At 48.7% G+C, this 108,523-nt stretch overlaps 1 protein-coding gene across 1 annotated transcript; it reads right to left on the reverse strand.

Moving 5' to 3' along the window:
- Positions 1-17,684: 17,684 nt before the first annotated feature.
- Positions 17,685-82,109, reverse strand: LOC119976062 (carcinoembryonic antigen-related cell adhesion molecule 2-like). The gene is made up of 6 exons (XM_038816192.1): positions 82,063-82,109; positions 62,279-62,407; positions 58,909-59,235; positions 49,064-49,324; positions 26,671-26,720; positions 17,685-18,148 (listed from the first exon to the last, which is right to left on the reverse strand). The coding sequence occupies exons 2-6, from the start codon at positions 62,334-62,336 to the stop codon at positions 18,035-18,037; spliced, it is 810 nt and encodes a 269-aa protein (XP_038672120.1). The 5' UTR covers positions 62,337-62,407; positions 82,063-82,109; the 3' UTR covers positions 17,685-18,034.
- Between the last annotated feature and the right edge of the window lie 26,414 nt (positions 82,110-108,523).

The following is a 108,523-nucleotide window of genomic DNA, read 5'->3' on the forward strand; positions in this document are numbered from 1 at the left end:
ATTCTGATAAGGTTAACTCCTCATGACGCAGGGTTGTATAAGCAAGACAAGATAAGGTTAGAAATGAAGGAGTCACCGATCTTTTAATGTTCTATCAAAGGACAAGATAAGGGTATGGGTGATGAGACAAAGAGTCCTTGAAGGTCAGCAGGTTGTGCCTGTTTTATGACATTGCTTATGTTTCTACCTCTGATCGAATTCTTGACAAAGTTGCAGTCACATAATCTTGATAATGATAATGTATAAATACTGAACTGATTTTCTGTAAAAGCGCGGACTTGAGGAGAAATCAGCAGTAGGTAATAACTGCTCTCTGAACTCAAGTTTCAGCCAATACTGCATGCAGTCTTTTCGTAAATAAAGACTGGTTATTTTGTCATAACGAACTTTGTTGAGTCTTTCTACCACAGTCAAGAAGCAGGAATATATTGACTTCTACACGCGAAACCCACTTCTGCCCAAGGTCACACTGTTGACGCAATATTATGCTGGGTAACCAATTAGGCCTTCTCAGTGTGGAACATGTCAGCCGATGGTCCTCTCTACCACCACTCATGGATGCTTGACTCCTGTTGAATGGCTCCTCTATCTCAGTTTTTGGGTGATGGACTGGAGTCACAAGCCCCCTCCCCTCAGATGGCCCTCATCACCCAGGAGCCATCCATCCATCTTGCAGAAGCCACAAACAGCCTTGATACCCGGGAGTGTGCAAGATTCTATTTCAAGAGCTATCGTTGCAAAGAGAATGTCACGGTGTCCCTGAAGAGGTGTAAGCCCCTCGACCTCAGACATTTGCAGGTAGCTACTGCACTGCCTGTATAATCTTCAAATCCCACATAGGCAGATGAAATGTGAATTCAATAAAAATCTGGAATGAAGAGCTTAATGATGACCATAGAACCATGTTCGATTGTTGTAAAAGCAACAAATGCCCTTTTGGAATCTATCACCCTTACAGGGTCTGGTGACTCTAGATTTACAGAAATGCTCCCCCCGCGCCCCCACACCCAAAAAAAAGTCATTCAGTTCAAGGATAATGAGAGAGGGGCAACAAATGCTGGTCCAGCCAATGGTGCCCACATCCCATGGTTGAAGATTTTCTTTTCATTCAAAACGCCCCACTCTCCCCACCCCATCATCTGGTCACCCAGCCTCCCACTCCTCAATGACTGACCAAAAAGCTACTGGCTCAGTGGGCTAGACAGCTGGTTTGTAATGCAGAACAAGGCCAGCAGCGCAGGTTCGATTCCCGTACCAGCTGACCCGAACAGGCGCCGGAATGTGACGACTAGGGGCTTTTCACAGTAACTTCATACCTGTGACAATGAAAGGTTATTATTATTATTATTATTAAATCCCCCCTCTCTTACTCTACCCTGCAGTCGAGTCAAGCCCATTTTGCCCCACAGCCAAACCTCTGGTCAAATCTCCTGAAACCCCCCCCCCCCCCCCCCCCCCCCACAGACAGGGATGGCCTCTTCGGTGCTGGGCGGTGAACCACAGCTTGTGGGATAGACAGAGGGAGACATCAGTGTGGAAAATGTCCCAGCTGTTTTACAGGTGGTTCATACCGTAAAAGTCCACACCAGAGCCTCCTATCTAACCAAAAGCTTGATCTGACTTTTTAAAAGCTCCTGGGGTGGGGGAAGAGAGGAGGGGGCGGTGCAGGACTGGGGGCCAACTACTAATAGTGGAAGAATTAAAATTGGGAATACGCAAGGGGAAGGCAGATAATTCTGGGGTTTTCTGAGGATAATGAACCTAGATTAAAGATTCTCATCTTCAGGGGAATTTCAGGTCTAAACAAGAACACTGTAAAGTTAACTTTCCCATCTGCTTTAAACCACAGAAGGTCAGGTGATTTAAACTCGCTGGTGTTACATCAGCTCAAAACTCAAATAGGAAATCAGCAATTATGCTGCTCTCACGTCTCTCTGTCCCATTTTAACCTCGTTTCCCCAGTCAGTTCCTCACCTTCTGCCCCAAGACGGAGATCCTGGAAAGGCTGGAAGAGATAAAGGGGCAGAGCCCAAAAGGCGAATCGACACATCGTCAGGTCAAAAGGAATTGGTTCAGATTAAAGTCAAGGTGAATCAGAGACGCTGTGGCAGGCACTTCAGCTCCACATCTGCATGTTCAACTCAGTAACCTCCCCCACCACCCAGCCATGCTTAGACCCGCCCCTTCTCTCAGTTCACACAAGTGCAACAGGAAAACCTTTTTGAAGCAATTTTCTAATTCACCCCAGAGCTGGTGGAATAAAGCATTTCACCAATGGCAGGGCTGAGGGAACAGGATCAGCAGCTAGCTTCGAGGGTTTGACTTCAGTCAACAGCACAGAAAAGAGGCCCTTCGGCCCATCCTGTCTGCTGGCCATCAAGCTCCTAAAATAATAATAATCACTTATTGTCACGAGTAGGCTTCAATGAAGTTACTGTGAAAAGCCCCTAGTCGCCACATTCCACCGCCTGTTCGGGGAGGCCGGGAGGGGAATTCAACCTGCGCTGTTGCCCTTGTTCGGCATTACAAGCCAGCTGTTTAGCCCAATCCCATTTTCCAACACTTGATCCGAAGGCTTGTGTCAGCCCTGGCGTTTCCAGTGCTCGTCTCAATTCTTCTTAAATATTGTGAGGGCTCCCACCTCGACCATCCTTTCGGGCAGCGAGTTCCAGATTCCCTTCACCCTCTGGGTGAAACGGTTTTCCTCAAATCCCATTTTCCTTTGTGCCAAGTATGATTCCAACCAACGGAGAGTTTTCTCCTGATTTCCATTGACTCCAGTTTAGCTTGGGCTCCTTGAAGCCACACTCGGTAAAATGCTGCCTTGATGTCGAGGGCAGTCACTCGCACCTCACCTCTGGCATTCAGCTCTTTTGTCCATGTTTGAACCGAGCGGAACCCAAACTGAGCGTCCGTGAGCAGGTTATTGCTGAGTAAGTGCCGCTTGATAGCATTGTTAATGACTCCTTCCCTCACTTTGCTGATGATGATCAGTAGACTGATTGGGCGGTAAATGGCTGGGTTGCATTTGTCCTGCTTCCTGTGTACAGGACGCACCTGGGTAATTTTCCACATTGGCGGGTAGATGCCAGTGTTGTAGCTGTACTGGGACAGTTTGGCTAGGGATGCGGCCTATTCTGGAGCACAGGTTTTCAGTACTATTGCCGGGACATTGTCAGGGCTCATAGCCTTTGCAGTATCCAGTGCCTTCAGCCATTTCTGGGGATCACATGGAGTGAATCATATTGGGCTGAAGACTGACATATGTGATGCTGGGGACCTCCGGAGGAGACCAAGATGGATCATCCACTTGGCACTTCTGGCTGAAGACTGTTGCAAATGCCTCAGCCTTGTCTATTGCACAAATGTGCTGAGCTCCTCCATCATTGAGGATGGGGATATTAGTGGAGCCTCCTCCTCCAGTGTGTTGTTTAATTGTGCACCCCATTGACGGCTGGGTGTTGCAGGATTGCATCGTGGCGTGGTGGTATTGTTGCTGGGCGAGTAATCCTGAGACCCAGGATAATGATCTTGGGACCCGGATTCCAATCTCACCACAGCAGGTGGTGGAATTTAAACTCAATTAAATATCTGGAATGAAAAGTCTAATGATGACCATGAAACCATTGTCGATTGTCGTAAAAACCCATCTGGTTCACTAATGGCCTTTAGGGAAGCAAATCCTTACCTGGTCTGACCGACATGTGACTCCATTCTGAATGGCTTCACAAGTTGTTCAGTTGTATTCAACTGCTACGGATGCGAGTCTTCATATCTCAAGGATTGGAGTGTAAAAACACCAAAGTTCTGCTGTAGCTATACAAAACCCTGGTTAGGCCCCACTTGTCAGCAGTTCTGGGCCCTGCACCTTCGGAAGGATATTTTTGCCTTGGAGGGAGTGCAACGTTGGCGAATGAAAAGGAGACCTGGAGTGAAACGTGGGATTGCAAAAATGAGACCTCGACTACGGGGTTAAATTACGAGGGGAGATTACACACATTAGGCCTGTTTTCACTATAATGTAGAAGGTTAAGGGGTTAAATTAACAGGGGAAAACAGGGTAGATAAAGATAAATTATTTCCACAGGCTGGAGATTGTAAAACTAGGGGCATAGTCTAAAGATTAGTGCTGGACTGTTCAAGGGAGATATTAGGAACAACTTCTTCACTTAAAGGATGGTAGTGGTTTGGAACTTTCGCCCACAAACAGCAGTTGAAGCTCGAACAGTTGTTAATTTAAAATCTGACATAATTAGATTTTTGTGAAGCAAAGATATTAATAATATTAGTGTCACAAGTAGGCTGACATTAACACTGCAATTAAGTTACTGTGAAAATCCCCTAGTCGCCACATTCCAGCGCCTGTTCGGGTACACAGAGGGAGAATTCAGAATGTCCAATTCACCGCACAGCACGTCTTTCAGGACTTGTGGGAGGAAACCGGAGCACCCATTTTGAAAATTAGCATCAGAGCCTCTACAATCTCCTCCCTTGCCTCATACAGCAGCCTAGGATACATCTCATCTGGGTCTGGGGTTTTATCCACTTTTAAACCCACGAACAACTCCTCCCTCTTGATGCTAATCTGTCCAATTATATGCCGGCATCGCACAGACCCAGAGGGAGGTGGCACAGTCCCAGAGGCAGGTGGCACAGACTCAGAGGGAGGTGGCACAGTCCCAGAGGGAGGTGGCACAGACCCAGAGGCAGGTGGCACAGTCCCAGAGGCAGGTGGCACAGACCCAGAGGGAGGTGGCACAGTCCCAGAGGGAGGTGGCACAGACCCAGAGGCAGGTGGCACAGTCCCAGAGGGAGATTGCACAGTCCCAGAGGGTGGCGGCATAGTCCCAGAGGGAGCTGCACAATCCCAGTCAGGGATGGCCCACTCCCCTGGCTCCATCGCCCAGGGCCCTGGGCTCCATCGCCCAGGGAGTGGGCCATCCCCGACTGGGATTGTGCAGCTCCCTCTGGGACTATGCCGCCACCCTCTGGGTCTGTGCGATGCCGGTCAGCGGTTGGGCAATGGCCCGGATGCTCTCAGCCATAGCCTGCTGTGACTGGACCACAGTGAGGAATGCTGCCGCAATCTGCACATGGCTCTGGCACATGGCTGCCTGTGTGCTGTGTGCTGTGTGGCTGTGTCTTGTGTAGGTGTGTCCTGTGTGGATGTGTCTTGTGTGGATGTGTCCTGTGTACGTGTGTCCTGTGTGTGCTGTGTCCTGTGTAGGTGTGTCCTGTGTGGATGTGTCCTGTGTAGGTGTGTCCTGTGTGGATGTGTCCTGTGTGGGTGTGTCCTGTGTGGATGTGTCCTGTGTAGGTGTGTCCTGTGTGGATGTGTCCTGTGTAGGTGTGTCCTGTGTAGGTGTGTCCTGTGCGGATGTGTCCTGTGTAGGTGTGTCCTGTGTGGATGTGTCCTGTGTAGGTGTGTCCTGTGTGGATGTGTCCTGTGTAGGTGTGTCCTGTGTAGGTGTGTCCTGTGCGGATGTGTCCTGTGTGGATGTGTCCTGTGTTGATGTGTCCTGTGTGGATATGTCCTGTGTAGGTGTGTCCTGTGTAGGTGTGTCCTGTGTAGGTGTGTCTGTGTGTTAGTGTGTCTGTGTGTTAGTGTGTCTGTGTGTTAGTGTGTCTGTGTGTTAGTGTGTCTGTGTGTTAGTGTGTCTGTGTGTTAGTGTGTCTGTGTGTTAGTGTGTCTGTGTGTTAGTGTGTCTGTGTGTTAGTGTGTCTGTGTGTTAGTGTGTCTGTGTGTTAGTGTGTCTGTGTGTTAGTGTGTCTGTGTGTTAGTGTGTCTGTGTGTTAGTGTGTCTGTGTGTTAGTGTGTCTGTGTGTTAGTGTGTCTGTGTGTTAGTGTGTCTGTGTGTTAGTGTGTCTGTGTGTTAGTGTGTCTGTGTGTTAGTGTGTCTGTGTGTTAGTGTGTCTGTGTGTTAGTGTGTCTGTGTGTTAGTGTGTCTGTGTGTTAGTGTGTCTGTGTGTTAGTGTGTCTGTGTGTTAGTGTGTCTGTGTGTTAGTGTGTCTGTGTGTTAGTGTGTCTGTGTGTTAGTGTGTCTGTGTGTTAGTGTGTCTGTGTGTTAGTGTGTCTGTGTGTTAGTGTGTCTGTGTAGGTGTGTCCTGTGTAGGTGTGTCCTGTGTAGGTGTGTCCTGTGTAGGTGTGTCCTGTGTGGATGTGTCCTGTGTAGGTGTGTCCTGTGTAGGTGTGTCCTGTGTAGGTGTGTCCTGTGTGGATGTGTCCTGTGTAGGTGTGTCCTGTGCGGATGTGTCCTGTGTGGATGTGTCCTGTGTTGATGTGTCCTGTGTGGATGTGTCCTGTGTAGGTGTGTCCTGTGTAGGTGTGTCCTGTGTAGGTGTGTCCTGTGTAGGTGTGTCCTGTGTAGGTGTGTCCTGTGTAGGTGTGTCCTGTGTAGGTGTGTCCTGTGTAGGTGTGTCCTGTGTGGATGTGTCCTGTGTAGGTGTGTCCTGTGTAGGTGTGTCCTGTGTGGGTGTGTCCTGTGTGGATGTGTCCTGTGTGGATGTGTCCTGTGTAGGTGTGTCCTGTGTAGGTGTGTCCTGTGTAGGTGTGTCCTGTGTAGGTGTGTCCTGTGTAGGTGTGTCCTGTGTATGTGTGTCCTGTGTAGGATGTGTCCTGTGTAGGATGTGTCCTGTGTAGGTGTGTCCTGTGTAGGTGTGTCCTGTGTGGATGTGTCCTGTGTGGATGTGTCCTGTGTGGATGTGTCCTGTGTAGGTGTGTCCTGTGTGGATGTGTCCTGTGTAGGTGTGTCCTGTGTAGGTGTGTCCTGTGTGGATGTGTCCTGTGTAGGTGTGTCCTGTGTAGGTGTGTCCTGTGTGGATGTGTCCTGTGTAGGTGTGTCCTGTGTAGGTGTGTCCTGTGTAGGTGTGTCCTGTGTAGGTGTGTCCTGTGTGGATGTGTCCTGTGTAGGTGTGTCCTGTGTAGGTGTGTCCTGTGTAGGTGTGTCCTGTGTAGGTGTGTCCTGTGGTGTGTCCTGTGTGGATGTGTCCTGTGTAGGTGTGTCCTGTGTAGGTGTGTCCTGTGTAGGTGTGTCCTGTGTGGATGTGTCCTGTGTGGGTGTGTCCTGTGTAGGTGTGTCCTGTGTGGAGTGTCGGTGTAGGTGTGTCCTGTGTAGGTGTGTCCTGTGTGGATGTGTCCTGTGTAGGTGTGTCCTGTGTGGATGTGTCCTGTGTGGATGTGTCCTGTGTAGGTGTGTCCTGTGTAGGTGTGTCCTGTGTAGGTGTGTCCTGTGTAGGTGTGTCCTGTGTAGGTGTGTCCTGTGTAGGTGTGTCCTGTGTGGATGTGTCCTGTGTAGGTGTGTCCTGTGTGGATGTGTCCTGTGTAGGTGTGTCCTGTGTAGGTGTGTCCTGTGTGGATGTGTCCTGTGTGGATGTGTCCTGTGTAGGTGTGTCCTGTGTAGGTGTGTCCTGTGTGGATGTGTCCTGTGTGGATGTGTCCTGTGTAGGTGTGTCCTGTGTAGGTGTGTCCTGTGTGGATGTGTCCTGTGTGGATGTGTCCTGTGTAGGTGTGTCCTGTGTGGATGTGTCCTGTGTAGGTGTGTCCTGTGTGGATGTGTCCTGTGTAGGTGTGTCCTGTGTAGGTGTGTCCTGTGTAGGTGTGTCCTGTGTAGGTGTGTCCTGTGTGGATGTGTCCTGTGTGGGTGTGTCCTGTGTAGGTGTGTCCTGTGTGGATGTGTCCTGTGTAGGTGTGTCCTGTGTAGGTGTGTCCTGTGTGGATGTGTCCTGTGTAGGTGTGTCCTGTGTAGGTGTGTCCTGTGTAGGTGTGTCCTGTGTGGATGTGTCCTGTGTGGATGTGTCCTGTGTAGGTGTGTCCTGTGTAGGTGTGTCCTGTGTAGGTGTGTCCTGTGTAGGTGTGTCCTGTGTAGGTGTGTCCTGTGTGGATGTGTCCTGTGTAGGTGTGTCCTGTGTGGATGTGTCCTGTGTGGATGTGTCCTGTGTAGGTGTGTCCTGTGTAGGTGTGTCCTGTGTAGGTGTGTCCTGTGTAGGTGTGTCCTGTGTAGGTGTGTCCTGTGTAGGTGTGTCCTGTGTGGATGTGTCCTGTGTGGGTGTGTCCTGTGTAGGTGTGTCCTGTGTGGATGTGTCCTGTGTAGGTGTGTCCTGTGTAGGTGTGTCCTGTGTAGGTGTGTCCTGTGTAGGTGTGTCCTGTGTGGATGTGTCCTGTGTAGGTGTGTCCTGTGTAGGTGTGTCCTGTGTAGGTGTGTCCTGTGTAGGTGTGTCCTGTGTGGATGTGTCCTGGCCCGTGTCGGGCGCAGGGCTGTTGTGACGGCTCGCCTCCCCGTCGGTGCTTTCGGCCCTGGGGGGCACCGGCCCTGGTACTGGGTGGGGGCGGGGGGTGGGAGGGGTTGCCAGCTGGGCCCGGAACATCACCGGCTAGTCCTGTAACACAAGACAGCATGTATGGTTCGACCGACGGAAGGGGGTGAGGGGGGCTTGTGGGGTGAGTGGGGATGGGGTGGGGGGGGGGGGGGGGGGGGGGTGTGGGTTGGTACAAATGTGTTGTCAGGGGTCGTGGCCCGGCGGGGGCTCGCCTCACTTGGTGATGCACCTCCGATCTCGGCATCGGCAACCTCCCATTCCTCGGGTCCGCCAGCGAGGTCAAGTGCCCTCTGCTCATGCACGGTCAGGGGAAGCAGTTCAGGTCCTCCCCCACCCCCCCCCCCCCCCGGTCTTCTCCCGCTCCCTGTGATTATGGGCGGCCTTCTCCTGAGGGGGGCGGGGGTGCACACAAACATCAACAGTGTTAGACAGTCCAACGCATGCAGCCCAGAGGTTGGGTCAGTGATGGCATTGGTGCCAATGCAAAGGTCACTGCGGCTGCTGTGGGTGGGTGCAGCCATGTGGGTCAGGGCAGGGGTGGGCAGTCCCACTGGGGGGGGGGGGGGGGGGAGGGCTCACACGTGTCGGGTAGAGGGGTTGGTGCCAGGGGCACAGTGCTGGGTACTCACCCTGGCTGCCCTGAGCAGGTCATGCAGCTTTTTGCGGCATTGGTCGCCTGTCCTGACAACCGGCCCGACGGCGCTGACGGCATCGCCCACCTCCACCCACGAACGCTGGAGGGTGACGGCTGATGTCCTGTGGCCGGGTGTGGGGTACAGTACCCCCCTCCTCTGCTCCACGGCTTCCATGAGGGTGGCCAGTTCTCAGTCCTGAAATCTCGGCGCTGCGTGGTGGGCGGCCATTTTCATGCGACGGAATTGTGTTGGGAGTGATGTGTTTTAAGGCGCTCGCGGCGCCTTGTATCGGCGGCCGCTTCCTCAGGCGCTTCCCACGGCGCGCGTGCTGGCCCCTTGTGGGCCGTTGAATCGGGGGACCTGGGGGCCCGTTGAATCGGGGGACCTGGGGGCCCGTTGAATCGGGGGACCTGGGGGCCCGTTGAATCGGGGGATCTGGGGACCCGTTGAATCGGGGGACCTGGGGACCCGTTGAATCGGGGGACCTGGGGGCCCGTTGAATCGGGGGACCTGGGGGCCCGTTGAATCGGGGGACCTGGGGGCCCGTTGAATCGGGGGACCTGGGGGCCCGTTGAATCGGGGGACCTGGGGGCCCGTTGAATCGGGGGACCTGGGGACCCGTTGAATCGGGGGACCTGGGGGCCCGTTGAATCGGGGGACCTGGGGGCCCGTTGACGCCGTCGTAAAACTCTCCAGTCTTTATGACGCCATCAACACTTAGCCCCATTATCGGAGGATCCAAGCTCCACATATTCCATATATGCAAAAGACAACATAATAACATGGATCTCTTCTAATTATTTTCTGAGCTTGGTTATGTTACCTTCTTTCCCACATCTGGGGATGGATTCCCGTTCACCAGCAAGTGTTTCTCGGCAGCGCACCATTTGCTGGCAGCGGGATTCCCTCTTCCCGCCTCTTATCAATGGAGTGAATTACGGCCCTGATGTTTTTATGGTAAAATAAAACAGTGACCAAACCGACCTTTGACAGACACCCACCCTTCTCTGTGGAGATATCCTCACCCTAAACCCATTGAACCCCAGGCTCAGCGGGATGATGCTTTACTTTATTGTGTACTGATCCCACAAACAGCCCAGGACCCGGGACTCAGGTGGTGTGGACCCCGCATTCCCACACACGATTGATTTTTCTCTGTCCTTTCTGCTAGAAGTTACATTGGTATTATAATTTCACTCCATTTAGCGACAATGTCCAGTTGCAGTCCTCGTTTTCAAACACGCTATTTGCAGTAATTCAAAATTACCAGCACAATTAATTGAAAAAAAGGCCAACACAAGAACTGGGTACCTGGTTGTGTTTGCTGCTGCATTAAAGGCTCTACATAAATTCAAGTTGTTGTTGTGTTGCTCCTGTAGCCATCGAGCTGAACAATGACCGGCTTGGGTCACTGCACATTCTCGCTTGTGTCTGCGTGGGTTTCCTCCCACAAGTCCCGAAAGATGTGCTGTTAGGTGAATTGGGCATTCTGAATTCTCCCTGTGTACCTGAACAGGCACCGAGGTCTGGCGACTAGGGGTTTTTCACAGAAACTTCATTGCAGTGTTAATGTAAGCCTACTTGTGACAATTAAGATTATTATACACCAGATGTCTCCAGTCCAGTCCGGTCCAAACATTCTCATTTTCAGCAGTGGGTTGTTATGATTCACAACAATCATTTTATTGTGGAGAGTCGTAGAGTTTCACAGCACGGAAAGAGGCCCTTCAGCCCATCATGCTGGTGTCGGCGATCAAGCACCTATCTATTGTAATCCCATTTCCCAGCACTTGGCCCACAACCTTGTGTATGCTGTGGCATTTCAAGTGCTCATCTAAGTAAGGGCAGCACGGTAGCACAGTGGTTAGCACTGTTGCTTCACAGCGCCAGGGCCCCAGGTTCAATTCCCGCTTGGGTGACTGGTTAGCACTGTTGCTTCACAGCGCCAGGGCCCCAGGTTCAATTCCCGCTTGGGTGACTGCCTGTGTTGAGTCTGCACGTTCTCCCCATGCCTGCGTGGGTTTCCTCCGGGTGCTCCGGTTTCCTCCCACAAATCCCGAAAGTCGTCCTTGATAGGCAATTTGAACATTCTGAATTCTCCTTCTGTGTACTTGAACAGGCGCCGGAACGTGGCGACCAGGGGATTTTCACAGTAACGCAAGCCTACTTGTGGCAATAAAGATTATTATTATTAAAATGCTTCTTAAATGTTGTGAGGCCTCCTGCCTGTATCACCCTTTCAGGCATTACAACCATTCTCTGGGTGAAAAGGTTTGTCCTCACATCCCCTCTAAACCTCCTGCCCCTTGCCCCTTGGTTATTGACCCCTCTGCCAAGGGGAAAAGGTCCTTCCTGTCCACCCCCTGGTTATTGACCCCTCCGCCAAGGGGAAAAGGTCCTTCCTGTCCACCCCCTGGTTATTGACCCCTCCGCCAAGGGGAAAAGGTCCTTCCTGTCCACCTCATCAATGTCCCTCATAATTTTATACACCTCAACCAGGTCCCCCCTCAGCCTTCTCTGCTCCAAGGAAAACAACCCCCGCCTATCCAATCTCTCTTCATAGCTGAAATGCTCCGGCCCAGTCAACATCGCCTGCTGTCGTGTAGCAACATACAATACTCAAGCTGTGGCCTAAACGTTTTATACAGCTCCATCATAACCCCCTTGTTCTCATATCCTATGTTTGGGCTAATAAAGGCCCATCTGACCAACCCGTCTATAGTTCTATAGCTATAGCTATAGCTTTATAGTCTATAGCTTTTCACAGTAACTTCATTGAAGCCTACTCGTGACAATAAGCGATTTTCATTTTCATATCATCCTGTAATCTAAAGCTTTCCTCCTCACCATTTACCACACCACCAATTTTTGTGTAATCTGTGAACTTACTGATCATACCTCCACCACTCGGGTCTAGATCATTAATGTACACTACAAACATGAAGGGACACATCCTCGATCCCTTTAGAACACCATTAGACACAGGCTTCCAGTCACAAAAACAACTTTCAGCCACCACCCTCTACCTCCTGCCATTAAGCCAATTTTGGATCCAATTTGCAAATTTGCCCTGGATCCCATGGGCTCTGACAATCTTGACCAGTCTCCCAGGTTATTCCTTGTCAAAAGCCTTACTAAAGTCCATGGAATGAAGGCCAGGAAAATCCAAAGCCATCAAAATCTTGTACCGAAGTCCTAATCCCCATCTTCCAAATACCAGCGGAATTCAGGTCGCAATGGGTGCAGAGACAGATTCACGGAATGCCATTTAAATTCTGTTCATCTGCGATCAATTGTCAACTACTGTGATCCAGAAGAAGAAGAGATTGAGTCGAACAAAAGGATTTGGCTTTCCAGATTTATTTATTGAACTGCCCATGATTTCAAAATCCACAGTTACAGATTCATTTAGCCACAGAAACCTCAACATTTTGTGAGCAAGATCATCCTATGCGCGATGTTGAACTCTATTGCACTGATGGATATTATCACGCAACGACAAGTCATAAAAATTTTGTCAAAAAACCCAGTTCAATTTCCAAGCACTGTAGAATAAATTAGCCTTATTATAATGATTGTGACTCATAATAACATTGTTACCAAAATTTTCAATTGGAAAAATAACTTGTTCGGTGCCGTTTTGTGGGTACAGAACCACAAAGAAGTATCAAAATGACATTCAGCTCAGCCAAATCCGACAACAAATTTTGGTTGATTTTAAATATTTCTTAAGCATTCACTCACACAGTTGCAGATTTTGGCAGTGGATGGCCTGGTTTAACAGCTTTCAGAATGCTTGAAACAGCAACTGACATTAGCTTATCAATTCCAATTAAGAAACAAATAATGTTCAATGTATAAATTCACATTCAGCAATACAGATGCTGTTGCTTGCCAAATTTAAAGCAGAATATATTAAACTAGAAAACATAAATTAAACACAAACATAAAATAAACCCAAACACACGTTTAGAAAGAAGACAAGTCAACACATGATTAAAGTGCTAGCTCAGATCTCAGCATTCAAGTAAATTACAAAAATAGCTTCAAGTTATAAAGAACCAGACCGTTGTTCCTGCAAAGTTTTGTGCCTCTAACACTCTGCATATGGATATGTAAACGGTTAAATTCAGACATACATTTCAGCTTCACTTGTACATCTATTATTTTAGAAATCTTGAGCTACGACAGTACATTCAATCTATAAATATTTCAGCTGTCCCTAGGAAGAAGGGACAAGCACCTGAAGTCAACAGCAGCATCCTTATAAAGTCTAAATATACCATGGAGGTGTTGTGGGAGGCCTTTAGGTCGTGATTCTAGCCTTTAGGTCGACACATTCCAGAACTAGCACCTCTATTAACGACACTTGGCATTGGTCAGGCACATCGGTCAAAAGTGCAAATTAATTGTGTGACAGTCACATGCCTGGAACCCACTGCCCCCCACACAAATTCAAAACCACCAGAGATTCGCTACACTAACAAGAGGCTGGTCATCAGAATACAATTGGCTACTGAAGCTCAAGAACTCCAATGGAATGAAAATGAAAATGAAAATCGCTTATTGTCACGAGTAGGCTTCAATGAAGTTACTGTGAAAAGCCCCTAGTCGCCACATTCCGGCGCCTGTCCGGGGAGGCTGGTACAGGAATCGAATCGTGCTGCTGGCCTGCTTTAAAAGCCAGCGATTTAGCCTGGTGAGCTAAACCAGCTCCTGGTGGCCGGCAGCTGATTTGTTTGCCCGCCGTCCTCAGTTGACGGGTTTGCAGATAGATAGAACAGTACAGCACAGAACAGGCCCTTCGGCCCTCGATGTTGTGCCGAGCAATGATCACCCTACTCAAACCCACATATCCACCCTATACCATACAACCCCCCCTTAACCTTACTTTTTTTTTTAGGAACCTACGGGCAATTTTTTTAGCATGGCCAATCCACCTAACCTGCACATCTTTGGACTGTGGGAGGAAACCGGAGCACCCGGAGGAAACCCACGCACACACGGGGAGGACGTGCAGACTCCACACAGACAGTGACCCAGCCGGGAATCGAACCTGGGACCCTGGAGCTGTGAAGCATTTATGCTAACCACCATGCTACCGGGCACCATATTTACATATTGACCCAGGACAGTTGTATCACAAGTGCAAACGGATATTTTACAAATCAAACACAATATAGAGCAGATAAAACAAAAACACTGACTCACAAAACAAAAAGGTCAAGTACATTGAGCTAGGGATTGGCCACCAAGGCAGGAATATTTCCTGAATTGTTGGCTCCACCTTGTTTAAAATGACTGCAAAATGTGCGATCACACAGCGGGGGTGGGATGGGTGGGATTGAGTGGGGTGGGGTTTGTCGGCTCACAGAAGCAACCCATCGCGTCCCACAGAACACGACGAGTGCTCATCGGCAGACTGGTTAGAAGGCCTGACTTGGTTCTCTGGGTCTTGGTCTAGGTTGCCTTCGAAGCTATTAGAGCGCCCTGTCCTTATCGCTCCCATAAAACTTTTACCACGGCTACAGTGAAGTACAACATTGTTCCAAGTCAGGATGGTGTGTGGCTTGAGGGGGGGGTTTGTTAATGGAGTGTTTCTATACATCTGCTGCCCTTGCTGGGAAATGCTGTTGAAGGAGACTAGGCAAGGTCCGGCAGTGAATTTTGTATCGGGTACACACGACTGCCACTGTGCCTTGGCAGTGGTGGTGAGGAGTGAAAATTGAAGGCGGTGGAGAGAGAGGGTGGTTGAATCGAGGAATGGGTATCCCCTGGAGGCGGCTAGCCTTTTCCTTTGGGTTTGCTGACATCCTGCACAGTCCAGTGAAGATTTGATTTGATTTATTGTCACATGTACCGAAGTACAGGGAAAAGTATTTTTCTGCGGCCAAGGGAACGTACACAGTACGTACATAGTAGACAAAAAAGAATAATCGACAGAGTACATTGACAAATGGTACATCGACAAACAGTGATTGGTTACAGGCTGGAGCAAGTGATACAAGTGTCCTGGGTCAATATGTAAATATGGTGCCCGGATCTGCAAACCCGTCAACTGAGGACGGCGGGCAGACGAATCAGCTGCCGGCCACCAGGAGAGCTGGAGGGGAACTCACTTGTGCATTAATGATCTTCCCAGAGCAACACTGACACGGGAAGGGAACAGCTCAAACTGACATCTGCCTGCCACAAATCTTGTTATGGCCGTCTCGCACGAGCGAGTTATGCCAACAGTGAACAGCCCCAGAGGATCTCGCCCAGTAAAGGGTCTCCCATTTAAGGCAGAAAATAAGACAATGTTTTGTCCTTTCTGTGGGTCTTTGGTCTCTGGAATTCGCTTCGTCAAGAGACCAGCAGAGGCAATATCATGGTGGCCACCACAGTTGCTTCCCAGCTTCAGGGTCCCAGGTTCGATTCCCAGCATGGGTCACTGCCTGTGCGGAGTCTGCACGTTCTCCCCGCGTCTGCGTGGGTTTCCTCCGGGTGCTCCGGTTTTCTTCCACAGTCCAAAGATGTGCAGGTTAGGTGGATTGGCCATGATAAATTGACCCTTAGTGACTAAAAAATGTTAAGAGGGGGTTGCTGGGTTCCGGGGATAGGGTAGATATGTGGGCATCAGTAGGGCGCTCTTTGTAAGGGCCGGTGCAGACTCGATGGGCTGAATGGCCTCCTTCTGCACTGTAAATTCTATAACTATTTTGAAGGGTCAATCAGATAAATTCTTGACGGACAATGGAGTCCAGCTAATTAGGTGGTAGATTGAAAAGTAGAGTTATGACCACAATCCAGATCAGCCATGTGTTTATAAGGGGCTGAATGGCCTATTCCTAATTTGTATATTTGCACGGTCATTGATTACAAAGTGTTTTGGGATGTCCAGGGGTTGGGAAAGGCACTTACATCAAAAGAGTTTGTTCCTTTGCTCTTTCCAAATTTAAATGAAAACACTGAGCAACAACATTCACAGCTTCAACGTTTTTTGACACTTAGAAACGTTGGGCTGACTTTTATCTGCACCTGTGGTGATATGCATCACTGCAAATACTCAAGGGTTAATGTAAATACACTATGACTAAGTAAACACTAGAGGGAGTACCAGAAACGTCATGACATGCAGACATACAGCAAATGCACACATAGAATAGAACACAACCAATGGGCAGTCAAGACATCCAGAGGTGACACTACCACAAGGGGGCATTACACAACCCATATACAAGGACATGCTCCATCTCTTTCCCCAGGCGACACTGAGAGAGAAGGACAGGGGCAGATCAGAAGCATCACACCCACCACGTGGCTTAGAGCAGACTGGTTAGTTTATCATAGAATTTACAGTGCAGAAGGAGGCCGTTTGGCCCATCGAGTCTGCACCGGCTCTTGGAAAGATCACCCTACCCAAGGTTAACACCTCCCCCATCCCAATATCCCAGTAACCCCACCCAACACTAAGGGCAATTTTGGACACTAAGGGCAATTTATCATGGCCAATCCACCTAACCTGCACATCTTTGGACTGTGGGAGGAAACCGGAGCACCCGGAGGAAACCCACGCAGACACGGGGTGGATGTGCAGACTCCGCACAGACAGTGACCCAAGCCGGAATTGAACCTGGGACCCTGGAGCTGTGAAGCCATTGTGCTATCCACAATGCTACCGTGCTGCCTTACCTACTTACTATAGCAAGATTAGCAGGAGAGTTGAACTCATAGAGAACTGTGCTAATGGTTGAATAAATCACATTGAACGTACTTCAAAGTCTTTTGGTCAAAGCTGCATCGAGTTGCAGCCTGTGTTATCCCAGAGTACAGAACACAACAGCGCCCAGGAGGCAGGACAGGGGCCACGTGAGGAGGTCGGCAGCTACGTAAAAGTGGTCTGCAAACAGCAGAGTGAGGTGGGGTTGCTTAGGGAGCGGGGGGTTGGGGTTGGGAGTGCATGGGTCACAGAAAGTGCTGTGGGCAGGGTAAGTCGCACTACTTGTTCCAGGTGGAGTTACTCCTCCGAACCTCTTAAAGGTCAACATGCATTCTCTTTTCCTCCTCCTCCTCGGCCCAATTCCCAATTCCTCCTGCGCTCATCAGCAGCTACCGCTCCAATGATGGCGCCACTGAGGCTTCAGAGTTGCCAACCATCTGATTGCACCAGCAGCATTGGGAGCCTGTACAAAATGCCCTCCGGCCACTCATAACTCGCGTGTGGAGATGGGCCCCATTCACCTGGCAAAACCCAATCCTGGGGGGGCGATCGAACCCCGGGGGGTGCCCCCATGGAGGCCTGGCCCACGATCAGGGCCCCCCCCCCCTCAGAGTCCGGGCCAGTGCCCTGGCTGCACTAGTTTCTTCCGCGTCCGCCACGGCCTCCACCATGGCGGACGTGGAAGAGCACCCCACATCGCGCATGCGCCGGCAGTGACGTCAGTGGCCAGCTGCCGCTGGCGTCACTGCCGGCGCATGCGCGGACCGGCGAAAGCCTTTCGGCCAGCCCCGCTGCCGGGGGCGCCGGTTTCATGCGCCGGTCTTCAGGTGGCAACCGCTCCGGCGCGGGGCTGGGCCCCAAAGGTGGGGAGAAGTCCCCACCTTTGGGAAGGCACGACCCCTGAGTGATTGGCGCCACTCCCCTACTCCGGGACCCTCCGTCACGCCGGGTAGGGGAGAATACCGCCCCTGATTAGGTGGATTGGCCATGATAAATTGCCCTTAGTGACCAAAAAAGGTTAGGAGGGCTCATTGGGTTACGGAGATAGGGTGGAAGTGAGGGTTTAAGTGGGTCGGTGCAGACTCGACAGGCTGAATGGCCTCCTTGTGCACTCTATGTTACATAAAATACTTAATGCTGGCCAAAAAGACAATCTGATGTGATTAGTGGATAATGCTCACACCACAACCATTAAGAAGTTCACAGTCTGATGTGGCTGTGACCAGAGCCCTGTGTTAACAATGTTTGCAGTAAACAGTATGCCTAAAGAGATGGGAGAGTGAAACAAGCAGAAAGTCCGACTCAATGAAGTCTTTGAAATGAGAGATACTCCAGTCAGCCTGTATCTGAGAAATGGTGAAGGCAGTTCCAATTTACACCGTCAAACGTTTGATTGGTCAGAATTGACTGCTGTGGTGTCTACTCGAGTGAGTTGAAGTGGTTCCGATTCCGGATTTGGATTGATACCATTCTGGTTCTGAGCTTCCGTATCACCCTAAAAATTAAAGAAGTATATTTTAAAAATTACAATGGCCAAATATTTAGAAATACTGGAGAGACAGATGGACAAAGAGAATCATACAGATAGGACGGGGTTATAGACAGACTAACAGACATAGAGAGAGAGATAGACAGACATAGAGACAGACAGACAGAGAGAGAGACAGACAGACATAGAGAGAGAGAGACAGACAGACATAGAGACAGACAGACAGAGAGAGAGACAGACAGAGAGAGAGAGACAGACAGACATAGAGACAAACAGACAGAGAGACAGACAGACATAGAGAGAGATAGACAGACAGAGAGACAGACAGACATAGAGAGAGAGACAGACAGACATAGAGAGAGAGAGAGAGAGAGAGAAAGAGGGAGAGAGAGAAAGAGAGAGAAAGAGAGAGAGACAGAGGGCGCGATTTTACCAAAACAATTCGAAGTGTGGTAATGAGCGGAAAATGCCACAAACTCCTCGACGTTCGGCCCGGCCAGGCTGTCACTGCTACCAAACATTAATTGGTCCACATAATGAGGCCGTACGGTATTCACACCACAAATCATGGTTCACTGGCTGATTCACCGGGACCGCGCTCGCTGGCCCCCTGCTCACAAATAGAAGCAGCAGTCAAACCGCTCCTGCACAGCCGTTCCCACTTAGCTCGCAGCCATACCTCCACGGAGACCAGCCCCACGGTTTGGTGATGCCGACTTGGGATGGTTACTGGACGCGGTGCAGACCAGACGGGAGGCCCTGATCCCCTCCCCCCCCCCCGAGGGTCGAGGAGGGTCAGTCACAGAGCAACCAGCACTGCTTGGGATGAAGTGGCAGCGGCTGGAAGCTCTGGGAGCACGATGAGGAGCACTGTCACCCAGTGCCGCAAAAAGGTCAACGACCTCCACCATCCGCATGGGTGGGTTGGCACCAGACCCCCCCCCCCCCAGGAAAGCATCTGGCACCGACCCACCCGGCTCTGTCCTGTGCCCCGGCCCACCCATGCCCAGCAATGTCGCCCACACCATCCCATATTCCATCACATCCCTCCCATACTACCCCCCCCCCAATGCCCCAGCCACCATTTGCCCCCCCAACCTCCGTACACCCCCTTCCTCCCCCGCCCCCCCCACAATAAAAGGTGTGTGCAACTCACAATGCCTCCTCTGTTTCCCTGTCGGAGAAGCTGGCCCACAACTTAAGAGAGGGCCCAAATGGGCGGTGGGATGTCAGACATACCTCACCCCCCTATGAGGAACGGGCCCTGGAGGTTACGGGGGGTGGCCGAGGACAAATCCATCACCAGCGTGGAGGTTGGAGTGCGGCGGCAGAGTTGGGGTTCCACCAGTCCCTCCCCAGATGACTGACCCATGCTCCCACTGACCATGTGCCCATTCTCCCGCAGGATCCTCATCCAACGCTGCTGGCCCGTCCGGAGATGGTCTCCGCCCCACATTCCATGAGAACACCTTGGAGGAGAGCAACTAGGGAACCACCTTATACCCATCACGGCTGTCACCCCCCCCCCACCCTCAACCAGCGCAGACGCACACACGACTGTGGGGGAGAATGTAGTGGTCAGGCTTCTGGGGCACAATCTGGTGAGCACCGCACAGCTGCTGATGCACATCAGGTGGAGGAAGAACCACCCAGGCGAGACGGCTGTCAGAGGTCTGCTGGATCCCAGCACCCAGCTGCCGAGCCTCTGGACCAGGTTTACCTGGAGCTATTGCAGATGAGAGGGAGCGGCTGTAATATTCTGAGGGGGGATATCAGCAACACTCCAGTAGATCCATGGCTGAATGGAGGAATCCCAGAGTCTACGGGAGATGTCGCCAGCAATGGGTGGTATCGAGGCCAACACTACGAGGGTGGCGACCGCAGTGGAGAGGCTGGCGCACCATGCCGGCTGCACGAGTGGAAGTGTCAAAGGCTGGCCATGGCGGAGGGCCGCGACAGGATGCCCATGTCACTGGGGGACATGACCCAGTCCCAGGTGGACCTTGATGAGGCGCTGTGCAGCATGTCCCAGTCCCAGGTGGCTATAGCCGAGGAACTGCAGGGGTTGTCCCCTTCGCTGAACAGCATCGCTCAGGGCATCGACACCATGGTGCAGGCATTGTAAAATCGGCAGGGCTGGCAGAGCCGGATGATGCAGGGGCAGCCGGGGCTTGAACCAGCTGCCCCACTGACCCGAGGTAAACACTATGGGCACCGACCAGGAAGAGGGGGCACTAGGAGCCAACCCAGAGCCACCCTGCGGAGTGGTGACTGTGGCCACCAGCCCTACCCGAGACCCATCCCCCTGACAACGGCACGTCTCGGAGTCAGCACCCGGAACAGGCCGGCACAGCGGGGAAAGTGCCGGCCAGCGAGTGCGCCGGGGGCCCTTGGCCCCAGGGCCCCCAGAGGACAACCTCTGGGAGGCCATGGGACACAGTAAGCAGCAGGCTACCTCAAAGTGATGTGCACCCTGGGCACACACCTAGACATAGTGGTAGAGCACGGAAGGCTAGGGCAGTTCACAGATCACTGAGGGAACATGAGGGAGGAGTGGGGAGAATGGGGTGGCACCATCAGGGGACTGTGGAACGTGTGAGGGTGGGACAGGATGGGGAGAGGGGGGGGGGGGGGGTACTGCAGGGCACCACCAGAGCGGTCAAGTCACCGGAACGGCATTTTCAGAGGTCTGATGCACCACTCAATGACAGCCCGGTTTGCCTCATGGGCCCCGTTGTACCGGGTCTCCGCTATGGTTGCTGGCCTCTGAACTGGCATCATTAGCCAGGTCCTCAGCAGGTACCCCATACCCCACAAGAGCCAACCGGTCATCCTGGAGTGGTCCTCGAAGAGGCCGGGGATGTCTGTCTGCCCCAGGATGTAGCTGTCGTGCACATTCCTTGGGAAGCATGTGCACAAGTGAATGATCTTCATACAGTGGCCACACACGAGCTGCATGCTCAGGGAGTGAAATCCCTTCCTGTTGATGTAGGGTATTCCCAGACGGCCCGGTGAGTGGAAGGCGCTATGCGTACCATCCACTACCCTCTGGACCTGGGCATCCCAGTGATGGCTGCGAATCCTGCTGCCTGGGCATTTTGATGGGCCTGATCCATGCCAAAGTTTACATAGTTCGCTACCCGGACACACAAGGCACCCATGACTAACGAATGAGATGCCGCATGCGTCCCGGCTCAAGCCCTGGAATGATATTGAGGCGTAGGCTTTCAGGGCTGTGGTGACCTTGACGGCCAACGGGAACGGGTATCCTCCTCATGCCAAGTCCGCACGGCACCGTCTCCTTGCTGAGGCAGCTCCTCCAGCGGAACACGCTGTTCGTCACTTTCTTCGAAAGACCAACAACGCCTTTACACTTTCGGCCATCGCCGGCCACCCCCTTGGGTCCCTCTCTCACTTAATGGGCAGCCGGGTCCTCGGGTTGCGGGGCGGGCCCCAGCGCATGGGCCGCTACCTCGCCTCCTGCCACCATTTTGTCCGGCGTTTGGCCGCCTAGCCCGCCAGCAGCACCACTAGGGAAGCTGGTGCGGGGGCCACGATATCAACCATTCCGTGTAATATCACTGAGGATTGGAGAGGGTATGAGACTGACAAGCAGCCATTTCTTCCACCACGAGAACCTTTATTCCATTGTTTACCCCCCCCACCCGCCAATTCCCACAACCCCGTCCAATCCGACAGCCCCTGCCCACGCACACCCAGTCGCAATGGGGGCCCCTGCTCACCGGGCCCCACAGCCTGTATGCCAGTCACCCGCTAGCAACGTTACCTGGACCAGGTACTGGTCCCCTCCCTGGGGATGAGGCCCAGGGTGTTTCGGATGTTGGCTGCTGCGTCCGGGATATTGCCTCCCACAGTTCCCAGGCCCAGTGTCTAGGCATCACAGTCAGATTGGGATGCGAGGCAAGAACTCCCACATGCTGCATGGCACGCCCACCCACGTGAATCCACTTGAGACGTACAAAGTGCTCACTTAACTACGATTTCAATTGCCTATTCGCGACAGCCTTACGCCGCATGGCCAGAGAGTGTTATGGGTGGTTGGTCTGTCAGCAAGCGGGCTGTTTTGCCCCTGAATGGGAGCAAACGGTCCAGGGGCTGACCTGGTGGGCCCGCGGGCACTGAGACGCCCATCTCTTCACCCCCATCCTGCAACACCTTGACCGAGACCGACCCCAAGCCTCCGGGCACCAGCCCCAGTGCCCCCGGGCTCTGACCCCCTGAGCAAAGATGGCTGCTCACCTCCTCGGGTCCCCACAGTAGTCCTTCCGCCAGCTTCACATTTTAAAAAGGTGTACCTAACGGCACCCGAGTGACCGCTTGCTGAGGAGAGAGGTCAGAACACCGGGGGGGGGTAGATAGATATGGGGGTCACTCGCGTTAATTGTACGGAGATTGGCCTTAACTGGTGATTATTGGTTTCCCGACGCGCTATGGCGGATCCTGATTTCACCAACGGGCACGAGCCACTTAGATCGCAAAGATCGGCCACGCACCTCTATCGATTCTGGCCTCTCCCGTGATTTAACAGTCTCGTCTCGCTATGGCTTACGCGCAACGCAGCCACACAAAATTGGGTCCAGAGAGACGGAATGACAGAGAGAAAACATAAAACAAAATGGTGCAAATGGACAAGCGCAAATCAGACAACAATCTCCCAGGCGAGATGCAAACGGATGGACCCCCCCCCCCCCCACCCCCCCCCCACCCCCCCCACCCCCCCCACCCCCCCCACCCCCCCCCCCCCCCCACCCCCCCCCCCCACCACCCCCCCAGAGGTGCAATCTCCAGAGCCTCACCCTCAAATTCGGTGGACCCCTACCTCCCCTCACCGTTTGCGGCCTCGCGACCCTCAAGGTTGAGCCCCCCTCCCTCTTTGCCAATCTGACTGTGGATTGCAAGCCCGTCGCCACCAGGAGACGACGGTACAGCACCCAGGACAAGGCCTTCATCAGGTCCGAAGTCCAGCGGCTGCTTCGGGAGGGTATCATCGAGGCCAGCAACAGCCCTTGGAGAGCCCAGGTGGTAGTGGTTAAGACCGGGGAGAAGCACAGGATGGTCGTGGACTACAGCCAGACCATCAACCGGTACACGCAGCTCGACGCGTACCCCCTCCCCCGCATTTCTGATATGGTCAATCAGATTGCACAGTACCGGGTCTTCTCTACTATTGACCTGAAATCCGCCTACCACCAGCTCCCCATCTGTAAATCGGACCGTCCCTACACTGCCTTTGAGGCGGACGGTCGTCTGTACCAATTTCTGAGGGTTCCCTTCGGCGTCACGAATGGGGTCTCGGTCTTTCAGCGAGAAATGGACCGAATGGTTGACCGGTACGGATTGCAGGCCACCTTCCCGTACCTCGACAATGTCACCATCTGCGGCCATGACCAGCAGGACCATGATGCCAACCTTTATAAATTCCTCCACACCGCATCTCTCCTTAATCTCACGTACAACAAGGAGAAATGCGTGTTCCGCACAGACCGCTTAGCCATCCTTGACTACGTAGTCCAAAACGGACTACTGGGGCCCGATCCCGACCGCATGCGCCCCCTCATGGAGCTCCCCCACTGCCCCAAGGCCCTCAAACGCTGCCTTGGGTTTTTCTCTTATTACGCCCAGTGGGTCCCGCAATACGCAGACAAGGCCCGGCCACTTATCCAGTCCACACATTTTCCCCTCTCGGCCGAGGCACAACAGGCCTTCGCCTGCATTCGATCTGACATAGCCAGGGCGGGGATGCACGCCGTAGACGAGACTCTGCCTTTCCAAGTAGAGAGCGGCGCTTCAGATGTCGCCCTTGCCGCCACGCTGAATCAGGCCGGCAGACCCGTGGCATTCTTTTCACGCACCCTCCACGCCTCCGAAATTCGGCATTCCTCTGTCGAAAAGGAAGCCCAGGCAATCGTTGAAGCGGTGCGGCACTGGAGGCATTACCTGGCCGGCAGGAGATTCACTCTCCTCACTGACCAACGGTCGGTAGCCTTCATGTTCAACAACACGCAGCGGGGCAAGATCAAGAATGACAAAATCTTGCGGTGGAGAATCGAGCTCTCCACCTTTAACTACGAGATCTTGTATCGCCCCGGCAAGCTCAACGAGCCCCCAGACGCCCTCTCCCGAGGTACATGTGCCAGTGCACAAGTGAACCAGCTCCGTGCCTTGCACGACAGCCTTTGCCATCCGGGGGTCACCCGCTTGTACCATCTGATCAAAGCCCGCAATCTGCCCTACTCCGTCGAGGAAGTACGGACAGTCACCAGAGACTGCCAGATCTGTGCGGAGTGCAAGCCGCACTTCTACCGGCCAGATCGCGCGCGCCTGGTGAAAGCAACCCGCCCCTTTGAACGCCTCAGCGTGGACTTCAAAGGGCCCCTTCCCTCTACCGACCGCAACACCTACATCCTTAGTGTGGTCGATGAATTTTCTAGGTTCCCCTTTGCCATCCCATGCCCAGATATGACGTCTGCCACCGTCACCAAGGCCCTGGATTCCATTTTCGCCCTGTTCGGTTTCCCCGACTATATCCACAGTGACAGGGGATCCTCATTCATGAGCGATGAGCTGCGTCAGTTCCTGCTCAGCAGGGGTATCGCCTCCAGCAGGACGACCAGCTACAACCCCCGGGGAAACGGGCAGGTAGAGAGGGAGAACGGGACGGTATGGAGGGCCGTCCAGCTGGCCCTACGGTCCAGGAACCTCCCAGCCGCTCGCTGGCAGCAGGTCCTCCCTGACGCGCTCCATTCCATTCGGTCGCTACTGTGCACCGCAACTAACAGTACACCCCATGAACGTGTTTTTGTCTTCCCTAGGAAGTCCACATCCGGAGTGTCGCTCCCGACTTGGCTCACGACTCCGGGCCCAGTCCTTCTCCGTAGGCATGTACGGCACCACAAGGCGGAACCCCTGGTTGACAAAGTACGCCTTCACGCCAACCCTCAGTATGCCTACGTGGAGTTCCCCGACGGCCGCCAGGACACAGTCTCGCTCCGGGACCTGGCTCCCTCAGGTGCCGATCCCATGCCCACACCCCTTCCTGCGCCAACCCCAGCGCCCCCCTATTCGTCCCCATCAGGTCCATCCCTCATCCCCTGCCCACCCTGGAGGACATGGAAGATTTCGGCTTGCTCTCGGAGTCATCCCGCCAGCAGCCAGCACCAACACCGCCAGCACCTGCACCATCGGGGCCATCACCGCCTGTGCCGACGTCACCACCACAGCTACGCCGATCACAGCGGAACGTCCGACCACCGATTCGGCTCAACCTGTAACCTGCTAACCGGATGGACTCTTGATTTTCCTTGTTGGACCCTCTTGTAAATAGCATCCTTTGTATTAGAGTTACATGTCACCCCCGCCGGACTCATTTTTTACAGGGGGTGAATGTGGTGAGATAACCACTGTAGTTATGTGTACTGCAGTAGGGGGATGTATGCCTGTACCTGTAATACAGGTTCCTCCGGTCAGCCCCTGCCGGCTAGCTCCGCCCACAGGGAGCTTGTGTATAAATATGTATGAGAGCTGCTCAGACCCTCAGTCTACAGTTGCGGATGGAGGGACAACATCGTACAGCAATAAAGCCTCTATTGTACTAGTCTCTCGGCTTTGAGTATAATTGTTAGCGCCACACTTGGTCTGCTTTAAAAGCCAGTGATTTAGCTGAGTGAGCTAAACCAGCCCCTAACCAGTGAAATTGAATGGCGAGCAGGTATAGAAATAGGAACGATGTAAAATCAACAATTAACATCAAACATTTAGTGACTTCCAACAAACAAATCATACCAACCCACGGAAATTAGAGGCAAAAATTACATCTAGTCCAGAGAGTCAGTGACATTATAAACACAGCGGGAAGAATCCCTCTGGTGTGTGTGTGGGAGAGAGAGAGAGAGCGTGTGTGTGTGTGTGTGTGTGTGTGTGTGTGTATCAGTGACATTATAAACACAGCGGGAAGAATCCCTCTGGTGTGTGTGAGAGAGAGAGAGAGAGAGATAGAGAGATAGTGTGTGTGTGTGTGTATCAGTGACATTATAAACACAGCGGGAAGAATCCCTCTGGTGTGTGCGTGTGTGAGAGAGAGAGAGTGTGTGTGTGTATCAGTGACATTATAAACAGAGTGGGGAGATTCCCTCTGGTGTGTGCATGTGAGAGAGAGATAGAGAGATAGTGTGTGTGTGTGTGTATCAGTGACATTATAAACACAGCGAGAAGAATCCCTCTGGTGTGTGTGTGGGAGAGAGAGAGCGAGATAGAGAGATAGTGTGTGTGTGTGTATCAGTGACATTATAAACACAGCGGGAAGATTCCCTCTGGTGTGTGAGTGAGTGAGAGTGAAAGTGAGTGAGAGCGAGAGTAAGTGTGTGTGTATCAGTGACATTATAAACAGAGTGCGGAGATTCCCACTTTCTGTACGTGTTTCAGTGTTACTTTTATAACCATTTTGAACAAGCCAAACATCATCCTTTGCAAATATGTAGATATTTATATTGATATTAATACACAAATACCTGCATTTGGTTCGAACTTCTGATACAACTGTTTCTATCTTCTTTTTTATCTGTAATGAATTAAAATGTTCCTTTATGAGTTCCATAAACACCAAAGAGAATATTGTCAGATGGTAAGTGTATCTCACTGCTATTGTCTTTAGAAGTTACAATGGCTCTGGTTTGTTTCAGTATTTCTGTCCATTTTGTTCTGCTGTTCCACAGTTGCCTGTGAACAACACTAAATGCACAAGTTGTGTCTAATTAGTTCCCTCGGAGAAGGGGCTGAACCGTTAAACCAAATAACATTTTAATGTTTGATTTTACAAAGTCGATGATGGGACACTTTTCATTCGCTGCACACCAGGACATCGTGCACATGGGATCTGTGATTTTAGCTGGAGAGCGCTGATTCACAACTTAACCCCTGTGAATAGGCATGTGTGGGTCTACTTTCTCCCAGGGCAGCTTTGTACCCTGGCAGTGAGAGGGTGAGAGGGTGGATCTGCTGTTCCGACTTCCAGCCCACATTGGTTCACCACGCCCAGGAATTCCTACCAGTGGAAGCTCATATTCCACACTCCACACTCACAATTTTCCAAACAGTTAAAACATACAGGAGTTCATTTCTCAATTTCCGATCACTGCTCCCAGTCCACGAGGCTTTCCCACCCCACCCCAATTATTCACCACCGTCCCGCGACAGAGAAAATGCTGCAAATTTCACTTTTTGAGAGACTACATATGGGAAAAGTCCTTCAATTCCGCAACCAGAATTTTAAAGAATTGCTCCGGAAAACTGAAGAAATGGGAGCAATTTGGGCCATCAGAATTATTCTGGCATTCAGTAAATGAATGTATGGTCGCTAAATTTGCTGATAACAGAAAGACAGGTAGGAGGGTGTGGTAGTCGGTATTAGGGGTATTACGATACCCAGGTTGATGCTGTCAGACCATTGGTGTGGGAGGTACCTGAGACCGCAATATCATTGGTGAAGCCAGCCTGCTGGTTCCGCCCAGTAAGGCGGAGTATAAGAGCCTGTGTCTCCCCAGCTGCTGCATTCTGTACCTGCGCTGCTGGGGGAAACATCCAGTCCACTAAAGCCTTCAATTGTCATCAAATCTCGCTTCTGGAGTCATTGATGGAGCATCAGAAGGTAAGTTGTGAGGAGGACATAAGGAGTCAGCAAAGGGATATGTATAGATTAAGTGAGAGGACAAAGATCTGGCAAATGGGGTATGTGGGAAATGCAGTATGCCGTGGAAAGGGTTAACAGATGGGATGTGCTAACGCATGATATAGATGTTGATTTACCACTAACACCAGTCAGTCACATATTAAGACTCTCTGCAGAGTGAGAGTTTGGAATCATTCCTGGGAGCTATGTGCCTACTCTGTAACCTGTTCAGATGTATATAGAACATAGAACAGTACAGCACAGAACAGGCCCTTCGGCCCTCGATGTTGTGCCGAGCATTGTCCGAAACCAAGATCAAGCTATCCCACTCCCTGTCATTCTGGTGTGCTCCATGTGCCTATCCAATAACCGCTTGAAAGTTCCTAAAGTGTCCGACTCCACTATCACAGCAGGCAGTCCATTCCACACCCTAACCACTCTCTAAGTAAAGAACCTACCTCGGACATCCCTCCTATATCTCCCACCCTGAACCTTATAGTTATGCCTCCTTGTAATAGCTACATCCACCCGAGGAAATAGTCTCTGAACGTCCATCGGGCAGGAGATACAGAAGTCTGAGAACACGCACGAACAGACTCAAAAACAGCTTCTTCCCCACTGTCACCAGACTCCTAAATGACCCTCTTATGGATTGACCTCATTAACACTACACCCTGTATGCTTCACCCGATACCGGTGCTTATGTAGTTACATTGTGTACCTTGTGTTGCCCTATTATGTATTTTCTTTTATTACCTTTTCTTCCCAAGTACTTAATGATCTGTTGAGCTGCTCGCAGAAAGATACTTTTCACTGTACCTCGGTACACGTGACAATAGACAAATCCAATCTAATCCACTCTATCTATCCCCCTCACCAACTTATAAACCTCTATTAAGTCGCCTCTCATCCTCCTCCGCTCCAAAAAGAAAAGCCCTAGCTCCCTCAACCTTTCCTCATAAGACCTATCCTGCAAACCGGGCAGCATCCTGGTAAATCTCCTTTGCACCCTTTCCAATGCTTCCACACCTTCTTATAGTGAAGTGACCAGAACTACACACAATACTCCGAATGTGGTCTCACCAGGGTCATGTACAGTTGCAGCATAACCCCGCGTCTCTTAAACCCAAGCCCCCTGTTAATAAACCCTAACACACTATAGGCCTTCTTCAAACCCCAAGATCTCTCTGTTACTCCACGTTCCTCAGAACCCTGCCGTTGACCCTGTAATCCGCATTCAAATTTTTTCTACCAAAATGAATCACCTCGCACTGATCAGGGTTAAACTCCATCTGCCATTTTTCGGCCCAGCTCTGCATCCTACCAATGTCTCTTTGCAGCCTACAACAGCCCTCCACCTCATCCACTACTCCACCAATCTTGGTGTCATCAGCAAATTTACTGACCCACCCTTCAGCCCCCTCCTCCAAGTTATTGATAAAAATCACAAATAGCAGAGGACCCAGCACTGATCCCTGTACCCTCCTCCCTCACCCTTCCCCTCCCTCTCTGCTGCTCCCCTTTCTTTTCAGCTATGTCTGGCTATACCCTCTTACACTGCTCCCCCCCCCCCCCCCCTTTCCCCACAGTCCTCCCTCCCTTCCTTATCTTCCATCATGCCTTGGCTACTTTCCCCGGCTCTTGGCTACTTACATAGTTGTTTGTTTGTTGGCCACAAACAGAGCCCGGAACAGTTGGGTGATGTAGTACCATTAACAAGTGTAAAGCCGATACCAGAGTGTGGCCGGAGATCTCTGCTCATTGCGATTCACTTTTCCTGCTGGCAGCTTACCCCTGCCCATGGGTTTCCTGGAGGCGTGGGTGGTTGCAATGGGAAATCCCATTGACAAGGAGCAGGAAGAAAGGATCCCCCATGCGGCCAAGAAAGACGTGGCTGGGGGACTGGAGAATCCCGCCCAGCAACAGCCTGCCCGAGCACCAGGTCCCACACCGACAGTCCAAGACAGAAGGACCAATCACAGAACACAGTACAGTATTTGAATGGAAAAAGGCTGCAGAACTCGGAGGTGCAGAGGGATGACGTCTCCTGGTAATGCACATGAATCACATGTAAGCGGGTACAGATAGTTATGATAGGGAAATAGAATGATGTTGCTTCTTGCAAGAGGAATGGAATATAAAATAAGTAAACTTTGCTGCAGTTCCACAGATGAAAGCACATCTGGAGTACTGTGTACAGTTTTGGCCCCCTTATTGAAGAAAGGATTATGGTGAATGAGATTCACACGGTATTATAAGTTACCAATGTCACTCTGTTCCCATTGTATATATGTACCGATATTGTAAGTGTAGTTGCACTACCTGACCACCAGGGGGAGTAGCTCTGGGAGTACTCGAGAGTTTGTACTGGGCTCCCCCCTTGGCTCCGCCCAGAACTCCTCCCCCTGGAGCTGCTGTATAAAGATCCGTGCCACAGAGCCAGCCGGCCAGTTCATCGAAAGTTCAACGGCGAAGCGGCTGGCTCTGTTGTAAGTATATTAAAACCGCTATTCTAATCCTACAAGCACGTGTCCGTAGAATTGATGGCTCCATCAAGGATGTGGTTGGACTAGAAGCAGTTCAGACAAAGTTCCCTTGAACGATTCCTGTGATGGTCAAAGGATTGGACAGATGGGCCTGTACACGTTGGGAGTTTAGAAGAATGCGAGGTAATGTTACTGAAAGATAAGAGATCGTGACGGGGTGAATGCTGAGAGAATATTTCCCCATGCGAGAGAGACTAGAACCAGGAGCCACTGTTTTAAAGTGAGGGGACTCCAATGTAAGTCAGAGATGAGGAGAACATTTTTTCTCCAAGTGGGTGGTTAGTCTGTGGAGTTCAGCTCCTCAGAGAGCGGTGGAGGCCATTGAAGATTTTTAAGGCTGAGTTTTATTTTTGATTGACAAGGGAATCAAAGTGGGGTGGGTAGGAAAGTAGAGTTGAGGCCACAATCAGATCAGCCATGAGCCTATCAAATGGCGAAGCAGTCTCGAGGGGCCGAATCGTATTCTAATTTTTTTTTAACATCACATTTATGGGATGTGAGCTTTGCTGGTTAGGCCAGCATTTACTGCCCATCCCTAGTTGCCCTTCAGAAGGTGATGGTAAGTTGCCTTCTTGAACCGCTGTAGTCCTTAAGGTGCAGGTACTAATGTTCTAATAAAATGAGATCATGGCAGATCGGATTGTGGTCTTAACTTCATTCGACTGTCTATCCCCCACAATCACAAATCTGACCAACTCACCCAGTTTTGAATATATTCAATGAGCCTACCCCTACTGCCCCCTGCTGGAAGAGAATTCCAAATACCAAAGATTCTCCGAGAGAAGAAATTCCTCCACCATAATTGGGAGAACCCCTTTGCATTCCTAATTATTTGCTTACACTATAATCTTTTGTGACGAATGTACGGGGCAGAATCCTTTATAGTGCAGCAGTCTTCAGTCTCAGTCTCTCTCCATTTAGATAATTTTTATACTTGTCTATTTTTCCTGCTGAAATGGGAAACTCGTTTTTCTCTTATTTACTGGTACACTGCCATGTTTGTACGCTGCGTCTCTTCCTCTCACGCGCTGGTCTCACTACCCTGCCCTAATGCCTTGTCCTTTCTCTTTTACTCTCCAAAGCCCCCTGTTAATAAACGCTAACACACTATAGGCCTTCTTCAAACCCCAAGATCTCTCTGTTCCTCCACGTTCCTCAGAACCCTGCCGTTGACCCTGTAATCCGCATTCAAATTTTTTCTACCAAAATGAATCACCTCGCACTGATCAGGGTTAAACTCCATCTGCCATTTTTCGGCCCAGCTCTGCATCCTACCAATGTCTCTTTGCCTACAACAGCCCTCCACCTCATCCACTACTCCACCAATCTTGGTGTCATCAGCAAATTTACTGACCCACCCTTCAGCCCCCTCCTCCAAGTCATTGATAAAAATCACAAATAGCAGAGGACCCAGCACTGATCCCTGTACCCTCCTCCCTCACCCTTCCCCTCCCTCTCTGCTGCTCCCCTTTCTTTTCAGCTATGTCTGGCTATACCCTCTTACACTGCTCCCCCCCCCCCCCCCTTTCCCCACAGTCCTCCCTCCCTTCCTTATCTTCCATCATGCCTTGGCTACTTTCCCCGGCTCTTGGCTACTTACCTATTTGTTTGTTTGTTGGCCACAAACAGAGCCCGGAACAGTTGGGTGATGTAGTACCATTAACAAGTGTAAAGCAGATACCAGAGTGTGGCCGGAGATCTCTGCTCATTGCGATTCACTTTTCCTGCTGGCAGCTTACCCCTGCCCATGGGTTTCCCGGAGGCGTGGGTGGTTGCAATGGGAAATCCCATTGACAAGGAGCAGGAAGAAAGGATCCCCCATGCGGCCAAGAAAGACGTGGCTGGGGGACTGGAGAATCCCGCCCAGCAACAGCCTGCCCGAGCACCAGGTCCCACACCGACAGTCCAAGACAGAAGGACCAATCACAGAACACAGTACAGTATTTGAATGGAAAAAGGCTGCAGAACTCGGAGGTGCAGAGGGATGACGTCTCCTGGTAATGCACATGAATCACATGTAAGCGGGTACAGAAAGTTATGATAGGGAAATAGAATGATGTTGTTTCTTGCAAAAGGAATGGAATATAAAAGTAAGTAAACTTTGCTGCAGTTCCACAGATGAAAGCACATCTGGAGTACTGTGTACAGTTTTGGCCCCCTTATTGAAGAAAGGATTATGGTGAATGAGATTCACATGGTATTATAAGTTACCAATGTCACTCTGTTCCCATTGTAAATATGTACCGATATTGTAAGTGCAGTTGCACTACCTGACCACCAGGGGGAGTAGCTCTGGGAGTACTCGAGAGTTTGTACTGGGCTCCCCCTTGGCTCCGCCCAGAACTCCTCCCCCTGGAGCTGCTGTATAAATATCCGTGCCACAGAGCCAGCCGGCCAGTTCATCGAAAGTTCAACGGCGAATCGGCTGGCTCTGTTGTAAGTATATTAAAACCGCTATTCTAATCCTACAAGCACGTGTCCGTAGAATTGATGGTTCCATCAAGGATGTGGTTGGACTAGAAGCAGTTCAGACAAAGTTCCCTTGAATGATTCCTGTGATAGTCAAAGGATTGGACAGATGGGCCTGTACACGTTGGGAGTTTAGAAGAATGCGAGGTAATGTTACTGAAAGATAAGAGATCGTGACGGGGTGAATGCTGAGAGAATATTTCCCCATGCGAGAGAGACTAGAACCAGGAGCCACTGTTTTAAAGTGAGGGGACTCCAATGTAAGTCAGAGATGAGGAGAAAATTTTTTCTCCAAGTGGGTGGTTAGTCTGTGGAGTTCAGCTCCTCAGAGAGCGGTGGAGGCCATTGAAGATTTTTAAGGCTGTTTTATTTTTGATTGACAAGGGAATCAAAGTGGGGTGGGTAGGAAAGTAGAGTTGAGGCCACAATCAGATCAGCCATGAGCCTATCAAATGGCGAAGCAGTCTCGAGGGGCCGAATCGTACTCTAATTTTTTTTTTAAATTAATTTTCGGGATGTGAGCTTTGCTGGTTAGGCCAGCATTTACTGCCCATCCCTAGTTGCCCTTCAGAAGGTGATGGTAAGTTGCCTTCTTGAACCGCTGTAGTCCTTAAGGTGCAGGTACTAATGTTCTAATAAAATGAGATCATGGCAGATCGGATTGTGGTCTTAACTTCATTCGACTGTCTATCCCCCACAATCACAAATCTGACCAACTCACCCAGTTTTGAATATATTCAATGAGCCTACCCCTACTGCCCCCTGCTGGAAGAGAATTCCAAATACCAAAGATTCTCTGAGAGAAGAAATTCCTCCACCGTAATTGGGAGAACCCCTTTGCATTCCTAATTATTTGCTTACACTATAATCTTTTGTGACGAATGTACGGGGCAGAATCCTTTATAGTGCAGCAGTCTTCAGTCTCTCTCCATTTAGATAATTTTTATACTTGTCTATTTTTCCTGCTGAAATGGGAAACTCGTTTTTCTCTTATTTACTGGTACGCTGCCATGTTTGTACGCTGCGTCTCTTCCTCTCACGCGCTGGTCTCACTACCCTGCCCTAATGCCTTGTCCTTTCTCTTTTACTCTCCAAAGCTCCATGGAAACCAGACAGTGCAGAAGGAGGCCATTCAGCCCATCACGCCTGCACCGATCCTCTGAAACAGCAGCTATCTAGGCCAACTCCAACACCCTATCCTTGCAATCCCGCATGCACACCCTTGGACACTCGAGGGAAATTTAGCATGGCCAATCCAACTAACGTGCACATCTTTGGGAGGCAACCGGACCAGCCAAAGGGACCCTACGCAGACACGGGGAGACCATGCAAACTCCACAGAGTCGCCCAAGGCAGGAACTGAACCGGGTCCCTGGCACCGCGGGCAGCAGTCCTAACCACTGTGCCACTTTGCCGCCCCCACTGTGCCACCGTGCTGCTCCCTTCATATGAATACTACCCCCTTACTAGCTCCCTCTGCTCCACTATTTATTTTCAAGCATTATCCACAACCCGACATATACAGTTCACCGGGGTGGGGGGGGCATCGAGGGAACGAAACCTGTGCACATATTGCACAACCGAGTGTATATAGTTTGCCTTCTGTTCAATAAACCTCTTTAGTGTTGTAAACACAGCCTCATGGATAGCCTCACAATACAACATGACCCAAACAGGTTCCACACTTTGTCCTCCTGATCGGAGATCCCCCTTTATTAATGTAAAGTACTGATCCCATCGCTTATTATTATCGCAACAGCGCCACCTTTTCCTTCTTGCCTGTGCTTCCCAATCTCGAGTATCCTTGACTATTCAGTTTCCAGTCTTGGTCACCCTGAAGCCATGTTTCCATAATGGCAATCGGATCAGACTCATTTACCTGTATTTGGGCCTTCAAATCATCTACCTGGCTGTGAAAGTTCCGTGCATTCAACCAGAGTGCCCTTAACTTTGTCTGTTTAATGTTCTCCTGCAGTCTGAGCTTAGTTGCTGCTCGTCTTCATTACACCTGCCCTCTAATTTCACTTGCCACTTTTCTATTTCCCATTTCCAGCTTTACTTCCTTCCAATTTGAGCTGCCCCTTAGGTTCCACCCCCCCCCCCCCCCTTTCCCGGACAAGCTAGTTTAAACTCCCCAACAGCAGTAGCAAATCCCCCTGAGGACCTTAGTCCCAGTCCAGTTATGCTATAACCTGATCGTCCTCCACATATCCTACTTGCCCCAGCACTGGACGCCCCAGAAATCTGGGGCGGAATTCTCCGGCCATTGCGGTTCTCTACGCACCCCCCACCACGCGGGTTTCCAGGCAGCATGGCGGGGTTTCAATGGTAAATCCCATTGACAAGCAGCGGGAAAAGGGAATCCCGCCACCAGCGATCGGCTTGCTGCTGAGAAACACTTGGCTGGGGGTCCGGAGAACTCAATCCTTGATGTCCTCCCCCGTATAATAATTCTCCAGCCCGGTGTTCAATTGCTCAATCCTCTTATTCCTGTGTTCGCTAGCATACGCCACCCCTCTTCTTACTGTGAAGGGACAGAATGGGGTGAGGTTTCTTTGTAATTGTTCCATTTTTAAAAATTAAAATGATGGTGAGAATCACTGGTGAAAACATTCATGTAAACTCAATCCCTTATAAAGTGACAAATCTGGTGAATACATTTAATACTTACAGTACCATATTGCAAAGACGATGATAACAGAGAGCACCATAATGGGGCCCACTATGCGCCAGATCGGTTTGGTACCATGGATACCGTGATCTGAAAATATTCAATAGTGAACAACATTGAGTGAATTTATGTTGAATATCTCGCCCATTCCAGAATACATCAACAACAACCACCCGGATTTACACAGCACCTTCAACAGAATAAAATACTGCAAGGTGCAAAACAGGATAGCAAAAATAGATTGACACTGAACAGCACAAGGAAATATTAAATAGAAACAAGAAAGTGCTGGAAGTACTCAACAGGTCAGGCAGCATTCAGAGGCATTGGGCGTGATTTTACCAACAAATATCTATGTCCATAGATCCCTGAAAGTTGCCACCCAGGTTGAGAGGGTTGTTAAGAAGGTGTATGGTGTGTTAGCTTTTATTGGTAGAGGAATTGAGTTTCGGAGCCATGAGGTCATGTTGCAGTTGTACAAAACTCTGGTGCGGCCGCATTTGGAGTATTGTGTGCAGTTCTGGTCGCCGCAGTATTGGAAGGATGTGGAAGCATTGGATAGGGTACAGAGGAGATTTACAAGGATGTTGCCTGGTATGGAGGGAAGATCTTACGAGGAAAGGCTGAAGGACTTGAGGCTGGTTTCGTTAGAGAGAAGGTTAAGAGGTGACTTAATTGAGGCATACAAGATGATCAGAGGATTAGATAGGGTGGACATTGAGAGCCTTTTTCCTCAGATGGTGATGTCCAGCACGAGGGAACATAGCTTTAAATTGAGGGGAGATAGACATAAGACAGATGTCAGAGGTAGGTTCTTTACTCAGAGAGTAGTAAGGGCGTGGAATGCCCTGCCTGCAACAGTAGTGGACTCGCCAACACTAAACGCATTCAAATGGTCATTGGATAGGCATATGGACGATAAGGGAATAGTGCAGAGGGACTTTAGAGGGGTTTCACAGGACGGTGCAACATCGAGGGCCGAAGGGCCTGTACTGCGCTGTAATGTTCTATGTTCATTTGTGGAGGGTTTTTCAGGAAGTTTCCCACCGGTTCTGCGGGCGAGCTTCCCACCGCTTTCAAACACTCAGGGCGCGATTCTCCAGCCTCTTTGCGCTCTCGCCCGAGCGAAACAAGGCTGGTGACTATCGGGAAAGGTCAAAAACAAGAACCGCAAAACAGTTCGCGATGCAACCGGCCCGCCCCCAAAAGCCAAATCGGGATCTCACCGGAGGGTGGCAATAAACCAATTATCACCATTTAAGCCCTATTGCCATACAATTACCGGGAGCCAAACCATATCCAACAGCCTCCCGTCATTCACTGGCCTCCCCAGCAAGTGGTCACGCTGGCGCCGATCAGTACTCCTTTGGAAAAACATCAACCTGGCGGAAGGGCTCTTGTGAGGAGCCGAGGTGGTGAGTAGTTATCTCAACCCGGGGACGTTGGGCTTGCCGTCCTAGCTCGGCAGGGGGTGCAGGACTCTCGGTTGGGGGGGGGGGGGCCTCCACAGGAGTGGGGAGAGTGCAGAGGAGGCGCGGGGGGGGGGGGCAACTGCATGTGGCATCACCATACCAACCCCTGGATCATGTGGACCCATTTCGGGTGCAACCCTAGCCCCTGCCCTTTTGCCCCATAACCCCCACCGACTGCTGAGGCCTCTGGCCTTGCGGCTGAAGGGTATTGTGAATAGGTAATTGGCAATCTTGGTTAAGTGAGCACTTCACACAGCCCAAGTGTATTCCTGTGGGTGGGCGGGCCATGTAGCATGTGGGAGTCATTGCCTAGCAGCCCAATCACATCTTGATGTATGGACACGGTGCTAGAACACTGCGGGAGGCGACACCACACACGCAGCACCCAACATCCGAACACCCAGGGGATGGGACACAGCTCCAGGGACATGTCCAAGGCCGGGGGGGTGGGGGGGGGGGGGGGGGTACCCGGATGGGCCAACGTTTTGGAGGTCGGGCCACATTGCGGAAGAAGCTGCTTGTGGTCAAGGGTTTTTAATGTGTCACAGATGTCTAACAATGTCCCCCTCACCCTCACCAAACCCCACCCACCCCCCCCCCCCGCCCTTCTCCCCCACCCTCCCCCAGTGCCCTCAGTGATCCTCAATGTGCTTAACCTTCCTTACTCTACCGCTACGTCTCGGTGTATCCCCAGGATGCACATCGGAGGTGGAGACATCCAGCTGTTTGCCACATCCCGTGGCCTTCCTAGAAACATGGAAAATAGGTGGAGTAGGCCATTTGGCCCTTCGAGCCAATTCAATATGATCATGGCAAATTCAGTATCCCACTCCCGCTTTCTCTCCATACCCCTTGATCCCTTTAGCTGCAAGGGCCACGTCCAGCTCCCTCTTGAATATATCCGAACTGGCCCCAACAGCTTTCTGTGGTGGAGAATTCCACAAGTTCACAGCTCTCTATGGGAAGACGTTCTTCCTCATCTCAGTCTTGAATGGCCTACCCCTTATTCTTAAACTGTGATCCCTAGTTCTGGACGTCCCCAACATCGGGAACATTCTTCCCGCATCTAGTCTGTCAAGCCAATCGGGATTTTATATGTTTCTGTGCAATCACCTCTCATTCTTCTAAATTCCAGTGAGTACAAGCCCAATCGATCCAGTCTTTCTTCACTTGTCAGTCCTGCCATCCCAGGAATTAGTCTGGTGAACCTTCACTGGACACCCTCAATAGCAATAATGTCCTTCCTCAAACTAGAAAGTGAAAACTGCACCCAATACTCAAGGTGTGGCCTCACCAAGGCCCTGTATAACTGCAGCAAGACATCCCTACTCCTATACTCAAATCCTTTCGCTATGAAGGCCAGCATGCCATTAGCTTTCCTCACCGCCTGCTGTACCTGCACGACAACCTTCAGCGACTGTTCCACCATGACACCCAGATCTCACCGCATGTCAACCTTCAGCGACTGTTCCACCATGACACCCAGATCTTACTGCCAGCTATACCCGCACGACAACCTTCAGCGACTATTCCACCATGACACCCAGATCTCACCGCCTGCTGTACCTGCACGTCAACCTTCAGCGACTGTTCCACCATGACACCCAGATCTCACCGCCTGCTGTACCTGCACGACAACCTTCAGCGACTGTTCCACCATGACACCCAGATCTCACCGCCTGCTGTACCTGCACGACAACCTTCAGCGACTGTTCCACCATGACACCCAGATCTCACCGCCTGCTGTACCTGCACGACAACCTTCAGCGACTGTTCCACCATGACACCCAGATCTCACCGCCTGCTGTACCTGCACGACAACCTTCAGCGACTGTTCCACCATGACACCCAGGTCTCATTGCACTCCCCCTTTTCCTAAACTGCCACCAATCAGATAATAATCTGCCTTCCTGCTTTTGCCATCAAAGTGGATAACGTCACATTTACCCACATTATATTGCATTTGCCAAGTATCTGCCAACTCAGCCAGCCGGTCCGTCAGCCTGCAGCCTCTTTGCATCCTCCTCATAGCACACACTGCCACCCTCCTCACAGCACACACTGCCACCCTCCTCACAGCACACACTGCCACCCTCCTCACAGCACACACTGCCACCCTCCTCACAGCACACACTGCCACCCTCCTCACAGCACACACTGCCACCCTCCTCACAGCACACACTGCCACCCTCCTCACAGCACACACTGCCACCCTCCTCACAGCACACACTGCCACCCTCCTCACAGCACACACTGCCACCCTCCTCACAGCACACACTGCCACCCTCCTCACAGCCCCACCCTCCTCACAGCACACACTGCTACCCTCCTCACAGCACACACTGCCACCCTCCTCACAGCACACACTGCCACCCTCCTCACAGCACACACTGCCACCCTCCTCACAGCACACACTGCCACCCTCCTCACAGCACACACTGCCACCCTCCTCACAGCACACACTGCCACCCTCCTCACAGCACACACTGCCACCCTCCTCACAGCACACACTGCCACCCTCCTCACAGCACACACTGCCACCCTCCTCACAGCACACACTGCCACCCTCCTCACAGCACACACTGCCACCCTCCTCACAGCACACACTGCCACCCTCCTCACAGCACACACTGCCACCCTCCTCACAGCACACACTGTCACCCTCCTCACAGCACACACTGCCACCCTCCTCACAGCACACACTGCCACCCTCCTCACAGCACACACTGCCACCCAGGTTAGTGTTGTCTGCACGTTTGGAGATATTGCATGCAATTAATAATAATAATAGCTTATTGTCACAAGTAAGCTTCAATGAAGTTACTGTGAAAAGCCCCTAGTCGCCACATTCTGGCGCCTGTTTGGGGAATTCCTTCGTCAAATTGCCAATATACATTGTGAACAGCTGGGGTCCCAGCACTGAACCCTGCGGTACCCCACTAGTCACTGCCTGCCACTCTGAAAAGGACCCATTTATTCCCACTCTCTGCTTCCTGTTTGCCAACCAGTTCTCGATCCACGTCAATAGAATACCCGCAATACCATGAGCTTTAATTTTGCTGACTAATCTCTTGTGTGGGGCCTTGTCAAAAGCCTTTTGAAAGTCCAGATACACAACATCCACTGGTTCACCCTTGTCCACTCTGCTGGTCACATCCTCAGAAAATTCAGAAGATTTGTCAAGCATGATTTCCCATTAGTGAACCCATGCTGACTTGGGACCAATCCTGTCCCCACTTTTCAAATGCTCAGTTATGTCACCCTTAATAATTGACTCCCGCACTTTCCCCACCACTGATGTGGACTAACCGGTCTATAATTCCCCATTTTCTCTCTCCCTCTTTTTTAAAAAGTTGGGTTACATTAGCTAACCTCCAATCCATTAGAACTCTTCCAGAGTCTTTGGAATGATGGGAAATAATCATCAATGTGTCCACTATTTCTAGGGCCACTTCCTTAAGTACTCTGGGATGCAGAGCATCAGGCCCTGGTGACTTATCGGGTTTTAATCCCATCAATTTCCCCAATACAATTTTCTGACTAATCAGGATTTCCTTCAGTTCCTCCTTCAACCAGTCTGCCATCTCTTTGTTGCCCATTATGAAGTCACCTGATGCTAACTGTAAGGGCCTAGAACATAGAACAGTACAGCACAGAACAGGCCCTTCGGCCCTCGATGTTGTGCCGAGCAATGATCACCCTACTTAAACCCATGTAACCCGTAACCCAACAATCCCCCCATTAACCTTACACTACGGGCAATTTAGCATGGCCAATCCACCTAACCCGCACATCTTTGGACTGTGGGAGGAAACCGGAGCACCCGGAGGAAACCCACGCACACACGGGGAGGACGTGCAGACTCCACACAGACAGTGACCCAGCCGGGAATCGAACCTGGGACCCTGGAGCTGTGAAGCATTGATGCTAACCACCATGCTACCGTGAGGCCGTGAGGCCTACATTTGACTTCACCAGTCTTTCTCTCTTCACATATCTATAGAAGCTTTTGCATCTATAGATGCAAGCATTTACATTTTCTGCAAGCTTACTCTTGTATTCTAGTTTCCCCCTTCCGAATTAAACCCGTTGCTGAATTTCAAATTTCTCCCAGTCCTCAGGCTTTGCTGCTTTTTCTGGCCAATTTATATGCCTCCTCTTTGGCTTTAACTCTATCCTGATTTCCCTCATTAGCCGTGGTTAAGCCCCTTCCCCGTCTTACTCTTGCACTAGACAGGAATGTACAATTGTTGAAGTTCATCCATGTGGTTCTGTAAATGGCTGCCATTGCCTATCCACCATCAACCCCTTAAGCATTCTTTGCCAGCTTATCCTAGCCAATACACTGTTTAGCTGTTTAGCACAGTGCTAAATCGCTGGCTTTGAAAGCAGACCAAGCAGGCCAGCAGCACGGTTTGATTCTTGTAACAGCCTTCCCGAACAGGCGTCGGAATGTGGCGACTAGGGGCTTTTCACAGTAACTTCATTTGAAGCCTACTCGTGACAATAAGCGATTTTCATTTTTTCATTTCACATCTCACACCATCAGCCAATGCACATCTCATACCATCAAAGTTAGCTTTCTTTAAGTTCAGGACCCCTGTTTCCCACTTAATTGTGTCACTCGCCATCTTAATGAAGAATTCTACTATACTATGGTCAGTCTTTCCTGAAGGATCTCGAACCACAACATTGCTAATTAATCCCCTCTCATTCCACAATACCCAGTCTAGGATAGCCTGATCTCCAGTTGGTTCCTTGACATATTGGTCGAGAAAACCATCCCTTAGACATTCCAGGAATTTCTCCTCCATCGCATTGCTACCAGTTTGATTAGCCCAATCAATATGCAGATTGAAGTCACCCATAATAACTGCTGCACCCTTACTGCACGCATCACTAATTTCCTGTTTGATACCATCCCCAACCTCACACCTACTGTTTGCTGATCTGTACACAACACCCACTAAGTCTTTTTTCCCTTTGGTGCTCTGCAGCTCCACCCATACAGATTCCACATTGTCCAGCCTAATGTCGTTCCTTACTATTGCATTAATTTCCTCTGTAGCCAGCAACGCTACCCCACCTTCCTTTCCTCCTATCTTTCCTGAATATTGAATACTCCTGGATGTTGAGTTCCCATCCTTGGTCACCCTGGAGCCAGGTCTCCGTGATCCCAATCGCATCATATCAGTTAATGATTGCCAGCAGTTCATTCATCAACCTTATTATAAATGCTCCACGCATTGAAACACGAGCCTTCGGGCTTGTTTTTTTGACATTTATTGCCCTTTTAGAATTATGATGCAATGTGGCCCTTTTTGACTTTGGTCTTTGGTTTCTCTACCATCCACTTTTCCATTTTGTTTCTGTCCCCATCGACTTCCTGCATCGGTTGCCATCCCCCTGCCCCATCCTCTGCCGGCTTAGAGCCCCGGCGTACTTGTCGATGGCATATGCCCAGCCGTGCTGCCATGTCCTGACTTTGAGGTACAGTTTCACCGGAGGAGTGGAACTCAGGGGAGCGAGTAGCCACCATCCCCACTCAACGGGACAGGTCGGGGTTGGAACTCAGTGCCTTCTCCTGCTCGGTGTCTATAGGACCCTGGGGTTCACCTCAGGCTGGTTCGAGCTCTGACTGCCCCTACATCATCTGGATCTGCCAGCCCTGGTGGCTCCCTAATGTCTGCACAAAGGTATCATCCCCCTCGGCAATGCTGCTCTGTGACTGGACCATATTCTGCAGCGTGGTTCACAATGGTGTGGTTGGGGGGGAGGCGGTGAAGGGAGCATTGGTGATCAATATGACGTGGACTGAAGAGAGAACTGTTCTTTGAAATAGTGTTGTGGGATAGAACATAGAACATAGAACAGTACAGCACAGAACAGGCCCTTCGGCCCTCAATGTTGTGCCGAGCCATGATCACCCTACTCAAACCCACGTATCCACCCTATACCCGTAACCCAACAACCCCCCCTTAACCTTACTTTTTTTATTAGGACACTACGGGCAATTTAGCATGGCCAATCCACCTAACCCGCACATCTTTGGACTGTGGGAGGAAACCGGAGCACCCGGAGGAAACCCACGCACACAGGGGGAGGACGTGCAGACTCCACACAGACAGTGACCCAGCCGGGAATCGAACCTGGGACCCTGGAGCTGTGAAGCATTTATGCTAACCACCATGCTACCCTGCTGCCCCTCAATCTTTCTCGCAGGATCTTTCACAGCCACCTGCGAGTGCAGTTAATGCCTCATCAAACGACGTATCCAAGAGTGCAGCACATCCAGTACATGAGAGCATCAGTACAGATTATGGATTCAAGTCTTTGGAGTGCGACTTGAACCAGAAAACTTCTGACTTTGAGTGTTAACTTACTGATACACAATTAGCATTTAAGGAAAGGGTTAAAGTCGGCAGCAACAGAGAGCCCTTTTTGTTGCTGACACTGCCATGATTCAACACTACAACCAAGAAAGCACAATAGCACCTATACTTCCTCAGGCAACTAAGGAAATACGGTATGTTCACATTGACTCGCACCAGTTTTTATAGATGCACCATAGAAAGCATCCAAAATTAATCGGCGGCACGGTAGCACATGTGGTTAGCTCCGTTGCTTCACAGCGCCAGGGTCCCAGGTTCGATTCCCGGCTTGGGTCACTGTCTGTGCAGAGTCTGCACATTCTCCCCGTGTCTGTGTGGGTTTCCTCCGGGTGCTCCGGTTTCCTCCCTCAAGTCCCGAAAGACATACTGTCTTTGGACATTCTGAATAATAATAATAATAATCGCTTATTGTCACAAATAAGCTTCAATGAAGTTACTGTTAAAAGCCCCCAGTCATCACATTCCGACGTCTGTTCGGGGAGGACGGTACAGGAATTCAACTCGCGCTGCTGGCATTGTTCTGCATTACAATGATCACAATTCTCCATGTATTCTCCCTCCGTATATCCGAACAGGCGCCAGAATGTAGCGACTAGGGGTTTTTCACGGTAACTTCATTGCAATGTTAATGTAAGCCTACTTGTGGCAATAAAGATGATGATTATTATTATTATCTGGCTGCATCACAGCCTGGTATGGCAACTGCCAGGCCTAGACTGTGAGACAGAGAGACGTGAACACCGCCCAGTCCATCACGCGAACCCGCCTCCCATCCATTGACTCTGTCTACACTCCCGCTGCCTGGGGAAAGCGGGCAGCATAATCTGGGTGTGGGTGTAACTACACCTTAGGGGCAGTAATGTTCAAGAAGGCAGCTCACCACCTTCTGAAAGGCAACTAAGGTGGGTGATAAATGCTGGCCTAGCTCGCGATATCCATATCTCGGAAATTATTTTTTTTTAAAGTTCCCAGTTGTCCTAGCTAACACTGTTGGGGAGGTTGCTAACACTGTTGGGGAGGTTTTAAACTAATGTGGCAGGGGGATGCGAACCAGATTAGGAAGTTAGAGGTCAGTAAAGAAGCAGCGACTAACGCCAGTAAGGTACGAGATAATAAACTCGAGATAATAAACTCAATGTGACTAGGGGAAGAGTAGACAGGGAAGAGATGATGATCGCAAAGGGACAGGTGGTCTGAGGTGCATTTGTTTTAATGCGAGAACATAGAACATAGAACAGTACAGCACAGAACAGGCCCTTCGGCCCTCGATGTTGTGCCGAGCCATGATCACCCTACTCAAACCCACGTATCCACCCTATACCCGCAACCCAAAAACCCCCCCACCTTACTTTTTAGGACACTACGGGCAATTTAGCATGGCCAATCCACCTAACCCGCACATCTTTGGACTATGGGAGGAAACCGGAGCACCCGGAGGAAACCCACGCACACACGGGGAGGACGTGCAGACTCCGCACAGATAGTGACACAGCCGGGAATCGAACCTGGGACCCTGGAGCTGTGAAGCATTTATGCTAACCACCATGCTACCGTGCTGCAGGTAAGGCAGATGATCTTAGGGCTTGGATCAGTACCTGGGAATATGATGTTATTGGTATTACTGAGACTTGGTTGAGGGAAGGGCAGGACTGGCAACTGAATATCCCAGGGTATAGATGCTTCAGGAGGGATAGAGAGGGAGGTAGAAGGGGGGAGGAGTTGCATTACTCGTCAGAGATGATATCACAGCTGTGATTAAGGAGGGCATGATGGAGGATTCGAGCACTGAGGCAATATGGGTGGAGCTAAGAAATAGGAAGGGTGCAGTAACATTGTTGGGACTTTACTACAGGCCTCCCAAAAGCGAGCATGAAGTAGAGGTACAAATATGCAGACAGATTATAGAAAAATGTCAGAGCAATAGGGTGGTTGTGATGGGAGATTTTAACTTCCCCAACATCGAATGGGATTCGTGTAGTGTTGGAGGTGTAGATGGAGCAGAGTTTGTAAGGAGCATCCAGGAGAGTTTTTTAGAGCAGTATGTAAATAGTCCAACTCGGGAGGGGGCCATACTGGACCTGGTATTGGGGAATGATCCCGGCCAGGTGGTTGATGTTTCAGTCGGTGATTACTTTGGGAATAGCAATCACAATTCCGTAAGTTTTAGAATACTCATGGACAAGGACAAGAGTGGTCCGAAAGGAAGAGTGCTAAATTGGGGAAAGGCAGAGTATAACAAAATTCGGCAGGAGCTAGGGAATGTGGATTGGGAGCAGCTGTTTAAGGGTAAATCCACATTTGAAATGTGGGAGTCTTTTAAGGAAAGGTTGATTAGAGTGCAGGACAGACATGTCCCTGTGAAAATGAGAGATAGAAATGGCTAGATTAGGGAACCATGGATAACGGGTGAAACTGTGAGACTAGCTAAGATGAAAAAGGAAGCATTCATAAGATCGAGGCAACTCACAACTAATGAAGCTTTGGAGGAATATCGGGAAAGTAGGACGAATCTCAAACGCGCAATAAAGAGGGCTAAAAGGAGTCATGAAATATCTTTGGCTAACAGGGTTAAGGAAAATCCCAAAGCCTTTTATTCGTATGTAAGGAGCAAGAGGGTAACTAGAGAAAGGATTGGCCCACTCAAAGACAAAAGAGGGAATTTATGCGTGGACTCAGAGGAAATGGGTGAGATTCTTAATGAGTACTTTGCATCGGTATTCACAAAGGAGAGGGACAAGACGGATGTTGAGGCTAGGGATGGATGTTTAAATACTCTAGGTCAAGTTGTCATACGGAAGAGGGAAATTTTGGATATTCTAAAAGACATTAAGGTGGACAAGTGCCCAGGACCGGATGGGATCTATCCCAGGTTACTGAGGGAAGCGAGGGTCGAAATAGCTGGGGCTTTAACAGATATCTTTACAGCATCCTTGAGCATGGGTGAGGTCCCGGAGGACTGAAGAATTGCTAATGTTATCCCTTTGTTTAAGAGAGGTAACAGGGAAAATCCAGGGAATTATAGACCTGTGAGCTTGACGTCAGTGGTAGGCAAACTGTTGGAGAAGATACTGAGGGATAGGATCTATTCACATATGGAAGAAAATAGACTTATCAGTGATAGGCAGCATGGTTTTGTGCAGGGAAGGTCATGCCTTACAAACCTAATAGAATTCTTTGAGGAAGTGACAAAGTTAATTGATGAGGGAAGGGCTGTAGATGTCATATATATGGACTTTAGTAAGGCGTTTGATAAGGTTTCCCATGGCAGGTTGATGGAAAAAGTGAAGTTGTATGGGGTTCAGGTGTACTAGCTAGATGGATAAAGAACTGGCTGGGTAACAGGAGACAGAGGGTAGTGGTGGAAGGGAGTGTCTCAAAATGGAGAAGAGTGACTAGTGGTGTTCCACAGGGATCCGTGCTCGGACCACTGTTGTTTGTGATCTACATAAATGACCTGGAGGAAGGTATAGGTGGTCTGATTAGCAAGTTTGCAGATGATACAAAGATGGGTGGAGTTGCAGATAGTGAGGAGGACTGTCAGAGAATACAACAAAATATAGATAGATTGGAGAGTTGGGCAGAGAAATGGTAGATGGAGTTCAATCCATAAACCAGGGGCTGGTTTAGCTCACTGGGCTAAATCGCTGGCTTTTAAAGCAGACCAAGCAGGCCAGCAGTACGGTTCGATTCCCGTACCAGCCTCCCCGGACAGGCGCCGGAATGTGGCGACTAGGGGCTTTTCACAGTAACTTCATTGAAGCCTACTCGTGACAATAAAGCGATTTTCATTTTCATTTTCATTTCATCCAGGCAAATGCGAGGTGATGCATTTTGGAAGATCAAATTCAAGAGCGGACTATATGGTCAATGGAAGGGTCCTGGGGAAAATTGATATACAGAGAGATCTGGGAGTTCAGGTCCATTGTACCCTGAAGGTGGCAACGCAGGTTGATAGAGTGGTCAAGAAGGCATATAGCATGCTTGCCTTCATCAGACGGGGTATTGAGTACAAGAGTCGGCAGGTCATGTTACAGTTGTATAGGACTTTGGTTAGGCCACATTTGGAATACTGCGTGCAGTTCTGGTCGCCACATCACCAGAAGGATGTGGATGCTTTGGAGAGGGTGCAGAGGAGGTTCACCAGGATGTTGCCTGGTATGGAGGGGGCTAGCTATGAAGAAAGGTTGAGTAGATTAGGATTGGAAAGACGGAGGTTGAGGGGAGACCTGATTGAGGTCTATAAAATTATGAGAGGTATGGACAGGGTGGATAGCAACAAGCTTTTTCCAAGAGTCAGTTACAAGGGGTCACGATTTCAAAGTGAGAAGGGGAAAGTTTAAGGGCGATGTATGTGGAAAGTTTTTTACACAGAGGGTGGTGGGTGCCTGGAACGCTTTACCAGCGGAGGTGGTAGAGGCGGGCACGATAGCATCATTTAAGAGGCATCTGGACGAGTATATGAACGGGCGGCAACAGAGGGAAGTAGACCTTGGAAAATAGGAGACAGGTTTAGATAAAGGATCTGGATCAGCGCAGGCTGGGAGGGCCGAAGGGCCTGTTCCTGTGCTGTAATTTTCTTTGTTCTTTATTCCCAGGAATGATGACCAGGAAAGCAGTGGATTCTAATGCTCTGGCCTCCCTATGACTGCACGGTGGCCAACTTTGAATGGCCTAGGGAGTTACACATGCGTTTACAGTTTCTGGAACATGGGAGCGTACAAGGGAAAACTGGCGTTGGATGGGAATGCCATGGTTAATCAGTAGCTCATTTCTACAACAGCCCAAATTCTTCTCTATTAGTGGATGGAAAAGAACTACAGGTGTGTTGCAAAATGGACTACCGCCTGATTCATGATCAATTTCACTATTAATTTCAATCCGATATGTGCTCTCGGAATGCACCATTCCAATGCAGAAATCTCCCTCAATATCACCTGAGAGCAGATGTACGGGGCAAGTTTTTTTTTACACAGAGGGTAGTGGGTGGCTGGAACTCGCTGCCGGAGGAGGTGGTTGAAGCAGGGACGATAGTGACATTTAAGGGGCATCTTGACAAATAGAACATAGAACAGTACAGCACAGAACAGGCCCTTCGGCCCTCGATGTTGTGCCGAGCAATGATCACCCTACTCAAATCCACGTATCCACCCTATACCCGTAACCCAACAACCCCCCCCCTTAACCTTACTTTATTAGGACACTACGGGCAATTTAGCATGGTCAATCCACCTAACCCGCACATCTTTGGACTGTGGGAGGAAACCGGAGCACCCGGAGGAAACCCACGCACACACGGGGAGGACGTGCAGACTCTGCACAGACAGTGACCCAGACGGGAATCGAACCTGGGACCCTGGAGCTGTGAAGCATGAAATACATGAATAGGATGGGAATAGAGGGATACGGACCCAGCAAGTGTAGAAGATTGTAGTGTAGTCGGGCAGCATGGTCGGCACGGGCTTGGAGGGCCGAAGGGCCTGTTCCAGTGCTGTACTTTTCTTTGTTCTTTTTAAATATTTCACTTCTTCACTCTTATCAAAATCCGTTAGAATTTATTTTAATATTTTTGTTTATTTGGATTTAACATTCTCTGCTGCAGTGCTAGTTTACTTTAGAAAGTGCACCAATAATAGAAAGGCATCTCAAACCTCATCCACAAAACGAGTCATCCATAAATCAATCTTACCAGAAATAGTTAATGTGTAATTTGCCCGGGTAGTGCTGACAGGATTGATTGAGATGCAGGTATACATCCCATTGTCATCTTTCGTAGTGTTTGGTATAATGAGGCTTCTGTTCCCATTTATTAGCCGGTGATGCGGAGAGATTTCCCCTCCGTCCTTCTGCCATTGATACCAATGAGGTTCACCGGATACATCACAGGTCAGCGCAGTGGTGGAACCGAGAGAGCTGGAGTTGCTCAATATTGAAGCCTTTGTCAGTTCATCTGAAGAGGAAAATTGTGCTGTTAAAATCTTCATTCACAATGAAATCTCCCTGTACAGCTTTGTGGCAAAAAATCTGCAAAGTAAAGGACCTGTGTTCGCGCAGCAATTTATTACATACACAGCACCTCTCAAAGTGCTTCACAATTATTTTTAAAGGGCAGTTGTGTGACAAAAGCGGTGGGGGATTTGTCCACAGTGTTGTCACATATAAGAATATGATAAATGATCAATCAAGGCGGCTTTAAGGGAGTTAGGCGAATGTGGAACAGGACAACAGGAGAACTTGCTGCTCTTCTTGGGCATCACGGTGGCACAGTGGTTAGCACTGTTGCTCAGTGCCATGAACCTGGGTTCAATTCTGGCCTTGGGTGACCATCTGTGTGGCGTGACTGTCGGTGTGGAGTCTACATGTTTTCCCCGTGTTTGCCTGGGTTTCCTCCGGGTGCTCCGGTTTCCTCCCACAGTCCGAAGATGAGCAGGTTCGGTGGATTGGCCATGATAAAATTGTTCAAAAGAAAATGTTCAGGTTAGGTGGGGTTGTCGGTTTACTGGGACAGGGCTGGGGAGTGGGCCTAGGTCAGGTACTCTTTCAGTGGGTCAGTACAGACTCGATGGGCCAAATGGCCTCCTTCTTCACTGTTGCGATTCTATGGATTCTATGAAAAATTTAATGGGATCTTCAATCCCCACCCAAATCACTGGAGCAGTAAATCAAACCTAGGATTTCATTTGGAAAATGGCACCTTCAACAATATAGCACTCCTTCAGTAATGTACATTAACTTTGTTTTGCTCTCCCCATATGTTGCCAGAGTGCTAAGTATTTCCAGCAATCTGTTTCATTTTGGATTAATCCATCTGCCAGATAGTCTTTAACTTGATCTTTTAACAAGAAGCTTAAAATTGTCTTTATTAGCTGAGGCATAGAATATAAGAGCAGGGAGGTTATGATGGAGCTGTATAGAATGCTGGTTAGGCCACAGCTGGAGTACTGTGTGCAGTGCTGGTTGCCACACTAAAGGAACAATGTGATTGCACTGGAGGGTGCAGAGGACATTCACCAGGATACTGCCTGGGCTGGAGTGGTTCAACTATCAAGTGATACTGGGTAGGCTGGTCTTGTTTACCTTCGAGCAGAGAAGGCCGAAGATGTGCAGCATGGTCTATGCAGGCTTGGAGGACCAAGGGCCTGTTCCTGTGCCGTACTTTTCTTTGTTCTATGATTGAAAATTGGATTGTTTTCTCTTGAATGACAGAGGTTGAATGGCGACCTGATAGAGGTTTTGTGATGAATGTATGACTGTAATAATCCACCATGTGTTTATCTGTACTACGCTGTTGCCCTTGTGGGCTCCACCTATGGACCATTGTATGGTATTACCCATAATGTAACATGTTGGGGTCTGTGTTTACTCCAGCCCTGGCTCCTCCCCTTGAGGGGAGGTACAAAGAGCAGTCGACCTGTAGGCGGCTCACACTAACAGGTCAGTCGCAGGCAGGCACGGTTCTAGTTGATTAAAGCCACAGTTTACTTCTACTCCCGTCTCGAGTAAATTGATGGTCGCATCAGGTTAACAAAATTATGAGTGGCATGGACGGAGTGGATAGTCAGATGCTTTTTCCCATGGGGGAAAAAATCAATCATTACATAAGTTTAAGGTGCAATGGGGAAAAGGTGGATGGGGTCAATTTTAGAGGGGGTGTGCGAGGGAAATCTATTTCACACAGAAGGTGGGGCGTGCTTGGAAAGCGCTGCCGGGGGAGGGGTGGAAGCAGATACGATAGCAGTGTTTAAGAGGCATCTTGACGAATACATGAATAGGAAAGGAATAGAGGGATACGGACACCAGGGGCGAAATTCTCCAACCCCATGCAGGGTCGGAGAATCGGCCGGTGGCGGCGATATTCCCGCTCCCGCCATGTTAAGAATTCTCCCACCCACCATAAAACGGCGTTGTTCAAATCCCGTTGCCCGCCTTGGAGAACGGCTGGCGCCGGCGGGATGTCATTATATTTTTAGGCTGAATTATTCTCCAGCCCGGATGGGCCGAAGTCCCGCCGACGTGGCCATGGGTCACGTTGGCGAAAATCAAAGTAGGTTTATAACGGCGTCAACCATTGATGATGGTTGACGCCGTTCAGTTACCTACATCGAGTGTGGGGGGGGGTAGCGGCGTTGGTGGGGGATAGGGGTGGGGGGGTAGCGGCATTGGAGGGGGGTAGGGGTGGGGGGGTAGCGGCATTGGAGGGGGGTAGGAGTGGGGGGGTAGTGGCATTGGAGGGGGGTAGGGGTGGGAGGGGTAGCAGCGTTGAAGGGGGTAGGGGTGGGGGGGTTAGCGGCATTGGAGGGGGTAGGGGTGGGGGGGTAGCGGCATTGGAGGGGGGTAGGGGTGGGGGGGTAGCGGCATTGGAGGGGGGTAGGAGTGGGGGGGTAGTGGCATTGGAGGGGGGTAGGGGTGGGGGGGTAGCAGCGTTGAAGGGGGTAGGGGTGGGGGGGGTAGCAGCGTTGAAGGGGGTAGGGGTGGGGGGGGGTAGCGGCATTGGAGGGGGGTAGGGGTGGGGGGGTAGCGGCGTTGGAGGGGGGTAGGGGTAGGGGGTTGGGGTAGGGGTAGGGGGCAGCGGCGTGCAGGGGACGACGACGATGCATTGGCCCTGGGCATCCATTGGATGGGGGCATCAGCAGATCCTCAAGGCTCCCCTTCCTCCCAGCTGCCTTGTCTTTGTTTGTTTGAGAGAGAGAGAGAGAGGGAGATTGTGGGGACAGACACAGAGAGAGAGACAGAGAGAGGGAGTCCCGTCCATCCTCTGGCTGAGAGCAGGGCTTTGGTGAGTATATTGCAATCTGCCTAAACCCAGGAATATTGCCTAGTTAGAATACAGAGGGAAATGCTGGGATCCCGGGGTGGGAGATGTGTCTGGATTTGTCTATTTCTGCTTCAGCCTCTGCGATTTCAGGTCAGTTTCACAACAACAGGAAAAACGCGCGGAGAGAGAGGGAAAAACTTTTGGCAAAGTTTCTGGGTTCTGCCTTTATAATTCACAGCGCAGAAAGGGTTCTGCGCTGTGAATTATAAAGGCACCTTTTCTAATCCTGGGGAGAAACAACCTTTTGAAGAGTCTGAGGAAATAAGCAGGAATTTGGATTAATTCTGCCTCCCCACCCCCTGGGCCTCTTTCTCCTCCCTCCCCCTTTCTCCTCTCTCTCTCTCTCTCTCACATTCTCTTCATCCTGCCCTTTGTTCCAGAGCTATTTGATCCCCCTGTGCACTGGCACAGATTTACAGTGCGGTTTAGGTTCTGTGTTTACCCCAGGTGTGGGGGCGGGGAAAAGAGGGAGGGTTTGGCATTCCTCAGGGGCACTGCATTGAACCACCCCCACCCCCCTCCCAAATCATCCTCCATCTAAACTCATCCATCCCTGCAGAAGGTTTTAATTTAGACAGGCATCATGATCGGTGCAGGCTTGGAGAATCGAAGGGCCTGTTCCTGTGCTGTACTGTTCTTTGTATGACTTCTACTCGCTTGTATTCTATCCCTCAAGATACAACGGTCAGAGTTTAATAAGGGTCATTGAAATCTATTTGCCACAATTTTATTGTTCAGTTTCGAGGCCCCCACATTTCTTCTAATCACCCTTTTTCTTGAATGCAACTGGCAAAGTTGGTTTTAATCTCCTTTGACGATTTATTTTCATGCTCCCTCGTCGTAGCTCTTGCCATCTGCTTTGCATCATTAGCCACATTTTATATCTCTCCCATTCTCCAGGATCTGTGTTCTTTATTGTTTTATTCCCTCAGAAATTTTAGTTTTATTTTGCCTCTGACAACTTTTGTTGCTCATGGAAGGTTTTTATTGGCAAGTACAAATCTTGCCTTTTAGGGATAGATACTATCACTGTCCAAACCCTTTTAGGGATAGATACTATCACTGTTCAAAGATGTGCAGGTTAGGTGTATTGGCCATGTTAAATTACCCCTTGGTGTCCAAGAGGTTGGGTCGGGTTACGGGGATAGGGTGGGGGCCTGACCTGAGGTCCCAGGTTCGATCCTGGCTCTGGGTCACTGTCCGTGTGGAGTTTGCACATTGTCCCCGTGTCTGCGTGGGTTTCGCCCCACAACCCAAAGATGTGCAGGGTAGGCGGATTGGCCACACTAAATTGCCCCTTAATTGGAAAAAAATAATTGGGTACTCTAAAAAATTTTTTAAAAGAAAGAAGATAGGTATGAAAGTTGTGAGGAGGATATAAACATCTGGATGTTTATTCCTTGATGCCAGTGTGCCGAGTCTGGAAATTTCCAGGATCAGCCCACCCTCCTTGGGAAAAACTCTCTCAAATGGTGTGATCTTTGTTCCAGGTTGGCAGGTTCGAGTTTGGAAGAATGAGAGATGATATTATTGGAGCATTGAAAATTCTGAGGCGGCTTCACAGGACGATTCCCCGTGTGTGGGAATCTGGAACGGGGGAGCACAGTTTCAATAAGGTGTCTCCCATTTGAGATGGAGAGGAATTTCTACTCTCAGAGGGTCTCTCTGTCTCTCTCTCTCTTTTTACCCCCCCCTCCCTCCCCCCGAGAGCAGTGGAGGTTGGGTCATCGAATATATTCAAGGCCGAGTTCAACAGTTTTTTGACTGACAAGGGAGTCCACGGGTTATGGATACTGCTAGAAAGTGGTGAGGCCACAGTTGGATCAGCCATCATCTATTTGAATGGCAGAGCCTGCTCGATGGAGGAGCAAATCTAATCCTGCTCCTTTTTAAAAAAATCTTCTTAAGGGGTAGCACGGTGATACAGTGGCTAGCACTTCTGCCTCAGCACCAGGGGCCAGGGTTCAATTCCAGCCTCGAGTGACTGTCTGCGCGGAGTCTGCAAGTTCTCCCCTTGTCTGTGTGGATTTCCACCGCGTGCTCCGGTTTCCTCCCACAGTCCAAAGGTATGCAGGTTAGGTGGACTGGCCATGATAAATTGCCTCTAGTGTCCAAAGGTGTGCAGGTTAGGTGGACTGGCCATGATAAATTGCCTCTAGTGTCCAAAGGTATGCAGGTTAGGTGGACTGGCCATGATAAATTGCCTCTAGTGTCCAAAGGTATGCAGGTTAGGTGGACTGGCCATGATAAATTGCCTCTAGTGTCCAAAGGTGTGCAGATTAGGTGGGGTTACGGGGATAGGGCGGAGGAGTGGGCCTAGGTAGGGTGCTCTTTCAGAGGGTCAGTGCCACACTCAATGGGCCTGATGCCCTCCTTCTGCACTGTAGGGATTCTATGATCCTATCCCACCCACAGGGAGCCTTAAAATTCTGGCCATTGTTTAAGAAAATTGTGATGGATGCATTCAAGAAATTTATGACCTTTCTGCCATCCGTTAGTTAGTTTATTCAATCCATATGAAATTTAAAACCCCCAGTAAAAACGCTCTGGGCACGATTTAACCAGGAAAAAGTGTGCCTGGAATCAGGCGTGTTTCCTGGCGGCTGCCGCCCTGAGAGACACACAGCTATTGAACAAAACTTTGCTGTTTCCTGGGCCTTGGCTTGTTTCTTCGCACTTTAAAGGATCCTCGCAGATAGGGGCACCATTTCTCTCTTCTTCCCCCCCCCATCTCACTTTCTTGACCCCCACCCCTAGGACACCCCCCACACACCACTCCACCTGATAAGGCCCCACCCCTGGCCCAATCCCCAAACTGGCTTTGTCAGGTGCCTGGGTGGCAATGCCAGGTTGCCAGGCTGGCAATGCCAGGGTTCTCCGGTTCCATGTGGAGTGCCAGAGTACCACTGCCCCGTTACTGACCACCCAGGGGTTTCTAATGGCCTGGGACACCTCCCCCCACCCCGCCGACCCCCCCCCCAACCATGTGCTATTATGACTGGTCCACGTTTGTGGAAACAGTACTAGACGGCCCCCTAGTGAGGTCTCGCTGGGGAGGCCGTTAGTTCCCGGATGCCAGGAGAATCTGGCCCATGCCTATTTAAATGAGCTGAACGGCCGCTCGTGAGATTCGACTGCCTCGTCATCAAGTTGGGCGCTAGAGGCCATTAAATCGCACAATCTGACTTTATTACATGTTTGTCTAATCTCTGTGTTTTTACTATTTACCACTTCAAGGAAGCCAAGATACAATCTATCTCTTAATTCTGCCCATAAAGTTTCCGCTGCCTGCTTACCTCTCTGTATATCCTCACTTGACACGAAAATGATTTCACTTAAGGCACATTTATCTTATCTAACTGTCGTTCCCGAGTGACTGATAGCAAACTGTTTCGTTGATATATTGTAACAGACCTCAAACGGACTCATTAATAGAACTTTTGAGAGCAGCATGGTGGCGCAGTGGGTAGCACTGCTGCCACAAGGTGCCGAGGTCCCAGGTTCGATCCCGGCTCTGGGACCCTGTCTGTGTGGAGTTTGCACATTCTCCCCGTGTCTGCGTGGGTTTCGCCCCCACAACCCAAAGATGTGCAGGGTAGGTGGATTGGCCACGCTAAATTGCTCCTTAATTGGAATAAAAATGAATTGGGTACTCTAAATGTATTTTAAAAATAAAAAAAAATAATGTAACTTTTGGGAGAGCAATACAGTTTGAGAGACAGAATGGGCATCAAGTGCTCTCATTGACAGTGAAGCAACTGTGAGAGCAGTGGTGGGTAACCTGTGGGTCACATGTAGCGCATCGGGGTTCTGGGTGAGGCCCATGAGACATTTTGTTGACTGTTGCCTAGACGCAATGTTGTCACATTCTGCTCAATTCCACCCATGTACTCGCTCTCTATAACTAATGACACACATATGAAGCAATGCCTTGTAACATTGACTGTGAGCCGTACGGTACCTGTGTTTCCAAAGTGTAAATATCTATTTTGTTTTTTTTATCATTTGAAGTTGAAGTTGATGACAGCTTTATTCATATATAAATGAATAAGCATTTTCAAAAGTTGTGATGAAATATTCAGCATGTATTGAATGTATTTTAATCTTATTCATGGGGGTCATGGTTGTAGAAAATGTCCGATTTCAATCTTGCGGCTCACTGAGATGAGGGAGGGCCACTCCTGCAGCCCACTCACTCACCTAGGCTGCCTATCACTATTAGGGCCCTACGACCATAGAAACGTTATCGTGCACAAACAGGCCATTCAGCCCATTATGTCCATGCCGGGCAAAAAGAAAAAATAAACTTGCCACTTATTTTAATCCCATTTTCCAGCAGCTGGTCTGCAGCCTTGTAAGCTACAGATGTCAATCCAGGTAGCTTTAAAATGACTTGAGCATTAAATTGACAGTCTTTAGGCCACGTTTGTAATGCAACCTAGTATCAAGGGTGAAGTGGACTTGCTTCTCCCGAGCACTGAAGTTCCTGTCTAAATACAGTCAGATTCCAGATGCAGACATTGGAGCAAAGGCAGAGGGCGGCACGGTGGTGCAGTGGTTAGCACTACTGCCTCACGGCGCCGAGGATCCGGGTTCCTTCCCGGCCCTGGGGCACTGTCCATGTGGAGTTTGCACATTCTCCCCGGGCGCGATTCTCCGCTCCCCACGCCGGGTGGGAGAATCGCAGAAGGGTCGGGCGACTAATTTTACGACCCCCTGGCACCCCCCGCGATTCTCCCTGGTTTGGTACGTTTCGGCGTAGCCCATTTGACGTAGCTGATTCGGCGTGGCCGATTCAGCGTCAGGGAAATAATTGGACTATTCGGCGTAGCCGTTTAGGTGCCAGAACATTTCAACGTCACTGTCTTTAAAATTTTGCAAATACTGTATTATAAAAAAAATATTAAAAAACCTAGTAAAACTATTTAATCTTAGAAATTACTTCTTCATTTCGTAATTATGAGCAATACCCCTCAGGAATTCAATAGGATCTAATGATTCAACTTCCAATATTACTTTTTTGATTCATTCATCAGCATCTCTATATTTTTTTAGCTTTTTGGGGGGCGGATATCCAGCTGTCAACTTTTCGAGAAATGCATCACGTCCTTTCTGAACTTTCCGTAAGGCATCAATAAATTTCCAGATTGAAGGATGATGCATTCATTCAACTGGCGAATAACTTTTCCATCCTTCATATGCAATCTCACTTTACATCGATCTTTCTGTTCACATCGCCAAAACTTTAATTCAGGATCACCTTTGCTCGTTGCGTCAAAAATAAAAAGGTATCTATCGTATATCACTTTGTTTCTTCCACGTTTTGATAAAATATTTGCTTCCATTTGGAATAAAAGGGTTTAGACGACTGAAAAATATGAAGCTGCACTGAAGGAAATCGAGTTCTATGCAAGTTTCTGGCTTATAATTGGACTATTTGGCAATTAGAACTGGACTATTTGGCAATTAGAACTATTACGACTAGAATAGCTCATTTGAAAGAGAGAGAGAGAGAGAGAGAGAGAGAGAGAGCTAATTGGACTATTTGACAATTAGAACTGGACTATTTGGCAATTAATGACTAATAACGACTATAACGACTAATTTGACGGCTAAACGTCCCTCCGCCGAAAAAATTCCTCCGTCGAATCGGCTACGCCAAATGGGTCATGCCGAATCAGCCACGCCGAACTGGCCACGCCGAAACATCCCATTCCCGATTCTCCCATCCCCCGCTCGGAAGAATCGCCGCTCGCCGTTTTTCACGGTGACCGGCGATTCTCCGACCCGGATGGGACGAGCGGCCTGCCGTTCGCGACCGTTTCACAACTGCGGCAACCACAGTCGTTGCCGTCGTGAACAAGGGCGCCAAGGGCCGTTTGAAGCTTGTGGGGGGCAGAGAGGGGAGTGAGCACCACGGCCGTGCTCGGGAGGGGACTGGCCCGCGATTGGTGCCCACCGATCGTTGGGCCGGCATCTCAAAGCGACGCACTATTTCTCCTCCGCCACCCCGCAAGATCAAGCCACCACGTCTTGCGGAGCAGCGGAGGGGAAGACGGCCACCGCGCATGCGCGGGTTTGAGCCGTCAGCCGTTGTGACATCAGCCGCGCATGCGCGGGTTGGAGCCGGCCAACCTGCGCATGCGCGGCTGACGTCACATAGGCGCCGCCGTCGCGTCATTCTCGGCGCGCCGCTTTGACGCAAGCGTCAAGGTCCGGCGGCCGAGAATAACAGAGCGCCGCTCCTAGCCCCCCGGGTGGGGGTGAATACGGTGAGAGGAACGGCCTCCGAGGCCGTCGTGAAACTCGGCCGAGTTCACGACGGCCTTCACGATTTTTCCCGGGAGCGGAGAATCGCGCCCCCCATATCTGCGTGGGTCTCATTCCCACAACCCAAAGATGTGCAGGTTAGGTGGATTGCCATGCCAAATTGCCCCTTAATTGGAAAAACAAAAGAATTGGGCATTTTAAATTGATGGGGGAAAAATTAGAGCAAAGGAGGGCATTTTCTCTCCATCTTTTCCTGTTTCATCTGAACTTCAACACCCAGAAAACTTCACCATTGGGATTTTGCTTCTCCAGCTGCGGACTGGGACAGACATTTGCGAAATTCTGCAGTTACTGTCCCAGGTTTTTCAACCACTACAAAAATGAGGGGGTCGTGTATTCTTTTATCTTGATGCAAATCATTGCTACAAAAACCCACAAAGCGAACTTACCGATTATCTTTAGCCGAACATTTTGAGCGACGATTTTTCTCAGATTGATAGAAAGTGTATAAAGACCCGCATCCGAAAAAGTTAAATTATGAAGGACAAATGATCCGTTAGGTGGGAAGACGTCAAGGCGGCCTCGGTACTTTTTCATCAAGGAAGGTCTTATGTCCCCTTTACGATACTGCAACACTCCCATTCCGGTTGCATTCCCTGGATTTCCACTGAACACTTTCCACTGGAAAAACTCCGCCTGGTCCCGGTGATCATCAAACGCTCCGGGAAAGAACATGGAGCTCCCAGGGGCACGGTAAACTTCCATTTTCACTTGGCCTATGAAAAATAATAATAGAACAATGATTATCCCTGCCACTACATGCAGCGTAGAGTGAATGTTTAGTGGTGTTGGATGTGCATCGAGGGCTGAAGGGCCTGTGGTGTGTGGGGTGTGTGGTGTGGTGTGTGTGGGGGCTGTGGTGTGTGGGGTGTGGTGTGTGTACGATGTGTGTGGGATGTGTGTCGGGGGGATGTGTGTGGGATGTGTGTGGGGCGTGTGGGATGTGTGTGGGGCGTGTGGGATGTGTGTGCGTGCGCGTGTTGGGAAATCCTGCTTATATGAATCACCACCGCTTTACCGCCAATGGAGCAGTTGAAGAATGTACAGAAACACATCCTAATGGGACTTATTCACAAAGACATTGTGAAACAGAGTTGCTGAGGGTACTCTTGTGTCAAGTACTGAATGACTGGGTAGGGCCTCACACGCAGCAGAAAGGGGAGTGGAAAATCACTGGAATACCGCCCGCAATTTCCTGTCAAATTCCGTCAGTGGGAGAAAATAAGCAGGCAGTTCACTCTTGGCTCTCTGCCAACTGCGACACCCGAGAATCAAACAATAGAGCCGGGCATGTGAATATTCAACTTCTTTGTCAGAGTCTATCCAGAAGGCAGGTTGAATTATGGATGAACTCAGCTTTAAAGGAAACAAAAAGACTTGTTTTTATGTAACTCCTTTCACCACCTTAAGACACTTAAAGCTCTGAACAACCAGCGCAGGTTCAATTGGGTGACGGGGATCGGACGGGAGACTGGGCCTCGGTAGTGTTCTCTTTCAGGTCAGTGCAGACCCAATGGGCCTGATGGCCTCCTTCTGAACTGTAGGGATTCTATGATGATGCTATCATACGAAGGTATAGAGATAGTTGGTTTACTTACTCGCTGTCTGGCCCTCTGCATCTACTACTGTATAATCAATAACAACACATTTGAACTCCTGACCTTGCCTCGATTAAGACTCAAGTGATGAACCCCAGGAATCGTACAGCACAGGTGGAATCCATTTGGCCAGGTCTCTTTGAAAGAATTTCCGATCAGTTCCACTCTCCAGGCTTTTCTTCCTGTTTCAAATTTATGACGTGTTGATCTAATTCCTTATCATAACTCCACCGCTCCCTCCGGCAGTGCATTGCAGAAGGTGAGAAATCGTTCCCTAAGTAAATGTATCCTTATTTCCGCGGAATTTTATTTTTGCCAGGGATCTTGGGCTGGATTCTCCGACACGGGATTCTCCAACGCCGGAATCGCGTTCGGCAACGGGGCACAGAATACGTTTCAGCGCCAAAATCGGGAGCAGCGCAGGTTTTTAAATCCTCCGCCCCACAAAAATCGGCGTACTCCAGCAGGAGGAGGAACTACTTCTCACAGAGGGTGGCTAGTTTGTGGAACTCGCTGCACCGTAGTCCGGTGGAATCAATAAATTGTTTCAAGCAGGAGATAGATATATTTCTGTGGAAAAAAATGGGTTCAAGGGATAGAGACAGATGGGGAGGTGGAGTTGAGACCAGGAAGAGATGTCACGGTCGGATTGAATGGCGGCGGATGCTTACTTCTGCTCCTAATCCCTATGTTCCTTAGAATTATATAATTTACGGTGCAGAAGGAGGCCATTCGGCCCATCGAGTCTGCACCAGCTCTTAGAAAGAGCACCCTACCCAAGCCCACATCTCCACCCTATCCCCATAACCCAGTAACCCCACCCAACACTAAGGGCAATTTTTGGACTCTCAGGGCAATTTAGCATGGCCAATCCACCTAACCCGCACATCTTTGGACTGCGGGAGGAAACCAGAGCACCCGGAGGAAACTCACACACACAGGGAGAACGTGCAGACCCCGCACAGACAGTGATCCAGCTGGGAATCGAACTGGGGACACTGGAGCTGTGAAGCAATTGTGCTAACCACTATACTACAGTGCTGCCCTATGCTCCCCTTCCCATGAGGCCTAACTAATGATTTCTGGTTTATCATAATATCCTTGCTTTTGTACTCTATATGCTCAATGGCACATTTTATAAATAGTAATCGTTACTTTGTCATTGTGAAAGATGTTTCCACCAAATTAGTCCTGCCCTGCTCTGTAGATCGTAGAGCAACAACACCAAGGTTTCTGACAGTGCCTTGGTGTCCTCTTGCAATCCCCTACTCACCCTACTGCAGAGTGCACAGGAAGATTACAAACACCCTGTGTTGCATTGCCAGTGTCAGAGGTACAGCAGGTCATGTACTGGGCCTCACTGAGGGATTCAGCTCCATTACTGCCTCTGACAGACATATCTAGGATGGGCTTGCGTGCTCACTTTCATGCCTGGTTTCAAGGTCTGTGCGCCCATGAGTGACACTAGCACAGGTACGGGCAGAGACGTACAACACATCTCCACACGGATTGGGGTCTCACCCAAAAACAAGATCAGTAGAAACGTAAACGTATCTATCCCACATTCGGTTGAGGCAAATACAGTGACATTTCCCAGGGAAGAGACAGTAATGAGAAAAACAATTTGATATTTGAAAAGACACAAGTCAGGAGCGTGATGGAAAACTCTCGACTTGCCCAAGATTGTGCAACTCAGCAACAATCAAGAAGCTGGACATCATTCAGGACTAAGCACTAACTTGATCGGCGCCCCATGTATCACCTTACATTTTCTCTATGTCCACCACTAACATCCTGGCAGCAGTGTGTACCCAATACAAGAGGTACTGCAGTAACATGCCAAGGTACCTTCGGCTGCACCTTCCACCACCAAGAAAGACAAGGTAGCAGGTGTATGGGAACTCCTCCGACCTTCACCTGCTCCTTTTCATCAAAATTACACCCAATTTCGAGTAAAAGAAAAAAGCTCATTCCTCTGCCTTCAAGCAGGAGCTGCCCTGTGTGCGACCACTCACACCATTGCCGCCAACGGACGACCTTCCCAAAAGTGTTCTAGTTCAACATCTCTCTAAACATCATCTCAGTACAAAGGAAAATATTTTTAATGAAACTTTGTAATGTAATCTAAAAATATTTCTCCAATGCCAAAGCCAATACTCACCATTGAGAACTTGTGCGAAGCAACTGAGGGCAACTGACAGGCGAAATAGGCAGTGCATTCTTCAAAACTGTCAGTTCAGAAATAGCAACCTTTCTGAATCAACGTCTGATCCAATGCGGTTTCCTGTTCCTAAAATTAGACGTTGAGAGAATTTTACACACAGAACCAACCACATACTCAGCTTTTAATTTTCCGTTAATGATTAGACATCCATATGTTCCAATGATAGCCCCATGGGGCTGAGGTGGAAATTTAACTCTTGATACAGATTTTACTGACTGTTGGATAGAGGCAACCTTAAACTCAAAAATCCAATTCCAGGGACTCCAGGTGCTAATGCCAACCTTTGGCCCTCCCTGCCCTGGGCAAAATTCTTCACTGGTGTTTCTGAATCAGGTCTGGGCAGCTTCGGAATTCGCCAACATCGGAGAAAATGAAGCTGCCAAACAACGCAAAGACTTTCTTTGAAGAGACCTTTTGAAGTCGAAACGTTGTATCTCTGATTCTTCCAGTATCTCATTCTTCCGGTGGAGAGGGGAGCGATTTTTGGAGGGGAGAGCTGGAAGGTAAGCTGAGTTTTTGATTTTTAAACTTACTTTTTCTGACCTTTTTTTTTTCTCAAAGCAGCAGGAAACCGGAAGTTGGCCGTGGAGAGACCTGTGAAGGTTTGTATTACCCAATAAATTTGAACGAGAGGAAACCCGAGACACTACATGTGTAGTGTAAGCTATTTACCATTTTTTTGAAACTGGGAGACTCAGTAGAGGTGATGGCAGCTCAGGCAGTGGAATGTTCCTCCTGCAGAATGTTCGAGGTAAGGGAGACCACCGGTGTCCTTGCTGACTTCACCTGTGGGAAGTGCAGGCATCTCCAGCTCCTCACACACCGTGTTAGGGAACAGGAGCTGGAGCTGGATGAACTGAGGATCATCCGGGAAGCTGAGCGGGTGATAGATAGAAGCTACAGGGCCATAGTTACACCTGAGAACAAAGGTAGCTGGGTAACAATTAGAGGAAGCAGTCAGTGCAGGGATCCCCTGTGTTGTTCCGCTCAACAATAAGTATATAGCTTTGGATACTATTGGGGGGAATTACCTAGCAGGGGTAGGCTGCAGTGACTGGGTTTCTGGCACAAGGTCTGGCTCTGGGGCTCAGAGGGAAGGGGGGTGATTAGGAGAGCACCAGTTACCGTGGACTCAATAGTTAGAGGTACAGACAGGAGGTTCTGTGGGCACGGGCGAGACTCTCGGATGGTTTGTTGCCTCCCGAATGCCAGGATCCATGACGTCTCGGATCATGTCTTCAGGATCCTGAAGGGGGAGGGTGAGCAGCCAGAAGTCGTGGTGCACATTGGTACCAACGACGTAGGTAGGAAAAGGTGTGTGGATGTAATAAATGAGTTTAGGGAGTTAGGCTGGAAATTAAAAGCCAGGACAGACAGAGTTGTCATCTCTGGTTTGTTGCCGGTGCCACGTGATAGCGAAGCTAGGAATAGGGAGAGAGTGCAGTTGAACACAAGGCTGCAGGTGTGGTGTAGGAGGGAGGGCTTCAGGTATTTGGATAATTGGAGGGCATTCTGGGGAAGGTGGGACCTGTACAAGCAAGACGGGTTGCATCTGAACCAGAGGGGCACCAATATCCTGGGGGGGAGGTTTTCTAGTACTCTTCGGGAGGGTTTAAACTAATTTGGCAAGGGAATGGGAGCCAGGTTTGTAGTCCAGCAACTAAGGTAGCCGATTTTCAGGATGTCAAAGTATGTAGTGAGGCAGTGGGGAAGGTAACACTGACAAAGGAGAGTACTTTCAGGCACGGAGATGGGTTGAAGTATGGGTTGAAGCATCAGGAATAAGGTGGGTGAACTTAAGGCATGGATCGGTACTTGGGACTACAATCTTGTGGCCATCATGGAAACTTGGATAGAAGAGGGGCAGAAATGGTTGTTGGAGGTTCCTGTTTATAGATGTTTCAATAAGATTAGGGAGGATGGTAAAAGAGGTGAGGGTGGCATTGTTAATTAGAGATAGTATAACAGCTGCAGAAAGGCAGTTTGGGGTGGATCTGCCTACTGAGGTAGTATGGGTTGAATATGGGTCCAGAAATAGGAAAGGAGCAGTCACCTTGTTGGGAGTTTTGTATAGGCCCCCCAGTAGCAACAGAGATGTGGAGGAACAGATTGGGAAACAGATTTTGGAAAGGTGCAGAATTCACAGGGTGTAGTCATGGGTGACTTCAATTTTCCAAATATGGAGTGGAAACTCTTTAGATCAAATAGTTTGGATAGGATTATGTTTGTGCAGTGTGTCCAGAAAGCTTTTCTAATACAGTATGTAGATTGTCCGACCAGAGGGGAGGCCATATTGGATTTGGTGCCGCCCGGACACAGACTCAGCAACACCCTGTGACCCAGCCTCCCGCCCGGACACAGACTCAGCAACACCCTGTGACCCAGCCTCCCGCCCGGACACAGACTCAGCAACACCCTGTGACCCAGCCGCCCGGACACAGACTCAGCAACACCCTGTGACCCAGCCGCCCGGACACAGACTCAGCAACACCCTGTGACCCAGCCTCCCGCCCGGACACAGACTCAGCAACACCCTGTGACCCAGCCTCCCGCCCGGACACAGACTCAGCAACACCCTGTGACCCAGCCTCCCGCCCGGACACAGACTCAGCAACACCCTGTGACCCAGCCGCCCGGACACAGACTCAGCAACACCCTGTGACCCAGCCGCCCGGACACAGACTCAGCAACACCCTGTGACCCAGCCTCCCGCCCGGACACAGACTCAGCAACACCCTGTGACCCAGCCGCCCGGACACAGACTCAGCAACACCCTGTGACGCAGCCTCCCGCCCGGACACAGACTCAGCAACACCCTGTGACCCAGCCGCCCGGACACAGACTCAGCAACACCCTGTGACCCAGCCTCCCGCCCGGACACAGACTCAGCAACACCCTGTGACCCAGCCGCCCGGACACAGCAACACCCTGTGACCCAGCCTCCCGCCCGGACACAGACTCAGCAACACCCTGTGACCCAGCCGCCCGGACACAGACTCAGCAACACCCTGTGACCCAGCCTCCCGCCCGGACACAGACTCAGCAACACCCTGTGACCCAGCCTCCCGCCCGGACACAGACTCAGCAACACCCTGTGACCCAGCCGCCCGGACACAGACCCAGCAACACCCTGTGACCCAGCCTCCCGGACACAGACTCAGCAACACCCTGTGACCCAGCCTCCCGCCCGGACACAGACTCAGCAACACCCTGTGACCCAGCCTCCCGCCCGGACACAGACTCAGCAACACCCTGTGACCCAGCCTCCCGCCCGGACACAGACTCAGCAACACCCTGTGACCCAGCCGCCCGGACACAGTCTCAGCAACACCCTGTCACCCAGCCGCCCGGACACAGACTCAGCAACACCCTGTGACCCAGAGTCCCAGAGCTGTCCCGAGAGAGAGAGTGGGGTAGGGAGAGTGGGAGAGTACGCGTCACCCACCATGGGCACCGACTCGCCCCTCCCCACGGGCACCAACTCTCTCCTCCCCACGGGCACCGACTCTCCCCTCCCCACGGGCACCGACTCTCCCCGGGGTACGGGTCCCTCCCCACGGGCACCGACTCTCCCCGGGGTACTGGCGCCCCCCTCCGCATGGGCACCGACTCTCCCCTCCCCACGGGCACCGACTCCGCGGGATATGGGTCCCTCCCACGGGCACCGACTCTCCCCGGGGTACGGGTCCCTCCACCCACGGGCACCGACTCTCCCCGGGGTACGGGTCCCCCCCCCCCTTGGGCACCGACTCTCCCCGGGGTACGGGCCCCCACCCCCCATGGGCACCGACACTCCCCGGGGTACGGGTCCCTCCCCACCCCCCCACGGGCACCGACTCTTCCCGGGGTACGGGTCCCTCCCCACGGTCACCGACTCCCCGGGGTACGGGTCCCTCCCCACGGGCACCGACTCTTCCCTGGGTACGGGCACCGCTTTCCCCGGGGTACGGGTCCCTCCCCACCCCCCCACGGGCACCGACCCTCCCCGGGGTACGGGTCCCTCCCCACGGGCACCGACTCTCCCCGGGGTACGGGCCCCCCCCCACGGGCACCGACTCTCCCCGGGGTACGGGCCCCCCCCCCACGGGCACCGACTCTCCCCGGGGTACGGGCCCCCCCCCCCCACGGGCACCGACTCTCCCCGGGGTACGGGGTGCTGAGATGGGTACAACAGGACTGGGCTCTGGCTGATTCCCACTCTGACCGAATGATAGTTCAATATTCAATCTGCTCAATCACCTGTTTCTCTTTCTGACTCTGTAAAGATATTTCTCTGTTATCAGGTTTGGTCGGCAACATCTTTTTGATGATTGATCCGTTCTCGTAATAAATTGTGGAAAAATACCAATAAAAATCGCAAATCTTAAAAAAAAAAAAAAAAAAAATATTGGATTTGGTACTTGGTAATGAACCAGGACAAGTGATAGATTTGTTAGTGGGGGAGCATTTTGGAGAAAGTGACCACAATTCTATGACTTTCACTTTAGTAATGGAGAGGGATAGGTGCGTGTAACAGGGCAAGGTTTACAATTGGGGCAAGGCTAAATACAATGCTGTCAGACAAGAACTGAAGTGCATAAGTTGGGAACATAAACTGTCAGGGAAGGACACAATTGAAATGTGGAACTTGTTCAAGGACAGATACTACATGTCCTTGATATGTACGTCCCTGTCAGGCAGGGAAGAGATGGTCGAGTGAGGGAACCATGGTTGACAAGAGAGGTTGAATGTCTTGTTAAGAGGAAGAAGGAGACTATGTAAGGCTGAGGAAATAAGGTTCAGACAGGATGCTGGAGGAATACAAGATAGCCAGGAGGGAACTGAAGAAAGGGATTAGGAGAGCTAAGAGAGGGCATGAAAAATCTTTGGCGGGTAGGATCAAGGAAAACCCCAAGACCTTTTACACATATAGTGAGAAATAGGAGAATGACTGGAGAGAGGGTAGGTCCAATCAAGGACAGTAGCGGGAGATTGTGTATTGAGTCTGAAGAGATAGGTCTTGAACGAGTACTTTTCTTCAGTATTTACAAATGAGAGGGGCCATATTGTTGGAGAGGACAGTGTGAAGCAGACTGGTAAGCTTCAGCAGATATTTGTTAGGAAGGAAGATGTGTTGGGCATTTTGAAAAACTTGAGGATAGACAAGTCCCCGGGCCTGAAGGGATATATCGAAGGATTCTATGGAAAGCAAGAGATGAAATTGCAGAGCCGTTGGCAATTATTTTTTCATCCTCACAGTCAACAGGGGTGGTAACAGGGGATTGGAGAGTGGCGAATGTCGTGCCCCTGTTCAAAAAAGGCAAAAGGGATAACCCTAGGAATTACAGGCCGGTTAGTCTTACTTCGGTGGTAGGCAAAGTAATGGAAAGGGTACTGAGGGATAGGATTTCTGAGCATCTGAAAAGATTAGGGATAGTCAGCACGGATTGTGAGAGGTAGGTCTTCCTTCACAAGTGTTATTGAATTCTTTGAGGTGACCAAGCATGTGGATGAAGGGAAAGCAGTGGATGTAGTGTACATGGATTTTAGTAAGGCATTTGATAAGGTTCCCCATGGTAGGCTTATGCAGAAATTAAGGAGGCATGGGATAGTGGGAAATTTGGCCAGTTGGATAATGAGCTGGCTAACCAATAGAAGTCAGACAGTGGTGGTGGATGGCAAATATTCAGCCTGAAGCCCAGTTACTAGTGGCGAACCGCAGGTATCAGTTCTGGGTCCTCTGCTGTTTTTGATTTTCATTAATGACTTGGATGAGGGAGTTGAAGGCTGGGTCAGTAAAGCTGCAGATTATACCAAGATTTGTGGTTGTGGATAGTGAGAGGGCTGTTGTCGGCTGCAAAGGGACATAGATAGGATGCAGAGCTGGGCTGAGAAATGGCAGATGGAATTTAACCATGAAAAGTGTGAGGTTGTCCATTTTGGAAGGACAAATATGAATGCGGAATACAGGGTTAATGGTAGGGTTCTTGGCAATATGGAGGAGCAGAGAGATCTTGGGGTCTATGTTCATAGATCTTTGAAAGTTGCCATTCAAGTGGATAGAGCTGTGAAGAAGGCCTATGGTGCTAGCGTTCATTAGCAGAGGGATTGAATTTAAGAGCCGTGAGACGATGGTGCAGCTGTACAAAACCTTGGTAAGGCCACATTTGGAGTACCGTGTGCAGTTCTGGTAGCCTCAATTTAGGATGGATGTGAAAGCTTTGGAAAAGGTGCAAAGGAGATTTACCAGGATGTTGCCTGGAATGGAGAGTAGATCGTACAAGGAAAAGTTGAGGGTGCGAGGCCTTTTCTCATTAGAACAGAGAAGGATGAGGCGAGACTTGATAGAAGTTTATAAGATGATCAGTGGAATAGATAGAGTTGACAGTCAGAGACCCCCACCGAGTGGAACAAACCATTACAAGGGGACATAAATTTAAGGTGAATGGTGGAAGATATAGAGAGGGGATGTCAGAGATAGGTTCTTTACCCAGAGAGTAGTGGGGGCATGGAATGTACTGCCTGTGGAAGTAGTTGAGTCGGAAACATTAGGGAACTTCAAGCGGCTATTGGATAGGTACATGGATTTCGGTAGATGATGGGGTGTAGATTAATTTGTTCTCAATCTAGGACAAAACATCAATCTGGCACAACATCGTGGGCCGAAGGGCCTGTTCTGTGCTGTATTTTCTATGTTCTATGTTCTCTTTCCACAGACGCTGGCTCAAAATTGCTTCCAGCTTTTACAGTTCATATTCCTGATGTCTGGCAATATTGTTTTTAAATTTTATTTCTGCTAACTTGAGCTGGCCGACCGTCACACATATCACTATGCAAATTAGGAGCAGGAGAAGACTATTCAGCCATTTAAGCCTGCTCCCTACACAATAAGATCATGACTGTTCTGATTGTGGCTCCAACTCTACACTTGTGCCAACCCTATAGCCTTTGACTCCCACTCTAAATCAAGAATCCGTCTAATTCAGCCCCTATCGAATAAAGGCAGAAAGATGTTGGCCAGAATTCTCCAGCGTTGGATTCTCTGTTCCCGCCGGCAGCGCACCCCAACCTACAAATGTCCCAGCGTTGTGGGGGTAGCTTCAATGGGAAATCCCATTGACGAGCAGCGGGAACAGAGAACCCCGCCACCAGCCAACGGTTAACCGCCGGAAAATGTGCGGTTGGGGGAAACCAGAGAATCCAGCCCCCTTTAGTTTTTAAATGGTGTCCCCTACAATGGTTTCTCCCACAGTCCAAAGATGTGCAGGTTAGGTAGATTGGCCATGCTAAGTTGCCCCTTAGTGACCAGGGATGTGCAGGTCAGTTGGGGTTACATGTTAAGTAATGGGTTAAGAGACATTGCAATTAGTTGTCTCATTTATGTTAAGTGTTCAATGATTGTCTCATTTATGTTAAGTATTCAATGATTGACACTGATATGTAAAGGGTATTCAGGTGGCCTCTGGATCTGGTGATGTGTAGAGTTCTGTGCAGAGTCAGTTGCAACAAATAAAAGTGCGTTGGTGAAAAAGGAGCAGAACTTTTGCCTCTTCATACCACAGCATTTAATACGTCTAACAATTGGTAGCAGAGGATGGTTGCTGTGTAAATATGAAGGGTTAAAAGATACAATTTTTCCAGATCAAACCAAGGAGTGAAAACAAAACCCAAAAAGGGGAGATATGGCTGAACCCAGGACGATGATGGCTGGATATGACTATCCTCCTTTAGTTTCTGAAAGGGAATCATTCGACCAATGGATAAGTGCAGTAGTTATGTGGACTAAGGTGACTGCTTTAGGAAAGAGAAAACAAGGTATGGCATTGCCTCTTTCTTTACCGTATGGCAGTAAAATCCTAAACAAAGTGCTTTCTGAACTGGAGTTGGAAGAGTTAGACTCAGAAGAAGGACTGGCGACTTTATTACTGTATATGGATAAGATTTATAAGAAAGATGACTTGTTAAGTGCGTATGAAGCATGGTCGGATTTTGATAAGTTCCGGAAAATGGAGGATTTATCGATGGAAGACTATATGGAATTTGGCAGACTATATAAACGGCTGCAGAAACACAGGCTGGAATTTCCACAGTCTGTGTTGGCCTTTAAATTACTTGACTGTGCTAGAGTGAGCAACATGGATAGGCTCCTGGTTTTGTCAGGAGTTCAGTTTACAGATAACGATACCTTATTCAAACAGATGACAACATCTTTTAAAAAATTCTGGGGAAACATTCGATTCCAATGGCTCTGATGACCCAAATAGGTCAGCCTGCAATAAGGCAGAATATGGAAGATACACTACTAACAGGATGGCAAAATCGTATGGCTACGAACAGGTTTCAAGACTATAAAAGACCGAGACAAGGAAATTATGAAGACAGAAACCCAGTTAGAACCTACAATAGGAGGATGAACCCCAGAAATGCTCGGGCCATGATAAATCGATGTTTCCGATGTGACTCTCAATACCATTATGCTTTCAACTGTCCAACTCGTTATGATAGAGTATTTGAAGCGACACATAACACAGAAGAGTCAGAAGAGGAAAAAGATTGTGACCAGAAAGAAGGCATTGTCCTATTAACAAGCTGTTTTACGCCGGTAATGAGGGTGTTGGTTGCAGAATCTTTCAACTGTGCTGTATTGGACAGTGGCTGCACATTTACTGTGTGTGGGATTGACTGGTTAAAACGTTATCTGGACTCTTTGGATGCTGAAAATCGTAACAAGGTTAAGGAATTTAAAAGTTCCATAAGTTTCAGGTTTGGGAATGATAATACTCTGAAGTCGCTGAAAAGAGTGGTGATCCCTTGCAATATTGCTGGAGTGAATAATTTCATTAGCACGGATGTTGTATCAAGTGAGATACCTTTGCTTCTGAGCAGACCGTCGATGAAGAAAGCACACATGAAGCTGGATATGGAAAAGGATAAGGCAACAGTTTTTGGAAAGAGGGTGGACTTACAATTTACACAGTCGGGACACTATTGTATTCCATTATTGACAAATAATATTTCAAGTAGAGTGGTTAAGGATGTGTTAATGGCAGTTGATAATGCGACTTTAGCTAATAAAAAGCTTGTTGTAGTAAAACTGCATATGCAATTTGCACATCCGTCTCCTCGGAGGCTGAAACATTTATTAAAGGATGCAGGGGTATGGGATGACGACTATACTAAACTAATAGACCAGGTTAGTGATCGCTGTGAAGTTTGCAGGATGTACAGAAAGACACCAGCACGACCAATAGTAACCCTACCTTTGGCCAGGGATTTTAATAACATTGTGGCCATGGACCTTAAGATCTGGGATAAAGCAAATAATATATTTATTTTGCATTTTGTAGATTTAGCAAATCAACGATTGTACGAAGTAAAGAAAAGAGAGTAATTTTGGACAAAATTGTGGAAAAATGGATCGGGACACGAATGGGTCCACCAGCAAAATTCTTTACGGACAATGGGGGAGAATTTGCTAATGATGAGTTTGGGGATATGTGTGAAAACATGAATATCAGAGTTATGAACACGGCTGCAGAAAGCCCATTTAGTAATGGTGTCTGCAAAAGAAATCATGCTGTTATCGATGACATGCTTCGGAAAATTTTGGGAGATCGACCAAACTGCACGCTAAATTCAGCTTTAGCATGGGCGGTACATGCAAAGAATTCATTGCAGATGGTTGGGGGCTATAGTCCTTTTCAGTTAGTGTTTGGTAGAAATCCTAAAATTCCCTCCATTTTGGTTGACCAGCCCCCAGCTTGGGAAGGGACTACAATTATCTCAGGTTTTGCTGAACATTTAAATGAGTTACATAGCAGTAGAAAAGCTTTTTTGGAAGCAGAAGTCTCTGAAAGAATTCGCAGAGCTTTAAGACATAATGTACGGCCATCAAATGCTGTTTTTCAGCAAGGAGACATGGTATACTATAAGAGAGACAGCTCTAATGAATGGAAAGGCCCAGGGAAGATCATAGGCATAGATGGAAAAAAATTTATTTTGCAACATGGTACTCAAACTGTTAGGGTACATTCATCAAGGATAATGGGTACCGATTACAAATTTTCAAATTTAGACAGAGCAGACAGACATGACGAGGAGCCAGAGTCATCTGGTACGCATGTGTTACAGAACTATGAGGACCAGTTAATTGATATAGACAGGGTTTCTGTAGAGGAACACGACACTTCTGATAAATTAGATCAGGCCATTTTTCCAAAAGGGCAACTGCCAAAGGTTGGTACAAAACTGGCATACCTGCCTGAAGGGTCTAGTCAATGGAAGGATGCAACTGTTATTAGTAGAGCAGGGAAGGCAACTGAAAAGTATAAACATTGGTTGAATGTACAGCATTCAGGGGAGGAAGTTAAGACAATGGATTGGGAAAACGAAGTTCAAAAATAGAGGGCACAGAAACGCAGTGCCAGTTCAGATAGTACATCGGATAGTGAACAGGTTCGCAGGAAAAGGTCGAGACCTATTGAAAGGACATCCCGCTACAGAAGAGAAAGATCAAGCAATAGCAGTACAGAACGAGATACCAGGCAGGAGAGGGGCCGTAGTTTATCAAGATCTCGGAACAGGAGTAAGACTATGAATACTAATAGGAGTAGAAGCCCACATGCACGTGAGATTTTGGTGGTTTCAAATAAATTAGATGAAAAAGTTATCAGAGGTGCTAAACAGCAAGAATTGCATAGTTGGGGTGAATTTGGGGTATACACAGAAGTACCGGATAGGGGACAAAAAGCTCTATCCCACAGATGGATTTGTGCAGAAAAGGTTCTTCCAGATGGAACTTGTAAGGCAAAGGCTAGGCTTGTGGCAAGGGGATTTGAAGAAAACTTAGAAGATCAGGACTTAAGGGTAGATTCACCTACAGCAGGAAAGGTTATTTTAAAGATCTTCTTGGCTCTATTAGCCACAAAGGCATGGGAATGCAAATCTATAGATATAAAAGCTGCCTTTTTGCAGGGGTATCAACTCCAGAGAGACATTTTTCTCCGTCCTCCTAAAGAAGCAGCTAACATAGAAGGGGTACTCTGGAAGTTGAACAAATGTGTATGTGGATTAAATGATGCATCTAGACTAGAGTGTGGTACTTTTCGGTAAGGTCAGTCTTGTTAAAGTTAGGCTGTTGCCAGTTGAAAGCAGATCCTGCAATGTTTTACTGGCACTATAAAGGAAATCTTGCTGGCATCTTTATGATGCATGTCGATGATTTTTTGTGGGGTGGGACTAGTGATTTTGAAGCTATTGTAATCTTTGGTTTGAGAAAAGAATTCAGCGTTGGAAGTCAGGCTTCCGGTGCATTTAAATATATTGGACTGGAAATCGGACAGACTAAGTTAGGGGTAACTTTACGTCAGCAATCTTATTTGGAAAGCATCAGCCCAATAGCAATTAGTCGTGGCCGGGTTTCACAAAAAGACACAATAGAACATAGAACATTACAGTGCAGTACAGGCCCGTCAACCCACGATGTTGCACCGTCCTGTGATACCCCTCTAAAGTCCCTCTACACTATTCCCTTATCGTCCATATGACTATCCAATGACCATTTGAATGTGTTTAGTGTTGGCGAGTCCACTACTGTTGCAGGCAGGGCATTCCACGCCCTTACTACTCTCTGAGTAAAGAACCTACCTCTGACATCTGTCCTATATCTATCTCCCCTCAATTTAAAGCTATGTCCCCTCGTGCTGGACATCACCATCTGAGGAAAAAGGCTCTCGATGTCCACCCTATCTAATCCTCTGATCATCTTGTAAGAGCAACTGCGGAGTTTAATTGGGCAACTGAACTGGTTAGGTAGACAGACTATACGTTTTGATGTCTTAGAGTTGAGTACAAAAATGAATGATCCCAAAGTGGAAGACATAATAAGAGCAAATAAAGTGTTGGCCAAACTAAAAATGCAGGAGTGTGTTTTGAAGTTCCCTGTTTTAGGTGATCCTAGGCATTTGAAACTCATAGTTTATAGTGATGCGTCCTATGCAAATTAAAGGACGGAGTTTCAAGCGCAGGAGGTTTTATAATTTTCCTTTTGGGGAACAATAGTAAATGTTGCCCTCTTGTGTGGGAAACAAAGAAAATAAGGAGAGTGGTCAAAAGCACTTTAGCTGCTGAGACGTTAAGCTTAGTGGAAGCGGTGGGTATGGCTTTTTATATGTCGGATATTGACAGAAATTTTGGGGTTAGGGGATTTGGGTAATATACCTATTGATTGTCACATTGACAATAAATCCCTTTGGGAAAATGTGCACTCTACAAAAAGTGTCTATGTAAAGAGGTTACGGATAGACATCGCAAGCTTGAAGCAGATGTTGGACAGAGGGGAAATAACAAAAATTAAATGGGTTGACAGTAGCTATCAACTATCAGACTGTTTTACAAAAAGAGGGGCTAGTTCACAGAAACTTTTGGATATTGTGAATAAAGGGCTTCTGTTTCTGTGAATGTTGTTTTTCTTCTACTTAAAAAAAGGGGGGGGGGGAATCACATGTGTTTTAGTTTCTTGAAATTTTGTTTTCACCTAATTGGTTTTTTTCTCCAAGGAAGGGGAGATTGTTAAGTAATGGGTTAAGAGACATTGCAATTAGTTGTCTCATTTATGTTAAGTGTTCAATAATTGACACTGATATGTAAAGGGGCTTCAGGTGGCCTCTGGATCTGGTGATGTGTAGAGTTCTGTGCAGTCAGTTGCAACAAATAAAAGTGTGTTGGTGGAAAAAGTAGCAGAACTTTTGCCTCTTCTTTTTTGTTCCACTCTGCCTTTATTTGTCTGTCTACATTTTGTGATATAAAATAACTGACCAAATGCCCCATGGAGAGGTAGAGCATGTCCAATTTTTCTCTATACAGGCAATAGACATTGATTGAAGGTATTCAAATCTCTTGAAGTTGGGGGGGGGGGGGGGGGGGGGGGGGGGGGAGGGGGGGGAGGAAAGGTTCGCAAAGGCTGGGAGCCTCCAGCGAGAGAAGCGATTGAAGACTGACCCGGTCACCTCGAGATACTCGTCCATTCTTACTGACCCCCCACCTCATCCCCCCCTCCCCCGATTCCCATTTTGACCGCACTGGATTTGGAGGGTCATTGGCTGAAGTCATTGATCGAGACTGGCATCGGTGGCACAGACGTGTTGAGGGCTGGGTTTGGGTTGAGAGTTCGACGAGCGTGCGATAATGGACCAGTTTGGATTCGTTCCGCGGCTTGTTTTCCAACCGTTCAACGTTGGGCGTCCGCTTCCGCTAATGCACTTGGCCGTCCCCGGGTTTGGCACCCCCCAGTGGAGCCAGGTTGATGCCGGCGGCCTGTGATTTCTGAGCATGCTTCAACCCTTCTTGGCTTAAATTCGACTGACGCGTTTGCTTCATCAGGCTCGGGGTGCCCGAGTGGGAATGAGACGTTGGCGCATCTGACGGGAGACGGGGCGAAATGAGCGGCCGGTTTCGCGGCATGCCTCACCGGTCCCGGGACGGAGGGGGGCCAGGTCGATTCGGAATGCCTTATCGGACCCAGGCCGGGGTGGAAGTGCGAGGTGCTCGTGCATCTGACGGAATCACGGGTCAAGTGAGGCCACTTTGGACCAGGGGCCGGGGGGACTTGGGGCGTTTCTGCGTGCCTGATCGGCAGCGGGACAGAGTGAGAGTGGAACGCGTTTGCACAGTGGGCAGAGTCGGAGGCGAGTTGGGCACAGCACGACTCACTGTGCCTCAACCCGCCAGAAGTGGAGTGGCAGTGAGACGTGTTGGCGCACCGGGCCGAGCAGTAAGGGGTGAAGTGAGGCTGGGCAGCAACAGGGCTGGAGTGAGAGTGGCGGGTGTGGGCACATCCGACGGGGTCAGGGGTGAAATGGCAGCGGGAGAGCTCCGCGGGCCTGATGGGGGTGGGACTAAAGGGAAGGGAGGGGGGTCTCGCCAAGCCTCGCCTGTGAAGGGCTGGAGTGAGACCGAGACATCTCGTTGTGCCTCAAGGGGCTGGGGTAGCACGACTGAGGCGTTCCCGGGCACCTTGCGGGACAAGGGCCAGGGTGCGAGTGGGACGGGTTGGCGCACCTGATGGGGTCGGAGGTGAAGCGGGACGGCGAGGTTTCGGCTGGCCTGGCTGGGCCCGAGGTGCAGTGGTGGGGCTGCGGCAGGTTCGCCCGCCTCGCTGGCCTGGGGGTTGGAGGCGCGCCTCGCCGCGGCACAGGTGCCGTGGGGCTGAGAGGTTTCCGGATGCTTCGCCGGGCCCGGGTGCGGCTGGGCTGACCGGGGAGGCCTCGCCGGGCAAGGGATGGACCACACTAGAAGGGCATCGGAAAATGACACACTGCGGCCATGCTGGTGATGGGCGGCCGGCTCTTTGTACTGGAGCGGCTCGGAAGCGTTGGGGTGCAGAATAACACCGGAATTCTGGTCACCTTCGGGAGTACAGATCAGCCCTGACCCCGGGCGGGAGTTGGCAATCCGTGGAATCCTCAGTCCAGCCATTCCTGAATCCGTCGCGCTCTCTCGGAGCTTGTCCAGGGCCACCTTGCACGCGCTCGCTGCCATATCCAGATGGGGGATTGACACCTGCTGCTGATCTTCGCTGGGCTGGAGGCTAGCAACCACTTTGCCTTGGCCCCTGGCGTCATCGGGGTTTGCGAACTAGCACTTTGGGAAGCAGCTGGCCAGATGTGAACTTGCTGGGCGAGGTCCAACCACTATCCCATCCATTGGTTCAACAGCGCACTTAATATCTATAGGGGTGGGGGGTGGGCCAATCTGACCATGGGGTTGCTGTTTTATCATTGGTACCTTAAAACTTGAGGCGACTAGGTAGCAGAGCAGAGTCACGGCCATCGAGTCTCTTGCAGCTGAGTTCAGCACAGTCACGCTGTCCTCTTTAAGATACAGTAAGAAGTCTTACAACACCAGGTTAAAGTCCAACAGGTTTGTTTCAAACACGAGCTTTCGGAGCACGGCTCCTTCTTCAGGTCAATTCACCTGAAGAAGGAGCCGTGCTCCGAAAGCTCGTGTTTGAAACAAACCTGTTGGACTTTAACCTGGTGTTGTAAGACTTCTTACTGTGCTCACCCCAGTCCAACGCCGGCATCTCCACATCATGGCTACTCTTTAAGATAGTCATCTCGATCGCTTCGGCGCAATCCGTGGGCCCCGTAAGCGCCGAGGCCGACGGCTAAAGCGCCCGACAGCCCAGCCACCCGTCCAAACGCCACCATCATCCCACTCAACTTTTGCCTCTTCATAACCACAGTATTTAATACGTCTAACGTTACAGTATTACAGGAATAGGGCCGGAAGGCGGGTGGGGTGCTCTTTCGGAGGGTCAGTACAAACTCGATGGGCTCAATGGCCTCCTTCAGCACTGCTGGGATTCTATGGTTCTCTGCTCCAGATGAAGCACTGTCATGGGGAGGTGGTGGCAAAGTTGTATTGTTGCTGGACAAGTAATACAGAGACCTAACGTGGTGCCCTGAGAACCCAGATTCAAATCCAATTCAGTAATTCGAATTAAAAGTCTCATGATGACCATGAAAGGATTGCCAATTCCATCTGGTTGATTAATGTCCTTTTAGGAAAGGAAATCTGCCACCTTTATCCGGTCAGGCCTGCCCTTGAGCCCAGACCCACTGCAATGTGGTTATAGAACATAGAACAGTACAGCACAGAACAGGCCCTTCGGCCCTCGATGTTGTGCCGAACAATGATCACCCTACTTAAACCCACGTAACCCGTATACCCATAACCCAACAATCCCCCCATTAACCTTACACTACGGGCAATTTAGCATGGCCAATCCACCTAACCCGCACATCTTTGGACTGTGGGAGGAAACCGGAGTACCCGGAGGAAACCCACGCACACACGGGGAGGACGTGCAGACTCCACACAGACAGTGACGCAGCCGGGAATCGAACCTGGGACCCTGGAGCTGTGAAGCATTGATGCTAACCACCATGCTACCGTGAGGCCCCCGATAACTCTTAATGGTTGACTCTTAATTCCCCATGACTGTGTGGAGTTTGCACTTTCTCCCCGTGTCTGTGTGGGTTTCCTCCCACATTCCAAAGATGTGCAGGTTAGGTGGATTGGCCATGATAAATTGCCCCTTCGTGTCCAAAGATGCAGGTTGAGTGGGGTTATGGGGAGGCGTGTGGGCCGAGGGAAGGTGCTCTTTCAGAGGGTCGATGCAGACTTGATGGGCCAAATGGCCTCCTGCACTGGAGTTCATGGATTTAAAAAAAAAAACTCAACCTGTGATCTCGCTGCTTTTCCCAGTGATAATCAACAGCAGAAAGTTGAATTTCCTCCAACCCAATAAGAGCTGTCACCTGGTGTTCCCCCAAAGTGCGTCTGAGCGAAAGAAGTAGATATGGGGACAGCTTGCTCCACGAACAAGGCCGCTTTAAAATCAGCCGACACCGCTGAGTGCAAAAGGGAGCCTGCAGGCTTTCACTGTGTTTTATCCCAGAGGTCTTTCTGATCCAAGTGGTCAGATCTGCCTTAAACTCGAGTGTAGCAGTGCCGGGATCTGAGAAGGGGTGAAAAATGCACCCACCGACTCTTGTCAAACCCACCCAGGCTGCTCCTGTCACAGTGATGGACCCCCCCCCCCCCCCTCCCCTATAAAGCACTGGATCCCCACATCTCTCTGTTGTTAAGCAGAGGGACTGGCAAAACCTCGACTTGTACTAAAAGGGTTTGTTACTGGAGAAGATGGCGAGCGTCACTTTAGAGCAGGGCATTGTCAAACTCGGGGGCGCGACCCGCGGGCGGGTGTCGGGAGGGTCGCGGAGCCGTCAATCGCGACACTCCCGATCGCGCAAGTCTGCGCACAACAGCCGAGGCAGCCGGCTGTTAATAACTCCAGCTGCAAGCAGCCTTCAAAATGCCCGTGAACATGTAAAAAAAGCTATGCGCATGCTTGCCGATGATCGAGCACGGATACGCAATGCGGCCACTTTTTTTTTAAATGGCCGCAGCTTTTTGTTTTACAAGTTCGGGTGTTTCTATTCATTTTATTCATTCATTTATTTTATTCATTTTATTATTTTTTTTTACCAGTTTGGGGGTTTTAATTTGATAAACTTTTATGGGGAAAAAAAATGCAGAACTTTGGACAGATGGAGAATCTATACTTTCCGATACTGGAAGGCTTCACCTTCGTCCAACAGGTTCCATTGGAGGAGGGTGTACGAAGGCCAAAAAAACCATTTCCCCCATTTTTGTCAGCAGGTAAGAGAAAATGGTGGGTCACGCAGGTCGGCCGGCATGAGTCGCGAAGGTCGGCCGGCGTGGGTCGCAAAGGTCGGCTGGTTGGTAAAAATGGGACCCTGGAAAAAAAGTCTGAAGAACACTGCTCTCAAGGGAAATAAGGAGGAGTTTCTTAATCAATGAAATGTTTCACATGAATCTCATGATGAATGTGGTGATTCTCCGCCGAGCCAGGTTAAAGCTAGTTTTCACTTTGTGCTTTGAGTCCTCAACCATGTCCAAAGAGAGCCAGTCCGGTATGGCACAAAGAGCAGAGCTGACAGTGCATCCAAAAAAACCCTGGTGTTAGGTTTGATCGAAAAATTTTGCACGTAAATGAACAATTTAGGGATACACCACCAACAATCCGTCCTGGTCCACCCACGACAATGCTACTGCCAAGAAAGCACAACAGCACCTATACTTCTTCAGGAAACTAATGAAATTTGGCATGCCAACATTAACCCTCACCAACTTTTACAGATGCATCATGGAAAGCATCCTATCTGGCTGCATCACAGCCTGGTATGGCAACTGCTCGGCCCAAGACCGCAAGAAACTTCAGACAGTTGTGAACACAGCCCAGTCCATCACCCGAACCTGCCTCCCATCCATTGACTCCATCTACACCTCCCGCTGCCAGGGGAAAGCGGGCAGCATAATCAAAGACTCCTCCCATCTGGCTTACTCACTCTTCCAACTTCTTCCATCGGGCAGGAGATACAAAAGTCTGAGACCGTGCACAAACAGACTCAAAAGCAGCTTCTTCCCCACTGTCACCAGACTCCTAAATTACCCTCTTATGGATTGACCTCATTAACGCTACACCCCTGTATGCTTCACCCGATGCCGATGTTTATATAGTTACATTGTGTACCTTGTGTTGCCCTATTATGTATTTTCTTTTCTTTTCATGTACTTAATGATCTGTTGAGCTGCTCGCAGAAAAATACTTTTCACTGTACCTCGGTACACGTGACAATAAACAAAATCCAATTACTCATGAGACCCAACCACATCCAACTGTATTTCTATATAATAATAATGATTATTGTCACAAGTAGGCTTACATTTACACTGCAATTAAGTTACTGTGAAAAGCCAATACACACAACAGACAAAACCACAAACAACATAGATTGGCAGAAACACATAGGCGGCACGGTAGCACAGTGGTTAGCACAGGTGCTTCACAGCTCCAGGACCCCAGGTTCGATTCCCGGCTTGGGTAACTGTCTGTGCAGAGTCTGCACGTTATCCCCCTGTCGGCGTGGGTTTCCTCCGGGTGCTCCGGTTTCCTCAGTAAAAGATGTTCAGGTGAAGTGGATTGGCCATGCTAAATTGCCCTTCGGTTAGGTGGGGTTACTGGGTTACAGGAATGGGGTGGAGGTGTGGGCTCTTTCCATGAGCCGGTGCAGACTCGATGGGTCAAATGGCCTCCTTCTGCACTGTAAATTCTATGATACGCAACATATAACTGCATAGACACACAAAACCGCAACAGACGTCCAACAAAAGTACACTCACAAATGTACACACTCATTGGGGCCACACGATGGTGCCATGGTTAGCACTGCTGCCTCACAGCCCCGAGGACCCGGGTTCGATCCTGGCCCTGGGTCACTGTCTGTGTGGAGTTTGCACATTCTCCCCGTGTCTGGCGTGGGTTTCACCCCCACAACTCAAAAGATGTGCAGGGCAGGTGGTAGGGGCTTTTCACGGTAACTTCATATTGGAGACAATAAAAGTTTATTATTATTATTAAATTGGGGGGGGGGGGGAAATTGGGTACTGTAAAACTTATAAAGGGGGGGGAAACAAAAAAACAAATGGACACAATCTCAGAAGGTGGTTACAGTATGGGTAATGTGCAATGCAGAAAAAAAGAGTTGGTTAAAGTGCAGAGGCTAAAAGTCACAGCGGTAACAAATCACTGGGTTTTACAAGGGGGGGGGGGGGTGGTGTTGGCAACAAGCTGAACATTGCGGGCGCGCCCATTTCTTTTCATTCATTCCGGTCGGTGGGTGATCACACCCCATCTGTCCCCTAGACCCACTCCAGGGGTTTGAACCATTTTGATCATCATCATCCCGCCTAATGAATGTTGTTGCCGATTCCAGTCCGAAGTTCCAGACTCTCCCAGAGTGTCTCCACATCCAGCCGTCCCAGCCACCGCCATTCCCCTGGGAAAGGTCACAACATCCTCTTACTGCATCACATCATCAACAACAACTACAATTGGTGTCTCAGAAATGTTCCCTGACCCACAGATCAATAATTCTGTGTGTGGGACATTTACTGAAAGGAAGTGAAGCGGGTTGTGTGCAGGGCACATCCCCTGACTGTGTGAAGAATCTCTCGGTTACACATGTCCATTCTATCCGGTAACTTCAATCCTATCAAACCCAGACGGGCGGCCGGTTACCGCGGCTCGAACCGGCTGCAGACCGGGCCAGCCTTTGCCAGCTCTGTAAGTATTTGAAAATAAAGCTACTCACCCTCCGCAGAGTGGCAATGCACCCGCCGTCTTGCAACTACTGATTGCGAGTCGCAACTTCCGTTTATAAGCAAAGTTGTGCGTCATGACGAAGCAAATCCCTTCCAATCAGCCGCCAACATGAGTTTTTAATTTATGTGCAAGAATAGACAAAACTATTAGTGTCACAATGACTCAATGCCAGGAACCCAGGCTCAATTGCAGCTTTGGGTGAGTGTCTCTGTGGAGTTTGCACTTTCTCCCAGTGTCTGCGTTCGTTTCCTCAGGTTGCTCTGGTTTCTTCCCACAGTCCAAGTGAATTAAGCCTGAGTGTCTATAACGTGCAGGTTAGTTGGGTTAGGGTGGGGAAGTGGGCCCTTTCAGGGGGTCCTCACAGGCTCAATTGGCCAACCAGTCTCCAGGTAATGACAGCAGATTTCCACTAGTAGATTTTTACAACAGTCGGCAATGGTTTCATGGCCATTTAATTCCAGATATTTATTGAATTCAAATTCTACTAACCACCAAGGTAGGATTTGAACCCAGGTTCTCAGGAGCATGGGTCTCTGGGTTACTAGACTAGTGCCAATACCACTACACCATGCCTCCCCACCCAACATGGCTGAAGGTTAGGATGTGAGACTATGCCTAGTTAGAACCTCTGCCACTACCTATTTCCTCATCTGGAGATTCTCCTGCAACTGTGGTAGGCAGAAAGCTCACCTGTGTCACTGCTTTTACTTTGGCTGTGGTGATTTCACAAAATACCATCCAAGTAACGCCAATGTTTCCAAGTGAGGTTTACACTGGCTGAGCCAGTCATGACCCACTGACATGGTGGTCATCACAAATAGTTTAAAAGAAGATCCCTCATAGATGAACATGATCCATAGGTGGATGCTGAAGATTTCAAGTGATGGAGTTGTGACTATTTCCCGAAGTAGTTTGTTACTGGGAGGGAGAGACGATTGGTGCAGTGCAGCATCTCTTTGACTCCCACAATCTTCTTAATATCTCCTGCTAAATAAGGATCCCACACACAGTCATCAAATCCCTATAATGCAGGAGAGATTTGGCCCATCCAGACTGTGCCATCCCTTTGAAAGTGCACTCTACCCAAACTCACTCCTTGAACTGGCCCTGTAATCCCACATAATCTGCGCATTTTGGACACTGAGGGGCAATTTATCACGGCCAAGCCACCTAACTTGCACATCTTTGGACTGTGGGAAGAAACCGGCGCGCCCAAAGGAAACCCATGCAGACACGGGGAGAATGTGAAAACTCCACATGGTCAGCAAAGATCAGATTCATCCAGGTCCCTGGCGTTGTGAGGCAGCAGCACAAACCACTGTTTCATGTCTTACCTTCTTCAATCAATGACTCAGTTCCCGCCTTATACGAATCATGTATAAGGTGGGAATTCCGCCTTATACGAATCATGACTCAATTCCCGCCTTTTACAATGTATGCCTACTACAGTTGCAGGAGAATCTCCAGATGAGGAAATAGGTAGTGGCAGAGGTTCTAACTAGGCATAGTCTCACATCCTAACCTTCAGCCATGTTGGGTGGGGAGGCATGGTGTAGTGGTATTGACACTAGACTAGTAACCCAGAGACCCATGCTCCCGAGAACCTGGGTTCAAATCCTACCTTGGTGGTTAGTAGAATTTGAATTCAATAAATATCTGGAATTAAATGGCCATGAAACCATTGCTGACTGTTGTAAAAATCTACTAGTGGAAATCTGCTGTCCTTACCTGGAGACTGGTTGGCCAATTGAGCCTGTGAGGACCCCCTGAAAGGGCCCACTTCCCCACCCTAACCCAACTAACCTGCACATTATAGACACTCAGGCTTAATTCACTTGGACTGTGGGAAGAAACCAGAGCAACCTGAGGAAACGAACGCAGACACTGGGAGAAAGTGCAAACTCTACAGAGACACTCACCCAAAGCTGCAATTGAGCCCGGGTTCCTGGCATTGAGTCGTTGTGACACTAATAATTTTGTCTATTCTTGCACATAAATTAAAAACTCATGTTGGCGGCTGATTGGAAGGGATTTGCTAAGTCATGACGCACAGCTTTGCTTATAAACATGGGACACGGAAGTTGCGACTCGCAGTCAGTAGTTGCAAGACGGTGGGTGCATTGCCACTCTGCGGAGGGTGAGTAGCTTTATTTTCAAATACTTACAGAGCTGGCAAAGGCTGGCCCGGTCTGCAGCCGGTTCGAGCCGCGGTAACCGGCCGCCCGTCTGGGTTTGATAGGATTGAAGTTACCGGATAGAATGGACATGTGTAACCGAGAGATTCTTCACACAGTCAGGGGATGTGCCCTGCACACAACCCGCTTCACTTCCTTTCAGTAAATGTCCCGCACACAGAATTATTGATCTGTGGGTCAGGGAACATTTCTGAGACACCAATTGTAGTTATTGATGATGATGTGATGCAGTAAGAGGATGTTATTGTCACAAGTAGGCTTCAAATGAAGTTACTGTGAAAAGCTCCTGTGATGATGTGGAGATACCGGCGTTGGACTGGAGTGAGCACAGTAAGAAGTCTTACAACACCGGGTTAAAGTCGAACAGGGTTGTTTGGAATCACTAGCTTTCGGAGCACTGCTCCTTCCTCAGGTGAATGAAGAGGTGGGTTCCAGAAACATACATATGCTTCATCAGGGCAGCACGGTAGCATTGTGGATAGCACAATCGCTTCACAGCTCCAGGGTCCCAGGTTCGATTCCGGCTTGGGTCACTGTCTGTGCGGAGTCTGCACATCCTCCCCGTGTGTGCGTGGGTTTCCTCCAGGTGCTCCGGGTTCCTCCCACAGTCCAAAGATGTGCGGGTTAGGTGGATTGGCCATGATAAATTGCCCTTAGTGTCCAAAATTGCCCTTAGTGTTGGGTGGGGTTACTTAGTTATGGGGATAGGGTGGAGGTGTTGATCTTGGGTAGGGGGTAGGGTGCTCTTTCCAAGAGCCGGTGCAAACTCGATGGGCCGAATGGCCTCCTTCGGCACTGTAAATTATATGTAAATCAGGATAAGAGGATTCATATGTCTGGGAACACAGTCTCCCGTCCCTTCCCCACCCCCATCTCCGTGATAGCCTGTACCCCCACTGGCATTTGCTACACTCCAAGAACTAGCAGTAAAACGATCTGCATTGTACAGACCAAATTGTCAGGTAAACATCTGCAATACACTTGTAAAAGGCAGGAATTGAGTCATTGATTCGAGAAGGTAGGACTGAAGCATACATTGTTAAAGGCGGGAACCAAGTCATGAGTTGTATAAGGCGGGAACTGAGTCATTGATTGAAGAAAATGGGAACTGAGGCAAAGGTTGTAAAAGGCGGGAATTGAGTCATTGATTCGAAAGGTAGGACGTGAAGCAAACATTGCCCTTAGTGTTGGGTGGGGTTACTTAGTTATGGGGATAGGGTGGAGGTGTTGATCTTGGGTAGGGGGTAGGGTGCTCTTTCCAAGAGCCGGTGCAAACTCGATGGGCCGAATGGCCTCCTTCTGCACTGTAAATTATATGTAAATCAGGATAAGAGGATTCATATGTCTGGGAACACAGTCTCCCGTCCCTTCCCCACCCCCATCTCCGTGATAGTCTGTACCCCCACTGGCATTTGCTACACTCCAAGAACTAGCAGTAAAACGATCTGCATTGTACAGACCAAATTGTCAGGTAAACATCTGCAATACACTTGTAAAAGGCAGGAATTGAGTCATTGATTCGAGAAGGTAGGACTGAAGCATACATTGTAAAAGGCGGGAACCAAGTCATGAGTTGTATAAGGCGGGAACTGAGTCATTGATTGAAGAAAATGGGAACTGAGGCAAAGGTTGTAAAAGGCGGGAATTGAGTCATTGATTCGAAAGGGAGGACGTGAAGCAAACATTGGAAAAAGCGGGAACCGAGTCGTGAGTTGTATAAGGCGGGAACTGATCCAATAAACTGACTTTGATTCTATCAACAAATCCAGGATACTTTGTGACAAACATCTTGCCCTTCAAGCTCCGTACCCATTCCTAACCATTAAACGCTGTCCCCTAGACCCTCATCATCATCATCCCACCTAATGAATGTTGTTGCCGATTCCAGTCCGAAGTTCCAGACTCTCCCAGAGTGTCTCCACATCCAGCCGTCCCAGCCACCGCCATTCCCCTGGGAAATGTAACAACATCCTCTTACTGCATCACATTATCAACAACAACTACAATTGGTGTCTCAGAAATGTTCCCTGACCCACAGATCAATAATTCTGTGTGCGGGACGTTTACTGAAAGGAAGTGAAGCGGGTTGTGTGCCGGGCACATCCCCTGACTGTGTGAAGAATCTCTCGGTTACCTGCCTGCACTGTCACAGGAGTTGTGGGGTTGACATGTTGGGAAATGTGCCGTTAACTGGACCCGATTACAGGGCTGCTCAGAGCCCACACAGCCTCTTCACAATTCTACCCAGTAATCAGCTTTATAAAATATTTGCGTTGATTTACACAAAATTTCTTCAGCATCATAAATGTGATGCTTCCTTCAAGTGCAGGAAGTAAGTTTGTCATTCTGCTGCCGCCCGGGGTCTAACTTGGTGAGAGTTTGTAGGCGCGGGCCTGCTTTGTGTCAACAGAGGCAGTGGCTGGAGTAAGAGCCTGAGTCTCCTCGCTGATCTGATTTGATGTGTCACCGCTATGACCCTGCGCTGGACCTTCTGAGGGTTGCTTAGCATAAAGACAGTGATTTGAGTATTTGAACTCAATGATCTAATTGAGTGTTCATGTCACAACATATCAAATATTGTCTGTTCTCCCTTAATGAACTGGCCCAGCCAATGGCACATCACCAAAAAAACTCAACAGAACTTCGGTTCCCCTGGAAGTGGTTACTTATTTTACTAGTCACCACCCTCCGCAATCGCTACTCTGCTGGGCATTAATTGGCGAATGTGAATACCGCCGCTCTCTCCCTCTCGAACTTAGCTGAGTCAGACTGCAGCTGGGTTTAGACTCTTAAAGAGCGGCAGCGTCTGAACATTGATTCAGAATAATTCCTGTCAATGGGAAGTGACTCTTTCAGGTCAGTTCCAAACTGTCAGAAAATCAACAACGGTCCCCTATTTTGTCAGAAAATCGTAAGAAGTCTAACAACACCAGGTTAAAGTCCAACAGGTTTGTTTCAAACACGAGCTTTCGGAGCACGGCTCCTTCTTCAGGTGAATGGAAAGGCTTGTTCATTCCCCTGGGAAAGGTCACAACAAAGGTCAGGTGAATGGAAAGGAATGAAAACAAGCCTTTCCATTCACCTGAAGAAGGAGCCGTGCTCCGAAAGCTCGTGTTTGAAACAAACCTGTTGGACTTTAACCTGGTGTTGTTAGACTTCTTACTGTGCTCACCCCAGTCCAACGCCGGCATCTCCACATCTTGTCAGAAAATGTTCAGTAGAGACAGTCTTAAATCTGAATGAAATATTATTTGCATTTATATTAATGTGTTAACACTTGCCAACACGATCAGGTAACTTCCGTTGTTACACTAACAATAGATTTCAACAAATTCAGCATTCCACATCTAAACAGAGAAACACTTCAACAAAACCCATCCATCTTATCTTTGTTATCGTCCAATGCGCGGGAAATCTCCACCAAACCAACAAAACATCCCGCATCAGCTGGCTATGCGGAAGTGAAGGGTGAAAACGCATGGATTAACGCGGAAGTGAAGGGTGAAAACGCATGGATCCATCAACATGGATTACTTTTTGAAAGTCAGCTGGCTGTGCGCAAGGGGAGGAGCTGAGTGTGGAGACCGAGAAGCGGCTCCTGTCCAGGGAGAAAACCCGTTCCCTCAAACACGAGCTGCTAACTCAGCCTGACTGTCACAGAGACAAACTGATCCAACTTCCCACAAAGTATTGGAAGGAGAGAATTTCAGCTTCAGGTCAGTTTCCACATTGACGTTTCTCTGGTTTTCACTGGGGCTGGGAAATGGGATGTTGAGAGGTTTAGAAAAACCTTCTGATAACTTTTCTGGTCTTTGGGGACAAACATTTCTCTCTCTCTCATTCTGATTAAATCGGGGTTCAGACGATACAGAAGGAGTTCCCAACAAGCTGCATTACGCCCGCATCTTAAACTTATTGTTCAATTAAACAGGTGGCCGGTTAGGGGGAGAAATACTTTCATAATATGGAGATCTGGAAGTTACTTTGAAATTGAGCTGACAAAATCTATCAACGTTGGGAGCAGTCCGGAGGTTGGATTAAGCCATTCAGAATGTTTCGAAGCGACAGATCCAGCCAGGTATTAGCTTGAGGAAGTGGATGAGTTTATACACCCCGTCCTCTCTCTCTCCTGAATCTTTGGCTCGGCTGCATTTTCTCTGCTGGGTCTGAAACTATGTGAATGAAAGTTTCACCCTTGGACACCAATGAAAACCAAGCTGCGAGTTTTAAACATCTCTCCCTTGTTCACAAAGACGGGTTCGGTGCTGGGCTGGAACTCGCCAATGAAATCTTTACAAAGTATCTTAAACGGAAAGTGTAATTGTTGTGTTATTAATTTATCACAAATCTGTCAGTACCATCGGTTAACCCCACCTGTAAACACTAAACAAGAGGTTTCAGTAAAACATGAACACCGATTCCATCATCAACACTGACAAAAGTAATTCATTTCAAATACTGTTAATGGATTCCCCACGTTTCTATGTGAATGAGTTTGACACAGTGCCAGATGGCACCTTGAACCGATGACGCGAAACAGGGAACACTGAAACCTGCAAGTACAAAGGCGGTTAAATATTTATTCCACGCCTTTTTAAGGAGCTGTTCGCTGCAAAGTTGCAGTCCGCTGTACATTTATTTTTCAAAACGTGTGGTTGGTTTATTCATTACAAAAATGCAGCAATTCCGCGATGTGGAGCTGCCCAGGTTACCCAGAGACTCGAAAGAGGAGGGATAACATCAAAGAGGAAATTAAGAAAGCAAATAAGGACTTTATTGAAGTCATTTGCAGGATATGGTCAGCATCTGTTGGCTTTGAAAAGGTGGTGGGCAGTTGCCCTGAACCGCTGCAATTCCTGAGGTGTAGGTACAGCCATGAGTCTTTGGGGCGTACAATCAAGATTTGCCCCGGGCATCACCAGACCTCTGCACGCCACTGGGGTTACACATGTCCATTCTATCCGGTAACTTCAATCCTATTAAACCCGGAAAGGCGGCCGGTTACCGCGGCTCGAACCGACTGCACGGGGCTGCAGACCGGGCCAGCCTTTGCCAACTCTGTTCCTGTTTGAATATAAAGCTACTCACCCTCCGCAGAGTCGCAATGCACCCGGCCTCATGCAGCCACTGTCACGCGACTTTTGCAAACCTTCTGCATCAAATATTTATACTGTGCATGACTCATTACACCAGGAAATGAACGTTTGAACAGCGAAACCGGTGCCCTCCACGAGTTTGGCGCCAAAACCGATTCTCTGCCCAATTGCGTGTCCCGATTCTGGCGTCAACCCAGTGGCTGCAGAGGTCTGGTGATGCCCGGGGCAAATCTTGATTGTATGCCCCAAAGACTCAAGTATAAGGCCTAATATACTGAGAAATATTATGAGAAAGGAAAACATTTTGAATATATAAACACAGATTAAACATGAAATAAACGCTTTATTCGATTTTAATATAAATCAATCAAATTTATTAAGTTCTTTCCCCCAAATGATACCTCCTGTCACAAAACACCTGAACTACTTCACTTTTTACATCAGCTGTGAGAAATTCTTTTTCAATGCTTATTAAAGCCAGGTTGGTCAGTCGCTCCTGTGACATAGAAGACCTCAGATATGTTTTTATTAATTTCAGTTTTGAAAATGACCTTTCACAGCTTGCGACTGAAAATGCGATTGTAAGCAGTAATCTGTATGAAGCACACAGCGTCGGAAAGACATCCCTCCCATACTGCAGTAAAGACTCCAGAGCATCTTTAGGATCAGGGGGAACTCTATTCCCTCCAGCTCGAAGGAGCATCACAAAATCAATAATTTTGTCATATAACTGAATTGCAACCACATCATTGTCATAATAATTTGCAAAGTCTGAACATTCCTTTTTTAATTTCTCTCTTTCTTGTTCATCTTCAATCTTCAATCACTACTGAATTTAAGTTCAGAAGAAAAGAAAATCGGTCACTGAGTCTTTGAAGACGGACACTGCGGTCTTCAATTTCAGTTTTTAATCTGTTCACAATCTCTACCATTACTCTATTCATTTCTTCTTGTGCCGTCAGTCCACTATCTCTTGCTGACTCTCCAGGCATTATTCTTCTTCTCCTTGTTCGTGCAATTGGTATTCCCCAATTTTCACAATATTCATTGGCTAAATCTATTGCATTGTGGATAATTTCATCATTCTTCAAATTCAAGATATGAATAAGTCCTCTCAGATCACAAGAAGCTTCATGGAACCCCATTTTCGGATCCTGCAAACGTTTTGAGACTTTCTCCACTGATGATAAAACTGAGTACCAAAAATTTAATAAAGCTATAAACGGGAACTGTTGAATAGAGTTCAGTAGCGATCCTGCATCAGATTTAGTTTCCGTTGAAAATTCTCCTTCCAGCAGGTGTTGAAGGCTTGCAATAACGTTGCCACACTCTTCATGGATTACTTGCACAGCATCATGGCTGGAACTCCATCTTGTATCACACTGTCTTTTCACAGTCCGAGTGACAAATGATTTTAACACTTCCCAACGAGAAGTAGATGAAGAAAAAAAAGTAAAGAGTTTTTCTAGAATGCCAAAAAATGTAACAACAACAGGTTGCACCTCACTTGCATGGACACAGGCCAAATTGAGGCTGTGGTTCTCGCAGTTCACAAACACAGCTTTTGGGTTAACTTCAAGAATTTTTTGTTGAACACCTCCTCTCACTCCAGCCATAACTGCTGCGTTATCATATGCTTGACCACGACAGTCATTCATGCAAATTTTGTCTTCTTCCAATTTTTCCTGAATTTTATTTACCAGGCTGACTGCATCTTTCTTGTTGACTTGAAAAAATCCCAGAAATGTCTCCTTTATTTCTACTTTTCTGTTTTCATCAATATGAACGTAACGCAGAATTTCAGAAACCTGATCTTCATGGGCAATATCTGGAGTTGAATCCAGCATTATGCTAAAATATTTTGCGTCCTTAATTTCGGAAATTATATTTTTCTTGACAGTTTCACCAAGAAGATTGATTATTTTGTTTTGAATTCTGTTGGACAAGTAGGTGACACTTTTTGGTTTCTCTTTCCCTCTCTGCAAGTGTTTTGCTAAGATGTCATCATATTTGGCTAAAAGTCTGATTGTTGCTAGAAAGTTTCCTGTATTTTCACTGACTGTCTCCCCTGGCTCTGATAACCCAGATATTCCTTCTCCTCGATGTCCACGATAGGCCAGATTCTGTTTTGCCAGAAAGGATATAACCTCGACAATCCGTTCAGTTATAGCTTTCCATCTTTTCTTTTCAGCAGACATTTGCTGTTGAAGTTCAGCATCTATCGTAGTTGAATGATGGAGTCGAACTACGAGGTTCAGGTATTCCCTCATGTGAGCTCTATGAGAAGGGCTTTTCTCATGGTCAGGTATTGTTGGATTTAATTTTCTCCAAGTGGAGAAACCGTCTTCCTTTCCAAAGTTTGACACAGACGACAAATGCTCCTTTGAAAACAAAAAGCAAACAAAACAGTAGCATGCTTTCCGATATGGAGAGTATAACAACCATTTTCTCTCCACAATTTCTCCGTTTGTGGAAACTTTATCAAACCACTGTTTGGAAAATGATCTCCCATCCTTCTCAGCAAATGGACCACTTTTATTCTGATATCTTTCAGGGCCATGTTGTAATATTGTCATCTTCAAATGATCTGGAATCGGTTTCTTCAAACAGCCAAAATCGCTTCTTTGCAAAAATATGCTAAAATCTTCTTTATTTTCTTCACATGGATCATCATCCTGACAACGAGACTGAGGAGAGAGAGTATTATGTTCTGACCGAGCTGAATACGTATCAGAAAAATCCTGCTCTGCACCCACATCATCTTTTACTTCTCCAGGTTCTCCTACTTCCTCTTTACTTCTTTTTATCCATACATCTAATGCCCTTCTTTGATGGGACTCTTCTTCGACTCTGGCCCTATTTTTTTTCCTGTTCTGTGCTCCACTCGGTTGTACACGAAATACTCGTAACATTTCATTTTCTATCTCAAAAACCGTAAGACGCATGAGAAAATTGGAAGAAAATGGTAAACAATCGGTCAGTTGCAGACGGATAAACCATATTTCATTTCTTTGTTCCTTCGTATCAAATTATTTCACACTGATTCTCCACTGATAATTTTGTGCAATTTATATCATAGTCTTGCAAATTAGTGGTATCTGTATTTCGAATATTAGCATGTTAAGGAATAAATGTCTCCTATTCCGAGATTAAATGCCATAGCAGTCCTCTGATCATCCAGGCTTCACTCTTACTACATCCCACGTAAATATTTCATTAAATATCACCAAAAAACCTATAAAAAACGTAGTTGCACCTGTTCTAGAACTATTCACTGGCCTGAGTAGGTAAAAGAACTAATCTAGATGCACAAAAAGCTGAAGAAAAGACGAGTTATGACTCGAGGAAACGCAGGAACGAACAGCCACGGAAGGGCCTGTTCTGTGCTGTACTATTCTATGTTCTATGTTCTATGTCTGCTTGTTGCACCACGTACATCATGCGCATGCGTGTGGGGGGATGGGGAGAAGCACCATTTTCTCTAGACAGAAAGGGTACACCATGTTAAAGGAATAAAGGGCTAACAACTGCCTCTGCAGTGTGGTTAGCCTCCAAAAATTGATTTATCGCCACTGAAATTTAAAAATTACTATCTTATTTCCTTCTCTGGGGCAGCACGGTGGCCTAGTGGTTAGCACAACCGCCTCACGGAACTGAGGTCCCAGGTTCGATCCCGGCTCTGGATCATTGTCCGTGTGGAGTTTGCACATTCTCCCCGTGTCTGCGTGGGTTTCGCCCCCACAACCCAAAAAATATGCAGAGTAGGTGGATTGGCCACGCTAAATTGCCCCTTAATTGAAAAAAATAATTGGGTAATCTAAATTAAAAAAAATTTTTTTTTTTAAATAAAAATAAAAAATGTTTTCCTTCTCTGATTGGATGCCCCCATCCTATGGATGCCCGGGGCCAATGCACCGTTGCCCCCCTCCCTGCATGCCACTGCGTCAACCAATGGAGAATAGCGGGATTCTCTGAAATGGCGGCGATGTGTTGATGCTGGCGTCAAAGGGCCCCTTGGCCCAGCCATTCACTTACCTGAAGGGGGTAGCTCTAGCTGCCGATACGGGGATCTGCACTTCCGGCCGGGGGTCCACACGCCGCGCAACATGGCAGACGCACACAGCAGACCGACCCCCCCCCAAAAATGTCCCCCGACCCCCCCCCCCCCCCCCCCCCAGGGCCAGATGGCGAGGCTGGCCACCCTGAAGGCCCCCCCCCCACCCAATGAATGATCCTGTCACAATGGCGGCAGCTGACTCAACCCGCAGCCAACACTCCGAGCACCCGCCAGGTGGAACCATGTTATAACTACGCCGGCGGGAACTCGGCCAGTTACCAGCAAAGAATCGCCGCATGGGCCTCTTTCAATGGCCCTGACCAGCACTGCGTAACCACGCGAGTGCGATTCGTGGTGATTCTCCGGTGAGCAGAGATTCGGGGGAGCGGTACCGTGACGGATTTCGCCGTCAACGCCCATTCTCCACCCCCGCACCAAGCGCAATTTCTCTGCGGAGGCTCAGAGAATCTGGCCAGCTGTTCAGACAGGAGTGTCCCGAAGGACAATGGATCTGGGGCATCCTGTACATTCCCACTAATGAGTTTAAGTCTAACCGGGACAATGTGTGGGCGTATCCCTCTGACTGTGCTAGCGGGGTTTTTTTCTGTCGGCTTAACCCCTAAATTGTCCGATTCATTGGGGTTTCATTTCTGAACTCAATTTCCTATATCTCCATCGTGTAACAGTATGGTGATGGCACATTCAGATGTGGGGTGCCATTTTATGGAAATGTTTCTAAGTGTGGTAGCGTGCGGCAATAAACTTCAAGTTGCCCGATGCTTGACCTGGCGAGGCTGTCACCGGTATAAAAGGTTTTTTAATAATGTATTTTATTACAAACATGTATCAAAACAGATTACAGCAAATAAACACCCTGGGAAACATACTTCCCAGAAATCAACTATATAGTCTGTACAATTTTTTCCCCTATCACCCCCCTCCCCTGCAACAAACAGCTCCTCAAACATAGTCACAAACAGTCCCCACCTTTTCTCAAAGCCCTCTGCAGAGCCCCTTAACTCATCTTTATCTTCTCCAAACGCAGGAAGTTGTGCACGTCACCAACCAAGCCGCTGTGTTGTTACTCGTGTCTTAATAAAGCTCGTAGTCTCAAATGTGGAGAAGATGCTTTATTGTGAGTTCGTTCTCTCTTCAGAGCTGTTTCCTAAGGTTACCTTCAGTGTTCCTAGCTGGCGTGTGTGTTGTGTATCTGTGTTGCTCCAAGGTCTGGCCTCTGTGAAGTGTGTCCTCACTTCCTGTCCCCGTCTATTTATATGGCTCTCCCGTGCCCCCTCTAGTGTTTGCTCAGTTGTATTGCATCTAGTTAACTTGTGATCACCACATCCCCCTTTTTCTCTTTACATATTTTCTGTACATCGTTAAAGAAAATTGTACATCCTGTCCCGGTGTATTTATAGCTCTCCCTCTGGTGTTTGCTCGTTCTGGAGCAGACGTGAGTTTGTGCGATTCGTTGTCATCCCATGACATGTTTGTAGTCTTGTCATCGTTTTGCAGTGTGCTGTGGCATTGTCCTTCATGTGCCGAGTAGTACCATTGTGTACAAGTCGTTGTTTCATTGCTGTTGTTTCTGTCGTTCCTGTTTTTGTTGTTTTCGTTGCCGTACTTGTTGCTGTTTTTGTCGTTTCTGTCTTTGGTGTTGGCACTGTCGTTGTTCCTGAGTTTGTTGTTTTCGTTGCCGTTCGTGCTGCTGTTTTTGTCGTTTCTGTCTTTGGTGTTGTCGCTATCTTTGTTCCTGTCTTTGTTGTTTGTCTTGTCGCGCTTCATGTTGCTTTTGTTCTTTCTGTTGTCGTTCTCGTTTCTGCTGTGCTTCTTGCTATTGTTGTTGGTCTTGTCGCGCTTCATGTTGCTTTTGTTCTTGCTGTTGTTTGTCCCGTTTCTGCTGTGCTTCTTTTGACTTTTGTTTTTCTTGTTATACTCTATTCGTGTCCCGAGTGGATAATTTGAGTCATTGAGCATTTCGTCTCGAGAGTGGTGCGAATGATCTGATGTTGCATCGGTGCAGGTGACCTCAATCATTTGTGGAGAATTGGAGTCCTCATCTTTGCTTTCTTGGTGCTCCTCTTCCGGAGTAAAAACCTCCATGATTACAATTGACGTGATGTCTGTGGACTTCTGGCGCTCCTCTTCTGGAGTCCAAATCTGCATGATTTCAGTTGACGTGGTGTCTCCGGACTCTTGGTGCTCCGCTTCTGGAGTTGAAATCTTCATGATTTCCGTTGATGTTGTCTCACTGGACTCCAGGTGCTCCTCTTCTGGAGTCAAAATCTGCATGGTTTCTTCTGGCTTGGTCTCTCTGGACTCCAGGTGCTCCTCTTCTGGAGTCAGAATCTGCATGGTTTCTTTTGGCATCGTCGCTCTGGACTGTTGGGTGGCCCGACTCTGTGCTTCTGTACAGACAAGCTGAGAACTGTCAGTCTCGCTGTGATCCTGTACGTCGAGTGCGATCACCTTGTTACTGTTCTCGCTCTGTGCGTCGGTACAGACAAGCTGAGAACTGTCAGTCTCGCTGTGATCCTGTACGTCGAGTGTGATCACCTTGTCACTGTCTTCGCATGCAGTGGGTAGAGGGGCATTGTCTTCTTCTTGTTCATGTGAGCTTGTTAGACTTTCATAGTCTGCTTGTGGTTGCTCAGATACTGCGGGTTTACCTGCATGGTCTTGTTCATGCATGGTGTTCGCCAGGGAGTGTTGGCTTGCATCCCTTTTGGAGTCTTTCATTACTCGCACTGTGGAGCCTGTCATCGCTCGCTCTGTGGAGTCTTCCTGTGCTCTCTGTGTGGCGTCGTCTTCGTCTAGGGTATTGCTGTCATCCAATGTATCGACGAGCTGCCATGGCATCATGGTGTTGGATTTATCTACCATGAGTAGAGTCGTGTTGAGCTTTGCAACGGTGTTGCTGATGCTGTGATCAGCATGTCCAAATAACTCCTCCATGTCTGAGTAGTATTCTTTGATACCCATTTCATCTTCGTTGGCTTCTTCTACCACGAGTTGATTCGTGTTGAACTTTGCGACCGTGTCGCTGATGCTGTGAGAAGCATATCCGACTGACTCAGCTGTGTCTGAGTAGTATTCTTCGAAAAACAAATCATCCTGGTTGGATTCTTCTACCACGAGTTGATTCGTGTTGAACTTTGCGACCGTGTCGCTGATGCTGTGAGAAGCATATCCGACTGACTCAACTGTGTCTGAGTAGTATTCTTCGAAAAACAAATCATCTTTTGTTGTTTCGGAATTCTTTTTGTTCTCTTCACTTTGGTTGGTGCAGACTGCTTTTTTCAGAGTGTTGTGCAAGTTGTTTTTAACTGTTGGTGTAAGTTCAGGCGTTTTTCTGTGTTCTGAGGCAAGAAAATTTGTGTTTACCACTTTAAGTGTCTTATTTTCAATTTTCGGGCATTTCCCTTTTAAGTGGGCGTGGTCGGGATGCTCAGACGTCATGACGTCACGCGTAGGAATGAATTGCGCATGCGCAAATCGGCTTTCCTTCCCTGTGCGGTTTTGTGTCCATTGCGCATGCGCGGCTTGCGCATGCGCATGACGATCCGCGACCAAGACTTTTTTTGACTGCGCATGCGCGGCTTGCGCATGCGCATCACGATCGGCACCGCAATCTTTTTTAAACTGCGCATGCGCGGCTTCCGGTTCCGGCGCATGCGCAGACGCCATTTGTAGTTCTTTGCTTACCGGAGACTGCAAAATGTGCTCCAACGCCATTTGTTGGCGTTTTTCGCGGATTTCAGGGATTTTTCTTGCCCACCAGGATTCTCTCTCCAAAACTCGTAAGTAATTTTCTCTTCCCGATTTGGACAGGGTTTCAGCGTTTTGGCTTTGTGAGAAATTCTTGTCATTTCTTCTTTTTGATCTGTACTTTTCATTCGCGATTTCTTGCTCTTTTCGTGATTTTTTAAGTTTTGCATCACTCAGTCTCTGTGCAGTTAGGACACTGAGCATGTCTTGCTGTTCAAATTTCTCACAGTACTCTTCAAATTTGTTTAGTAACGTTTGTAAGCTGTTTCTGTCTTCATCTTTTGAGTATTTAAATCCATTATACACTTTCCTATTTACAGGCCCTGCGGTGAGAATTGCTATTTTAATGTTGTCGGAGGCGTCTTGTACCTCATTAGCTACGAAATCCAAATCAAACATTTGTTTAAACCTTTTCCAGACACCTCTTTCATTGCCAGTCAGGTCTAGCTGCTCTGGGTGTCCAAACCACATCCTCGAATTAGCGATGTCTTCCCAAGTCAAATGTCCAGTAGGAGATTTCCATGCCATTTTGTTCTTTCTGTGTCTGCAGCTGAGTTGTCCTGTAGTAAGCGTCTGAAGCCAACCCTGGTACCATGTGTTGTTACTCGTGTCTTAATAAAGCTCGTAGTCTCAAATGTGGAGAAGATGCTTTATTGTGAGTTCGTTCTCTCTTCAGAGCTGTTTCCTAAGGTTACCTTCAGTGTTCCTAGCTGGCGTGTGTGTTGTGTATCTGTGTTGCTCCAAGGTCTGCCCTCTGTGAAGTGTGTCCTCACTTCCTGTCCCCGTCTATTTATATGGCTCTCCCGTGCCCCCTCTAGTGTTTGCTCAGTTGTATTGCATCCAGTTAACTTGTGATCACCACAGCCGCCAGCCCCGGTGGCGATGCCGACTGCCACTAAAGTAAAATCTGCCGCCGTGCAATCAGAGAGGTGAAGGCTACGATATTGGCCTTGTCCTTTCCATGAGCTCCAACTTCTCTGAAACCCACAATATCGCCAACAAAGGGTCCGGGTCCACCTCCTCCTCCACTGTCCTGGCTAAGACTGCGAACACTCCCATGGGGGGTGTAAACAGAGTCAATGGATGGGAGGAGGGTTTGCGCGATGGACTAGGCTGTGTTCATGACTGTAGTTTCTTATGGTCTTGGGCCAAGCAGTTACCATACCAGTCTGTGATGCAGCCCGATAGGATGCTTTCTATGCATTGGTAACAATAGGTAAGAGCCAATGTGCATATGCTGAATTTCCTTAGTTTCCTGAGGAAGTATTGGCACTGTCGTGCTTTCTTGGTCGTAATATCGATGTGGGTGGACCAGGACAGATATTGCACACCTAAGAATTTGAAGCTGTCAAACATCTCCACCTCGGCCCCGCTGATGCTGACAGGGGTGTGTCCGACACTTTGCTTCCTGGAGTGAATGGCCATCTCCTTAGCTTTGCTGTCATTGAGGGAGAGATTGTTTTTTTTAAATGTTTTTTCTCGGGTTTTTTATGGTATATTTACAGGTGTACACAATGAGGAACCAAAAAGAGATAACAAAAACACTACATAAATAAAAAAACAAGGGGTGGGAAAGTAAAAACTGGGGAAGTGTACATACATAGAAGCAACAGAAAGATAATTACATTATACATGTCGTGGGGGGGGGGGGCTTTGTCCTTCCTTCCCTGCCCGCTTCCCTCCCCACCCTCTCTGCAGCTCCCCTTTCTTTTCAGCTGCGTTTGGCTACCCCCTCTTGCACTGTTCCCCACACACCCCACTCCCCTGGGTCCTCCCTCTCTTACCTCTCTTTTCCCATGCCTTGGCTACTTGATTATTTATTTGTTTGCTTGTTGGCCACAAACAGGTCCCGGAACAGTTGGGTGAATGGCTCCCCCATTCTGTGGAAGCCATCTTCCAACCGCCAGGTGGCAAATTTGATTTTCTCCATTTGGAGAGATTCCGAGAGGTCGGACAGCCAGTCCAGCTTTGGGTGGTGCTGCTGACTGCCAGCTGAGCAGGATTCTACGGCGGGCGATCAGGGATGCAAGGGTCCCCCTCCTCTTCCCCATGAAGAGATCTGGCTGGGAGGGATAGATTGTTGTCGTTACACCACTCCACTGGGTTCTCTATCTCCCCCTTGTACTCTGACTCATCATTGTTTGAGATCCGACCCACTACGGTCATGTCATCAGCAAACTTGTAGAAGTTTTGTTGTTCCAGGAAATACTTCCAAGTCTTATCTTGGTGTTATTTGTAATGGAAGCACCCACTCACACACAATCCCTCATCCTCGCCCACTCTCACACTCTCCCCATCACCCAATCTCTCTTCCCCTCATCTATCCTCACCCACTGTCACCCTCAATCACCTTCACTCACCCTCACCATCACCCACTCCCTTACCCATCCTCACTCACATCCTCACTGTCACTCTCTTACCACCACTCTCACTCACTATCACCCACTCTCACCCATTTTCATCCTCACTCTCTCTCATCATCACCCTCTCTCACCCATTTGCGGCCACACCCTCTGCTTGGGCCTCCCTCAGCCTCGGCTCTTCTGTGGCCCCCTCGCCCAGGGCCCTAGGTCTCAACCCTTCTCGGGGGTCCCCATTTCCAGCCTCGGCTCTTTTCTCCTTCCCCACCCCTCAACGTCCTCTTGCCTTGACTCTTCTACTCTTCTCGGGTTGGGTCCCCGCAGAACCCCAGGGTTCCACAAAACCCGCTTGAAGAACCATTGTTCTCGGGTCTCTAATTCAACTTCCACTCTGGCAGTTAGTGGAATCTATATTTAATTCACAGGCCTGGCATTAAAAGCTACTAACTATCATTGAATGTTGCAAATCTCCAACTGGTTTACTCTTGCCCTTAAGAAAGGAAATCTGCTGTCCATATCCGATTTCACCGACACGAACCGCCAGCCCACCAGTAATGGCTTTTCTCTGACCTGAAATTGTTCAGCAAGCTCAGCAATGACTCAGTTGTATTAAATTGCAGTTGAAAATGAATAAAACCGGATGGACCACTCAGTCTCTAGACACTGGAAATGGCAATAGTAACATGGATGAGTCCAGTTGGTAAGAGATGGATGAGTGTGTGGGTAGTCAGTTGGTGGTGGGTGGGTGAGCTCCGCTCTCCTATTAATCACTGACCTACCCCAGAAATGAACAGCCAGAGAAAACTCAGGTGAGTATCTGGGGAAGTGTCACGTAAGAGGCCCCAACCTCTGATTCTGAGGTTTGTACTGGAGACATTCTTGGGAGGTCCCGTGGGAAGTTTAAACTTCCCGGGCAATTACCGCATGTGCATGTGTCAGAATTTCCGAAGGAACTCGGGTACAAAAGTGGTGAATGTCTCCACATTCCCCAATGTCGGCATCAGGAAATTTAGCCGGTAGTGTATTCAGACAAAGAGACCACTTTTCATGTTTCACTCAATCTTCTGCCGAGCTTATGTTGGTGGGATGGGAGACCCCAGAACAATCTCACTCTCTGAAGTCTTCAAATCGCAGCTTGGAAATAGGCTTCAGAGTCTCAAGCATCGCTTTCAGATAACAGGAAATAGATTGGGGGTTGGCCAATGCAGAAATTTGTGGTGAATGTTGCTCTGTGTTGTGACTCTACCTCATCCTGTTTACCGGACAAGAGTTTGGATTGACATCACTGCTGATACTTCTTACATTGACAGGATCTGAACATTCCCTCTCATCAAACTCAACTGGAGAGAGTTCAACAGAATCTGCAATAAAATGTCATTGAAAAGAAATGGGACTTCAAGAGTGTGTGCTGTTTACCTTTTCACTTGCAATCTATTTGCTCTGACTGGTAAATGTTACTATTCCTGTACAAAATGTAAACTTTTCCATTTGCTCGGATTGTGAAAGAGTTGGAGGGATTGTCTGGGATAAGACATCAGGGCATATTTTTGAGCAACGCCATCGTTTAACAAAATATATTTACAGGCATTAAGTGGCAAAACTTATTTTTCCCTTAATAATATTCCGTTCATAAAACATTGAATAAAAATCGCAAGGCGATGGAGAAAGCGTAGGAAAGTGGGTCTAATGGGAAACTTTCTTTCAAACAACCAGCGCTTGGACACATTGAGCCGAATGACAATTTGCTGAAGTAAAACTGGTCAGAATAATTCCCGCCGGCTGGTTCCTACATTCGATCCTGGTTTTACATCTTCCCGAGATCCCCAACCAGTCGGTGTGTAAATGTGATGAAAAGATTTATAGATGTAATGTCAGTTAGTTCTTTCACAAATATTAGTACAATGTTACTATGGATTGCTGCTATTGGGAACTCTCTCGTTCCAGTGAAATGTGGAGTAGAATGTTCCCAGCATTGTCCTTACTGATCCAGGACCATCACCATGTGGAGTAGAAACATCAAAAATGCAGCCAATGTTTATTTCAATTATCTACAGTTATCCACTTTAGTTTAAATAATATTTATATTTACTATTTATATATTGTTACCTTTATATTGAAACCATTAACCTCTCCACCTTTAGCCGCTGTAACACTGAGCGTGAACCAGGACAGTGTGAATGGAACCGTTGGTCAGTCTGTGCTCCTATCCGCCTCTTACACAGTCTCCGACTCAGACAGTTACCTCCGGATTAAGTGGATCAAAACTGGGACTAAAGTTAATAGAATTTACAGTGCAGAAGGAGGCCATTTGGCCCATCGAGTCTGCCCCGGCTCTTGGCAAGAGCATCCTACCCAAGGTTAACACCTCCACCCTATCCCCATAACCCAGTAACCCCACTCAACACTAAGGGCAATTTTGGACACTAAGGGCAATTTATCATGGCCAATCCACCTAACCTGCACATCTTTGGACTGTGGGAGGAAACCGGAGCACCCGGAGGAAACCCACACGGAGGATGTGCAGACTCCGCACAGACAGTGACCCAAGCTGGAATCGAACCTGGGACCTTGGAGCTGTGAGGCGATTGTGCTATCCACAATGCTACCGTGCTGCTGTGGAGTATAGATGCATGTCAATGAGCGACAACAACCTCCTTGGTTGCGGCCACTACTTGCCTGTTCCTGATCATTACAAGCATCGAGTTGATTTTTCCCCCAGAAAGTGCCTCATTGTTGCTGAAAGATTTACAATTTAATGACAATGGGATTTATGAATTAACTATTACCGACGACGATACTGATGTTAACAGTCCAGTCCCCAATCCGGGTCTAGAATGGGTAGGTACTTCCTTCTTCTGTGAATTATTTTTGCTCAATTATTAAGATTATTTCCTATCCCGATGCTTTAACTTGACCAGCACTAATTGAAGAGGTCCACGTTAAGTAAATCAGTTATTTCGGGCTTTTTGAATTCTATTGTCTAGACTATTGGTGTACGGTTATTTAACACACGATAAAAAATATTCCTGCCGTATATCGCTTCATATATTTCAATGTATTGCAAGCATTGTGGGAGGGGCCCAGCCAACCATGTGCGTATGTCCTGGTCCTGCCTGAAGTTGGAGAAATTTTGGGGGTCATTTTGCAGCACAGCTATCTCACACTTGGATTTGGAGCCTAATCCCCTGGGGGCCATATTTGGGGGGCCGGAGCTGCAGACGGGAGCGGGGCCTCGCAGATTGCTCACAGGCAGGTCCTGTTGAGGAGGGGATCAGCTTCTCCATCCTGTGCCTCAGTACGGTTTGGGAACCTGATGGGGTTCCTGTATCTTGAGAAGGTTTAGTTTACCTTGACGGGGGCGATTGAGGGGTTCCACAAGAGGTGAAGTTTGTTTGTTCTTCACTTTCAAGAGTTGTTTACCATTGGCTGCTAAGGGGAGGGGTGGGTTGGGAGGTGCAGGTTATTCTTTAAGTCATAGAATAAGTCACGGGCATATGTTGCTTTTCATCCAGCTAATTCATCATGGTCAGCCGTTCCCTTGAAGGCATTTCTTGTCCAGTATCCTGCTGACTACTTATGCTGGTCGTAAAATCAAGGGCATAGTGGTAAATCACAGAGGTCACTTGCAGGTCGTGTAAATCATATACGCACAGTCCAAAGTCATTAATTCTGTTGACCATATTCCTGAAGTTAGTTAGCCACAGGCCATAGTAATATCCTTTCTTTGACTGGTTATTTTATATCAGGCTGTAAATGGCCGCCTACATTTGTCCCCTTTTGATCCGGTGTTTTAATTGAAACTGTACAGATCTGTACACCTAGATCTCTCTGACTGTCAATACGCTTAACGGTTCTACCATTCACTGTATATTCCCTACCTGCATTAGACCTTCCAAAATGCATTACCTCACATTTGTCTGGATTAAACTCCATCTGCCATCACTCCTTCCAAGTCTCCAAACAATCTAAATCCTGCTGTATCCTCTGAGTCCTCATCGCTATCCGCAATTCCACCAACCTTTGTGTCATCTGCAAACTTACTAATCAGACCAGTTACATTTTCCTCCAAATCATTTATATATATATTACAAACAGCAAAGGTCCCAGCGCTGATCCCTGCGGAACACCATGAGTCACAGCCTTCCAATCAGAAAAGCACCCTTCTATTGCTACTCTCTGCCTTCTATGACCTAGCCAGTTCTGTATCCATCTTGCCAGCTCACTCCTGATCCCATGTGACTTCACCTTCTGTACCAGTCTGCCATGAGGGACCTTGTCAAAGGCCTTACTGAAGTCCATATAGACAACATCCATTGCCCTACCTGCATCAATCATCTTTGTGACCTCTTCGAAAAACTCTTATCAAGTTAGTGAGACATGACCTCCCCTTCACAAAACCATGCTGCCTCTCGCTAATACGTCCATTTGCTTCCAAATGGGAGTAGATCCTGTCTCGAAGAATTCTCTCCAGTAATTTCCCTACCACTAACGTAAGGCTCACCGGCCTGTAGTTCCGTGGATTATCCTTGCTACTCTTCTTAAACAGAGGAACAACATTGGCTATTCTTCAGTCCTCCAGGACATCACCTGAAGACAGTGAGGATCCAAAGATTCTATCAAACTTCTGTAAAAGGAAAAATTAGAAACATTTTGTACAAATTTTAACATGCTTTCTATGGTTAAGGTTGTGATTGTTGTAGCCACCAAAGTTGGCCATTCCTTCAATACAAAATGGAGGAACGCAAAGCTTGCAGGTTAAAATGGACAAAGTTTGCAGCACAAGCAGGCTGCACCAAGCCAATGTGTATTCTGTCTGCTAAGAGAGCAGACAGCACCGAAACGAACATTCCGCATACTAATGAGGCAATCTCCGGGATAGTTAACATAGTAATGGAACGATCCCAGGGACAATGGACACAAATAGGGAAGTGATTGCAACATTATATGGGAAGCCAGACACCCCGGCACCAGCGGGATTCGAAAACAAAGCACCTGAAGGCCCGCCCAGTAGCCGAGGGACAGCCTCAGTATTGGGGGGATTCAAACAAATCGATTGGGCAGAGACCCAATCGATCCCCAGCAGGTAGAGGGTCCGCCCAAAAGGGCGCAAAGCCCTAGGACCTATAAAAGACAAGTCCCAAACTTAGTTTGTTCTTCTATATCAGCCCTCCTCTCTGGACCATCCCTCTCGACCAGCCTTTTACCGAAGAAGACCCTTGACCAAGAGAGAGGAGAGGTTTGGGACAGCAGCCGCCAGCAAGTAAGTGTCTCACAACGATCGCTACCAGAGATAGACACTCCTGACCCCTTTTTTTAACCCATACCAACCTGAAGTCTGCGGACCAGTGCAGAGCAAGAGGCCTTGTCCCCTGATCCAGCAGTTCCCTTTAAGATAAGTATTGGTTTATTTAGTGGTAGGAATAGTTTAGTCATCTTAGCGTGTGCATGAGTAGATTATAATTGTATTATAATAAACTCATTTGGTTGAACTTACTAATTGGTGTATGGTTTTATTGCTTTGAACTTGACCTTGAAACTTGTGGCGGTATCTTAACGATACCTGCCGACTCCAGAGCTAAGTAATGAAACAGAGCCAAATTGAGTGTTAAGCACACTCACACCCAGAACGAGCAACATTGCACAATCATTACTGCCTCCACATTGTCATAAGCAACTTTGTTTATTCATTTCAGGTATGTAGGCGTCACTGGCTAGGCTGGCATTCATTGCCCATCCCCAATTGCCCTGGAGAAGGGCAATACGCTACGGTTTCCAATGCTCATTTTTCATATTTGGCTGCTTGCATTTCATCGGGCAAAGGAAGGGGCAGAACGGTGATGCAGTGGTTAGTCCTACTGCCTACCACGCTGAGGCCCCGGGTCACTGAGGAGTTTGCACATTCTCCCCGTGCCTGTGTGGGTTTCAGCCTCATAATCCAAAGATGTGCAGGTTAGGTGGATTAGTCATGCTAAATTATCCCTCAATTGACGAAAAAAAAAATAATTAGGTACAAGAAATGAAAAAAAAATCAGAGGGGGAAGCATTTTCTGTTAACACAAATATAGACTGGAGTGTAAGTTGTGCAGAGGACACACACACACACCTCTCCGCTTTAGTTTGCAATAAGTTAATAGCAATTTTGGTCTTCATTCATAGCTCTCTGCACATTTTACACATTCAATATATTTTGTTTCTATCCTCCCATGTGTTCTGGCCAATGGTTATTGGCCTAAACGGTGTTTCCCATCCTCCACCTTCAGATGTTGACCAGATACCCCACCGACAGAGGTTGGCCTGATTAAAGTTTCCAAGATTTCTATGCTTTGAACATGTTACATGCTGCAGGTTATTATATTAGTGGCAACATGACTTGTGGACCAGTGTGTGGCCACAGTGACTTGACAATTAAGTCCCAACAACAAAATCAATGGCCCACAATAATGCCTGATAACCATTTCATATGGAAAACGTGTGGGAGAAGCTGGTGCTCAATTGCGTGGTCTCTTTCGCCATCAGCGAAGGTGCACTATCCCATCTCCAATGGATTTGCTGCACGGCCATCACCTTGCACGGATGGAGGAATAACAATTATAAGTTCCTAAGGAGAAGGTGCAGGAAAGATTCACGAAAATGGTTCCAGAGCTGCGGAACAGTAACATAGATTGGAGAAGTGGAGGCTGATAATTTAAGTGAAGCAAGTCCCACAATTCTGTGCAATGGGATCACCCCACAGGCCGAATCACTGATTCTTCAATTACTGACACAATATTATAAATAACATTAAACCTCACAGCTAAACCTGCTTCAGTCACCAGCTCCTGGATCTGGAGTTAATGTACAGTATTTAATAAAGGCACTCAACTCAACAAACAGAAAACATTGGCAAACCTTTCTCACAAAGTATATACTTTATTTATCAAATTTGCAAAAGTGCATTACAGTTCAAATTTGACATTGTATTCAGTACAATACAGATCAGTTTATTTCAATAGAATACATGAGGTATCTCACAATTAGAGAGAAGCAGGTAGGGAAAGCACCCCGTGTGATGAGAGCGATGTGACAAATTCATTATCGCTAAACTCAATAACGGGGTGGCCGTGAGCAAGTGTAACCCCTGTACAGAGAATGGACAGAATCTGCTTTCACAATTACTGATTATATCTCCTGAATGCTGGCTACTTTAAGGCCACCCATCACAGGCTGCCTCTCCCAGACTCGTGCTGCTCCTTTAGACAGATCCTACGATTGGAGGATCAGCAAGAAGTAAACCAGTGACTGGAGGTACTGAAGCAGTCGTTCTAACTGCTCCCACCATGTTGTCATTGAGAGGAGCCAGTTTCAAAATTGGGTAAATTCTAGGTTTAGCCAAATCCGGGCATTAGGAGTTAAAAGTTGAGCGACACTTGCCCAAATTTATACTCGGTTCCTGGTTAACGTTTACATATAAATGTAGAACATCCCCTGGTGGAGCATCACAGCTGGAGTAATGAGGTTGCTTATGAATGCAAATCCATGGGCAGCACGGTGGTGCAGTGGTTAGCACTGCTGCCTCACGGCACCAAGGTCCCAGGTTCAATCCCGGCTCTCGGTCTCTGTCCATGTGGAGTTTGCACATTCTTCCTGTGTTTGTGTGGGTTTGTCTCAACAACCCAAAAGATGTGCAGGGTAGGTGAATTGGCCACGCCAAGTTGCCTTAATTGGAAAAAATGAATTGGGTACTCTAAATTTATTTTTTAAAATGAATGGAAATTCACAAAGGTGGCACGGTAGCACAGTGGTTAGCACTGCCGCCTCACAGTGCAGAGGACCCGGGTTCAATCTTGGCCCCATGTCCGTGTGGAGTTTGCACATTACCCAGTGTTTGTATGGGTCTCATCCCCATCAACCCAACACGATGTGCAGGGAAAGTGGATTGGCCACACAAATGCCCCTGAATTGGAAAAAAAGAGAATTAGGTTGATGGAACCATCAATTCAGCGAACACGTGTAGTTGGATCTGAACAGAGGCTTTAATACACTTACAACAGAGCCAGCCTATTCGTCGTTGAACTCCAGATGAACTGGCAGGCTGGCTCTAAGGCACTGATCTTTATACATCGGTCCCAGGGGGAGGAGTCCTGGGCAGTGCCAAGGGAGGACACCCGTACAAACTCTCGCGTACTGCCAGAGCGACTCCCCCTGGTGGTAGTGTAACTGCATTTACAATGGTGGATAGTGAACATATATACACAGAGTTATATTGGCAACTATATACAGCATTGATCTTACAACGGGTAGATAACAAACATATATACATGGAGTGATATTGGCAACTATATATTAGTGTGAATCACATTCACTACATAGGTACTTTAAATTAAAAACATTTGTAAAACAGAATGCAAATCCACACACTATAAAGATCAGGATTGAGTGTTTTTCCCTGCTCCACCATCCATAGAATTACGACAGTGCAGGAGGCCATTCAGTCCATCGAGTCTGCATCACGCCTCCAAAAGACCTCTCTGCCTTAGTCCACTCCCTCACCCTATCCCCATAACCCTGTGCATTAATCATGGCAAATCCACCTAACCTGAACATCATTGAACGGTGGGAGGAAACCGGAGCACATGGAGGAAACGCACGCAGACATGGGAAGCATGTGCAGACTCCTCACAGTCACCCAAGGCTGGAATCAAACCTGGGTCCCTGGCAGTGTTAGGCAGCAATGCTTACCACTGTGCCCCAATGCAACAAATTGCTTGCACTTATTTACCAAATATATATCAGTACTTTATGAACAATAATTTCCAATATAACAAGTAAATCCTGAAACCCAGGACCACCAGTGTCTCGTCAACATACTGTGAAGTGTGGCACAGTGGTTAGCATTGCTGCCTACGGCACTGAGGACCCGGGTTCGAATCCTGGCCTTGGGTCACTGTCTGTGTGGCGTTTGCACGTTCTCCCCATGTCTGTGTGGGTTTCGCCC

The sequence above is a fragment of the Scyliorhinus canicula genome, chromosome 13, assembly GCF_902713615.1.
Source record: "Scyliorhinus canicula chromosome 13, sScyCan1.1, whole genome shotgun sequence".
In the NCBI taxonomy this organism is placed as follows: Eukaryota; Metazoa; Chordata; class Chondrichthyes; order Carcharhiniformes; family Scyliorhinidae; genus Scyliorhinus; species Scyliorhinus canicula.

What these genes read in the sequence shown, in the direction of transcription:
- LOC119976062 (XM_038816192.1), bottom strand. Translation starts at nt 62,336, where the DNA reads ATGCACTGCCTATTTCGCCTGTCAGTTGCCCTCAGTTGCTTCGCACAA. An exon ending in CTTCGCACAAGTTCTCAATG is followed by an intron (nt 59,236 to 62,278) that starts GTGAGTATTGGC and finishes TATTTTTCATAG; the next exon opens with GCCAAGTGAAAATGGAAGTT. An exon ending in TTACACATTAACTATTTCTG is followed by an intron (nt 26,721 to 49,063) that starts GTAAGATTGATT and finishes AATTCATTACAG; the next exon opens with ATAAAAAAGAAGATAGAAAC.